The sequence below is a fragment of the Parasteatoda tepidariorum genome, chromosome 4 (assembly GCF_043381705.1).
Source record: "Parasteatoda tepidariorum isolate YZ-2023 chromosome 4, CAS_Ptep_4.0, whole genome shotgun sequence".
NCBI lineage: Eukaryota > Metazoa > Arthropoda > Arachnida > Araneae > Theridiidae > Parasteatoda > Parasteatoda tepidariorum.
The window spans coordinates 33246319-33374264 of NC_092207.1; the positions used below are offsets into that span (position 1 = coordinate 33246319).

The following is a 127946-nucleotide window of genomic DNA, read 5'->3' on the forward strand; positions in this document are numbered from 1 at the left end:
ATATATACAAAGAAGAAGAATAAAATAATAGAAAATAGAAGAACTTTTAATGGGAAAAAGTAAAGGTCTTCATCAGGGCACATCCATTACTATAAATAAATGCGATATTTCTGAATGAAGAATAATTATTCTTCACAATGTGACTCTATGTATTTGTATCTCTTTGTATATGTATTCTTTATAATGTGTGTCGATATATATTTATATATAACTGCCGAATCTCGTGATTTCTGTAGAAGATTTTCTTATTTCTTTTTAAAGTGCTTTATGCTAACGCTTTTATCTCGATTTAACAAAGTTAATTTATCATGACTTTGAATGCTTCTACACGTAAATAATTAAAATAATTTTAAATAAATTAACAAATAATACAAAAACTAAGTATTTGCACTATTAAAATAATACCTTTTTCCAGCTGAAAAATCAATTATTATATCTCTTCCACTACAAAAAAAAAAAAATTTAATCAGAAAGATCAAAAAACGGAAGATATAATATATATTAAATGATCTGCAAATTTCCGACCCCAAAGAGGCAGCTGCTTTTTCATCTGGAATAATGAAGAAAATGAAGGGGTGATGCCGGAAAAAGTGCATTTGTAAAGATAAGATTTAAATATGATACAATTTAAATAAAAATGTGAGAATTTAAATGTAAATAAAAGATACTCATGTTAACATAAACAGTACTTCATCAGAACAGTACTTCATCACTGTTAGGTCAAGTTTAGCCTATCTTTAGCCAGCGCTCTCTGTGCTTATTTTGAAAATAGTGCAAAACGACTGCATGGAGAAAAGACACAGTTTAGTAAAAATGAAAAGTATTTGAGTTCTAATTTTCTAATACATCAAAACTAAGGCCGGGACAGCCTGGTCGGTAGAGTGCTGGGCCATGTCTAAGAGTTATTTTCATTACTGATGTGAATTTGCAACAGTTACTTATGACTGTTAGGTCAAGTTTAGCCTATCTTTAGCCAGCGCTCTCTGTGCTTATTTTGAAAGTAGTGCAATACGACTGCATGGAGAAAAGACACAGTTTAGTAAAAATGAAAAGTATTTGAGTTCTAATTTTCTAATATATCAAAACTAAGGCCGGGACAGCCTGGTCGGTAGAGTGCTGGGCCATGTCCAAGAGTTATTTTCATTACTGATGTGAGTTTGCAACAGTCACTTATGACTGTTAGATAAAATTTAGTCAGCGCTCTTTATGATTATTGTGAATATAACGTAAAACGCCAATAGAAGAGTCACAGTTAAGTGAAAATGAAAAGCATTGGATGTCCGATTTTTTAATATACATAAAAACTTACTCCAACGCTGCATTATCTGGGATCATAAAAATTTGCAAAAACTGTGAGCACGACCGTTATTTTGGTAATTTTTTATCTCGGTGAATAAATGTTGCCAAATTGGCTATTTTTAAAAAAATGTAATAACTTTTTAAAAATATTTAAGTTATATGTACGTTCTAAAGGTCAGGTAATTCTTCACGGCAAGATGTTATAAATAGTGTAAAATGATAGCTTTGCTTTAAGTGTTAAACTGAGGCATTTTTATTTTCCTTGCCGATTTGGCGAGTGAAATTGGTAGCTTTATGGAATGTTTTAAGCTGGTATGTTTTCTTGTGGTAATGGTTGAATGTCTCTTATGGTAGCTTTATGGAATGTTTTCCTCACATTTCTTTTTTCTTCATTTTTTTAAACATAATTTAAAGTATTGTTTCTAAAAAAAACATTATATGTAAAGAAAATATGATGAGAGGAAATGTTAAATTATGTGTTGGCGAGAAAAGGGTCAATTTATATCTTAGTCTCGAAAGATATTATGTTACGTAGTTAATATGATAAGAAATTAATATTGTTAAACTAAGTCTATTAGTTGGATTTCTCACTCATTCTAGAAATCAAAAGACGTTTATTTTCAGTGATAAATGAGTCAACTTAAGTGTTTTTAAAAAAATGTCAATTTTTATGCATCTTTTATCAATAAATTTTGCAAATTTAATTTCATAGAGAAGCAAAAACAGCTATATCTAATTAAATTTGATACATGCGGATCTTTCATTTTGAAGAAAGACAAAAACAAATATTAAATAGTTATGTTAAATGCTAGAAGAATTTTCTATTTTTATCTTTCACTTTATATTGAAAATGAATTTATGCATATCTGAGGGCTGAAATAAAAGCGGCCCCTGAAACAATTTTAATATTAATGATAGTTATGAAATCATTTAATTTATAAATTTCAACGATAATTTATTTTTCGGGCTGCTCTTTGTTTCAGCACTTAGTAAATGTCATTTAAACCATTAATCTGTTGTGGCAAAATATATTTGTCCTATAACACATTAATAATACACTCGCAATATTTTTACAACTAATTCCTTAATTTGAATAAGGCACTTTTATCACTGTACAAAGCCTAGTTGATAAAAAGAATTTTTTTTTTCTTTTCTTTTTTTAACGCATACGATTTTTTTAAGCTCCCGATATTCTAAATTAAAAAGATGGTGGCCGATCAGTGCTGCAAATTATTAATTTCAGTGCTGCAAATTGTAATCTAAATCGTGGATATATTGTTGGGGTCAATAAATATTCGGCAATTTAGATATACGCTAAACATAAAAGAACAGTGATAAGTTGCTGGAGAAAAAAAAAAAATTTGTTTTTTTCATTGACTGAATTTAAAGCTGACATTCCCTTAATTTTATGTTTTTAAAAATGAAGTGATAGCTTAAACAAGAAATTATCTTTCAGGCTTAATAGCAAATTTGCTAGCACTTTTTTATACTTTAGCGTTTTGTATTTCTAAGGTTTTTCTTATTACAAATGCGTTTTCCCCAATTATTATTTTTTTTATTTTTTTTTCATTTCAAGTGTATTTTTCCAATTTTTTATTCCGAATGTATTTAAGTAATCTTTTTGTCCCGAACGTATTTTTACAATTTTTTTTTGTTCGAATGTATTTCGCAATTTTTTTATTCTGAATGTATTTTCGCAATATTTTGCTTCGAATGTACAACCAACATTTTTTTTTTCAAATTTCTAATACGTATAGTCACGTTTAAAAACCATTGCCCTTTAAAGTTCCACCAAGGAGAAGCTCATAGAAATAAACAACATTAAAAGCTCAGGTAAAAAGAAGCAGGTGCGAGACGTTAGAGGAAAAAAGACCCTCGGGTTCGGAAAAGGGGGGGAAAGGGGACAATAAAATTCTCGATTGAACTGCACGCGCCGGTTCTCCTTTGCACGCGATTCCTTTCGCGTGTCCAGATGGGCAGGTAGTTGCAAGGTGGCAGCTGCCCTTTACCTGATTTGTTTAGGAAAGTGAGTGTCGTGGCCACTGACCTAAAGTGCCAGACACCCGCAACTTTTTCACTTTCGAGTGGACAGTGGTCACTCGGGGTACAATAACCCTTCAAGTTATTTTTTCACTTTCTTTGATCCTTTTCACTGCTTTTGTCGCCACTTTCTTATTCACCACCAGTTTTTGAATTTCCCGTTCCCCACCTCCTACGAAAGCTCGATTTTAGACTCCGTCATTTGTTTTAGGGCTTTGTGTTATGTTCTATGTGTCCCGCTATGTTGTTCTATGTGTCCCGTCGAGCCACAAAGTTCAAATATATTGTTGCTATCATAAAATACATATATAACCTATAAAAAAAAAACAGTTTTTTTTATGAAATTAATATTAGTGTTGTCCCAAGTAAATTGTCCTTCTTAGAAAAAAAATGGCAGCCTCTGTTCTGACATCAATGGAGAATTAGTTTAAATAATTGTTTTTAATCGTCTGCCAACTCTTGTAAATATCGCCTGCCAACTCTTGTAATATAGTAACTGCAAAGTTGCAGTTACTATATTTACTAGAGTTGGCAGACGATTAAAAACAATTATTTAAACTAATTCTCCATTGATGTCGGAACAACCTCTGAACTAAGAAAATATTTTCTTCTACAACTTATTAATTCAGATTTTAAGTCTTAGCTCTTTTTTTTAATCCTTTTTCTCAGTCTTTTGGTACAACCATAGATATAAGATCTTTTCAACCTTTTTGACCAGAGGACCGATTAAATTTGTGAGGTCGCAAGTTACTACTGATCCATGCCACATAGCTGCCTATTTCTACAGTGGTTAGGAACGAGAATGAAAATGGAAAACGTAAAGTTACCAATGAAAAAAATGGAAAATAATTTGGCCTTTTTAGGAATAGTGAAAAATAATTAATTTAAATAGTTTTATGTTTTTTGATGGTTTTCTGTTTTATATCTAATTTGTTTTCTTCATTCATATCTATCGAGTTTTGAGAACTGGCGCGTATTTTTGAACTCTCGAAACGTGTTGATTTTTAGCATCTTGATATTTTTTTTAAAAAAGAAGATGAAGTTTTTACAGTATCAAGAATATTTTTCCGGGTTCTTTTCTCAGCCTTATCTATATTTCATACAACGGTGTGTTTAAGTTCAGGCAAAATAAATAAATAAAAAATAAAAAAAACCTGCCTGAAATTGTAATTTAATTATTGTTTCACTTCCTACCCTAAGAAAACTACCCTGGGAAAAACTACCCTAAGAAAGAGTAAAAGTGTCTCATGTAAATATAAATGTAATGCATCTTAATGCACTGCATGCATCTCAATGTAAATGTAATTTCAAAACGACCAAGAAAAACATTTTTCGAAAAATGAAAATATTGACACGCTTTGTACCTAAACGACTCATTCCTTTCCAAATGTAACAAAATTTACTGTTCCATTTACTACTGTAATTCAGAATCTGATAAATTTCAATGGTACATCGGTATTTCCTTAATACTTTTTTAAATATGTACGCCTTCCATGTATGATTTTATAACTCAAATTGTCGTCGGCACAAATTAATTCGAATATTTAAAATTAGGCCTTCAAACAAATAAGATTGAGGGTTAGTACGTAAAAAATCTGATCATTAAATCAAAAGTTATTCAGAGAGTTTCATTTTTTCCCGCACTGAACATTATGTTATTTGTTTTCTTGATTTAACAAAGTTGTTCTATATTGATTTTAACCATGGCTGTAGAGCCAGAAAAATTTGCTCTCTTACTACTTAGTTATAAGTTTGGTTCTGTGGAATAAAAGAGAGAGAAAAAATATTTTGATGTTATGAAAATTATCGAGGCAAATATTTATAATTACTAAAACAAAAATATGACTCGAATGAATATTATAACAACTGTGCATTCGCAACTCGAGAAGAAGTGAAATGATTATGCCCACTTCAATGTTATTTAAATCAGATTTTATTGGATTCCTGTAAGCGACGTCATGCTAGTGTGTCGAACCTGATTGGCATCTGAATCGACAAGTGCCGCGATTTATCAAGGATGACGTCGCTTCCGGTAATGCAATTATTTAAATTATAACTCATCACAATCTTAAATAATCACATTAGAATGTTTATTAGCTTATGTTTAACCAGGTTCTTGAAACACAGAAAATTATTGAACGTATTGAAAATTCGAGATTAAGAAAATCAATTATTGAAAAGTTATCTTTTATTAAATTAAAAGATAACTTCAAAACTAAATTTATTTAGCTAAGTTACTAAGTCAATAAGAAAAATAATTTACTGAATTTAATGTGTTATTTGTAATAATTTCTTACTATCAAAATTCACTGCGCATTTTTTTTTGTCCCAAAGCGCTTAATAAAGAGCCATTAGATAGAAATAATATACATAAATATACAAAAGCCTCTAGCAATATTCTTTAAAATAATATTTAATATATTATAGTAAATATTTTTAAAATCAAAAAATAAATAAATAAAATAAAATAAAATAAAACAAAAAACCTGGTTACAATTGGGTACTAATCACATAGTTGTGTCTAATCACGTATTTGTGCATGGCGGAATAACTTTACTGCGTTAAGGCTTGGTGGATTTCATCGCGCTCAATCACTTTTCAGTTCAGATTTAGCGACGTCATGCGTGTTTGACGAATTGACCCACGCGTGACGTCACTTGCAAGTATCCAATTCGATTACTTTTTGCAACCACTATAAAAAAATCTTAACTTGTAATCCAAAAAAAAAAAAAAAGGAAACGACTGCTTTGGTAATGTAATGGTAATTGAAAAATTTACTCCACTATTCTCGACCGTAAAGGTAAAATAAATCCACTATACAGCTTTCACTATTTTTTTTAATGTAATGGGCTTCAGTTATTTTTTAATTCATTTATTTATTCATTTCGAAATTAGGGTTTTTTTTGTGCATAATTTGTTTTATTATTTAAAATATTTCGTGTCATTAAACATATTTCATCTCCTCTGCAGAGGATCGAAATTGAAACAGCATGTTTTCGGATCATCCTCGTGGATGTTTCCCTGACCGTCGCCAATAGCCCATTGGGCAGCTGAAATGCGACATAAATAGAGTACTACTATTATTTTGATTATTAAACGTTGAAAAAAAGTTTAAAAGAACTAATCTTTTAACAAAAAAAATGTGTCGTCCAAAATTCAAACTGAATAGTCATGATTGAAAATCGCTGAAACAAACGGAAAGGTCTAAAAAAGCACACTTTAATAGCTTAACATTGAAAAGCTTTAATAAGAATTTGTAAAAAATCAAAGCAATATCCAATTATATTTTTCTTGATTAGAAATTATTATTAACTAATTAATATGTTTAAACTTTTTAATCACTTCAATGATCTTCGGTGATTACTATACAATTACCTTTCGATCACACATTTTTTGAAAGGATTTTTTTTTTAATGCCAGATACGATAATACTCTGTGCAGTTGGTTTACCTATATTACAATAGCAATTATATATTTCCAAATATTTTTATCCAATTATTTATATCCAGTTATATTTGGATCTATTTTTTATCCAATAATTTATATCCAATTATATTTTTCTCAACTAGAAATTGTAACTTAAAAAATAATATGTTTAAACTTTTTAATCACTTCCATGATCTTCGGTGATTACTATACAATTACCTTTTGATCACACATTTTTTTTCTTTTTTTTTTTTTAATGTCAGATACGATAGTACTCTTTGTATTTGGTTCACCTATATTACAATAGCAATTTCAGAAATCGATGCAGAGCAATAACTTGGATTTTTTAGCAATCAGAATAATTGTTTTGCTTAAAAATGTAGAATTGTTTGGAATTATAAAATCAAACTTAGTTAATGCTACATGATAAGCAGTAACAAGAAATTTTTTGTAACCAAGAAAAAACTTCATTAAAATATTTCATAAGTAGTATTTAAATCCGTTTTATAGTTCAGAAATTTTTATTAACTTATATACACATTGTTAATTTTTATAAATAAGTCCATAATAAAATATTTAATCCATCATAAATAATTTTCATAATAGAAATTATTTCTTTAATGCTTCTAAAACTATAGTTTTTTGGTATAAATTTGAAATTAAAAGAAAGTCTTTTGAATTTCTTACTTTATTTAAATTATAATATATTATAAGCAGAAAAGAAAAAAAAGGAGAATATTGAATTTCATTTTAATTTTTATTTTTAACATTTTATGACTAATATTTTTTATGGTAACTAAATTTTTGTAACAACTAAACGTTTGATTCTGGCAAAATATTTTATTAAGAATAAAAAAATAAATTTTATAATAAAGTTCTGGGATCTTTAAGATTCAAATTTAAATAAAATTAATTGAAATAATTAACTTTTTGCCGACATAATTAACGAAATAATAACTATGTATAAAAATGGCTCCAAGTATGAATTTAGATTACTATAAATATTAGTCCTTCCATCCTTTTATTGTTTATTTATTTTTGATTCCCATAGTGTTTTTCTTCCTATAGTGTATCATCTGTAATAATGGGACTTTCACATTGCCTGGACATTTTAAATTTTTCACAGTATCCAATTGATTCTATTTTCCCAGATAAAATAACTCACAAATGTATAGATTCTAGTTTTAAACATTAATTTCATTCGTTTTTAGTTATTCTATTTACCTTTTCTCAAAATTTAATAAATTTAAAATTGCTAAAAGCGAACAGTTAAGCATGTTTTTTTTTTTTTCTAAAATCAAATAGGAGTGTTCTACGAATTTCATTTATTATGGTAATTCATTAGCATAAATTATTTATTTCTTCCCCCATCAAGCAATTTCTTAAAAAAGCCGCAAATAACCTTGACATACTAAAGCTCCAATACTTTATCAAATAACTAAGCAAAACTTATTAAGTAAATAATTCATTGGTGGTGCCATCTACAATGTAGTTTAGACGTTAGAAGAAAACATTCGATATGGCCAAAATCAAACTATATTTATATCTTGCAATTAAAACATATTTAATCCACCATTTATTTTGAGTTTATCGATCTATAATTAATATAAATTTTCTTTAAATGAATTTCGTAACATTTACTATATCTTTAGAAATACTTTAAAAGAACTGACAATTCTAACATCTACAGTTTTTTAATCGTTTAAAAATTTTTATTCTTGAAATATGTTTCAAAAGCAGCTACTCTTTAAAGTGCTACAACTGTAGGTCAGTAAAAAATATCTTAATTTTGACCAATGTCTTAAAAGTGTTTCTTATTTTAAAAATTATCATGAATATTGAATGAGAAAAGAAGAAAGATTTGAAAATCTCTTGAAGAAATGCTATAATTCGTAATGAGTGCTATAAAGTTTAGAGTTTTTTTTGCAGAGATTTATTTCTGAAAGCAAGACAAACTTTCTTTTTTCTTTTATTTTGTTCTTTGCGGGCGAAAATTCTAAAAAAATAAATGAATTCAAACCAATTTATTTTCACACTTGGGAAATTAAAAGGTTGCCAAGCTTCATGCTTGTTAGGACAAATTATTTCCACCAGATTCAACTTATCAAATTTCCAATATAAAGTGTGCTGATTAAAAAAGAGTTTGTTTTTCATAATTCTTTTGCTCCCATGACGTGTAGTCCCTGTAGCGCAGTGGATAGCGCGTTGGACTTCTAATCCAAAGGTCCCGGGTTCGAATCCCGGCAGGGATGGATACGTGCGCTTGTCGGAAAGTGTTACGGAATTTTTTCTCACTATCACATTATAGTTAAAAACTTTTTTAAAGCAGTTAATTTTATTTATTTTTTCAACAAATTATTTCAATACATTTTCTGTGTCTAAACTTAATCAATAGTAAAGAGTGTATGGAACTTTTGGTAATTTTTTCCCCCCACAAACATTAATTGTCGTATACTGTTCATGGTAATCGGCACAGTCTACGTTCCTTAGAACGATCCTCCTTTCACAACGACTCTTTCATTATAACGACTGATGCATTCAGTCCCCGTTTGCTGTTCAATTATTTACTCTTTTTAAACTTGGAAACGAGAAATTTCTGAGATGTGTAGAAAAGTGTACATGAATTGAGTTGGAATCAAATTATTAACACTTGAAAACTTGTTCAGGAATTATAACTGATTAACTTGTTGGAAGAAAAAATCACACGAACCGCTCTACAGTCTTTTATTTATTGGTGAAATTCCAATTAGTTCGAAAGTTATTAAAATTTAGGGTTCTTTTTTTCGAATTCTTTCTCACGTTTATTTTTTTTTTCCTTCTTTTTTTTCCTACTCTACGTTATATTTTGCTTTCTTACTCAAAATCCTACTTAGAAAATCGAAGATGTGTAAAAAAATGTACTAGAAGTGTATAGAATAAAAATAAATTACTATTCGATTGTTAGTATGAGAATTAGTAATTGTTAAGCTTTCAGTAAAAGAAAAGTTAAAAACATGTCCTTCGATTTACTGAAAGGCAACTACTGAGTTAAAATTTAATGTGTTGATAGGACTCTTTTGTATTATTGTTTCTTCTAGAAATTCCCATTTGTTCGAAAGTTAATACAAAATTAAATGCTTTTCCATGATTTTTTTTCAGCTTTTTTGTTTTAAGTATTGATTATTTATCTGTAGTTGTAGAAAATTTATTTTTTATTTCCGAGATCTTTATTTTATAAACACGCTCTCGATTAGATGCCAATCAAAAGTAGCAAAAAAGGGGAAGAGAGATTACTTGGTATAAATTATTTATCTTAATTTGTTTAGTGAATTTTTTTAAAAATAAACATAAAATATAAAAACTTAACAAAGAGCGTTATGAATCATTACCTTTTCGAACTGTTAAATCCTTCATTTCTTCTTATTTTGTGTTCTTAAGGTTACACTTTTTTTTTTCAAGCTCAGATGATTATTTTTGAATTCCAAGTGATGGTAAACTTCATTATGATTAACTTGTTAATAAAATATTTTTACGTAAAGCTAAAATAATTGTATATTTTGAAACTGAAATGTTCTGTGTTTTTGTGAAAAATGCTGACATTTAAAAATAAATAAACAATGGTGAATGAGAATCAACTACGGGGGTTGGAGTGCGGAGCGAGCTAAGGACGGTGCCTCCTAGTCAAGTTGAAACACGTGTTTTTCGCAGCTACGTTGACGTGTGTATTTATCAAAAATGGCTCACCTATGAAGTTGAAGTAATGCTTTTAAGGGTACTTTTACTGTCGAAAAAAAGTTACGTTTTTATCAATTATTCTGTTAGTTACCAAATTCTTAATAAATTAAAGCATTACTTTGATAAAATTGGTATTATAATTTTTTAGCTACGACTTACGGAAATTTTGTGAACTTACGATATAACGACCACACGTTATAACGTCCATTTTCACTCACACTATGAAAGTCGTTATATTGAATGTCGACTGCAATTTATTAAGTTGTCCCTCCGTCAGAGTGGGTAACACAATATTTCATATATTTTTGTTAACAAAAATTTTCCTGATAAAATTACAGTGATACCATTTAAATATTCATATAAATGTTACCAAACTACTATTTAAAAATTCATACAAGATGATAATTTTTTAGTTTTAAAAAAAGTCTTTGAGTTTGCTTTGCTCACTCATTGTATATTTGAATATTTTACTTAGGGATCATATGTATGCTATGTGCTAATACTTCTATTAAATTCAAGTTCTAAAAGTATGAAACCTATGCATCACATTGAGCCTTTGATTTTTAGATACACTTTAGTTCCGGTTTATATTACGGTATTCCACTTTGTATATTCCACTTTGGTATTACGTTTTTGTGGGTCATAAAATCTATTACCATTACCACAGTAACTATATTAGTATATTAGATGTCTACTACCTATATTCCTGTAGAAACTAATATCGCGCTTTAAAATGTTTGCTTCGCTCACTCATTGGATACCTGTATTTATATGCATCCTGTGAAGCCTTTGATTTTTATATACACTTCAGTTTCGTTTTTTATACACTTCGATACAACATTTTTGTGAGCCATAAAATCTGACACCACAGTATCTATATTTGTATATTAGATATCTACTACCTATATTTTTTAGAAACTATTACCAAGCTTTAAAATGTCTTTGAGTTAGCACCACTCATTCATTAGATATTTGTGTACATATGTATCATGCGAAACCTTTGATTTTCATGTACACTTCAGTTTCGTTTTTTATACACTTCGATGTAACATTTTCTCAGGCCATGAAATCTGTCACTACCGTAGATATATTAGTATATTAGATATCTACTACCAATATTCCTATAAGAACTATTGCTATGTTTCAATAGTTGGCTTCAATTCGATTCGCTTTTTTATATAATATTATTTTTTTAACGGCATTTTGAAACGGAAATAGTATCTGCATTTCTCTCGTATCGTGTATTGTAGGAGCTCTCAACCATAATTGCTGGCCACTAGTCACCCATCAATAATAGTATTTCGGTAGCACACCAAGTTATCTCATTTAGTTTCCAACAAAAGTTCGAAAATAAACATTAAAAATACTAATAATAACTGCGGAAGGACAATAATATCAGACGATGACTGGAAGTCTAAAATTCGTGGCTGATGTTTGTAAAAAGGATTGACCAATTAGTCCACTTAGCGTTCGATTAAAACCGAAAGGGGTAGTAAAGTGACTAAATAAGCCGTTAAGTTTAGACTCGATTTACGCAGCTTTACTTTTAAACGGCATTTACAAAGATTATATTTTATGCATGATGCTTAAATGAAATTAATTTTAGTAAAACAAGGATACATAACTCGTATGATTAAAATGAAAGTGTTTCTATTAATTTTAGTATAAGTTACTGATGTCAGAAGTATTTTGACTTTTAATAAACGCGTAAATACGAGTCTTGAGTTTTGATAGCAAGTAAGGAAATCTGCAAAAAAAGTACGACTATTTATTTAAAAAAATAAAGCAAAGAAATAGGGTATTTTGCCTCATTTGCCATGAGAGTATAGCGACATGAAAAATTTCATCTAAATTCATATGATAAAAATTAAAAAAAAGTTTGAAGTAAAAGTGGTGTTGGGTGGATATATTTTCCTATCGACTAAGTTAAGAATTTCGTACTAAATTGCGAACAATAGTTATTTTCTCCTATTAAATAAATAATCTAAAGTATTTGTGTTAGTATGTAGCCAAAAATTATCAAAACTTGAAAAACCTTAGCTTTGATAGAGCGTTTGTAAAGGAAAATCTTAAATGTGAATTTAATTTAATTTGACAATGAAAACAGGCATTGTGTGCCATTTTAATTGAAATTGTAATTGTATAACAAAAATTCAAAATTGATAACTTGCAATTCAAAATACAACATGAAATGTTACCGTAAACCGGGGCGAGTCTACCCATCCAGGGGTGAGTCTACCCATTTTAATTTTAATTAATTTTCACTATTTTAAATTGCGAATAAAATTTTTTTTACCGACGGAGGACTTAGTTCAGACTCTAAGGAAGATGGCGCTGTAGTAGTTTGAATGTCTTTTATCTAGGAGAATTAAAAGATTTCCTTCCACCATAATTTATTAGTGGTTTAAGTTTCTATCACTATATCTAGAACTATAAGATGGAGGGACATTTCGAAATGAAATGGTAACAAACAGTTGATATTAGAGGTGAATAACATACCACTTTAGGTAAATACCACTTTTTTCATAAAACCACCTTTTGTACCACTTCAATTATAAAAATCGGGTTAAGAGTCCAAATTAATTGATCAAATAGTATGATTAATTAATTAAAAGATCTTTTCCGTAAGTTATCCTTATTAATTAATCCTTAATTNTAACTATAAATGTAAATATAAAATATGTTTATTTTACCTATTTTTTCAATTTTTATATTACAAAATTAGCTTTTTTTATTTAATGCAAGTTAAATAAATTATTATTTCTTATTACAGATGGTTCGAAATTATATTCGCAAAGCAAATGGATTTAATTGTTACAAAAAAATGCCACCTGAGATGGAAAAAGCTATCCAAAGGATAAAAGCCAAACAATAACAATATTAATTTTAATTTATTTTTATCAACAATAATCTGAAAAAAATGTTATTTTATAATGTTAATGATTATAAAAACAAAACTGTGATCAAAATGTGATAATCGAACAAATACTCAATTTGTGTTATTTTATGAATAAAAAAATGGAATATATAATAAAGTTATGAATTTTACTTCATAAATATCCTATATAGTAACTAAAATAACAATTTAATAGTAAAATTTGATTATTTACAATGTTAACATTCATTTTAGTAGAATGGGTAGACTCGCCCCATACGAGAGATTTGTCAGCAGTTCTATAAGAATATACAGTAACAGCGTAACTGTTAACATTTTCTAAAATCGATTTCACAGCTTTAAAGAGGGATAAATAGCGATTCCGAAACACCTATTAAAAGCCTTTTTTCTTTAATATTTACAAAAGTTTGACCACTTGAAAGTTGACAAACTGAAAAAATGGGTAGACTCGCCCCGGTTTACGGTAATATTTTACATCTTTAATAAACAAATTTTATTATTTTTTGTGGAAATTTTTTATTTCCACCAAAAAAATTTTCGTCATATTACGAATTACGCAAAAAATAAAGTTTAAATTAAGGAGCCCTAGTTAATATGTTGGGGAAAAATGTATTTTAATATGTTCATGTAATTTTCTGGTATATACTGCTGAGAGTATAAAATGCTCGTAATCTCCCTTTATATGTTGTTGATGTTAGGGTTTCTTAAATTTCTCTTAGAATTTTGTCTATTTAGCAAATGTATCCGACTGAGTAAAAATCGTCAATTTCGACGAAATTTCGTTTTCTTTTTTATTATTGTTATTGTTATTATTATTATTATTATCCATATTTTAACTTTTGTTCATTAGTTTTCCAGAACCCTTTAAAATGTTGGTCTCCGATTTTTAGAAATGAAATTATAGTTGTTTTTTCATAAGATGAAGGACAAAACAGGAAGTTAACTCCTGAAAACGAAACTAAAATTATTTTTAATATTGCTTTGAGTATTTTAAACTTCGTTTACTCGAATAAATTATGTTTTTAAGACAAATAAAATTCATTTTTAGAAATTAATTTTCGAATTATAAATTTTGTTAACCGATTTTTCTTGCATCTTAAATGCATTTTTTTAAGAACGTTGATTTTCCAAAAAACTTTTACCCTTTATATTACCAATTTTATTATCGAATTCTTTGAAATTTTGTTATAGATTTTGTATAATGTCAGCGATCTTTTAAACAAAAAGCCAAGGCCTAAGTGTGAATTTGTATCAAGCTTTAAGTAATAATATTTTAAATTTTTCTTTAACAAATTAATATTAATCAATATATTAAGCTATATTTCATCGTCTTTAAGATTTCTTTATTATTTTCGTTCAAAACACAAGTAATTACATTACTGATGAAGAAAAAAAAATCTTTTTGTAAATTATACATTACGTTTTGTCGAGGAGTTGCTAACATGACATGAAAAATTTGTTGTTTTTAAGCTTAAATTTAGCCTCATTTTGTAAAATATTTTATGATTTTTTTAGTCTTTACTTTAAATTTAAAATTAGAGCACCCCTGCTTATCCAATTTTAAATTAAAATTTTTATGAAGCCTTTTTTTTTTTTTTTTTTTTTTTTTTTTTTTTTTTTGTCGGGACCATTCGGATGCCTCAACAACGAGAATTACTGTGGAAAAGAATGTTTTTTTCTTAAATTAAAATAAATATTTCCTAAGCAATTTTTTTTAAAAAAAAGTAATATATTCATGTGGAAATACTATCTGAAAAAAGAGAAATGTTTAAATCTATTTATTAACTTATTTTAAAAAATTTTTCAAGCACTGATCATCCTTGTACTCATACATTTTTTTTTATATGTATATATTTCTTATACTCATCAACATAAAATGTAGTATTATTATATTTACTAAGTTTTAAATTAGTTTTGGAGATTTTAGGTACGGCTTTCAAGTTATCCGATTATACATAAAAATCTAATGTGGTGTCGTAGTTTTCCATTGTTGTCAGTGCATTTTTATTGGAGGATCCAGTTTTTCCACATTAATTTTCATATTCTTTTGTTGTCTTCAGCATAAAATTAATAAATGTCATTAAGTTATTGTTTCTCAGTAAAATATTTATTTATAACATATTTAAAGGTATTTTTAAAAGTAAAAAAATAAATATTAATCTTTAATTGTTATACTTTGTTCTACTTTGCTGTTATTAAGTTTTTGATTTTGATTATTTACTAATTGAAGAATTTGAAGTTAAAAGAGTTGTTTCTCTATAATAACTTTATTCTATGATATTACCTTATTACGCTACATTTGAACCTAAACTTATTTTAACTAGAACCTAAACTTATTAACCATTTTCAATTATTATTTTTTGGTGTAAGTTACATTAATATGCTACTATAGATTTCCGTTAAAGAGATTCATTAAATGATTTGGAATTTAACGATCAGTTTCATGCACAATGTGATGCATGTACAAATTGTATTTAATATATCAACCTTTCTGGTAAGAGAAAATAGTAAATTTAAGGTTATAAACTCATCAAATTTGTAGTACAATTTACCTTTCATTTTAAATGTTATTTAAAACAATGACTACTAAGAACATTATTTTTGTGCACTAATAGATCTTAATAAAATAAGCGAAATGTTTGGACATGGGAGGGGGGAGGCACAAGCTTAAGCAAGTATAATTATTTTTAATACATATATTTTAAGTGAATAATTTCCTCGTCCGTGAAAAAAAGTTGTTTTATACCTAGAAACAGCAATTATTGAAAAGCAATCATTGGGAGGGGGGGGGTAGTGAGTGATAACTATCAGGGAGCTTAATTTCCAAGCAACTAATAATATAAATTAAGAATTGTTTTGTCCAATGTCGGTGTTATGAAGTGTGAAAACAACTACAGAATTATTATTTTTTAATTACTTGAGAGCAACTTCTCATTGCTCTTAATCGTCATTTCACAGAAGCATAAACTTGGATCAGTCTGCGCAGGGACCGAGGGTGTGCGGTATTGGTTCTCGTTAAACTCTTCCACCGTGAAGTGCTCGACTTCGCGTGAGGTCGTCGGGCTACCAAAGCAGGGGTGCCATCCCCTCTGCAGAGGATCAAAATTGCGATGGCATGTCTTCAGATCATCCTCAGGGATCTTTCCCAGACCGTCGTCAATAGCCCATTGTGCAGCTCTAGTGCGACATAAATGAACTACAGCAACAACAACACAGAAACATAAAATAATTTGTTTTTAAATATTGCGAAATCTTTCTTACTATTTATCAATCAAATTCGACTCAAAATAAATATTTAATTCAAAGGAATGACGGACATGAACTGTTCACTCATGTGCAAATTGCATCGACGTGCCATCACCTATGCGAATTGCAAACAGTAAGAATGCTCAATAAAAGGGCAGCTTTGTCAGTGAAAATGAGGCATAAATTAAAGTTGTAAGCAAAGGTACTTATTTGTTGTTATACTTGTTGCCTTTGCCAATGAAAATGGCTTGTTTTGAAATCAAATGTTTAACCGGATTATTTTATTAAGTTCATAAATTATAAATATATTCGAAGTATTCTTAAGCTTTCAGACTTTCTTTTGATTAGTAAACAAAGTGTTTATAAAGTAAGATCTTTTTTTTTAATGTTCACTTCCGAGTTGTTTGATTTTAAGCTGCCAATTTCTTTTGATTCTCAGATTTATCAATATAATTGATCATGATTATTTGAAATATTGAATACATTATAGCCTTTTGGTATGCTAAATTCCTATTAGCGAAGTATGAAGCTCGTGAGTTTTGCCGGACGTATATGAATTTTATTATATTGTCTAGCTGTCATTTGTTGCCATGTATTACTTTTCATGATTACTAATCACCAAAGTGGTTCTAAGACGTCAAAGTTTTTAGTAGTTTAAAGAAAATCATTTACGATTGTCATGATGTAAAAACTTTTTCCTGTTTTGAACAAGTACAAATCCGGTGGTTGCAAAGTAAAAAAATCAATAAATGACTATATATTTGTATTTTATTTTTGAAGTATTAAGTGATATCAACTAACAGGGAGAATTCCGGATATTTCGCACAATAATCCCAAGTCTTGGAAACTTCCGGGCTGCGCCCATGAGAATCTAAACAACAACAACAAAAAAAACGCAGAACATAACTCTTAACCACATTTCAGTTAACCTCTACACAATTTTTTTTTTTTAAATGGTAATTTGAAATTTATTTGGTGCATTTGTAGAGGGTATATTTCCGTATCTTGATCTGTCATGTTAACTACTATCATCAAGGTGCCAAATAGATTTTAAGCTTGCAAATTTTTTTTTTTTTTAGAAAGATGTTTGCTCGGGGGTGGCTACGAGTTATAACTTTCAAGTTGGTCCCTTTCTGTGATGTTTATTTTTCTCGCGGGCCACTGCCGGGAAGTTTCCAAGACTTGGCGATTATTCTGTCACGATACAAAATCTGCCCTTTGTAGTTGCCACGACAGTTCACAAAACTGAAATGGAGAGATTTACATATCATGATCTTCGGCAGAACAATCGCCAAGTCTTGACAACTTCCGGGCAGCGTTCCGCAAGAAATGTAAATAAATATCACAGAAGGTAGCTAACTTGAAAAGTATAACTTGTAGGTGATTGTGAGTGTTTGTATTTGGCATAACAGATCATGATATGGAAATATCCCCCCTCTATCGAATTTTGTTTTGTCTGCGAATGTTTAGTAAAAGTATGTCTAATAGTTATGTATATATTTTTTTTTCTTTACAGAAATCAATATGGCTTTGCCAGCAAATTATAGGCAAGCTCAAGTGGTTGCAGCTCCAACACCAAGTGTTTCACGTAAGCTGATAATATACAACTTATATGTTTAAGTTCTTAATATTTAATTCTTTAACAGGATGTTAAGTGTAACAAACTTGCAAGAAATGTTAGGATGCAAAGACAAATGAGAATTATATAGCATCATAACTGGATTTAAAATGCCTACATTAGTAATAATTCTATAAGCTAATTTCTTATTCAAGACCTCTTTGAACATAGGTGTAAATTAAGTTCGTCTTTTCAAATTTGTGAAGTAGTTATTGCAATTCCAAAGTAGTTTGTAGTCACTAAATTTAAAAAGAAGTAATTGTAGTAAACTACAAAAATAATGTATTTTTTCTGACCACTGTTAATACCATATGGCAGTCAAGGTGCATAGCGTTTTTAAAAAGTGCTTGAAGGTGCTTATTTTTGTTTTTTAAAAGCCCTTAAAGGTGCTTTTTTCATTGGGTGTTTGTAAAAAGTGCTTAATTTTTCCTTTTCCAAAATGAGATTTTACTTTTACTATGTTGATTTCCGCTACGAATTATAAAAAAAGACGCAGTTCTCATTGTTCTATTCAACATTTTCACAATTAATTCAACCCCAATCTATTTCGGCGTATTGTCAGTCCGTAGTGTATGAAAATGCCATTCGCATGCTTCAAAATTTCATGATTTTTGACAATTGTCAAAAACATTGTCAAAAAAGAATTTTTTTTTTTACATGACGTTTTAAGACAAGATAAAACCGTCAATTATCCAACCCTGCCTAATTATGATTTTTTTTTTTTAAGTGCTTAAAAATATTTTTTGAGTGCTTGAAAAGTGCTTATTTTTTTATGAATAATTTGGCTATGCACCTTGGGTAGTGCAGTGCTCCTGCTATCAGGAAGTGAACTGATAGTTTGGTTTATTATTTTGCTAGGTCATAGGACCTATTATGTCTTAACTTCTTCTCCTGAGTTAAATGAAAATTTTGCTGGGCACGACAAAGTAGATTACATTCTGCTGGTTTCTGTGTAGCTATAAAACATGCTTTTAAGAATCTTCCAAAACCCTATGAGTTCCATACAGACTCCCTTAAACGTGTGTAATTGCTTCTGGTTTGAATTTCAAACACCTTTTATGACTGTTGTTGGACAATGCAATATCGAACATGTCAGTTGGAGGATTGCAGCTATTTTAACTCACATCTGTTTTTGTTCCATTTCTTTGTTTCTTGTAATTACAGCTCTGTTAAGATTTATTTTGTATCCTTCTCTTTTGATGCTATTTGATTAAGATTCTTCTTTGCTCCCTCGACAAATTCTGCAAGTTTGTATCACTCGTGATGAAATAATGAAATACCCTGTATTTATGAATTTATTAATTTATTTACTTTTTTATTTTCCAGAGCGACCTCGTTCACAAGGCTCTAATTCCAATTCTTCATCCTCTTCAAATCAAACGGTATACTGTTACAATCTATGATTGTTATTTATTCTGATATAAATTATCAAAATGTCATCCTTCTTTATGTACATTTTCTTCTAAATTGCTTAAAAGATAACAATTAATATAAAGTTTTTTCAGATTTAATATTTTTTGAAATTTTTTTTTTTACATTCAATTAAAAAATTTTAGTTTATACATATTTTTTTAAATTATTATTATTTGATAAAAATACATTAATTAATTCATGAACAAAATTTATTCCTCTCTTAGCTCTTGCAACTACTTTCAGTTCTTTCGCTGCTATCTAATTTTGGTGACATTTGTTTTAAAAAAAATTATTTTTATTTTTTTTTATCAAGCTAAGATACAGGAATTTTTTTCCTATAATGATACCTGATTGTTCATTGTTTCTTAAGAAGTGTAATTTGGTGTAAAAGGATATGAATTAGATATTTTTATTGTAATTCTTTACTCTGTTATTAGTTAAAATTAATTTAAGCAAGGAAAACTTATGTGTTTATTGTTTTAAAAGGATATTTCATCAAATATGTTTATTACAATCTTTGAAACTAAAATCATTTTTATTTCAATGGATATTTTTTAGCCTACATCTAGTGCTAGCAGTCCTTTTGTACAATCTCCTCATGGCCATCCATCTTTCAGTCCTGTGAAGTTAGGATCAAGGGGATCTAGTGGTGTAAGTTCATTATGCTATTTACATTTTTGTGATTGTTAGAAAATAAGTTAAACTGATTAATTTTTAGTTTGGTGTCATTTCACCGATTTTAGGTTGGTAGAATCACCATTCTACAGTATATGTGCATGACATTTATAATGTTTGTTGTCTTTTAACTTAATTTATTTTTCCATTTTTTTAATATGAAAATGATTGGATACAGAATTATTTTTAGTTCATTTTGTATCCCTCCAGCTAAACTATTTTGAATCTTTATCAGGGTGCGTAACGTTTTTGAAAAGTGCTTAAAGGTGCTTATTTTTGATTTTCGTTTTTTAAAAGTCCTTAAAAGGGCTTTTTCATTGGGTGTTTTTTAAAAGTGCTTAATTTTCCCTTTTTCAAAATGAGATTTTTTCTTTACTAGATTGGTTTTCGCTTCGAATTATGCAAAAAGACACAGTTCACATTTTTCTATTCAACGTTTTCACAATTAATTCAACCCCAATCTATATCGGCGTATTGTCAGTCCGTAGCATATGAAAACACTATTCGTTTTACACGATTCAAAATTTCATGAGGGGTTAAAACAAGATAAAACTGTCAATTGTCGAAAACTTTCCAACCCAGCCTAATTAATGATATTTTTTTAAAGTGCTTGAAAAGTGCTTATTTTTTGTTGAATAATTTGGCTATGCACCCTGTTTATTATAAATAAAAAGTTTTTTTTAACTTTAGCTAATATAGTTTTGTTAAATCTGAAACATCACAAAAAGTTATTCCATGATTACCTCCAAATTTTTCTGACTTTTTTAAAAACAGTTTTGTAAGTAAATATAATTGGTATAGTATGAGTGGAAACTTATCAGACATATACATTTTTTTACTGCATGTTAAAACCATTTTTCTTTTCATTTGTATCAATATCATTTAGTTATTTGTGTATGTACTAGATATTTGAAATTTCTATCATTTATTTTTCTATTATTACTATGAAGATGCAAGTGAAAACATTATGTACCCCTTCAATAAATGATATTCTAGTTGTTGAAAAAAATGTATGTTGGATTTATCATTCTTTTTTAATCATCACTAGTCACATAAATATATTGTTACATTTTCTCTTTTCTCATACTCCAGGCTGATAGTAGAGTCCCCAAGCCACCTAAACCTCCGGATAAGCCATTGATGCCATACATGAGATATAGTCGAAAGGTAAATAGCATAAAATCTGTTTATATATTCATTCATTCTTCTTGTATGTTATTTAATCCTATATTAAGGAGGCTCAACCCTTTTTTTTTTCCAAGGCGAACCACAGAAATAATTTTGGGTGTTTGGGTGAATCCTGTCTTTTCATATCAATTAAAAGAAAATTTAATTGCTTCTTAGTATAATGTGAACAATATCAATTAGTCTTTAAAAAATTTAAAAAACAAAGTATAGAAAATTATGTTTAATTTTTATTAAATAAATATACAATATTTTTAAAAAATATTTTTTTGTTTTTAATAAAATTGATTTTATTGTTGGTTTTCTGAATTAATTAAAGAACATGTAATAACTATCTGAAATGAATTTAATAACTCTTAACTATTCAAAAATATGAATTAAAAAAATAATGAACCATTTTATAGCATGATAATTTTTTTCTTTGGATATTAACACTGTTTTTAATTAAGTCACTTTTGTCACTTCTTTTTCTACTATGAGCTGTACTGAGTCCTGTATATACTAGTAGTACTATAAGTAGAGTAATATTACCATCTCAATTTTATCAAATCTGTTGAATTTTTTTTTCCTGTTTGCTATGACAATGCTGTAAATAAAAATTAATTTTAAATTTGTGTTTTTTGCTCAGGTTTGGGATCAAGTGAAAGCTCAAAATCCTGATTTGAAATTATGGGAAATAGGAAAGATTATCGGACAAATGTGGAGAGAGTTGCCTGATGAATCAAAACAGGAATACATTGATGATTATGAAGCTGAAAAAGTATGATATTATTTCTTTGTGGACTTTATTTGTATTTTTAAAATTTGTTGTAAAGTTACTTATAAAAGTATTATTTCCAATAGATAGAGTATAACGAGGCTCTTAAATCTTACCATAACTCTCCTGCTTATCAAGCATGGGTTGCTGCAAAAGTGAGAGGTAATTTAAATTTATATTTTAATTTGATGTTTACAAAAATATTTTGATCAACTTTTAATTTGTTATAAGTATGTAGCAGTTCCGATTTTGTTGACCCTATTTTGTCAACTTATTTGTTTAGCTCTAAAAAAATTTAACATAAAGCTTAATATAATTTTTGTTATTTTATAAAAGTTCATGGATTAATGTCTACCTATTAATGTTGGCTATATTGTATGTTACAATAACTAATAATGTTCATCTAATAAAAATGTATTATCTCTACACTAGGAGACTAAGCCCTAAATTTGCTGCAACTCACCACTTCTAATGATTGTTCTGCAATAATTGTTGTTTCTTAGCAAAAAACATTTTTTTTCCTACAAAAGTTTAAATTATTTACTTAAAATATATTTACTATATAGAAGAAATAAATAATCACAAAAAACTGCAAAATGAATAATTCAATATTTATTTAAAGTAAATATCTACTTTTAAATGAAACAAAAAGTTTTGCTAATGCATATTGAGAGAATATTTTATTACAAAAAATTCTAATGTTAGCTTATTCTTTAGATTAACTTTTAATTAAAGTTTAATTTACTTAAGGCTTCTCAATTAAAGTGTAAGCATATATTTCTTGCTTTACTAGCTCCCTTTGTATTTCTTGATTTGCTAGTTTTAAAAATATTTTAAAGTCATTGATACACAGAAAAACAAATATTGAAGCCTTTTTGTGTTACACTAATATTATTCTTCCTCCAAATATTAAGCTCATGGTTCAACATAGTATAACTTCCCATCGAATAACATTAAGGAAACTGTTTTTCTTTAAAAGTTAGGTGCAAGCTAGGACTAAATCTCAAACGTTTAATAATGCAAATGTTGTTTATATTTGCCTAAGATCTTCTAATTTTGGCTGCTGAGCTATTAAATACTACTTACAATCTATTCCAATTCCCTTCAGATTCTTTTCTGAATTTGTTTATTTCTTAAAACTCTTAGCTTATTTTTATAGTTTATTTTTATAGTTTATTTTATTTAAATGAAAGCTCATAGATCTTAGATGATCCATTGTTTTATTTAATTTATATTTTAAATTTTTAGCTCAACAAGCAGCAGAAGAACGAGAAGCATTGGAACGCAGTCCAGCCGCTGTAAGGAATTATATATATATTTTTTTCCTGTTTATAATTATTTTATGTTCAAAAAATATTCAGCAAATAAAATTAACCTAATTCCTTTATTATTTAGATTTTTGAAGTGTATTGTTATTTAAAATTGTCTACTATAATGAGAAGATGACTTTGATAATATTTTTCGTTTTGCTATACTTTTTTCATGTGGAGAAATTTGATTGGTTAATGGAAAACTGATTGACTTTAAAATTTAAACTTTTTAATACAAGACCTATTCTTTCTTTCTTTTTCAAAATATGAACAGCAATAGTGTTTGGTTTAATAATCTTAAGATTGGGGTGGAGGAAAGTTTAAAAGTTGTAATAAAACCAGAAAATATAAAGGAAAATAGAATCCAAACATTCGGGGTACTTTACTAGAAAGGTTATTAATTAATTTGTTAACATTCTTGAAGCTATTGAATGATTTACAAAAATAGTTCAATAGCTGAAGAGAACTAAATACTTTTAGGAAAGCACTCAAACCTATGGTTTAAATTCCAGCGTATCTGAATGAAAAACAAGTGCTTATCATCTTGATTTTGAACATTGCTTGTTATGTTCAAAATCAAGATAATCAAAATGAGTGTTTTGAACATAATTTAAAAGTTAATGGCACAGCACAAATTAACCCTTCTTTAATTTAAAATCTTTTATTTTTTATATAATTTTTTTAAAATCTTTATTTTAACATATATGGCTATCCACAACCAGGAATAACCTAGCATAATCTAGATGGCTAGTGACAGTCGTGTGTGGGGAGTAGGGCGAGCCTTGTGGCGTCAAGTAGAGATTATAAAAAATGTTTCCTGTTTCAATTGCATTGCTTTCCTTTTATACCTTTCCTAAAATTTTGAAATTTCCCTGCTAAGAATGAATAAGTTATCTACATAAAATATTATGAAATTAAAATCATTAAAAAATTTTTCTGAATAATTACAAAAAGAAATATAAGCTAAATGTTCTCAACATTTAATCTATTTTGAAAAAGAAGTGTAAATTATAGATAGCATATTTCTCTTTGTAAATATTGATATTTTAAGCTTTTATTTTTATAAATATTCTGCATCGATCATATTTTTTATGGTATAAAGGTTAAGAGTAATTTTCATAAGATTATTATCATTGTCAAGAACAATTAATATTTTTAAGAATGATATATATTAAAGAAAAAAAAAACCTTTTTTTGTCTTTATTTGTTTTTAAACTGAACTTATATGTCATGTTTTATATCGAAAATGCTAATGTTCCTACTCTTAAAATATCAGTAATAGTTTTATGAGTATGCGATTGAGAATTTTGTATTTATCACACATGGACTATAGGGCGAATTACATCCTCCAAAATAATTAGCACAGACGTTGAAAAGGAAGAAAAAAAGTACACTTGGTTTGTGCTAAAATAGCGTCATGTTCGTGGTCTTCCTGTTTGCACAACCCAAATAAGGGATGAATGTTCATTCTTAACATCAAAAATAGTTTTAAACAGACGCCCTTCAGAATTCATTCCATATCATTATTTAAATTAGATACATTAAGTGAGTATAATTATTTTTATTGTAAAATAATTTATTCTTTAATAAAAAAAGCAATAAAAAACAGCTAAGATGACAAAATATGCTTAAGCGTAACTATCAATTTTGTGAAAAATTAAGGCTATATGTGCTTAATGTTGATCACACTCTCAGAGTTGTATATATTTTTTGTAAGAAAGCTGTTTTACAATAATATGAATTTAACTATTAATATTGCTTTAGAATTTTCAATAGTTATTTACTATTCATTAATTTATTTAAATATGTTGAATGGATATAGTTAGTTTATTGTATAATCATTTACTATTAAAAAAAAAGTAACAAAAAAATAATTTGATAGATAAAATACATATCGTAAAATAAGATACATAGCGGAACTACATATCTGTTTTGAAAGTAAAGGCGGTCTATGCATAATGCTGATTGCACTGCTACAATCATTAACTATTTTTCGTTAAAGATGTTATTTAGCAATAATGCAAATTTAATTACTGATATTTCTTTAGAATTTTGAAACAATAATTTAATATTCATTATTTTAACTGCATATCTTAAATGAACATACTTAATTTTATTGAATCCTCATTTACTATTAAAAAATATATACATAGCAAAAATAACTGATAGGACAAATTAAGTTTAATCTATAGAGCATAATTATTATTTTGTCTGAAAAGTAAAGACAATATGTGCACAATGCTTACCATACTGCTACAATCATGCCATTAGTCACGAAATCATCAAGATTTAAAATCCCTTGCCAACAGCAGGCTGTAGGGAGAATATTCTACCTTTTTTTTACTTTTATACATAGCGTAATAATAGTTAAAAAAAAATATATGAGAATTATAAAATTGGACATTAAATATCACTATAATTAAGATGGAATAGAATAAAAATACTGTTAAATAAGATATAAATTTACATGTAAATATCCTAATTTTTATTAGTTTTAAAATAATATTGATTTAATTAACTTATTTTATTATTGTCCAAAAAGATGTAAAAACCTTTTCCAAAGTAGAATGATAATCACTCTATTTTCTGTTCTAATCTGGTAAATTAACTATAAGTGCTCAATAACGCTCAAACAATTAATAAGCTCGCAACAATTATTGGAAGAAAAAAAAAGATTGCAAATAAATTAAAAGCAGTAGGAAAACAGATCGTTTTAGGTGGACTTTTAAATTCATTTTAAAGTAATAAGTAATTAACAAGTTAAAATTGAAGCACTTCCATTGCAAAAAATAACTTACGAAATCACAATATTTTAGAGTATCAACAGCATTTTAATTTTCTATGTCCCTGAAAATCACTCCCTTTGATAACCCAGTCCAGCCTTGTGCCATTTTACATACAGAAAGGTAGACCCCTTGGTGACTTGTGGTCAAAGTCATATGGCGCTTCTACGTGTGGCACTAATTAATGCTGGTGGTTGCACATAGCCTAATTAATTTTTTTTAATATTTTATTTTGCAGTCTTTGATTGCACCTCAGAAGATGGATGGAAAAATGGTTATTCAACCTACTGAAGACGATGATGGTATGACTTTTTTTTACTCTTTTTATTTAGAAAATGACATTTATGCTAACTTTTAATTATACAATTATTTCGAATGTGTCATTAGTGATTTTTCTAAAATATTATACAGTAGAGCGCCGATTATCCGAACTGCTCGGGACCGAACATGGTTCGGATAATGAAAAGTTCGGATAATTGGAAAGTTGTTTAAAATCTAGTTTAAATGATTATTATTTATGCACTAACTTCCCCTCACACTTTTTCCAGGTTTAGGACTAGCAGTACTATCTAAAATAGCTCTGTTTGAAGTTTTTTTTTTTCTCAATTTTTAAATATTTTTTTTTCTACTCTTTTTTTCATTTTGAATTTTTTTTAATAATATTTCATCTTTTTATAATTTTTTTTGTCAATTACTGATTTTACCACTGCAAAAGAACTACTATTTTCCATTGCAGAAGAAATCCAGCCATTTGTTTCAAAGAAGATACTCTTTTTTGAGCAGCCATATCTCTTAATCTTTTTAAATAAATCAACTACAACATCATTTTAACATTCTAGCCAATTCATTGCAATATCTAATGAATTGCATGCTTCTATATGAGAATGTCCACTATCTTGAACTTGATCACCCGCTTCTTCCTCTTCGTCTGTGGAGTTCCGGTTTTCATTCAAAATTTCAGCAACAATTTTATCATCATTTAAAATTTGACATCCTGGGTCAAAATTTGAAATTTTCAGTGCCTCGACACCTGTTTTCTTTTTCTTCTGCTACATAACTTGGCATCTTTTCATCCGAAAGATCTACTGGTTCAGAAATTTGGAAAAATTGTTGATAAGTTAAAAAGTATTCTAAAAAAAGTTAATAAATAAAACTAAACACATTCAGACACAGTTCGGATAATTGGACGTTCGGATAATAAGGGTTCGGATAATCGGCGCTCTACTGTACATGGTTTTTACAAGTTCATGAAGTCCTGAAAAAGTATTAAATTTTTAATAATGTTTTTAAATTATTTAAAAGTGCTTTTTTTGGGCGTAATACTTACATATGCTATATAATACTTAAAAGTGTTTGTTGTCTGTTTTAAGGTTATGCAAAAGAACGTTAGCATATTATTTAAATAAATTATTAAAAAGAACCTTTAGCTATTATATATCAAAGGAACATATTAACATTTTACATGTCATGAAAAATCATTTATATGTAACTTTTATGTATTAAAAATTTTTCATGATTGTAAAATTTTTTAATAATGTCTAGTTTGTAAGTTCTCTTCATTTAATTTTAAACCCTTAAAAACTATTTTTTATATTAAAAATTCATATTGCTATAGTAGTATAGAAATTTTTTTTAAATAACCGAAGTAAAAAGCCTTGAAAAAATATTTTGAATATGAACAATATAGCTGTGTCCATTTCTTTTTTTTTCTTCTGATTAATTAATTCTTTTTTCTGTTTCCTTGTACAGATCTTGATGAGTTTTCAGTGAAGCATGTTGCATCAGCCCGCTATTTAAGAAATCATCGGCTAATAAACGAAATTTTTAGTGACAGCGTAGTTCCTGATGTACGCTCAGTTGTAACCACCCAGAGAATGGCTGTTCTTAAAAGACAAGTCCAGTCTTTAACAATGCATCAAGTATGTTATTCCATAATCAAAGTAAACATTAGTTTTAGAAATTTTTTTTATTTATTGCTAGGTTTATTTTTCTAATAAACTTCTATTCCTCTCTTTGTAATTTTGTAAAACTTAGTTATTTTATTTCTGTTCTCATTTAATGAGGATTTCTAGTGTTTCTAGATAGAACCAATAACTTCAGTATGGACCCTATTATCTGCAGAATTGGTTTCTCTTGTAATGAGGATTTCTAGTCTGGGGTCTGTTTAGAAGAAATTTGGGTCCGTTACCGGACCTTTCACAAAATATTTTAACTTAAAAACGAACTCTTCACAAAATAATTTATCTTTTAATCGGACCCTTCACAAATTTGTTTATCCTCATTATTGTTTTCTTAAATGAATAAACCCTTCCCAGGAAGGGGGGGGGAAGAAAGATAGATGTAAAGGAACTAAATTTTGTCTTTGGCAGACGCTACTTCCTTTATTCGTCCGAAATGAATATTCAGCGTTCAGCAGTTTAGGCTAAATAACCAAATATTTGTATGTTGCATCGCTAATTTAGTAGCTGCAATTTTGTTTATTTGTTTCAAATTTAATTTTTTTAATTATAATTTTACAGTGTTGAGCATAATCTTGTATGTCTTTAAAATTTAAAGGCTCCTTGAAAAAGTTTTTTTTTGCAATAACGGGCCCTATTTGCACAAATTCACCAAAGCGGACCCTGGTTGAAAGAATGTGACTTANCCTGGTTGGAAGAATGTGACTTAACGTTTATTTTATATTCACAAATTACATGTAATTTTTTCACAATTTTACAAAAATGAACCTTTCATAAAATGTTTGGACAGACCCTTGCTGGTGTTTCTAGATAGAGAGAACAAATAACTTCAGCAGGGACCCTATTATCTGCAGAATTAATTTCTCTTGTAATCAGGATTTCTAGTGTTTCTAGATAGAGTAGAGAGAACAAATAACTTCAGTGAGGACCCTATTATCTGCAGAATTGGTTTCTCTTGTATTCAGGATTTCTAGAGAGAGAAAACAAATAACTTCAGTAGGGACCCTATTATCTGCAGAATTGGTTTCTCTTGTATTCAGGATTTCTAGATAGAGAAAACAAATAACTTCAGTAGGGACCCTTTTATCTGCAGGGATAGATTGGCGGGGCATCTTTTACAAATCTTGTGGATCAAAAAATCATAAAGTGAGGTGAAATCACAAAAAAATAATTTTAAAATTAATTCATACCTGTGTATATATTTTAAACATACAAAAGAAATCTTTGTTCTACGTCTAAATGAGTAAATCAACTAATGGTAAAGAAACAATTAGTGCATCTTTCATAAAAGTGGTTTAGTTACATTAAAAAAAATATCAATGATTGATGACGTGCACTATCATTTTTGATCTCTTTGCAAAACTCATGTACTCACAGGCAATCGTAGCTCATCTGTATAAATTTTCTGTAATATTTAAGAATAGACTAAGGGAAAAATTAATGAATTCTTTATGATTAACTTAAGATCAAACTTAATGAATTAATGTGGATGTTTTATTTCAGTCTTTTGTATAACTAATGAGAGAGTGATTTGATGGAAATTATCAGAAGCAGTCTAGAAAATTAACTGTACGACAATGGCTATGTGTTAGGAGCCCAGCAAATAAAAAAGTGTTGGGTTTAATTACTGTAAAATTCTTTTCATTGTAGATATTTGCATGATGGTTATAATTTTATTTTCTTCTTGCAGAAAAAACTGGAGGCTGAACTGCAGCAAATTGAAGAAAAATTTGAAGCAAAAAAAAGAAAATTTTTAGAAGCAAGTGAACAATTTCAAGAAGAGTTGAAAAAGGTAAATTATTTTCCCTCAATCAAATTTTTAAAAAATAATCGCTGTGTGATTGAAAATTACATAATAGCAGTTTCAATGTTAAGTGTCAATGTTTTCAATTAAATTATATGAATTGTAATATTAATCACAAATTTTTTTTTAAAGAACATCAGTAAAAGAGCACCTGCTAAGAAAATTTGTCTAGCTTTTAAAGAAATTTGGAGTCTTGAGGACCAGAATTGTAGCCTTGCTAAAGTAATAAAATAAATCAAAAAATTTTTAATCAACCCTACATATTATAAAATTTTTATGAATTCTTACTATAGAGGAATGGGCTATGGCACAGTGAGTAAGGCATTGCATTAAACCTGGTTCTATCTGTGATGATTGATTGAAGCTCGCCCAAGATGGAAGGTTACCATCTTGTCTGTGGCAGTGAGATTAAGGCGGCTGGTGCACAATACTGGCCTCATTGTCACCACCATGCTGTCAGTCTCAAAATTGTGTCTTAACCTCCATGACCCCTCTGGCCGACAAGGTTGACAGTTGGGGCTTATTTTTAATAGTAATAAATATACAAGAATACCAAGGAGAGGTGCTTAAAGTTAACAAATTATGCTTATTTCATGTCTTTTATCTATCTTTTCTTCGTTATCAGTATGCATTTGTATAAAACATGATTATTTTTCTTACCAGTTTATATAAAAATGTCATATTTTAGATTTTAAAAATTACTAATATTATAAATTTAATTAAATATCTTTGGTATATCACTAATTAACTTTTTTTTTGTGATCTATATAATTGCTTAATTGAATTGATGAAGAAAGAAAATGTAAAACAGTAAATCAATTTTGTCCATTCTACTACAAGTAAGACAGTGCCTAATTTTGCATTAATTATGTTTCCTAGAAAAATCTAAAGCATTTTAATCACTTTAAAAATTTTTAATGCAGTATATTTTTACTAAAATCTTCAGTTCTGAAAAGAAATTTAAAAAATTTGATGTAATTGCTAAAAGATCTGATTTTTAAAAAAAAAATATTTTTTAACTATGTCTTAAATTTTTTTTAATTGTTATTATTTTTACATCTTGTTCGAAAAGAAAGTCTTTAAAATTCTATATAACTTGAAATGTTATGTACAAGGAAAAGGTAGCACAGATGAATATTAAATTAACAGATTTGATGAAAATATTGTTTTTAAACTATATAAATCACAAAACTGATAACTTTGTAAAAGTTGTCATGTTTTGAGTACTAAGAGGTATGTATGGAACTGTAACAAGCTTGAAGTTTTTAATTATAACCTTGGTAAAGTTCAATGACAAGTACTGTAAAATAAGTTATGCGCAACAGCCCATTGTGAAACAAGGGAGGTTAAGATTCAACAATGTGGTTGGCATAGTGCACCAACCTCCTTTACTTCCCAGGTACCAATTGATCTGAAGCTGGATAGGCTTTAAGCCTCTACCGAGAATCGAACCTCATAAAATACTGTGGCCTTATAAATATTGTTTTGGTTCTCCAGTTTATGAAAACGCAGTTATGGTTTAGCATTATTTAATAGTAATTAGTTTTCAGAATAATGCATAAATTATCCATTTTATTTTATTCTTCTTAAATGATAAAAATAATTTATTTACCTCACAAAATTATAATGATCTTATATAAATGCAAGAATTTACAAAAGTTCAGCATATCTAGAAGTTTTGTTGAACTTTTACCCCAAGTTTTAGGCATGGTATAATGTACCTCGTATTATAATGTCAAGCGCAGCATTTCGTACTTGCTTAATATTCGACTATACATTTTCCTTTATCCAAGTTTTGGTAGGAAAGACTGATTTTTAAGAATATTCGGCCTAAATGATATTTTTAGAAAAATCTTTTTTTCCTTGAAATTTATTCGATATTTCAGACTTGAAAATTTAAAAAAAAAAAAAAAAAAAAAAAAAAAGGTATCACAGTTAGTTTTTAAAAAAAATTAAAAAAATTATAACCGTCATTGTACAGCCGATCCAATTTTTGGGTTTGCGACTGCTAATGTTCAACTATGTAGCCTTGTAATTTTAAACCCACTCCAGAAGACAAGGGAACTCATGGATTAAGTATTGGAATTAACCCCGCATTTGCGTTACATGGAGAGGAAGACCTCGAGAACCTCCCACGATTAGCTTGATGGCAAGGGGACTCTAACCCATGATCCGCCTTCCACTGAGGATATTTCACGCCAGCACTGTGGTCGGTACAAGCCGGATGCAGAATTTGTATGGAGGAGCCATCGCTGAGATTCGAATACGGTTCACCTAATTGGAAGGCGAACGCTCTATCCCCAGATCCCTCAATTAAAATATTAAGAAAATTATGTGTAATATTTGTTTAAATGTATGATTTTTTTTTTTTTGTTGCTCAGATTATCTCCTATTGTAGTCACTTACCCAACACCATTTGCAACATTGTTTCAGAATCTCAAAATTTCAAGGGTATTTTGTGAAGTAACTTCTATTTTTCAGAAATGCACTAAAGTTGTAGATGATGATGCCTATCAGAAAATGGTGGATCGTGCAGTCGACCAATTGAAACGTGACATTATAAACCGCGATAACCGTTCTAGAGGGGAAACTAGCACACCATCATCTCAACTTGAGCAGGCTGAGAATGGGGAGGTGAAGGTTGAAAAAATGGATGTCCAGTTTACCTTGGATGCAGTGAAAGCTGAAGTTGATGGAAATGAAGCACCTCAAAAGGAAAATCAAAGTGAAGGTGAAACTAGTGCACTTTTGCAACCTAAGGAAGAACCACAGGTACATTATTCTATCTCAATTTATGATGGTGTATGTTTTGTCTCATTTTTTACAGCTACCTACGTTTTAACTTATTTAATAGGCTTGTTTCTTTTATTGTTGAATCTTTAAATAAAAAAAATATGGGGTTATAAAAGAAAGAGTTACACAGACCACCATTTTCAAATTAATAAAACTCTGCTCTTTTTCCACTAACGGGAAACAGAAATTCACGATAAAATCGACACAAAAGCACATTAAAAGTGATTACTATTTGCTCAATTTGAAAATTTTAAGTTGCTATAACACCATATTTAAAGGATCAGGATTTTAAGAAATACATAGGAATTCGATATTAGCCTCCGAGCTAGAAGTCACTCGATGGTAAAGCAACTTCGATTAACAATGAAATGAACTGAAATAGAGAGCTTTTAAAGTGATCACTATAATTTGAAAGTATTGCGTCATAATTTTGTAGTATTAAAAAATTATAATAGTTTTTTATTATGTTGAGGGACTTCTGCGGGCAAGCTGCAGATCCCTATCATATAGTGTATTATTTCTGGATCAAGCACCCTCCCTCGCTGCTGCGTAGGTGTTACTTATACCACTGCTGAGAGGAACAAAATGGGTGTTATTTTAGGATTTCTTATGACAAAATTATACAAACCTTTTCTTTTTGTATTTTCTTCTGTTCGCTAAATAACTGTCTTAAGTAAAAAAAAGTTAAAAATGTTTTTCAGCATCATCACAATTTATTTTTGTCAATTTAAACTAAAATAAGGGAAATTTTAAAAATTCTAAAGAGATAAATGCAATTTATAACTAGTAATTAAGTATTAAATTACTAGTTTAAAATTACTGACTGAATTTCATTGCATTCTATTTTTAAGAAGCTCTTAATGTTATCTAGTTCTATTTTTTTCTCTAACTAATATCTAGAATAGATTATTCCATTAATTTTTGAAAGATATTGTGCTGATATGAATGAAGACCTAGGAAATAAAAATTACAATTAAACATGATGAAGAAAGAGGACTTTTAACAGAAGTTATTGAGATTCTTGTTTTGTTTTTTTTAATTTTTTCTCTCAAAGCAAAACAATTCTTTAAATTAGGCATGAAAGGCTAGACTCATTCTCTAATTAAGAGTTAGTCATAATAGCAGTTGTCATAAAATTAGTTCTGTAAAATATAGTAGTTTTTAAAGTTAAATAAAAAGCAGTATTAAATTGGTTTGTTGGAATTTATGTTTGATATATCTTTCAGGGTGGAATGTTTGCTACACAAGTTGTTCAGGAAAATCCCCCTGTTCAACAGAACACTTATCCTCCTGCAGCTCCACAACCGCATATACTTCAAGAATCTCATCAACAACAGCAGCAGCAACATCCTTTGCAAACGAATTATTCAGAAGGTACGTTTATTAATATTGTCTTAAAAGGAAGCATTAATAAAGTATCCACTATTAAACTAGGGCATTTGTATATTACAAGAAATTATGTCCATATTGACAAACATAGAAAAATATTTGTGTATATTGGGCAGTTAGTGGTATTTGGCAAAGGGCAAAAATCGTAAGGGGAAAGAAAGAAAGTTGCGGCACATTTAAAGAGCCTTAATTCTCAATTACAAATTATTGAGCACCAATTAGCAAAATTACACTAAACCCCCTTTTTTTTCGACATTAAAAATGATAATAATTTTGAGTTGAATTGATTATGAAATTTTTCTCTCTTCGTTGAATTTATTACTTAATTAGATAGTAATGCAGTGATTCTACTAGACTTTGGTAAGTATGGATCCTTGCCCAAAACTTTCGAGTTTCTGGGTTCTTTTTACTAAAATGGGGTCCATATTTAAAATAATAAAAAATCTCTACTTTAATGAAATACATAAAAAATAAATATTTCATGATTAAAAAAAATTCCTTAAGACATTTTTTTATTTCAGCACATTCAACAATTGATGGATTATTGGAATTGTTTGGGATTTTCTAAAGCGTTTATTTATCTTTTTGTCACTTGTTTACTAAAAGCGATTAATATATTTAAAAAATGAAGTTTTAATAAATAAAAAAATTTCTTTTGTATTCTAAATACTGTGTTATGTTGAAAATACATATCACTAAGTATATATGAGTTGAAAGCCAATTAAAATCATATATAAAATGGATTTTTTTTTGTTTCACCACCTATGTGGTTATCATTTCGAGAATCAGTAGTTTTGTCTCGAACTTCTAATTTGTTTTTAAATAAACTGTGAGAGCGTAAAAGAAGGACCTGGTCAGTAGGGCGTTGGGCCCATGTTCAAGAGGTCCGGAGTTCAATCTCAGCCGACTGAAGACTCCCCATGTAGTAAATGGTGACTGGTGCACATCAAATCTGTCAGGTCATAAAGTCCTCTATGTGCCCATAACAAATCAATACTTCTGGGTGTACTGACTTGGAGATTGATTTTTCCCTGGTTCATTTTAAAACTACGATCCGTGGATAAATAAACAGAAGTATGAATGGGTCTGCCCCATGAATGGACTGTGGCGTGTATGGTTGATGTCGTTTTCTTGGCCATATATGGCGCCATTGAAAAAAGAAATGCACTCTTTGCTTTAAATTTGCTTGGCTTCGCCAAGCCGACTTGCTGATATTGGTGAGAGGAATTAAAAGTAACAACAGCATATAAGACAAACACATAATTACAATATCCGTATAAATTTAATAGTATACTTGCAATTCTTGTGTCCAAACCATAGCCTCAATATGCTGAATGTGCCCATTTAGCTTCATGTACATGTACTTCCTACTTTTAAAAACACTTAAAATTTATAAATAGAATGATCGACAATGTGATTAATTCTGGAGTTATCAGTTAAGTTTTTTAAAAAATGCTGGTGTTAAAAATCAATAAGTTCTTCTTTGCTAATTATTTTTAATAAAACACTACATTTTTTTAAAAAAAAAACTAAAATTCCTAATTTGAACAAAGTATTATAATAAAAATATCCTCATTTTTGTTACCTAGTTTCTATTAGAACAAAATTGTTGTTGATCAATTTTAGGTTCTCACCTAATATCCTTTTTTTTTTTCCTTCTTTTTTTTGTAATAATGTGAACTTTTTGTTTTGTTAGAATTTTTTTTCTTCGTGTTCATTACAAAGGGATAGTTTTAAAATTACCAAAAATTTATTAAAATTTGTAACTTTTCCTTTTTTATATTATTTCTTTAGAAATTGGTATAGTTAACTTTTTTACTTAAAGAAACGAATTTAAAATTAGGAAAAGAAAATCAATTTATGTCAATCTCTGAATTCAAAAAATTGTAATTGCTTCTCAAAATGAAAATATTTTAAAATACTTCTTGACCTTTGTCCTTACCCTATTGCCATGGCAAGTCTTTTTTAAAAAATGTAGCAATGGTTAAATAAGAATTAAAACAAATTTTTATCTTCTCCCAAATGTTTTAGTTAAAAAAAATAATAATCATTGTTTCGATAATATATTTTTTTGCTATCGTTATCATTTTCCTGAGGATTTGGCGAGATTTAAAATAGAATTCCTATTAATCTCAAACTGTAAAATATCCCTGACCTTGGCAGTAAAATGGTGTTATATTCTGACCTAATATGTAATTTCTATTTTGTCAGCATGCATACATTTTTTCATAAATACTGTAGAAACTTATAAATCACATCTGCTTCATTTATTAGGATATGTTTTTAAATTGACTTTTCTTTGCAGGCATGTAAGCTGCATAATCTTATCGAATCCATCATATTTCATTTGCAAGAACAAATTTGAAATGAGTGAAGAATTGAATGAATTTTGTACATTTATTTTTCATTTTAATATATTCTAAGATTTCAAATGTATTCTTTTTGGTCTTCATGATTTGTTATTTTAAACAAAGACAGTCCTTAAGATAGTCTTATTAAAAGCTCTTCAATTAAATTTGTGTGCTTGATTTATTTTTTCCCATAGGTAGAGTGACAAGAATGTGATAAATGTGTGTGAAAATAGGTATATTTTAGTACATTAGCAAAAACATTCAAAACTTTTAAGAGTATTGATTTGGCTTAAAGTCTCTAATAAGGTGGGTTTTATCAGGTTGCGTATCTTTCACCATAAGTATTTTTTAAGCACTTAATACATTAAAAAAATGCAAAATAATTTTCAGACAAAGAACTCTTTTCTTAATCATATTAGCCATTTAAAATGCTCAAGAGATTTTTTGGTTCGATATCAGAAGGTGAAAAATGAAATCTGAAGTTGAGAATATCTTGAAAAATACAGTAGAGTTGCACATGAGAGTGCAAGAATCTCACAGATCTCAGCTCAGTAGACGCAAATGCGGACTCCCAAGTATTTCATCAAACATGTGAAATGATTGGCGCTTTCATACGCTGTGGACCGACGGTACACCGAAACCGATTGTAGTTCAATGGATTGTGAAAACGTTGCATAGAACAATGTGAAAAGCACGCTTTTGCATAACAAGAGGTCAAAATCAACATGGTAAAGAAAAATATATCATTTTCGAAAAGGGAAAATTAAGCACTTTTTAAAAACACTCAATGAAAAGAGCACCTTTAAGGGCTTGTAAAATACCAAATTCGAAAATAAGCACTTTTTAAAAATGCTACGCACCCTGTTTTTTCTGAACATTTATTTCTACAGTTGTGTCCCATTCTAGTGTACTGTCTGCCGACCTGAAAATAGGTTCACTATATTCAATTTCTTTTTTAAAAAATTACTTTTAAGCATATATAAATAATAGTTAGTAAAAGTGATTAAGTACTTTATAAATTACTTGTTTAAGGTAATTTTTATATTCTATTGGAAGAAATTGGCGATTTTCAATTTTAAGTACAGTTCACCAATCTTCATATTCACAACTAAGAATCAATTACTTTCTGCAGAAAAAATTAAGAGTATTAAATGCAAATTTTATTTCAGAGATCAAAGTTCATAAAATTTCAAGAATTAAAAAAAAAAATGTCCTAGTTTAAAAACAAAAGCATACTAGAGTAACATTTTGACACAATGTAAAGAAAATGAAGTTATAATTGCAGCTCTCACATATGTATTATAATGTAAAAGAAAAAAATTAATAAGAGTAGTTGAGTCCACAATAAACGAACTATCAATTTTTCAGCTGTCCGTTATGAGCGTATAAAATAACAGTTAAATTTAAGTTCAGAAATTATCACTGAAAATTCCACTATAACCGAGTGTTCAGTATATTCCAGGTTAATTATAGCAAGGTTTGACTGCATTAATGTTCTTAAGATGTTTTGTTAATAAACTAAATCAAACTTAACCTTTTTCTCACCAACTGATGTCAGGGCAACTCCTAGGAAACTTAGTATATGTTCATTAGAGAGACCTATCAAACAAGTCTCACTATGACAAGCATTTTGTGAGATCTCTGTTTTAAACAATCTTCATTTTGCAATTACAGAGTAACCTGTAAACCAAAATGCAACAACCTGTATAGAACAATTTTTTCATAAAATCTAAATCTGTAGTTAAATATAGGAATTTTTATTTAAGATTTAGAAGTTGCCCCATTTCCAGGAGGTAAGATTGAGGCATCGAATTCAGTATAATTGAATGTAGGTTTAGAAAACATTTCTACGTGTATTTCATCTCGAGATATTTCACTGTTTCCATACATTTTGGACACGAAGTATTAAAAAAGAATATCGGAGTATATGATTAATATTTATTTATAGGAAAAACTAGAACATAAATGTGTGACACAGTATATACAAAATTCGAACAAAGATACTTTGGCATTATCAGTGCACCATTTGCTCTTCCATGGCTTGAGCCATCCATTCTGGTGCATGCAGCGTTACCTTCTCAATGATATTATTCACTTGAAAACATAAGCTCTCTATCTGCTTATCCCAGGAGGGAAGAACTTCTTTATCTAAAAAAAATATGCAATTAAGTACTAATTTGAGAGCTTAATAATGTACTCCAGAGGAGTGAAATACGTGACATATTAATACATATCTGTCCAGAATTTTTTGCACTGCCATTGACCAAATTATGGCCTTTTTTGTTATGTGTACGACAATTTACAAATCATTTGACTACAGACAATTGACTATGATATGAAAAATTTAATGTCACATTGACAGGTATGTGTTAAATGATAATGAATTAAATTTCTTGTGATAGGTTTCATATGCTTTTAAAAAAAAGTTTAGTAAAGTAAGTAAGTACACTCAGTTACAACTGCTAGGTTATATGGACATTCTTTTAAGCAATTAATTAAAAAAAACTACAGAGCTTATTTTTGTTAGGAATTAGAAAAAATAATTTTCCTGAAATATAAGAAAATTATAAATAATACACATCAAAATATAGTTTGAAAATATTTTTCTTTTGCTCCCTCTTATTTTAAATATTAATAAAAGATTTTTAATTTCTAGCACTCAAGGATCTTTTAATGGTTAAAACTATGGATCCAGCCATTTATAAGATAAAACTGAATGTTTTCACAGTTTTGAGAGTCCAGAGTCCACTAAATGAAGTGGTTAATAAACATGCAAAAAAATTTTATTGTAGTCATTCTATAGCTAATATTTTTTTTAGTCAATAGGCATTTTATAGTAGTCAGTGATGTCTGAGAGACATCTCAAGTTCAAAGGGTTAAAAAAATTAAAGATGCAAGCTTGTTTTTCTTATTGCAACAAAAAGTATGATTCTGCTAAATAAAAAAATGTTCCCCCATAGTGTTTTTAGAAAAGTGGCCTACCCTGCTTTCCATTTCACTGAGATAAATGCATCTTCATTGCCCCCCTTTTTTTTCTACAAATGTTGTCTTTTCTGATTTGGAAAAAATAATGGTCTTATTACTTGTTTTTTTTTTTTTTTTTTGTTAATTATTTCAAGAAATGAGATAACATCCTTTCTCAGAGCTTCAGAATGTTATAACTACTTAAAATTATTCTTATGCTAAGGTTATGGATTGCTAACTGTCCCTTTGCATATTTTTTTAATATTGGCTGAAATAGTTTTTATGTGATAAATACCTAGATAGCTTAATCAAAGCCCGTAAAACAAGTTTCCCTCAGTATAATTTTTTTATTTCTAGGTAGATCTCAGAGTAAATTAATATTATGTGAATAAATTACTATGAATCTATATAAAGAACAAGAAATAGTTCATTCAAATATTATTATTACAGAACAAAATGTTCCAAAAATTTAAAAGCTAAATAAAAATATTTAACAAAATTGTCTACACTGGGAAATATCAAGCATCAAAAAACTTAAAAGAACATTCAGCTGAACTCATGGAGCATTTCTATAAACATACATACAAAAAACATTCAGATTTATTAAATTAAAAATACTTTCAACTCGATTACTGATGCATAGCAAAAAGCTAGATAGTGAATTATAACTTTAAAAACAATCGTCAACAAATGCAAATAATTCAGTTTGATCAATATTAATCTTCTATACATTTATAAATATTTTTTATTTAAATCTAAAAATACTCCCGATAACATTTTTAAATTAAAGTTAATTAATTGTAATTTTAAATTAAAATCAGTTTTTTACATAATTCAATTAATTATTATTAATTTAAAAAAAAGAATAAGCAACTCTATAAGATAAAAAATTTTTGAAGAAATTTTTTTTATTAGTATTTCCATCCTAATTTTTTTCAATTAAAAGGTGCTTAAAACTATCTTTATTTCTTAAAAAGTCCCCATTTCTTGAAAAATTTCGCTATGCACTCTGTAAACATTTTATTTTTTAGGGAGAAAAAATTATTTACTTTACCCCTTACAGACAAAGATCTATGCTAGATTTTAAATATTAGTAAAAGAAAATGAAATTTTTTGTGAATGGTACAGAGTATTAACATCTTTTAAAAACTCCTGTATATTACCATACAGGAATCAAATAAAATAATGCATTCCATAGATATTTAAAAACAATAAATAAAAAATTAAACATTTTATAAACTCCAACACTATTTAAAGCAATCTTAAAAAAAAACAAAAAGCAAGCCTCTGAAGTTAAGTTATTAAGTATTAGAAATAAAAACGTACTTTCGAAGTTGACAATAGAATCAATCTGATCAATAAATCCATTCATTCTTCCTTCAGTGATCATTTGAGAAGCTATTTTTTCAGCCTGAAAATTATAATAATAAATACTCTAGAAATACACCGATACCAAGTTTCAAACTTACAGCCATAAAATTTCTTTAAAATAAATTTCTTAATTGTCATATACCACGATCCCTTTAGTCAAGTTGGTGGCAAATATGATAATTTTTATATAAACGTTAATGTTCTAGCATTGAATTTTTATACAAAAAATTTGTATACTTTCAGATAAAAAAATACTTTTTCATTAAAAAAAAAACATACTTTGTCTGAAAAATTTTCCTATATATCAATAACTGATTTAGCAAATATATATATTGTGATAAGTGATTACTCAAATTAGACATTCACACATCATAATATTGTATTAGAAATAGGATTGTTTAAAATCATGCAAAATTTCATAGCGATACCGGCTAAAAGGCGATCGAGAAACAAAATAGACTTACGATGAAATCTGTGCAAATCGAGAACATCAAAAAGTGGTGACCTTATTGCAATTGAAAATTTCCAACAATTTTTATTATATAAAATAAAGAATTCATTGTGTTCAGAAGCTCCTGCGGACCGCAAGTCGTCATCCCATATATATGCTAAAAACTGAATATGCTCAGAAAAAGTCTCCTTTTGCCGAAAATAGTTGCTTTTTAATACTTTTCAGGCAAAAAAAGTTGCCATAGTGGCCTGTGGTAACAATTGATAACTCTACTAGCTATATTTCTTTTATCTTTAACAAGGGTGTAAAAAAACTAAAACATAGACACACAAAATCTGATAATTTTCCACTAAAAACATGATTTTAAAAAAAAATAATTTAAACGGCTGTCAAGCATTTTAATAGGTTATTTTAGAAAATATAATTAATACATATTAAAATTTATAGTTATAAAACTAAAGTTAATAAGTAATTAATCAAATCAATAAGTTATTAATAAATACCACACAAAAAAGAATTAAAATATTAATTAAAACACAAAAAAATATCTTATTAAATTCATATCACTGACAAATATGTTATAAAATAAGAAACTATTTTTACATATCACATTTCACAAGAGATAAAGAAGAAAATATAAGATAAGAAAAAACACATAAAATAAGTTGCCTAAATACTGTCACTTACTTTTGCATTGCTTTACAAAAAGAAAGTAAACAGTTCATATGAATATTAAATATAAGCTTATATTACAAACTATATTAAAACTATTCTTGCTTAATATTTTTATGGCCATAATCATTAATTTAAAAAAAAAAAGAGAAATGATTAAAATTGTGATTTTAATAATTAAAACCCTGATAATAACAGTTTTGAATATATTAAACAGCTTTTATTTAGATTAAATAAAATCTGTTGTCAATGTTTTATCAAACCGAAGTTACAATTAAAAAGAGTAACACATTTTAAAATTAGAAAAAAAAGCTCTCCTTAATAAAAATAACATTTAAAAGAATAACAACATTTACAAGTTTAGAAAAGAAAAGAAAAAGTTTAAAAAGTACAAAATTCAAAAATTTATTTTTTAAAATTTGGTAAACTTTTGGTTGACGAATTTTATCTAGTACATTTTAACTAATCCTAGCACAAGTATATGATGGATGATCTATTAATTTCGGAGATATAGAAAATAGAATAAGTATTTCGACGTTATGCGAGCCCCTCATCATTACCATGGCTTTTGTCAAAATCTTGCTTTTTCTCCATGTCAGTACATTTTCCCATAGTATAGTCAGCAAGAAGTTGAAATATAGTGTTGGTAAAAATTAAGATTTGTCGAAATCATGATAACTATGAAGGGTAGCATGGAGAAATTGCATGACCTTGAGAAGATTATTCTATTTACAAAAAATATAATACTATATAAATAATACAATTCCACCAAAGCAGCAAATGTAAATACAAGTAAAATAACAAGTAAGAAGTTATTGAAAGTTAATATTTGTAACAAATTAATATGGTTACCTTAGTAGGTGGTATCTCAAGGAGTGCTCCAAGCTCTTCAAACGTTATATTGTTGTATAATTTACTTGCAGATAATAGATTGTGCTCTATTACAGCTCTGTCTAGAATTGTTGATCCTAAAATAAATAAAATGTGTGTAATAATTACACATGAAAAAGTGAAACTCTCCATTACAATTTCACTGCCAAGTTCTCCCTATGCAGTGCAATCATTTTACCAAAATAATTAAAAACAGTAGCATTTCTAGAACCTTCAAATAATTACTTGCAGAAATACAGCCATTGAAGAGCAAACAGTAACAAACTACATAGGACTTTTTTTGAATTTCAAAAACAGCATAAATTTGAACAAGAAAATTTTTTGAAGAAGTTTTTTTCTTTTTTCTACATGTAAGAAGCATTAAAAAAATTTTTTAAAAAAAAGATAGCACAAAAATCTATGTTATAACAAGAAAATGAGATTATGAATAAATAAACTTTAAAATATCAATTTTAAATAAAACAGGATTGAAGTTTGAAGAATTGTATGTGGTGTTAATCTCAGTGACACTTTCAAATATAGAAATTTTTGAAAGAAATATTTAATTTTTGGAAAAGTTAGGGCAACTCTCCTCTTGAATCAATAAAGAAAAGTCTTTATTATTTCTTAGTAAGCAAACTTAGAGACAAAATTATAATTTTAATTCAGTTAACTATAACTAAATTATACAAATCTTTAATGGTTATAACAAATTTTTAGTATTATAAAAGGATCTGCAATCTGAAAGATCACTTCTGATAGCAATTAATAGAAAGATACAAAGTCATAATTTGCATGTACTTGCATAATATACATTATTAAAAGAACATTTTCATTCACTATAATTTTACAGGGAAATATTATTCAAAATTTTTAAGATATTATTTATTTTAATGCAAAATTTGTACCAATGATAATGTGTGGTGCTAAACTAAAGGTTTTGAATGAAAGCAGTTTTAAAAATATTTGTTTTTAAAGAGAAAAATATCAATATTTAAATAAGTTAGCTTGTAGATGTGGAGCTGTCAACATGGAGCTTCACACTTGTAAGCTAATTTGTTGTAAGTGAAAAAAAAGTACATATTGGAGGATAATAAATTTTTATAACAAACCATTGTGCACTATATGAAATATTTCTTATGTAGGGTGTTTAAGGATTTTTATAAACAGTGAAAGGTAATTTTTTTTTCCTTCAAAAGTGCATTAGACTAAAAACTACAATATTTTTCAATTGCAATTGACAATATTAAAATTAGCAAAAAGTTATCATTACATTCCTAAATTTGAAAATTTTGAATAATAAAAAAACTAAATTAAATGTGGATAGTTGTAACATAATTTTTTTTTTTTTTAAATCGTGATGGGAAAAAAAATTTTTTTTTTTTTCAAATTAGAAAGTTTTTAATAAAAACAATGAAAATTCTAATATCAAGTAAACAATAAATTAGGGATGGGCAAACTTTTTTGGTTGAGGGCAAAAAAATCACAAAAAAGTTTGGTGGGCCGAGTAGAAATTTCTAATATTTCGCACTCTACTGTAGACTGTTTCACATGGAAAAACGACACAATGTCGTCTTTCAGCTGCCAAACTCGCTCGAAAACACATCAGGCACTAAGCCACCTTACTTTCGTATAATACAGTACACAGAGTATTCAGATTGCAAGGACTGAAGAAAATCTCTAAATGGCATGTGAGTAAACCCACGAAATCGATTAGCATTAACAAGCTTTACTACTGCATCAAGCACAGGTTTCATATTCAATGCAGATTTACACAGAGCATCTTTGTGTATAACACAGTGTAGAAAACTAATGTTATTCCTGGGATAGTTCTGATTAAAGAGTCCAAGGAATACAGATTTTTTCCTGTCATATTTTGTGCCCCATCAGTCGAAATATTAAATATTTTTGTTACGGCAACTTTCAAAGTTAAAAACCCTTCCTGAAACTCACAAAAAATATTACATCCCACAGTAGTTCCCTTTAAAGAATGCACGCGTGGCAGTTCCTTGGGAATTTCAAAGTTTTCATCAACGCATCTTATAAATAACACTAACTAAAATAATTCATAGCTATTCAGCAACATTTAAATTGTGCAATTTTTGACTCTAATTGTGATGTCAAATTCTTATCGATGGATTCTACCATTTTTTGCGATAAGCTTACAGCCTCAAAATTATTTTTCATGTCTGGTCATAAAACATCACAAACTTGGAGCATTGTGTAACAAACTCCCCATCACTGAGCGATTTATTATTTTCAGCAATATTGTATGATATAATGTTACTTGAATGCGTAGCTGCTTCTTGGACACTGCTTATCTTCTTGAAAAAATTTTGTTGGCCTGATAATTCTTTAAGAAAACTTTCTGCATTTTGTCTTCTTTCACATTCAGAGATTGCTGCGTAGTTGCCATTCTTGTGCTTGTCTGTAAAATGTCGGTTAATGTTGTATTCTTTAAAAACTGCCACAGCTTTATTGCAGATAACTCATACTGGTTTATCTTTTACAACCGTGAAAACATTTCCAAGTTCATGCATCATTGAATGCATGGCACTCTGAATCAACTTAGCATTTTTTAGTAGCTATTTTGGGGTTAAATATTTTTACAAATAACTCAAAAAAGCATTAGCCATTTTATACATTTAATAATTTCACCATCATTTACAATGACATTATATGTGTGCAATCTTTCCATAAGCAATAAGTAACATTAGAACTCGTGCCGGCAGAAAAATCCACTCGTTGGAGCTTAAAATGAGCAGTCTGCCACATGTGAAGTACAATTCACCTATATTAGACTCCATATGCCCTTAAAGACAAATGTTTGTTGGAGCCAATCTATGGCTATTCTATAAAGAACTTCAGCTTTCAGCATTTTACCAATTGAAGCTGTCGCTGTCCGTGCTAACTATTTCCATCAATTTATGTTTCGTAGACCAAAATTAGAGAAAGTAAAAAGGTCATCAGTACTTGGTTAAAAAAGAAAGAACCAAAATAGCTTTAAACCAAGTAGGCAAGAAAATAGATGTATAATATATATTGTTTATATTCACCACTGATGGGCAAGTTAAAATTCGGTCCGCAGGACGGATAAAACCTTACGGCAGGCGACAGTTGGCCCGCGGGCCGTAGTTTGACCATCCCTGCAATAAATTAACACAGGGGAAAAAATAAAAAAACTCCTAACATCAGGGAATTTTTTAAAATAACCGACAATGGGTCGAATTAAACCAGGAGAGTGTCAGAAGATAGCAAAGTCTACAGGATTTTCAGTACAGTTGATAGATATCAATACAAAACTAAAGGTAATGTCAAATATATGCTTATTAACTAGCAAAGATGCTTATTAGTAAAAAAAAGATAAAAATTTNAAATCCACTCGTTGGAGCTTAAAATGAGCAGTCTGCCACATGTGAAGTACAATTCACCTATATTAGACTCCATATGCCCTTAAAGACAAATGTTTGTTGGAGCCAATCTATGGCTATTCTATAAAGAACTTCAGCTTTCAGCATTTTACCAGTTGAAGCTGTCGCTGTCCGTGCTAACTATTTCCATCAATTTATGTTTCGTAGACCAAAATTAGAGAAAGTAAAAATGATGGGCAAATTAAAATTCGGTCCGCAGGCCGGATAAAACCTTCCGGCAGGCGACAGTTGGCCCGCGGGCCGTAGTTTGCCCATCCCTGCAATAAATTAACACAGGGAAAAAAATAATAAAACTCCTAACATCAGGGAATTCTTTAAAATAACCGACAATTGGTCGAATTGAACCAGGAGAGTGTCAGAAGATAGCAAAGTCTACAGGATTTTCAGTACAGTTGATAGATATCAATACAAAACTAAAGGTAATGTCAAATATATGCTTATTAACTAGCAAAGATGCTTATTAGTAAAAAAAAGATTTTTACTTTTTAGTGATTCATAAAGAGATTTTTAGAAATCACTGTTTGAACTTATTGTGTAGATTTATTTAAGGACTTACCATCAGGGGTAGTGGCTTTCTGATGAAGTTGAAGCATAACAGAGAATTCTTGTAGCTCACTTCGTCGAATTATACGATCTAAGTACCTTAAAGGAAAGAAACAAAAGTTACAGGGTGAATTGATTAAATAAAAGTAATTAAATTAAACTAATTTGTTAAGTCCCTAAAAAATGATTAACAGCATTAACAAGTTAGAACAGATAAAAAAATAACTATAAACAATAAGTTTAGAGTAGCCACATATATAGAGAAAAAAAATTATGACTGTTCCAGACTGATTTAACATTATAACTAAGTTTACAATATTATGACTGCGAATATGCCAATTAAGCAGTGCAGGCGATATTCCAAGTTACGGAATTAGAAAACAAAAACAAACTTTCTCTGAATAAACATTATGATCCCTGACACCCACAGATTATGATAGGGCGTAGCTACAATCTTGGATATTTATTATTTTTAATTTTTTATTAATTTGTATAAAACCTTAATTATTGTTAATTATTATTATTAATTTTTTAGTATAAAATCTTTCATTCTGCCTTAAGTCTGCATCATTAAATGCAATGATTTCAAAAAAATAAATATAGTTATTTGATTTATACTCTTTGGGGGAAAAGGTCCCTAATGTAAAGTGAATGTACATAAATGCAAAAATGTATTATAAGCAACACAGTTACATTTTCTCTAGGATTCCATAAGTTGGTAACTGCTGACACCTCTCATCTTTAAACAGTGTTGCCAGCATTCTCGATCTTTGTTGACCTAAAAACGATTTATAAAAAAAAAACAGAAATAAAATTAATTTAAGAAAATAAAATCAATGAAACATTGACATTCAATAATAAATATTCAGAAAACAGTTCATAATTTACAACAATTAATAGAATTAAACCATAATCTATCCATTAAGAACAATCAAAACATTTAATAAGCTGTAACCACTTAAAAGGAGGACAAAAAAGGGATTTAAGAAGCTTCTAACATGTTGAGCACCAAGTGTATTTTTAAGAAAATCCCCATCAGGTCACATGCATACTATAAACAAATTGAAATAAATAAAAATTTGCTTCATAATAAATAAAAATGAAGTAAACTTTCAATAAAATTTTCAGTAATCACTTTAAACAATGTAAATTTTTTAGTTTTATATCAAATTTTACACTGTCAGTCACTGATGATTGACGCAGCATAAATGGAAAGTTCAGTATCAGTCATCAATGACTGACATGACACCCAAGTGTGTTAAACCAGATTTGCTCATTTCTCAAAACTGACGGTAATATTCCCTCAGATCTACCTCCTCCCTGATGGTATATTTGGATTATATACCCCAAGTGATGGTAAATAAGCCACACAAAAAAATTCAAATAACACATTTCAGAAAACAACAAAAAGACACATGCTATGTAGTGTGTTTTCTTTTTAAAATTAAAGTTATTGCTTCATTATTTCTGAACTAAATAATACAAATCCCTCAATCATGCCTTAATAATTAATATTTTGTAAAAAAATTTCATAAGACTTAAATTGTCAAGAGTGGAAAATACTTTTTCATAAAATTTAAAGTCATTCCATCTTGTTTATTACAAATTCTAAATCCTTTTTATCATGTAACACCCTGAAATATACAGAACTCAGAAGACAAAGGTAACCAATTTATTTTCTTTGCAACCTATTATTTGTTGAATTGTATTCTCTAAAAGTAATTGCCCCATTAAAAAATTTTTTGTACAAGTTTTTATCCATAAATGTTAAGAAACATATCCAAATATAATTTGTATTAATCAGCATGTGACTAATTATCGCAAGTTTAGCCTTAATTCTTTATAACTTGATACTTTTTATAAACTACTAAACATTAAAATATGTTTTTTATTTGTCATTAAAAGGTATAATTAATAAATTCTCACCTTTCTTACGATTAAAACAAAAAATTTGAGACTTTTTAAAATATCATTACCAGCAGAAGCAAGGATAGTGCAAATCAGAGCATTTTTCAATGCTCTCATGCGTTCCTCTTCATGAATTATATTCCTATATGATAATTCATTATATCGTTGAGCTGCCTCAATAAATTTCCGTCTATAGTCCAGAACTCTTGCATAGCACACCTGTAATTAATTGAATTTAAGTTTAAGGTTAGTATATGCAGTGAAACCCTGTTATAGTGAACTGTTAGTGAACAATATGTTCAATATAAACAGTGGTTCCTTATATCAAAATTTTTTTTAAAATTATTTGTAAGCATATTACAATATTACTGGAAATAGTGATTATGAAAGTACATAATTTATTTACACATTATTAACTGGCTAAATAGACAATAAATCAAATATTAAAAAGAAAAATATCTAATTTTTACATTCTATGGTAGAAATCAGTGATTTTCGAATTCAATTTTAAGTACAATTGACCAAGGTTTGTATCAACACTTGATAAAAAATCCAGTATTTTCTAAACCTCATTTTCTGCAGAAAAAAATCTTAAATTAAACATTTAAAGTTGACTTCAATTTCGAGGTAAAGTTGCCTAAATTTCTTGATTCTCAAGATAGGGGAGGGAGAAGAGGTCTGCTTAATAACGTCTTTGCCAGGTTTAAAAGCGAAAAACAGAGTAAGATTTGAGGTAATGTAAAGAAAGGTTTTCTTTTCCAATCACAACTTCTAAAAATCTAAAAAAAAAAAATTTTTAAAAAAAATTTATAAAAAAGAGCTTTTTTTCAAGAAAAAACACAAGTTTGTAAAGACTTATTATAGTCACTATTTTAGGGTCAGTAAAATAAGCATTTTTTTTTTATTTTCTAAGTTTCCACAAAATCATTTCAGGCTTAAAAAAATATTATCGAATAAATTTTTTAAATGGAAATTTCATATCAGAACAAAAGTATTTTCAGTTCTCTAAATGCTTTACAAGAAATATGCAAGAATGCAATATAATAAAAATTAAATGTTCATACTTTGTAGTATATCTGTAATTGCTCATCTTTAGATTCTGCTTGCAATAAAGACGCCCTATTGATAAATGCCTCTGCTTGAACTGGATCATCGTCTTCCAAATATAAACGTGCAATTTTCAAGTAAGTATCAAGTTTATAATCAACAGAATATTGCCTAATAGATAAAAGCTGGATTTAAATATTCTGACATTATTAGAAATAAATAACTGACTATTTGTGATCAAACAATTTAAAAATTCTGATTATTTTTTAATTATTCTGAATTAAATAATGCTTATCAATCAGAAAAAGCATCGTTAGCTAACTTGAGCGAAACAGTGTTAAAATTTTACCTTTCTTTCACTATTCATTAATCTTATATAGGTGATTCATCACAATATCTTAATGATTTTTAGGATGATATATGTACCTGATTGATCAACAAAATTAGGTGCTATGAGTCCAAAGTCAAAAGGATATTATTTTCACTCACCACTTTTATAGCGACAAAAACACACACACAGAAAAATTACTATTTTTAATTAATTTATATTATAAATTTTTTTTTTAAAAAGCGCAAAGGTGTTAACAAAAGTTAAAGTTTAGAATCAAATAAGCAGTATTTTTTCAAAGTTTCAATTAAATTAACTTAATAAATTAAATCGCAATTACTGAGAAAAACTAAACTTTGGAGACTCAACAAAAGTGCACAAAATGATATTTAAATGGCAATGAAGCTGAGAAATTTTACTGTTTAATTTATTTATTTTATTTAATAGAAAATATCAATTTAAATCATCAATATTACTTTATGTGAATACAGCAACCTTATAAGATGATTGTTTGTTTGTTTACATATGAAGAATAAACTAATTAAGGACAAAAAGAAAATATTTATTATCAATAAATAATTATAATAAAAAAATTACTTTTGTCCAGTTTCCAGAGGAATTCCAACTAAAACATTTGCCGCTTCTCTCCAGCTTTGCTCTTTTTCATAAATTTCAGCCAGGTGTTGACGAATGCTAGCAACCTTTATAGTAAAAAAAAAATGCATTTATTATTATTATTTTATAACTTTATTTGTTAGAGTGCAGTTAATTGACAAAAAAGTTTACAAATTGATATTAGAATAACTACAAAAAGACATAATATAATTATATAACTTTAATATTTTATTATGCTAAAGTTGTAAAAAATATCATTCCTGTTTAACACAATATAGATCTTTTAATAAAAGCTAAAAATAAATGTTTCCATAGTCGAAACTCAACATAAAAACTCCAGTCATCCAAACAAAGACAGAGATTATAATGAGATCATACAAAAATACTAGACTAGTTTTAATAAAACAATGTTATACTTTAATAAGAAATTCGAAACAAAAAAATAATATACAATTTTTTTTCTTTAATATAATTATAAGTGAAGGTTGCATTTATAATAAGAAATTATAGTCCACCTTACGTTAGTTTTAATTTAATTACTTTTAAAAACAATAAACTGGTACAAAGCACCAATTTTTAATAACATCTATTCAAATAACAACAAAGACCACACTTCAACAACAAAACAAAATTTGAAAAAAAAAAAAAAGACAGACATGACTGTTAATATTTAAAAAAATTTATTAAATAAGTGAATAAATTATCAAAAAGGGGAGTAAGACTAATAATTATTTTCATTATCATTCAAAACAGAATTTTACAAGGATCAATAATCCATCCTTTCAATGCATACAGAATTTATAGACTATATACCTCTCCAAAGTACATTTTTAATTGTCAATATGGAGTAATTCAATTTTCACAAATTTTTTTGCTATAGATTCTAACTATCTCTGATAAGAACTAAGGGGGTTCTGTAACTCTTCTTTTTTAAAAGGAGTTCAAGGTATTTCATATAAGTAACATCCAAAGAAATGGTGGTTTAAAGAATTTCTTTTAAACTTTTTATAAATCAAATAACTCTTCATTTCTTTTTTCTTTTGAAAAAGTATGAAATCTTAGCACTTATTTTCAAGGAGATAATTTTTGTCACTGTATATTCAAATGGATAGTTCGACAAGGACATTAGCTCTAATGACTATTAAAATAACAAAAGCATTTGGAATTGAAAACAAAACCTTCTGACCAGAAGTATCTGATGTTAAAATGAAGAGTTGCAGTAGCAGCAATGAGTATCTTTATAAAGCATATATGAATGTCTTTTGGAAAATTGGAGAGTAGCTGATCTCATATGAAAAAAAAGCAAATACAGATAATTAGTGATAACCCAATTATCACAATCACTTGAACTTTTAATTAGGTTCACCGATTTTATATCTCAGATTTCAAGGTACTGACTCTTAAAGACTTGAAATTGACCTATATAACTCGATTTTTATTTTCTAGTTTTATAAAAAGGCAATATGACAGGATTTTTTCTTTTTCTGTTTTTTGTAAATAAAACAAAAATGATACTCCCAGAAAAATTTAAAAAAAATATTTATTCCAAAATGCAAGTTTTTCAGAACTTTAACTGTTATACCCATGATTAGAAATCAAATGTTTATCATTAAAGACTGATTATTCAATTCTGAGAAATTGAAATTAACAGACCAAAATTTAGATAAGAAGCAGAACTAGCTGTGCATGATAAACAACATATAAAACTATACAACATTTAAAAATTGTTCATTAAAACACAAACGTGAAACACACACTTTTCTTTCCAAGTTGGTTGTTCCTTTGGGTTATCACAGACAAAACATGCTAAGTAATTCTCAACTTTCATTGCCACACCATGAGAAATAGTGTAGCGATGTCAGAATTCTCAATAAACTTAGACTTGATAGGCTAAAGTAACAATATTTTATAAGAAAACTACAAAGAAAAACATTTATTTTCCACATAAATCATTTAACACTTCATAATACAGAATTATATCCATACTCCAAAATTATATCCATACTACATCAAAATATCTATCTAAAAACACAATGTAAAATAAATTATAAAATTAACAATTACATCATCATAGAAACAAATACTAACTTGTTCTTCAAAAGATACAACTCGAGGCTGAACTTTATCTAAGGTATAGTGAGAAACCAGTTTTGAAACGCCATCAGATAATTTTGTAAGATTATTTCCAACTTCAGTCAACAGCTGGCGTGATATAACTAAGCTGACATTTTCATTGACAACTAGAACAAAACAAGAGTCAGTAATAATTTCGTTAAAAATTAATTCATATCTTAAACAATAACATAGACATAATAAAATTATATACATATATTATAACATAATAAAATTACATAGATTTTTTTCTCCTTCAACTAGTTAGGCTAATCAGCATCATTTCAGGTTCTTTTTTTAAAAATCAGTTTTATGTAATTGTTAAGATAAAAAAATTATATTTGACAAATTATTGTGAGAAGATTTCTGTATCAGTACTAGCATCAAAATAACTGCCAAGCTTTTGCAAAAACTAGACAGAGACCTGCCAGAAATTAAAACTAAAAACATCACATAAAGGTATAATTCGTAAAAACCAACATTTTGAACTTTTAATACAAATTACTCCTTGAGAAGAAATTGTTCAGGTCTAATCATGTTCCTAAACTCCTCAGTTCTCAATTTTTTTGGGTTATGGAACCCTTAATGATCAAACTTCATTTGGCGAAGCCACGACACAATATAAAAAGATAATTTCGAACATATAAATCAATAAAATATTAGTTCATTTCGAAAAATATTTATCTAAGGGAATTATTTCGTTTTCATAGTTTTTATCTTTAAATATCTTAAATTAAATTTAAAATGTTATTAGATTTAAATCCCTCTGCTAAAACAGCAGTAGTTATATCTTATCATCTAAAATATTGTCTTGCATCTATCACCTCTGAATGTGTTAGGTTTTATACTTTACTTTATGTTTATAGTGCAGCTACTCCTTTTATACCCATTGTTTAAAATAATATTACCACTTCTTATAAATTAGCAAATCTTGTTTCAATCCAATTCCCACATTCAAGTTGGAATCATTTGACTCTCAAAACATTCAAGATAAATAAAAACAAATTCGATTTTGATGTAAAATCTTTGGTACTTTTCTATTTCGCCAACACAAGAAAATTCAATAATTTTTTTAAAAAAAAATTTGGAATGGAAAAGTGCCAAATCTTTATTTCTTGATAATTGCCTTAAAATAAGAATACAAGAATTTCACTTCTGTCAAATTGAAGCTAACAAACTAATATTACGGTACTTACGTATTAACGCAACCAGGCCAAAATTCGCATAAATCGCCAAATTTGGCAACCCTACGTGTTATAAGTGGTTTTTCGTAAACAAATTATTTTGCTTACTGGTTAGATCGAATGCCGTGAAATACTTTAACTATGGGTATTTGGGATCTGCCTGCGAGTGAAAAAGATGCTGTTGAATTGTTACAGGGATATGGAGTTATACCGAACGAACGTACTTTGCCAAAAGATTTCCGCCGAAAAAATAATTCTGCAACTTATTCAAATTCGAAACCGGAAGGGTTTAATTGCTATTTTATATTTTAAAACAAAATAATATAAGAAACTGTATTTGTTATGAGAAATAATGCACTATGTGATGTCAAAATAATATGTAATCTAAAAGGTTATTAAAATAGTATATGCTTATAATTTTGTTTATAAAATACTTTGTTTTATAAAAAAAAATTGATTTCAATTTTTTCTACTTACGCCAAATGTGGCGATTTATCCGAATTTCGGCCTGGTTGCCTTAATACGTAAGTACCAATATTACTTACCTACATTAATTAAGAGCAACCAACTTTTAATTGTAAATTTTATCAAATGATCGATGGCTAAGTTCTGGATAGCCCCTTTCTCTTAGCCCCTTTTTAAGCGAACTGTGTGAACTACACTGAAGTGAAACTTTTGGATTAATTAATATTTTCTTTTTATAAATTATATATTGAGAATTCTCATTATTGGATAATGCTGACATTGATATTTTTAATATTATGAACTTCATAGAACCTTGCATTCAACTGCCATTTGAACAAGGAAATATTAAATGTTTACCTTTTAATACATCCTTATTGTTGGTGGGGGACGGGAAAGCTGGACAGATATTTCATATAAGTGTCAGCGTGTTATTCTTAAAAAGAAATAAAATATTTATAAAAAAAATATTAAAGAACGGAAAAAAGTTACTTACTAGCTTCTACAAAAGCTTTTAAACCTTCAATAAGATCATCACCACTACTCTTGGTAATATTATCTAGAACGGCTCTATACCTGAAATTAATCCAACTAATTAGCAAAGAAATATAATTTATATAAAAAAAACATTTCGTACATTACTCACCGATCAGCTTGATCTTTAGGTGTTCCTCCTAAACTAGTTAGAGAAGCCAGCTGAAGTCTTACAGCCGCCATATCTACCTCTCTCTATTTATTTATTTTCATTTCACTGTTGCCATTACTCAATCGTCAGTTGAGTTTATAAACTAATTTAAAAAAAAAAAAAAGAGGAGTAATTTTTAAAATCATAATTTTTCAAAGCTATAATTATAAGATTTCTTAAATAAGAAATAAGCATTTTGAATCAGTTTTAACAATTCTTCTTTCTAAAGTAAACTTCTTCGCAAGCATTAAAACATTAGTTTTAATTTAGTACATATATTTTACATATTTATAAATTAAGCACAATTTTATAAATAGACTACACATGAAATTACCTTTTCTTAATAATCTATAGTCACAAAGAAAACAAAAGTCTTTTTTTTTACCCAAAAATTTGTAACAAGAGAACTTTGCTGACAACTTTGTACTTCTGAAGATTAGCATTTCATATCTTATCAAAAAATTTTAAAAACTTGCAAGTTTTCCATGAATATTTAAGAACAAAACAACTGAATTTGGATTACAAAATTTTTACTTCTAGTTTTACATCCCGGAGTGTCTATTGCACCGATTATCGGCGCAGTAAAATTCATTTTGCTATCTTACCGATCAAATTTTTAACCAATCATAGAGCGTATCTGNGTTAGTCTCAAAAAAGCAGTGATTTCATCAAGGGAGGGGGCTTTTATTCAGGATGGCAATGGTCGGCGCGTGATTTTGAAGTTAAACGGGATGCCTGATGAGAAAATGGGTAATGTTGACATTAATATTTAATCGTAAATTCTTGAAAATATTGCGTCTGCATCATTAATCGAGAATTGAATGGGTAGAAAAAAAACAGGGAAATAAATTATTTTCAACTTACAAATGTACTAAACTTGGAGGGTGATTTATTTACCAACACTGTACAGGCGCAGTATGTGCTAATCCCTGCAATCATAGCTGCGGGGGAAAATTAACCATACATTGTACATGAACAAAAAAGTGCATCATTAGATTGGATCATATATTAAGTCTTTATCTGGGGATCATCTAGTATGTTTTTAAATTTATCAGAAGGTGTAATTCATAATTCAAATTTCCCAGTCTTTGACTCTGCAAATGGCGCGTCTTTTAAGAACTTATACCTATTACGTATTCGTGGCATTGATATAAACAATCGGAATGTTTTCGTATTTTAAACAATTTAATAAGGCCCGGTGTGTTCTCAATGTACTTAATGTTTAAAGCATTCGTTTTTCTTTTGTATTTTATACATTGGCTTGAATTTTATATGATAATTGTTGTGTAATGAACAAAGTTTTGGTTTCTTCAAAACTAAATTTTTGGTATGCATCAAAATTAAACGATCTCTTACGAGTACTGTATCTTGTAGGCAATATTTGTAAATAATGTATGGGTGAACTGATTATTATTTATTTAAACTTACTTTTCTTATTATACTTAAATTTTTTTATTATATTATGTTTATTAACACAGTTAATGTAAACGTGAGTTATTTTCATTTTTAAAAGTTTAGTAGAAAATTTTGCATTGATTCTATTTATTTTTAGCTTAAAAAATAATAATATTAAAAAAAAATCACTCCAATTTTGTTATTATAGGTTTATTGTTCATATAAATTTGTAAACAATAATGTATTTGTTTATTATTTTTAGTTTATCAGATGTTTTTTTACTTTGAGATGTCATAATAACATTAATTTTTCAACTCTTGTAGAAAAATGAATGTTTCTTGCAGATCTTAATTAATTATAAGAAAATAAAGGCTTTTAAGATGGAAAGGGTGATTCTAAATGTTAGTTAAAGTCATTATATATTTTTAATGAAATGTATGCTTCTTTAGTGTATCTTATTTATCTATAAAAGTATTATCTTTTGTCAGCAAATTTTAGAATTAAAAATTGAGGCTTATATGGAGAATGCTTGATTAATGCTTGTTTAAACTTTCATACTTGCTTTCTAAAATTATTCATGAAAAGTTTTTTTGATAAGTTTCAAAATATTTAGTCCAGTATGTAGTTAGTTTTATAAAACATAAGTTGTGCAAGCTTTTATTTTTTATCTTATGTTTGTGTGTCGTATTTGTAAAAAAAAATTGGAGGGGGGGAGTTATTGAGGGACTGTATCCTGGTAATTTGCTGTATACTGGTATTTCAAAAAACAAATAATAATAATATTGTATTTTAAATTTGAAAAAAGAGTTTTCTAGGTGAATCTTAGTTTCAAAAATTAGAAGGCTACAAGAAAGCAATAAAAAATCTTTTTATAATATTTCTCACAATAATGGTTGTAATACTAAATAAATGTGTCAGTTTTCATAACTTCAATGGGTGGTGTTTTCGACACTAGGGAGCGCTGCAGGCTGTATGCCGCTTATACTTCCGGGTTACTGTTTCCGGTGTATTTTAAAGCCATTTGGCTCACAATGTGATCATTGTGTTTTGAGATTCTTGCAAACGTGGTATTTGAATACTTATTACTAAACTTAATCTTGCTCCTCGAACAATATGCTAACACTAACGTAAGATGGTGCACAGCTTGCAACACAAACAAACAGTAATAAACAAATGGAAAGAGACCAAAAAAGCGAGTTATTCAAAATCTAGCAACCATGTCACCTTTTATAACAATATATCTCTAAATAGCTAAAAGAAATTTTCACTTCAAACTCACCAGAATTATATAATAACATTAATATCTTATGAATACAGCAGATTGGAGCTCAGAAATTATCTAATTTATTTCTTTTATTGAAAACAAAATTATCCATTTGAAAATATCGCCTCGCAAAATAGCATGTAGTAAGCAGCTGCAAACTTTCTAACCAGAACTAGAGCAGGCATACAGCTCGAGATTGTTATTGTTTACATTTCTATTGAAAACACCATCCATAAAGCCCATAATTATGGGTTTCATAGAATTTTTTGTAAATTCTTATACGCTTAATACTAATTTTGGGGTTATTTATTTTTTTGAAATTCCATTCTAAATTTGAACCTGAATACTGAATATTCACTGCATCCAGATTAATTAATCTAGAGATTATATGCCTAAGCTCTTCTCATCTCATTGTTGTCTAAAATAATTTCACTCATGTCTTGTTTTGATAGTTTAACCAGGTCTAAGTGCAACTTTTTTTCCTAAAATCGAACAAAAATATTAAGTTTAATTATACCTTATTCTTTGTAATCTCCATGTTAAAGCAATAACATTAGTCAAAAGTATCCAAACAATTGTATACCACTTTTTACTAATTATCTGTTAATGTTGCTTTAATGAGTGTATATTTATATTTGCAGAGCTGTCCCCCAAAGCCGACTTGGAGCTCAACGAGGCTAGCTTGTCTTTTATTTCGAGCTTGTCGTGTAAAGATGATGAAGTTATTTTGCCAGACTCCATGAATTCTGAAAGCTGCAATCAGATGTGTACAGATGACCTTATAAAAACTGATGTTATTGAAGCTAATTCCGATCTTTTCAATATTAATTTTGATAAACACAGTCTAAATATTGAGAGTTCAGATAGTTTGTTAAATGCTCTTACTGCAGTTGAAGGAGGTTCTGGCTTGGCGGATTTTGATTCTATAAATGAATCAAGTGTACCACAAGAAACAAATCTAGGACAGGACGTTGTTATGACAAATGAGGGGAAGTTGGTATCTGAGACAAATATTGTGCAATCTCCATCGAATTTTATTACTACCGCATCATTATCAAGAACTGTTGAATTACCCAGTATAAAAAGTAATGTTTCTACTGTTAATAAAACTGGCACAACACAGTTGTTGATTTTTCCGAAACAAAGTAACTTGCAAAATATGCTCGTTGGTGCTAAGACTTTGCCAGTTGCCTCAGCATCAAATGTAGCAGCTATTGTACAATCATCCCCCGGCGTGTCATCTGGTACTAAAATACTAACATTACCTTCATTGAATACTTCTGGAAATGTAATTAATACCATGTCTTCAGCTCAGCCTGGTAAATTGAATGATGTTAAAATTCTACTTAGTCAAGGATCTAATTCAGGGTCTTTCATAACTGCAAAGCCTATTGTAACTGCCGGTGGAAATGCTGCAAATCAAGTTTTTCAAGGCCCTCTTAAAAGAGCTGTGACGCCCTCGTCCAATAATCAGATGGTGACCAAAGTGATTATTACGAATAGTGCAAATTCTGGTGCATCAATAGTATCACCCGTTCCAGTTTCTGCAGCTTCATCGAGTGCATCTGCTACTGGTCAACCTCAGTCAATTCTTCTTGCAAGTCCTAATAAAACACTAACTTTGTCTCGAAATTTGGTGAGTCTTGGAGGTTCCCAGCAAATTTTGAGGACTGTTCCAGGAACACCCACAAAACAAGTAATTTAAGCTCACCTGTTTCATAAAACTATTTTTAGTTTGTTACATAATGCAATTAGTGTATGACCTTAAAGGCTTGTTTACACGGTCCAATTTCTTGAATCCGAGAAATTGGACGGATTTCTCTGTCCAAGAAATTGGATGATTCGTTGACACTATCCAAGTTCTTGAATGTCGCTGATTCGTTAGGGAAAAAACTTGCGCATGCGCATTGTTCATATTCAACATTATAAAATAATACTTACATAAGTTTAAAATTACTAAATAAATTCAAATAAAATCATAATAACACAAATAAACTTAACAGATCAATTCATTTGGACTAAAATCTATGAAAACCCACAACAAAATGACATAATTTCCTGCCAGCTTGTTGACGTCACAAAACCTAAGAGGCTGATTGGTTAAGGAAGAAAAAACTTGGATGGAAAGTAGAACATGCTCTACTATCGTCCAAGAAGTTGGACCAAGTTCTTGGATGTTTGTTTACACCATCCAAGCTCAAAGCTAAACAAGTTTCCATCAATATCAATCAATCTCTGTCCAAGAAATTGGATCGTCTAAACAGGCCTTAAAATAAAAAGTACTTAAAACAAACAAAAAGAACTCAAAACTGTGACATACATTGTTAAAGAATCAAACCATCAATATCAATCAATCTCTGTCCAAGAAATTGGATCGTCTAAACAGGCCTTAAAATAAAAAGTACTTAAAACAAACAAAAAGAACTCAAAACTGTGACATACATTGTTAAAGAATCAAAATCATTGCACTAGTTATGTTTCGAGCAAAACTTTTTATATCTAGCTAGCGGCAACAAAAAAAAAAAAATTCCCATTGAATTTTTTATTAGCTTGTAATTGTGTTTTATTACTGAAGCCAGTGTTCTCCAGAAGCATTTTTAGAAGGGCAGCCTGCCCTTCCTTTTAAATCCTTTTTTAAAATGATTGATTCTACTAATCAACAAAACAGTAATCAAATTATAATATAGAATTAATAAATGATTTTAAGGATCATTGATTAAGGATAACTTTTGTACAAAGATGTTTAGTGGTAAATTTACTGTGTCTTCATTTCAAGATTTTAAAAGCAGGGTTCCCGCGGCCTTGAAAAGTACTTGAATTTCATTTTGATTTTCAAGGGCCCCTAGAAGTACTTGAAAATGATATTAAATCCTTGAAAATTTTGAAATGACCTTGAAAATTATCGAAAACTCAGGAAAACAGCCCTATTTCCAGTATTTCTATGTTTAACTTTTTGACGCGCGTAAGTGTGAGAGAATGACTTCCCCATCTTTCAGATGATGACACGTACTGTTTGATTTTAGGATTTTATGTACGTTTGGCTAATTTTAGGAATTTTAAATATTGGGAACTGCGCCAGATTCTGACAAAATCTCGATTCTTATTCAGGCGATTTTAATATCAATCATTGATCTTCGTATTAGACTTATTTAAAAATTATGTGTTGCAGGGATGAAAAACTTCCACGAAAAAGCGGAAATCCGCTTTTTTTCCTCAATTTTGAAAATTTCCGACGATGTTCCAAAAACTAAAATTTTTGGGAAGTCCTATTGGAGAAACCCAAGCCGCCTGAACTATAGTCGGATAACCGCGACTTCTGCTATAGAGTGGAAAGGAGTCTAAGTGTTCCGTTACGAGCGCCGATATTTGATTTTTTTTTTGTTTGGCTGTTTTTTGGAATTTTAAATATTAGGAAGTGCACTGGAATTTGCTACTGATTTAAAACTTACGTGTTGCACATTTTTTACGCGATTTAAAAATCGTACTAGCAATTCCTATTCACTCAATTTCAAAATCCAATATCGCGATTTGTATTTAAGCTTTTTTCAAACCCAATATCGCGATTTGTATTCTCGTGAGTTTAAAATTCAACGTCGCGATTCGTATTCACGCATTTTTAAATCCAACTTTGCGATTCATTATAACGCAGTTGTAATATCAGATATCGTTTTTCGTATTCACGTGATCTAAAAATTATGCATCGTGATTCTTATTTACGCGATTTAAAAATTCAATATCGCAATTTGTATTTTCGTGTCTTTAAAATACAACAGCGTGATTCGTAATAACGGGATTTTATAAATCCAAAAACGCTATTCATATTCACGCGATTTTAAAATCCAATATCGTGATTCATATTCACGCGATTTTAAAATCCAATATCTTGATTCATATTCACGTGATTTTAAAATCCAATATCTCGATTCATATTCACACAATTTTAAAATCCAATATCGTGATTCATATTCACGCGATTTTATAATCCAATATCAAGATTCATATTCACACGATTTTAAAACCCAATATCGCGATTCTTGAAAGAAGTAGAAGTAAGCTTTCTCTTGAATTAGTTACTGTAAAGATGTGATCTATTTTTCATTAGTAAGTAATTTAATAGTCGTGCCTTCCTATAATTGCTTAATTTTTTTTAATATATTAGTGGTCAAAATTTTAAAATTATATTTAAGAAAAATTTAAAGTTAACTGTCTAAATGCTTCTGCCACTTTAAATATTGAATAAAAATCTCCCAGCATAGTTAAAAGTTGCTTTTATAAATCTCAGTATCATATAGAGCACTCCCCCCCCTCCTCCTAGTGACCTGCGCTGTAAAAGTTCAGCTTTTTTTATTTTTGTCCTCTTTAATGCCTAGTGTTGCAATTCGTTTTCGCGTGATTCAAAAATCGTACTCGCAATTCCCATTAAAGCAATTTAAAAATCTAATATCGCAATTTGTACTTAAGCGTTTTTTTAGCGCAATTAGTTTTTCCGCGGGTTTAAAATCCAATGTCGCTATTCGTATTCACGCATTTTGCGATATCAAACATCGATTTTCGTATTTATACTTGATTTGAAAACTACTCGTTGCAATTCATATTCACGTGACCATGTCAAGTGCGTATCATCGATGCTACTGAAAAAAGGTTAATTCAAGTATGAGTGGTTAATCAAAAAAGTCAGTGACCAAAATTGTTACTAAGAATCTATCAGAAGGTATTGAGGTGAAAGTTGGCAACTGTTTCAATTTAAAATGGTTGACTGGTAATAAATTTAAAATGATAATCAAGCCGCAACATCCAATAATTGATTAATTTTCTTAAATAGAAAAGTGGTCGAAATTTCAAAATTATATTTAAGAACAGTTTAAATTTCACTGTCTAAATGCTTCTGCCACTTTAAATATTAAATAAAAGTCTCTCGTCAGAGTTGTTTTTAAATATCTAATTGATATCACAGTATTATATAGAACATTCCCCCCTACCCCGTCTTCTGCCCGAATCTTTGCTTATTCAGACTTTTTATATCTAGCTTAAAATAAGCCTTAATGCAAAATTCAAACCTGACGTTTTTATGCATCAGGAATTTTATTCTCGACTTGATGCCAATCACCCTTGTTTTTTTTTATATATGTACTTAGATCACTTTCCGAAATCAAGAGAGAGCAATGGAAGTCTTATTTTTCAGTACTGCTATTTATCGACTAACATTTATCATCAAAACATTTTAGTTTAAAATGTTAAATTTTAGTCTATCTTTAACTAAAATTTAAGTCCTTGAGAATTTTACAATAAGTCTTAAAAAGTCCTTGAAAAGTACTTGAATTTTATTTTTATAGTAGAGCATGAACCCTGTAAAAGTCTAGTTAAAAAATTTTTAATTAAGATAATCTTGAACTCAATTGCAAATATTAATCACATCTTGTAATGAGGGAATATTAACTAATTTATGCTAGTTAACTAGTTATATTTTAAAGGAACTGTACTATAAAAATTTTCATTCCATTGATTTGAAGCTATTATGAGTTGTTCATATTGATAAAATATTGAAAACTGTTAAAACTTTGTTTTCTAAACAAAGTAGTTCTGAAATTGAAAATAACATATCTAATTATTTTTCGATAAAATTTGAAAAGCAAAATATACTTTTGTTTGTTTGCAAAAGTAGTCTACAATATAAAGTTCCAAAAACATGTCCTGATTTTTTTTTTTTTTTTAAATGCTCTTGTGAAATTTTTTTTTTTTTTAACCCACTGCAAAGCCTTCCAATGATAAGTATTGAATACCAAATAGCTATGCTGAAAAGTTTATCTGGTGGCCACTTTTTTCATTAAAAGTACCTTAACAATGATTTTGCTACTAAATTGTTATAAAAATTTATTTTTATTAATATTTTAAGGCAATATAAAAAATATTATAGAGTCAAACCCTGCTATAGTGAACACGGTTTATAAGGAACTCCCGGATATAGTGAACGAAATGTTCGATCCCGTGCCTTGCTATATACATATAATGTTATTTTTTGTGGATATAGTGAACCAAAAAAGTGAGGAAGTTGGATATAATGAACTTTTTTTTTGTCTTCGGCTAATTTTTCTTCTTCATTTTTTTGTATTAATTTTAAAATCTCTATTTTAAAATAAGTACATATGCCGATTTTTAAAACCATCTATAGAGGGGAATGTAGAGTTAAGCATTTTTTCTTGTTTGCTTCTTTTTTCTCACTTTCCCATCCCTAAACAAACCAAGCAGATGTTTCCAACCCAGGCAGATGATGCACCTGTAAGGTGTCAGTGGGATCAATATGCATTTTCTGTCAGAGGGAATGAGTAATTATTCATTATTGGTCAAAGGGTTGTACACTAATATGTGTTGATAAGGCCCTCATTTCAACTCCTTTTTGCTCTCAGTTCATTTAAAAATTCCTGCAAACAAGTGTCTCAAATTTAACTATGGCAAACAGTAAACGTAAAACATTCTCCATTGATGATAAAATGGACATAATCAGAAAAATTTAAAATGGATGCAATCAAGCTGATATTCGCAGGGAATATAAACCATCCATATCTGCAGTTTGTAACATATGGAAAAATAAGCAATTAGTAATTTCTGCTCATGAAAAAATTTAGATAGCAGAAAAAAGCAGATCACTAGGATGTTGAGGAAGCATTACTGAAGCAGTTCACCAATCGAAGAAACCGCAATCTTCCAGCATCTGGACAAATGTTGATGAATTTGCTAAACGATTTAATGTTACTATTTTTATGTGCTCGAGTGGAAGGTTAGACAGGTTTAAAAAGCGGAATAACAGAAATTCACAAAAAATTATCTAATAGTCTGGAAGTGTTTCCATATCTGAAGTTGAGAATTGCTCATCAGCTAAAGATTACTAATTTTTTTTTGTACGCAAGACGAAGAGCAATGAGAAATAACACATTTTTTGATACTATATAATATTTTTCAGTCATTTATTTGAATAATGTGTAATAAAAGGGAGCAGTTTGGAAACCATTAGTTAAATTGCTTGCGTAACGGATATAGTGAACTCGCGGTTATAGTGAACCAAAATTTCGGTCCCTTCAAGGCTCACTATAGCGTGGTTTGACTGTATAATGTGTAATATTATTATAACATCTCATGTATTAATCAAAAAGAATATACACTATCCTACAATAATGGAAGAGACACTATCAGTTTTTGATTTTTTCTTAAACTTCTCAAGAAATACTTAGCGGGTTGTTTTGTAACTTTAGGGGTGTATAGTTTATACAGTAGGGAACTAATTATTCGGGACCATCGCTATTCCGGATAACTGATTTTTCCGGTTTTCTGAATCGCTACAAAAGCCGTTTTTTTTTTTTTTGTTAAGCCCGACTGGAAAAAAAAAACTTTTTTTTTTTGGAAATAATCTTAAAAAGAAGAAAAACCGATGAAGTAATACACTAATGATTATTTCCGAAATGATGGTAAGGTGAACATCTTTCAAAAAAGAAAGAAAAATCCATAAACCTCATGAGGAAAAAAAATTTTTTTTTTAAAAAAATGGTGGGAAAATTTATTGAATTTCGTTCCGGTTTTCTGATTTCCGGATAACGGATTCTGTACTGTACTATTTTTCATACTTAGCGATAAGGCTTTTAGAGGTTTAAGGGAGCAATAAAAAATTACGAGAGAAAATAAGTATTTTTGAACACACTCTATCAGAAAAATCAAGCAATTAGCTTGAAGTTGTATTGATTACTTTAGTTGATCTATACGATATTTACATAAAATTTCTTAAATTTAGCTTAAAAATTATGGAAATATAGATGTTTTTATTTAAAAAAGAGAATTTCTTCTAATTTTTTTTGCTATTACTTTAAAAATATCCAATAAAATGAAACGAAAGTTTTGGGGAAATTTAAAATTAACTTCAAAGTTATTGTTTTAAAATTTAGCGAGAAAAAAATCGTTAGAAACTTTCATATGAGTCGCTCTTTCATACTGTGCATGCACAGCAAAAAATGTGAAAAAATCTTTAATAATTTTTGATGAATCTTATTTGGCAACTAATGAAAAAAATTGATTTTAATATCTTTAAAATTTTCGAAGTTTCAATAAATTTTGAAAGTAGTTTTTGTATATTTTAAAAGAAATTTAAAAGCTTGAGAATTTCATTTTGTACTTTTAAACAAGATTTATTAAAAAAATGACACCTTTTTGTGAGATCATCTCCCATGAAAGTATGTTTTCTTTCACATGTTTTTTTCCTTATGCCATTACATTTTTTTTTTTTTTTTGTCCTGATGATTATTGTAATATTATCATTTGTTGTTAAATTTTGTCGTATGATACAAAATGAAATTTGTGGAAACCCCCTTATTCTTTTAAGCTTTTTTTTTTTTAAGTACAAAAATACTCAGAAAATTGCTAGAAATTGTTTAATTTTTTTTTCATTAGCTGCCTCATTCATTTCATTAGCGCTACAAAATTATGAAGAAAAAAATAATAAAATAAAAATTTCGTCGCATGTGTAGTTTTTGACAAATTTTTTTTCAAAATTTAAAGCAGTAATTTTAAATTTCTCCAAAAATTTAATTCAATTTTAATCAGATATTTTCAAAGTAATAGCAATAAAACACAAGACAAAAAAATATATATATATATTATTATTATTTTTATAAAAATGTCAATATTTCCATAAATATTTAAGCTAGATTTACAAAGTTTTATGCAGTGTTTGCAAATAATAACTGAAGTAATTGCTACAAGTTTACTTCTTGATTTTCTGGCAGAGGTTGTTCAAAAATACTTGTTTTTTTCATAATTTACTGTCTGTCCTTCGAACCTCTGAAAGCTTTCAATCTTATTGCTAGGTATGAAAAATCGTATGCACTCACTTAAACACCTCTAAAGTTACAAAATAATCCTCTTAAGATTTAAAAAAAATGTCAAAAACAAGAAATGTCTCTTTTATTGTAGAGTAGTGCATAATAGGTTTGATTTTAGACATGCTTTCCTCCTAATCAATTTTAAACTTCTGTATCAGAATAAAGTATAATAACTAACTCTAGAAAATTAAGCTTGTTAATTAAACATAAATATTATGGTTAGAATTTCTTTAACTGTTGCCCTTGCTTTATTTATTTTTTAGTATTTGATTTGCCTTTTTTAATTTCTATTTTTTCCCCTTCAGATAAATGTTATCCGCCTACCATTGCCACTTTCTGTTCTTTTCTTAATTTTATTAAGCTTTTTTTTAATATTACTGTTAGGGATTTATTTACTATTTTGACATTCTTCTACCCACTTCTTTGTCATTTGGTATAAAATCAAATGTCAGCCTGTTTTTCAAGGAGTTTTTTTTTTTTTTCGTCAATAATTAATTCTACTTTAGAGCCTTAGCAAAAAACAAAGTTAGTGCCATCTGAAAAGATGATAGAACAAACTGTCGATAAAAAGGGTCAGAAAAGGTCATTAAAAAATATGGTTTCTTGTCAAACATTTAATTAAAAAATGAACAAGTTATAAAAAATAAATGTTTTTATGTGCATTTATGGAGGGCACTTCTAAGAACTAAGGAGTCGTGAGGATGGTGTATCAAATGGCAAAACAGAGGATGGTAATTTTTTTGTGGTCACTTTATTTTAATTGCCATGTACCGAATGGTGACTACTAATCTTGTGTTTATTGAATATGATAATTTTGTAAGTGTAGACAAATTTTATTTTTGTAGCAAAAGTATTGAACAATAAAAAAGACTAATATTAATTAGTTAAATAAGAAATTTATGATGAATTGCTAAATCAATCTTTTTGTCTTATCGCAATATTACAATATTATAATTAGTAGATACTTCTCGGTTATAGGAGCCAATATTCGTGTTGGCAAAAATTTCGAAAAGCAATCACCAACACATAGTACCCTTGATTATAGTACAAAAAATTTATTTCAACCCAATAGAGAACTCATGAGATGACTTAGCACAAAGAGTTAATGCAAGAGTAATTTTTTATCATCAATAGAGTTAAAATCTACTTTCAAAAACGAATGGTATTAAACAGACCCCCAAACTTTGTTCAAAACTAATTTTATTTGCAAAAACTAGTGACTTTCAAGTGATGCAGATAAATGGGTTTTACACAAGCTTCTAAGTTTTTTGTATAGGTAGTGGTAATGATACTTCTTGTATTGATCATTTGTTTAATTCTTTTTCAGTTTGTTATATCTCCTGTGAAGCCAGCACAAAAAGTGGCTTATGCTCCTGTTACCTACTCAAAATCACCTCGAAGAATTGCCCCTGCCACCAGTGTAACCATTTCAAATATCAATGCTGTTCCCAAAATTGCAACTGTTCTCTGTCCTACAACAATGGCTCCTGTGACTGCTACCACTAAAATTATACCTCAGTCTCCTACTAAAGTAATATTGAAATCTATACCTCAGGTAAATTGTTAATTTTATATTTTATAATCAGGGGTCTGTCCAGGCCGAATTTACTACCGTTTAGCGGTACCTTCACAAATTCAACTTTAGGAAAAACGGTAGTTTCACAAATTCAATTTTGGAAAAACGGTAGTTTCACAAAATACTTTTTCTTAAAATTTCATTTTTGTATCCCTTAAGAAACGATAAATCCATATTTTTGTGTTGATTTCTTAATATAATTTTTAATTTTTCACAAATTACGTCTAAATTTTCACAAAATAGGTACCTGTCAGAAAAACCTAGACAGACCCCTGATAATGTAAATATTGATAATTTTACAGTGCAAAATTTTGTCATTGGAAGTAAAAAATGGGTTGACTAATCAAAATATGTTATTTTTGACTGAAAATAAGCAAAATAACAGAAATAATTGTTGTTCTCGACTTGTTAGAAATACTACCGAATTCGCATTGAAGTCTTTCTTTTTTCTGTTGCCTTTTTCCTCCATGAGTTTAGATTTATCCTAAGTACTTAAACTTGTGCTTTATCCATGTTTCTTAAAGCTTTAGTAAAATTTGAAATTAATGTAATTTAAAGTTAGTTTGAAATTAATGTAATTTAAAGTTAAAGTAATTTTGAAATTAACATTAAATCTACTCTTTAAGACAAGGGATGTAATGAATAGTGATTTGGCTGAAGACCATGTATTTTCCTTAAGAAAAAAAAATTCATTCACAATTTTTTTTTGTATATAAATAAGTTAATTCATTATTGAAAATAATAAAAACTTAGCTGTGTTATTGTTACAAGATAAAGGGGGGAAAAACTAATACAAATGTTTATGATAATAAAGACAAATAGATATTGATGTAATTAGATTTATTTAAGATAAATAAAAAGCTATCTAACAAGTATTTAAAAAATAATAATTAAGTTGTAAAATTGGAAAAAAAGAGAAATAGAAAACAAATCTTAATTCTTAAAACAAAACTTTAATGCTAAAAATAACATTTTCTTTTAAAAGAAATATCTATTAAACACTTTTAAAAATGCAGCGTTATCAGAAATAATAATCATAGAAAAAGATAATATACAAAAGTAAAACAAAAAATAAAAATCAACCTTAATTTTTGAAGGAAAATTTTAAAACTAAACATCTCGATTTTCCAGTTGCTGTATTTTCAAGAAAAAGTGAAGATTGAAGTCTAATAGAATCCTTCTTAATTGCCTCGTCATAATAAAAATTTCTGTGAAAACATAAGTTTTTCGAAAAGGAAAAAGCTAGATAGGAACCAAAGTGAAAATTGTTCTTAAATATTAGAAAAGAGTGACTGTAAAAGAATAATGTTTCATTAAAGTGTTTTATTAGAAACGCTCTTTAAAAAGTGCTATAATAAAAATTGATAAAAGAAAAGTTAATAAAAAATGCAAAAGAAAAACAGAATTTTTTTTTTCTTAGTTCTGAAATATAACTTTATTGTTATGAATCATATTGTTTAAAACAAAGTGCTGAAAAAACGACAAAATTGACTTGCCTGATTGTAATAATTTTAAAAAATCAGCGTTACAAAACTCATTTTTCAGTATAAAGAAATCTAGTTTTGATTCTTCAAATTTCTCTTTTCCATTTGTTTTTTCAAAACATAAATTAACAAGTTTTCGAACTTAATAAATATGATTAAAATAAATTTTTTATAGTGTATAGTAAAAAATTTGATTTTGGATTATTGTTTCTTAAATCTATTCAAATCCCCCCCCCCCCCNAAAAAAAAAAACTCGAAAAATACTTTTCCAAATAATAGTTTGTTGAATATTCTTTTCCAAATAAAACTTTGTTGAATATTAGTTACATCCCTAATTAAAAGACTAGCAAACAGCTTTGAGCAAAGTAAAACAGGTATTCAAAGGATACAGCTGAACCTAATTAAATATTTTCTTATAGCTATCTTTTAGCTTTCAGAACTTCGTTTAACTTCCAATCTTAAAAAGCCAAAGAGACATCAATCCTTTAAACTTACCACCCTGTTAAAATTTTTTGGTTATATTTATAACTCCGTGGTAATGCCATGATAACAAAACTAGAAATAAATAAAGATTATAATTTTGCATTTTTGTCCCTTTAAAAAATTTTCAATTACAAAAGTATGACTTGCCAAATTCTTACTCTACTAGTGAGTTCACAAAGCAAAAAATAAAAAGGAAATTTTGTTAGATTTATCTCTGAAAATTGATTGTATCTTGCCCAAAATTTTTAAAATTGTAAATTTAAAAAAAGAAAAAAATGTATTTATGGATGAGTGTTGATGTTAAGAAAACGAAAATTTCTGTGAAGAATTGAAAAATCGTCTTATCAAATTTAAGTAGTGGGAAAAAATATTCAATGTTAAAGTTTGTATATTTGTCAGAAATTTGATATTACTTTGAAACATTGAAAAATCAAGTTATCGTCATTCAAATCATCAATGTTTGACTCTACTTTGATCGGTACTTTTTTGTGTTTGGAAAGACAAATGTTTTTTCTCCATTGTTAATTTATTTTAATTGTTATAAGCCTTGCCAATCTATGAATCTTTAAAAAAATCTCAATTGTAACTAAATTATATATTAGAAAAACAATCGAGCCTTAGTTATGCAACATCCACTAGGCATAATTTATCAAATCATTTGTGTTACATATGTTGAAAAATTAAAATTGTAATATTATTGGAACTACTTTATTGATTAAGTTTTTCTGTTGTATAGACATGAAACTATGATTAAAACCATTAAAAGACAGCGGCTAATATCATAAAGTAAAATAGTGTAATAATCTATCTTTATATCACATCAATTGACCTACAACTAAAACTCGTGACAAAAGAAAGATCGCTTATTAGTTTCCAAGTGAGTCTTTTATAGCTCAACTCTCTTTTAAAAAAAAAAAAATTTTTTTGTCCGTTGTTGAATACCCCACCGAATTTTCAGTTTACGACTACCAATGTTCAAGTCCTTAGCCTTGTAATTTTGAGCGCAATCCGGAAGACAATAGAACTCCTGGATCAAGTATTGCTAGAAATTTGCCTTCATGGTTTTTGGGGGAACTAATCCGCATTTGCGTCACATGGAGAGGAAAACCTCTCATGGTTAGCCTGACGGCAAGGGGACTCTAACCCATGATCCATCTACCACTGCTGATATTTCATGTCAGCACTGTGGTTGGTGTGACCCGGGTGCGGAATTCATATCAACCAGGCATCGTTGGGATTTGAACCCTGTTTCACCTAATTGGTAGGTGAACACTCTACCCCCTGAACCATCGCTGCTTAACTGAGCTCATTTGGAGAGACCACGATAGCGAGTAGTTCCTTAGAGTGACTATATTTTAACCAGTATTACACAACCATTCCATCTCATATTTTTGGATGGTGATGTTTAATTCTATATCTTTGTAATTTTCAATTCAAGATAAAAACAAAGGTCATGGATTTTGGTTGCCGTAAAATCTAATTTTTAAGTTGGAATTCCCTACCTCCCCCCTCCCAAATTCATGGTGTTCCGAATATCTGAGTTTGTAACAAAATCTCCACTCGAAGTCCTATTTTATTAAAATATAAAATTTTTCATCATGTTCTTTAAAAAATTTGGTGTTCTTTCAAAAAATAAAAGAAAAAACATCATTTCTAGAGCCAATTATCTTTTAAACTTCTGTGATTTCAGAATTTTTGTTATTATTTTTTATTTTATCAGTTTCAAATTCTAGCTGAGGCAAGCCAGTCATTGGCGAATTTTTTTTATTCCGAAATTAGAACAGAAAAATATCTTTAGAATATAATTCTGCAGGGAAAAAAAATTATTTGCTTTTGTATTTTTTTTTCCAGCTATTTTATTGCTTCAACTCTTTCTTTACTCAGTTTTTTAAATGTAAGATCTATAAATATGAAGATGCAGAGTATAACAGTTTTGATATCTATAATTTCAATTAATGTTATTATAATGCTTTTTTAAATTTATTGTTGTGTTTTTGTGTGAGAAAATAGTAACTTCGTTAAGTTATGAAATATTCTTGGAATTAGTCATGAATTTGAAAATCTAAAATGTATCAGATACCATGTTTATTTAAAATAATTTTAATCCAATTAACAGTTGAATATTCATAGAATCTTTAAAAATGGTCATGTCATCAGAGGGCTTATTTTTTTTTTAATGTTTAGTATTGTTCAAACTTAGTGAAAAAATATTAAACTAAATAGAACAGATATTAAATGTCCTGCTTGGCTTTTTGTAAGTTTTGCATTTTAGAGTTCAATAAGTATCGATGAAGCACCAATCAAACAAATCATATACAAGGTATCCGTGCACCTGGAAAGTCATGAAAAATCATGGAAATTCATGAATTTTGGTATTGAACAAAATTTGTCATGAAATGTCATGATTGTAACTATATTTTTTTTAAAAAGTCATGAATTTAGGTCGCCAAAAAATCTAATTATTAAACTGGAATTTACCCCTCCCCCAATTTCTTGGTGTTCCGAATATCTGAATTTATAACAAACTCCCCACTCATAGTCATATTTTATTAAAATATAAAATGTTTTTATCATGTTCTTTAAAAATTGATTTCTTTCAACAAAAAAAAAATCAATTCATTTCTAGAGCAAATTATTTTGTAAACTTATTCTTAATGTTATAGAAGAAATACTTAAGTATTTCTTTCCTTTCCCTTGAACAAGAAAAGTATCTTTAGAATATAATTCTGCAGAAGAAAGGGGAAAAAAATTACTTTTGAGTTATTTTATTGCTTCAAATCTTTATTTTCTCTGTTTTTTTTAAATTAAAAATCTATAAATATGAAGATGCAGAGTATAACAGTTTTGGTTACACCTATAATTTCAATTAATGTTATTATGATGCTTTTTTAAATTTACTGTTGTGTTTTTGTCGGAGAAAATAGTAACTTCGTAAAGTCATGAAAAATTCTTGGAATTAGTCATGAAAAGTCATGAATTTGAAAATCTAAAATGTAATAGATACCCGATATAACTTATTATAAAAATACTGAATATGATTATAAAATATATTTTTAACTTAAATTTGATTTAATAATTTCCTTAAATGGTAATTTTTATTATAGTTTAATTTTTAATTCCGGAAAACATATATCCAAAGAAAGTTGTATTGACACACTAAGTTAAACTTTCATTTCTAAAACTGCTATGGCATGTCTGAGTGTATGAATTGGCATGCTGTAGCTTGGAGACAAATTTGGATGTTATTATATTGTTAAATCATTTCCAATGTTTATATTATTTGCAGACTCTTCTAAAGCCTTTAGTGAGTGTAAATAATAGCAGCAATGCCTCAACTACTGTTGTCAGCAGTACCTCAGTTTTACAAACTGTGCAAGCTACTCAGCCTGTAACATCAGGAACAACTCACTCTTTGCAAGTTCCTGGCAACAAATTCCATTACGTTAGGCTTGTAAGCGCTAACAACACCAATCAAACTTTGAAAAGTAAACATTTTTTCTTTTTTTACTATTTTAAATTTATTAATTTTTTATAACATGTTTGTATGTAATAAAGACACAGTTGCCAACTCTTCTGAAATTTCCATTTGTAAGACTAATTATAATTAAAAAAGTGTTCAATTACCAGGGGTCTGTCATGGGTAAATTTACTACCACTTAGCGGTACCTTCACAAGTTCAACTTTATAAAAAATGGTAGTTTCACAAATAAAAAAGCAAGTTCTCATGCAAGCGCTGTTCTCCTTGCAATATATGGAAGAGAGGAGCGTTATTGCCAGCCGTTTTTTACGAAAAGATACCACATGTTTGGTTGGATAATGCAATGTGGTACGCCTAACCAGTCGCTTACGCCATATCAAAGCTAGTTTTTTTCGCTGAGTTTTTTAAAATTAAACAGTGAGGCATCCCTCTCTAAACTTTACAGGAAATAAAAATTTGAACATCATCTTAACATTATTGTAAATTTATTTTAACTGACCTTTATTTTTTTATGATCCATTATTTTTTCTCTCTCAAACTTTTTTCTGTATGACCCAGTTGAAAATGTTCTCATCCTTAAAATAACTTTTAGTACTATTTAGTACCTTAAAATAACTTTTAGTATTTAGTTTATTAAATTGAAATTTAACTATGGGCAATGATTTTTATGGATTTTGTAATTTAGATGCAATTTTTTGCCCAAAATTTACAATAGCAAAATTGTTTTTTGAATGTATGGGGGGGGATATATAGAAATTTACCAGTCATAAATAATTTTTATTTGTAGTGACAATTTTTGAAAATATTTTCGTACTTTACCATATTTTTGTGTTGATTTTTTAATATAATTTTTAATTTTCACAAATTATGTCTAAATTTTCACAAAATAGGTACCTCTTTAAAAAAAACCTAAACAGACCCCTGATTACACCTTTATTTTGTAAATTAATAGAGATATATTTTATGCATCTTAACCATCAAAAGGCTTCTTGTAAGCAGCATAGATGATTGTACTTCAGTTACTGATAAAACCAGTTTAAATTCATGATAAAAAGTTGGAAACATTTTGAGAAATGGAGAATTCATCTCACTATTTGTAAGTTATTTTGCATAGAAATTCTCAAAATGTTCTTGGAAAATAGAAAAATAAGTTCATTAAATAAGACTATTCTAATATTTTTAAAATGTAGAAAGGAGTTTTAAAATAATACATTGAAAGAGCTGTGTTTTATGAAGTAAAATAATTTATTTCATTTGTAATGTAATGGGCTAGGAAATTAAATTGTCCAAGGATAATTTTTTCTCTTGTCTGTTATAACAGGGGAGATCTTTTTTTAATAACTAAATTTGTCTGCAAAAAAAAATGGTTTAGTTTTGTTTACAAGGCTACGTTTCAAACTTAGTTGACTTTTAAAAAAATTGCATAGTTTTATGCAAATTATAGCTAATGTGACTTATAAAAAATTACAAATTGGAAAAGGGTACTACTTAAGAAAAAATCGTAGAATAATCTCTCTTTTTTATCGTTTTTTGTTTATATCCTTCTGTAACTTGTGCAATTAACTAATCTTAGCATTTTTGTCATATTTTTTCTCCATCTATTACCACTAATTTAACAGTAAATGCTTGTTGTTACAGTAATGTTTATTGTCATCTTTTTTACTGAAATAATGAAATATATATGTCACCCTTCATACTATAACTTACCTGAAGAATTTTTTTTTTTTTAAATCAAAATCATTGTGCTTTATTTGAAATTCTGAAAATGAAAGCTTTTACTAAATTTCATACTTTCTTAAGTTATTCAAGTACTTTCATGTTCTAAAATTTTTTCTCTAACTATATTTTCAGTCATAAAAGATCCTCCAACGCCACAAATCTCATCTATAGTGTCATTAAATACAGCTACGGCCTCAACATCCTTAGCTCAAGTTCGTCCAACTGTGCCTATTGCTCCAGCAAAATTGGTCAGTGACTATTGAACTAAATTTATTGATTGCTTAAAATTGTTCATTCATAAAACTTCATAGAATTCATCATTTACAAAAATTTCAGTCTTATGAAATCAGGTGTTACTGTTCTTTAAACCTGAGAAATTGACTTACGATAACTTAAATGAAATTAAGCGTTTTAGATTAGACATCTCGCTAATTCTGGTTTCTTGAAAATTCAATTTTTTACAAATTATTATTATATGTAATTTGGTATGCATTTTAAAAACTTATAGATATAGATGTGGACTAGATAATTATAAATGGATATTTATACTTGCCCTGCATTTATACCCAAAATCAGGGTGTTTGTAGCTTTCAGTCATTTTTAAAAGATATATTAGTTCTAAGAATAATTTACACAAATGAATATACAACTTCAAATATAACATGCAGAATAAATATTTCAAATATTATAGCAATGGGAGAGATTATTTTTTTGTTGAGATTTATCAAAATTAACGAAATTCTTTCATATATATTTATTATGTCCTATTCCTACTTAATCTCATTAGGTAGAAAAAATGTACCAATACTAAATATTAAAAGTAATATTTGAGAGTTTTATGTATGCTCAACCAGTTATAAATACTACAGGGTGCGTAGCGTTTTTAAAAAGTGCTTGAAGGTGCTTATTTTCATTTTTAAAAGCCCTTAAAGGTGCTTTTTTCAGTGGGTGTTTTTAAAAAGTGCTTAATTTTTCCTTTTCTGAAATAAGATTTTTCCTTTACCATGTTGATTTTCGCTACGAATTATGCAGAAAGGCACTGTTCACATTGTTCAATTCAATGTTTTCGCAATTAATTCAACCTCAATCTATTTCGACGCATCGCCAGTCTGTAGCGTATGAAAACACCATTCGATTTACATGATTCAAAAATTTTGACAATTGTCAAAAACAATGCCAAAAGATTTTTTNACATGACTGTTAAAACCAGATAAAACTGTCAATTGTCAAAAATTTTCCAACCATACCTAATTATGATATTTTTTAAAGTGCTTAAAAATGTTATTTGAGTGCTTGAAAAGAGCTTATTTTTTGTTGAATAATTTGGCTATGCACCCTGTACTAGGTCTGTCTTGCAAATAAAATTTGGTTCAAATTTTTAAAAAATTAACTGAATTTTTTCTTTTATATATTATGTCATATTCTTAACATTATGTCTTATATTTATTGTACCATATTGTTTAAATTATTTTATTTTTAAAAAAATTCATTAATATATTATTCCAATAATACATTATAGAAGAACAATTAAATTTCAGTTTTCTCAAAAATTTATTATTACGTAAAAATTGCATTTTTAGCATTAATTGTTAAACAATAAAACTTTGTTTAAAGCTATCCAGGGAATTATGCCAAATCTGCAGATATGAAAAAGTTTCTTTCGATTTCTTCTGCTTGATAGGAACCTATTTCCTCCAGGGCAGTTTCTTTAAGTAGTAGAAAAAACTGTTTAAGCTGACATATAAAGATATTCAAATTTTCAAGCTTTTTGAAAGAAAAATAAAAACATTTAATTTTTTTATTTTTATTTTGATAGCTATAAAAATCTTAACTTTCATTTCTTATGAATTATTTATTATATTATAAGAACTCAAAAAGAAACAAATTTCTCCTACCAATTTAAATTATTTATACCCTGGGTGTTAACAACTTGAATTAATTTATACCCTATCAGAATTCCCAAGAAAGCAAAATAGGTCAGTAACAAAATTAAGAATGTGTTACCTTCTAATAAAGAACATCCCTGGGACCTTGTGTTTTGCCCTTGAAATAGCAAAATCCTTTATCTAGAGAGTACATGGAAACTAAAAAATTTAATTTAATTAGAAATTTAGATTTACATATTTCTTTTAACCATTTTATGTAGTCTGCTTCATTATGTAATTCTAGTTCATCACAAATAATCAAAAAAATTTCTGCTTGTGTTTGAATTCGTCTAACCAACCATTTGAAATTTTTTGCATTCAAGTCTTTGATTGCTTATTTGAAATAGTTATCCATCATTTCTCTATACTTTTTAGCACATTACTTTCTTGAGTTTTACATATTCCAACTTTCTGTCTTAAATGTCTAAAACTTCTGTTAGATTAATTACATATATTTTTTCTTTTAATATTTATCTTTTTTTCCGAAAAGTATAATAGATAATCTACAAATAAAATAGCACACTAGCATAAAACTATTTCTCCTCATAACATCACAGCACACACAGGAACTAAAATGAAAAATGTTCACTCTTTACATCTTAAAATGTTCTATTAAATTAGTAGCTATCATCATCATCACTGGATGGTCTAGCCATTTTATTTCTTATTTTTCCCTTATTTGTGCCTTTTCTCCACAATACCAATAAAGAGTTCGTGATGCATCTTCTCCCTCTCTCTCTTAACAAATTTTTTTTTAACAATGCCTCGTAGAAAAAGTTTACTTAATTAAGAAGTACATAAAGGCTCCTATTCACGGGAAATGGGACTAACAAATTTGTCTCTTTATGTGTCTCTTATTTGTAGTACTTTGCAGAAAGTACTACTATATTTTACATATGCAGGAAAAATAACACGGTTTTGTTTTGTGTGATCAACTTATAGAAATTTTCATTAACTCTGGAAATTCTTAGGACATTCGATTCTTTGTATTGTATGTTATAAAGTCATCAATTGTGTGATCATTTTAATGATCTCATGCTATTTCATGTGAATGTGTCCTTATATTGTACAATTTATGAAACTAGGTATATTTTATGAGAACTTACTCTGTGATATTATTGTTTTTTTCTTATGTTATTTTAATTGATAATTCAGTTCTAATTAGGGTTTTTATATTTTGACTTTTCTTTAAGCAACTATTTCCTTTCTTTGAAATAAAGCTAATATTAAACATTTTGGAAAATCAATTCATACCTTTCTAAATTCTATACTGAATGTATTTTAAAAAAATATTTATTTATTATCTTGATTGATAATGTAAAAGATGGAATAAAGCAAAATTTATATTTTAATATATAAAAATGCATAGTGGTCACATTAACCATGAAGGTTTATTGGTTCTAAAGAATTACCTAGGTATTCATTTAGTGGTCCCAAAATATATCATGGTTAAAAATGTTTAAAAATAATAATAAATTAATCGATAACTTGAACTTTACAATATAATCTGTGTCAAATATAAAAGTGTAGGTTTTTGTTCTTATGTTTATATTTTTAAACTTTATTTCCATTATTATTATTTTAAAATTTTTTAAATATTTCTACTTTTGTGCTCAGTTTAGAGTTTGTATTTCGTTGAAACATTTGTGCTTATTTTAAATCAAATTTGAATTAAAATTTATGAATGCTATTTGCCTATTTTAGAAAACTTCATTTTGTTTTTAGATAACACCTAAGCAAGTTGGGCCAAAGTTCTTAATTCCTGCTGTCTCAAGTTCTCAGATTAGAGGTGGAACTAGCTCTGTGTCTTCCAGCCAGTTGGGTCAGCTTCCAGCTGGAACCCTTATACCTGTAGGAGCTGGCTCCTCTAGTTATGTAATGGTGCCAGCTCAATATGTTACTCAGGTAACAATTGATTTCCTTTATCCATAATGTAATATATAGTGTTAATGCCACAGCTACATGTGTTTTGTTATTTCAGCTTCAGCAACCAGTTGCCACTCCCAGTACCGGTAGTACAGTGTTGAATATTCTACCTGCTCCCCCAACATCCAGCTCCTCAGCTTTAGGACCACAATCAACAATTATTTCAATAACATCTAATCCACCCAATAATTTCCACTCATCAAATGTTGCTTCTTCTATGCATGGATCTCCCCCTCATTCTTCCAGGTATAGTATCCAATAGTCGGAAGTAATGTGTTATAAGTAACAAGACTACTGTAGTTTTGTTGTGTAGTAGGCTACTTTTTATTAAAACAGTACTGTAGTGTGATACAAAAAACTACTAGTTTTTAACAATTCCTGACAACTACTTTTAATTTTAGTTTACCATGAAATACCAAACAAACCTCTAGATTCGATTAAGCCCATAGTTTCATACGAATATTAACCAGAGACCATCACACAACTCTATTCAGGTTGAGAATTTCAAAACAGTTTGCTTTTTTCTCAGAATGGGATATCTACAAGTGACGTAGTGTAGGAATCTAGATTGGTTGTTGAAACATAGCATTTGTTTCCGTTAGTAACTGCTCTTTCTATTGTGTTTTGAGTAAGCCAAGCCCGTCAAGTAATTATTCTCTTAAGTGACACATTCTATATTCTTACAAAAATTCTTTCATAAAGATTTCAATTCTTTTACTATATATTTCTCACTTAACACAAAGACAGGCATTAAGTAACATAGAACATAAACAAACTAATTATGCATCGATAAAATGCATAAGTAAATAATAAATCTAAGTTAAGTAAAAGTCATAGACAGGAAAGAATTATATTTCAACAAATTCATTGTGCAATAGAAAACTATTTGACATCTCCATGTGAAGAGGTACACCTAAGAGCTAAAAACTGATGCAGTAAATGGATTTATTCAAACTGTAATATCTTTGTGTAAAGAATGACTACACAAATTTTGATATCACAAACATAGACTAAATGATGGTAAGGTTCAATGAACCATATTCTCAAATTAATGATGTGGTGGGAAATCATGCAATAAGGATATCCTACACAAAATGAAAAAAATGCGATTCACGCCGTTAGCGGTGGTGGCATCTGGTCATAATTTTTTTCGTTTATTCACTGCCTTATCCCACCACGGCCATTATTATAAGGCCAACCAACCTTATCTCATCATGGGTACGTCAGGATTTAAGATTTCCATCAAGCATTTGAATTACTCGCTCTATCAATGGATGGATGACAAGCCCATTAATAGAAGTTTAGATTAGGCGAGATTTGGGGTAGCAATCAAGATGATGTGTTGACAATCAAGATTGCTTGTCTTACAGAGCAGAGCTAAATAGGAGTCCACTTATTTCAAAAAAGACAATTAAAAAATTGACACAGACATGATCCTTATCCCAGCAGATTGTACAAGCCTCTTAAAACCTCATGTGCCCTGGATGTTGCCATTTAAGAACTCATTGAGAAGAAAATGGTGCACATTCATTTGTCAAAAAGAAAAAACCCATGCCAGAAATATAAGAAGGCAGTCATACCAGGATGTGATACGTTTGTTTTTGCCTTTTGGGAAGCCATTTCAGAAAAAACCACCTCTAATTCATACAAGAAATATAGGATCTCAAATGAATTCGAAGCAAAGGTGAATTATTCCATCCCTGCTTGGCAGGGATTAAAACTACATATATGTACTTCATTTTTTACCATTCTTTTACTTATTCCATACTTTTTTTCTTTAAGCATTTAACAAAGGAAGTTATACCTAAGCTGTATCATTTTGCCCAAGTTGTGAGAAATATATGAGTGTTAATTTTCTTGTCAAGAGTGAAAGGTTTATAAATTTTTTTTTTATTTTTTTAGGCGAGCCACTCCTGTTGAAACGGATATTAGGCCCAGAAAACCTTGCAATTGTACAAAATCCCAGTGTTTAAAGCTGTAAGTTGCAATTTTTATAATTTATCTTGCCTTAGAATTATGCTGTTATATATGTTGAATGTATAGCACAATTCTTTAATTATTTTTTAGTTATTGTGATTGTTTTGCAAATGGAGAGTTTTGCAACAGTTGTAATTGCACAAATTGCTACAACAACTTGTCTCACGAAGAAGAGAGACAAAAGGCTATCAAAGCTTGTCTTGATCGTAATCCATATGCTTTTCACCCAAAAATTGGTAAGTTAATTTTTCTTTTTATTATTTTTCTTTTGGGAAGTTTGATATACAAAATGATTTGAAATTGTAAAAATACAGAGGAATTATATATAATCAAAAATATCAAATTTCCGTTATCCACCTAAATCTTGTGTACTTACACAAATAATTTTAGTTTTTTTACAGTTTGTTTAAACTTTATAATCTACAATTGATGTATATTGTTTGTAAAAGAAGAAAATGCAGAGTAATTGTTTTTTATTATTATTACCAAGCATCAAAAATGATACATAAAAATGTTTTACACTTTATATAATTCCAAAAATTTTTTATCATTTTTAAATGAAAAAAAAACTAAACAAAATTTTGCATTAATGTAAAAATAATTTATATTTGTAGCAGTTATGAGAAAGAAACCGATACGTATCATTAAATAAATATGGATAAATAGTATTATAAGGTTTTTACCATTTTCCTCATGGTTTTTTACCAGCAAAAACCCAACCTTAATATATATATCAACCTGCAATTAATGTAAAGTATAAGTCCCTTTATTTAATTTAACTATTTTCAAATAAATTTCTTATATAATTTAAAATTTTATTTTTTTAAAATAAAATGAAATTTAAATTAAGAAAGCATTTATTTAAATCACTAACTTGAATTAGGAACCCTAGGTTCTATAATAAGTTTTCATCCTGTTGATGCCTCGTATCAACCCTCTGATGCTGTTGGCCGAATTTTGAAATACCCTATATTCTTTTCAATAAAAAAATTCCATTTAATTTAACTCATTGTCTGTTTCTAGGAAAAAGTAGGGGTGGTGGTGGAAACAGTGATCAAGAAAGGAGGCACACGAAAGGATGCAATTGCAAAAGATCATACTGTTTGAAAAATTACTGTGAATGTTATGAGGTAATTTCAGTTTTCTTTAATAATTTTCTAAATCTTGTCTGTTAGATTTATGTCTAAATTTCAAAACCAATTTCTTCCAGGCTAAAATTCTTTGTACAAATTTATGCAAGTGTGTCGGTTGTAAAAATTTTGAAGACAGTTCGGAACGGAAAACACTGATGCATCTAGCTGATGCAGCTGAAGTGAGGGTGCAACAACAAGCTGCTGCCAAGACAAATCTCTCATCTCAAATCCTTGATATTCCCACCAAACCACCTGTCATGTCTCAGACCGGAGAAAGGTATAAATATTCCTTTCACTTGACTATCGACAAATGAATGGATCGTCTTTTCAGAAATGCCAACTCTTGCGATTTATCCGTAATTGTTTTTTCAGAGTCGAGCTTACAGTCTTACGGTTGAGTAACCAGGGGGGGGGGTGACTTTTTAAGAATTTTCAGAATAATTTGTTTAAAATATTTTTTTTTCCCTTCCCTTAACTACCAAGATTTCTGAAATTTTGTTGTTCGCAATAAATCTTCAGTAGTTATTTTCTACTCCTTAAATGATTCTATAAACAATGGCTAAAAAGCTAAAGCGATTTGATTAAATCAACAAATGAAAAAAAGCAACAAAAAAAATTCTTTTCTCTGTAGAACAGTGAAAGAACAGAAACTGAAATTTGAAAAGCTATGAGCAAAAATTTTTAGTGGTTAAAAGCAATAAAGAGTATTCCGAATTCACTGATTTCAAATAATCTTTTAATGAAATATAAAACTTCAGTGATTTGTAATTTTTAATTTAATACCTATTGTGTTCATATTTTAATGCCAGTGTAAGACATTTTTCGTTCTGTTGCAGTTTTCAGGATATGTTCTTCATATAAAACTACTAGTCATGTGATTTTTTTTTATTTTTGAAGAAAAAAAAATTCTCAGAATTTTGTGAATTAAAACTGAATAGTCTCTGAAATTTTAAGGAAAACACATCTATTTGCATGCAGTTACTTTTTGAGAAATGAGTGAACCATAGTACTGATTATTATTTTGTGCTCTATTACTTCCACATTAACTGTTAGGACATAAATACTTTCAAAGGACCTTTGCATCAAAGGTCAGAGGTTATTCAAAAATCTCTAAAATAAGGTTTTGTCCATCAAAATCTACTTGTGCCAACTGTGTAACACTAAGGTATATATAGTGTGAATATATATTAATAAGTAGTACCTTTAAAAAAAAAACAATATATGTGGGGTGTACATTTGGCATAACTTTAAGGTTTACCTTAAAATAGTGAAATTAGCACAACTTTCAACATCATAACTGCCTTTTCCAAAACTAGACAAGTATAGAACTTGCTGGAAAAAAAGCCTTAAGTATAGCAGAAACAAAATCAAATAACATCTGTGGTTACTGGTACAACTTTTATATAATATTGTCCTAAACTTTTAGGCATGTGCCTAGGTAGTTCAATAATAATAAAAAAAGGTAATTCAATAATAGTAATAAAATCAAAATGAATATCTGAAGTTACTCTCACCCAAGGTGAGCTTTAACCTCTATCTGGAATTTATTGAGGAGAAAAGGACCAAACATACTCGTTCCTATTTAGGCAAGTTATATAATGGTTCCAGTGTAATTTTTTTTATTGAATCTCCTGAAATTTCAATTAAATGTGTCTAATAGTTAAGAAGTTATTTCAGTTTTAGCAACAGAGGAAATTCTGACTCATACTACATATTTATGCATCTGACATTGCTATACAGGCAAGTGAGGTATTGATTCCAATGTTTTTTAAGTAATCAATAGGAAATACTTATGTTCAATAACAGTTAAAAATGAATAGTGTAAAAAAAATACTGTTATTAAGCCAGCTATTTGTGACGAAAAAAATTAATAAGCTTTATATGTCAACAGAACAATAATGATCTATCTTTTAAAAGGTTGCCTTTTGCTTTTGTGACGGATGGTGTTTTGGAGGCTACCTGTCTTTGCCTATTGGCTCAAGCAAGTGAAGCAGAGAAATCCCATACAAGTGAGGAAGAAATAGAGAGGCTGGTTTTACAAGAATTTGGACGGTGTCTTGTACGGATTATAGACTGTGCAAACAAAACAAAAGGTAAAATTTTTTTTTACATTAAGAGATGTACATTCCAATTGTTGCATAGTTTTCTATAAATGCAATATTATTTATGATAAGTTTATGAACTGAAATACTTTTGTTTGAAATTTTGAAACAAATTTTACCCCCCAATGCAAAGCAATGCATCACAGTTTGCAAAAAATAAAAATAAATTTAAAAAATAAAATAGAAGTAAAAAAGAAAACTTTTCTTTTTTTTTATTAAAAAAAAAATAACTAATGTAAAAAAAGAAGAGAAGGAACGAAAGAACATCCTAAATAACTTATCTCATGAACAGTTTTTCACATACTAACATGTAATTTTTAGAAGATGCTGTAAAATGGGAGAAACTTTTCATGGCAAATTATATCTCATCTCCATTGGTAATCTTAAGTTTAAACTAGAATGAGATAAAATGAAAAACTCTCTGCAGTCACAAGATCTCAATTAAAAAGCTTTCTGCACTCATTGATTAATTCTTGTAACTGGCTTCAACTTTTTCGTTTCTACCTTATTTTAGCAAAATTCGTTTGAAAATCACTGATTATTTTTAAAAATTTTAATTTTTATAGAACTTGTTAAGTTTATTAAAAGAACGTGTCAACTAAGTTAATTATACACAAGTTTATTTTTAAAAAAACAACAAAGCTGAAAATAGGAATCCAAAAATAATAATAATTTGTGTAACTCATTGATCGTTATTTTTCATAGTAGAATAAAAAAATTTACATTGTAAGTTAAATTGAATTTTAAATTACTATAAAATTTGAAAGTTTACTGAAGATGAATTAGAAAATCTAGCTTTTATTTACACATATAGAAATCATTTTCATTTGAAAGAAATTATGAAGGTATTAAATTTCATTGTTTGTATGTTGTGTATAAAATTGTTATTTGTAATAACTTATAAATACATTTAACTTCATTGCATAAATTAAAATAATTAAATTCAGAATTTTGAACACTTTAAAAAAATAATGTGGAGTTTGAATATCAAAATAATGTAGAATTGTAATTTTACTACTAACTATATATATTTTTTTCTTTCTTTAAAGAAAAAAAGAAGAAAACAAAACCGTGTTGAAAGTTATATACATATATAATGTAATTTAAACTTTTGGTCACAATCGCAACACTCGAATACACCATTTGGGGATAAGACCGGTTCCGTATCTAGAGCCTTCCAACCCCTCCTTTGCTCATATATGGATATGAGTTACGATATTTCCCCATGATACTTAAATTAAGCACTATGTTCAATGCAGCTTTGAGTTCCCAGGGTTGCCACAGGCGACTAAAATGCAACTATTTGCAACTATTTTTGGCATGAGGCGACTATGGCAACTTTTTTTGCCTGAAAAGGCTTAAAAAAAAGCAACTATTTTCAAGAAAAGGAGACTATTGGGAGACTTTTCTTTACTCCTAGAGATGTTTTTTTTTTTTCAAGCATAAATTGGTGAAAAATCTGCGCCTCGTAAGATAGTTCCTGAACACACTGAACTTTTTTTTCTTAAAAAATAAAAAATGTTAAAAAATTTGAATTGCAATCTTCACTTTTTAATTTGTTCAATCTGCGCAGATTCCATTGTAAGTCTATTTCCTTTCTCGATCACCTTTTCAATGATTATTGCTAAAAAAATCTGCATGATTTTTTTTATTTAAAAAAAAAAATTTTTTTAACTGTATTACAATGCATGAATTTCTAATTTTAGTAATCACTTTTCATATATAAATGTGTGTGTCGATATATATATATACAGTCAGACCTCGATATAAGGTCACCCTAAGGGACATCGCAAAAGTGACCTTATAAGCGGGGTGACCTTTTAACCGATTCATTAGCAGTTCGTAACTAAGTACGTAAATAGTACACATTATGACTTTTTAAAAATGGTTATACAAACGAAAACGAGCGGCCATAAATTAAATATTTAAGTTGATAAATTTTAAGAGAATTAGTAAATAATTGAAGAAAGTTAAATTTTTAATTTTTTTTTAAATTTAAAATAAAGCTATTTACAAATTTCCGCAAAGTGTACATACATACATTACATTTTACTTTATTTAAAATGATAATTTATGCAGGTCTGTCACGTTTTTTGTTTCATTTTTCGTACAATGTTTTCTAGATTTTGTAACTTCTCAAAATGTTCCTCAGCTCCCTCATGGTTTGTAAAAAAATTTCGTCTGACATTTATTGCATTGAAGGCTTCCACTTGGGTTGCAGCTACAGTCTCAGGATCATTGTCATTGTCCTCACTGTCCACAACTTGTGAAACAATTTCAGAAATTGTAGTTTGTTCGTTGGCTGCAACATATTCCTAGAACTCGAGAGGAGTAATTGCCTTGTATGGAAGTTAAATAGGATTTTGTTAGAAAAGAGTTCCCTCACCTCAATTAAAAATGACCTTATAAGCGATAACGATTTTTGAAACTTGACCATATATCCGATAATCTGTAACAAAGAATTCCTATTCAGTGAGCCGGGACTTTGGAAAAGTGACCTTATATGCGGGTGACCTTATAGCGAGGTCTGACTGTATATATATATAAACATTTATTTGAAAATTATCATATTTGCCACCAACTTGACTGAATGGATGATGGCATATGACAATTAAGTCATCAACAAAATTTTAGTCATATTTTTGATGAATTTTTGTACTTATTAGGCAACTATTTTCCTAGTGTTTGGCTACTACTTTCATGCTTTAGGCTACTAAAAGCAACTATTTTGTTCATTTTTTTCTGTGGCAACCCTGAGTTCCATATGTTGTCCAAGCTTAAAAAGTTTTAATCTGTTTGAAAATCAAGATCGAAATTAATATACTTCCTATGACTATCCACTCCCTAATGGTAAAAGCATAGTCTAGTGTTGCCATAGGTAAAGAATTCTGCTGTGCACCACATGTAGCTCATTTCGATCGCCAATAGAAACATGCTGAACAAGATACTCATTTCTAAGAGCTTAATTATTTTGAAGTAGTTATGAATTAACTCCAGACATCTCTCTTTTCAGTTTCTAAGATGGATGTCCAGTGATAAAGCATCTAATTTGTTGGTGGCAATGCATCTAAAAATTTATCTAGTCACAAATTGCTGTTATTTGAAAGTATATTTGTAAATATATCACAGTTTCAACTCATATTGTACATTTGAAACTTATCACATTATCATTATATGCTTAGAAAATACTACTGAGCTTTTTGCTGTTTTTAGATTGCTTTGTTCTTCTTGAAAGTTCAATTTGCAGTTGAAGTTAGCTCAAAAATCTTCTTTTTGATTGTTTTAATTGGAAGTGGTTGTATTTCAATTTTCATTCTGGTTTGAAATGATTGTTTTAAATAGTCACTAAGTGGTTCATTTTTATCATTATCAATATAAAGTTTCATATGCTATATGTGTATCTCATAAAGCTATGTTTTTGTTTTTAAATAAAAATGTTTTTACACAACAAATGCATATTATCATATTTTGATTCTGTCTATTTTTTTATTGCTTCAAGCTAGAAAATTTAGACTTTCAGTTTCATATAAATAAATATTTATTAAATATCAAAACGATAAATGGTGTATACTTTTTGAGGTTTAAGTAAAAAAAGAAGAAAAAAATCTAAATTTGTTGATTTTATATTTTAAGAAAATAAATAAATAAAAATTTTATTTATTCATGAAGTTATGTATGCTGTTTCAATTTAATATTTTGAGGAATTTACATTGAAACGATTTATTCATAACATTTATTTTCTTGTTATGTTTCTTGTTTTTCTTTCAATTTGAAGTAATGTTTAGTTAAAAAAAAATATATATATATAGTTGAGGGAAATTTCTTTGTATTTTGAATTTAAAAGATTGATTTCGATTTAAGAATACTTTTATACATCTGATGGAATTAAGCTAAACTAAAAAAAAATACATAAAAGATCTAAGAGAACAAAAGCAATTTCACATTCTATGTTTTTCTTGAATTTCTTCAATCTACAGGATGACTAAAAAGAAACAAAGGCAGTAAGACATTTAAAAACTGCTGAATACAGGAATCAAATAGTTTTCAAATTTTGAGATATAAGGTCAGATTACTAACAACAATATACTTCCTATGGCTGTACAAAATATTTTCGATATCTGTTCTATCCCTCTGTTTATGTTGAATTTATACAAAATGAAAAAAGGTACAATCCTCATTCTAAAAAATTTAAATATTAGCCCAATATTCTTTCATTTTTAACCCTGTACATTATTATTCATAATTTATTTCCATGGTTTATAAATTTTGTCAGATAGACCACTATCTGAAAAAAGGACATCTGGAAAAGTTGCAATTGTTTGAATGTTATTGCTCACTTTAACTAATTATTTTTTTTTTGTCCAATTTTTATTCTTTATTTATTTTTCCATATAATGAGAAAGCCAGAAAAACAGTACCGTAATTTCGCAGAGATACGCCACACCCTTGTAATAAGTATATAAATATCATTAAAATAATTATTAAATATCCGATAAATTAATAAATCCGTTCTTACATAAAATTTCAAATGAGCGCAAAATTTTACCATGTGCGATTGTGCACAATTCAATGCAACACAATTGCTAACGCATTATGTTAATAAATACCAATATAAAATACTCAAATTATATGTAAACTAAGAAATTAAGAACTTATTAAAAATAAGTTAGGAAAATATAATAAATTAATGAAAATAATGTTACTAGGCACAAAATTGTCCCATATATAATAATCGAAATCACATCACCTAGTTTTATTGTAATTCGATTTGAAATACCTAAATATTATTAATTTAAATGATTAAGCAGCTAAAAATCCTTACAGTAATTCAATAGAATATTAATAAAAATTCAATTTAAAGCAATCTTATTTTTCCCAAAATTGTTCTACACAAAACAATGATGAACGTGTTCCATTACTAATTTTAAATTTCTAAAATTTTAACCTTTCAAATGATAAACTGCTAAAAACCTTTAAAATAATTTTTAAAAGAAAAAATAAACCAATATTCTCGTTTTGCGCAAAATTAAAGCATAAAATGGCAGTGGGCACATTATTAAATGTATGATTAAATTAAACTAATAATCCTGTATTGCACAAAATTAATGCATAAAATGATCGCTAATGCAAAATTTCTTTTATAATTGATTTATAATATAGTTATAAATGAATCAAATGATTAAGCAGCTAAAAATTGTTAAAATTAACTTTAAATACAGAATAAATAAAGCAGTTCACGCATTCCTCTTTTATCCATGTGCTTGTCATTGAGCATCGTTTTACTGAAACATCTCAAAATCGTATATTTTCAGGACTCTGGTAAGAGTAAAAATAATAAAGGTGAGCTTCAACTGAAAGTGGGGACTTTCAAGATATATTATTTCAGCATTTCAATCCACTCATTCGTTTTAGAGAATGACTTGCATATTTTTCTTATGTTTTTTTCTTCTTCTCAACTGCAGCAGCTTAAATGGGGGATCGTACTTCCATTGTTCCTTATAAGAGATTATTCTTCGGGGGGGATTGTTGATGGGGAATCTGGTATAAAGGGAGAGTGTATGTTGCTTAATTGTTACATTTTTGTCAACTGTTTTTTGCCTGCATTGTTAATTCTCTAAATTATTATTGATCCTAAATTATAAAAATAGATAGCTTCAAAAGATGAACAGTAATAAGGAAATTTTGTAGAATCAATTCAAAAAAATATAATTTTCAAGCTCAAGTAGTTTTAAAAAAAAAGGATAAGCTGCAGTGTATCTCCGCGAAATTACGGTAGTTTAGAAAGAAGGGGGAAAGTACGTTTAAGCATTGGAACAATTGAATAAATGCTATGATATCAAATTAGAAATAGTAACCCTCTTGTCTTCCTAATTTTAGCTGCTAATGCAGTCCCGCTTCTTAATCTTGTATCATTTACTTTCTAAAGGTGTTGTAACTGTTGAAGTTAATTGCATATTTTTAAATATAACTTTCAGATCTAGCCACTTGAGTTTATAGTTATTGTACAAATTAGTTAAACATGTAATAAGTTGTATACGTTACACGATGCTAGATAATGGTAGAGGCTATTGGTAACAGCTGTAAAATGTGTGATTCACGTTAATTGTATTTATTTATTTTCATAAAATTATATATTCTTTTGTGATAATATTACTAATTATTAGTATTTATTTATATAATATTGAATTTTGTTTTTATCATTATGTATGTAAAAAGATGACATTTCAAAAAATACTGAACAAGCTTTTTTTTTTACTAATCATCATGTTTTGATGAGCCATATGAATTATGTAACTAACATGTAATAACGTATGATAACTTAATTTAAGAAAATTCATACTTGGTTAATTTTTTTAAAATTAATTAGTTATGATGTAAATTATATGTAGCGTTTTCAAATCATTTAAGTTTTATTTCTTTCTGACTCAAGAAATTCCAGCTGAAAATTGTCAAACATTACATTAGCAACTGCAACAGTGAGTAGTAATTATAGCTCCATGTTGTTAAAAGAATAATGGTTGCTAATAAAATGTGGATGCTTAGGAGCTATTAGTTATAGGTTTCTGGTGGTGTGTAATATTTTTGAAATAAGAGGTTCCACTAATGGGGAGGGTTAAAGTAATGTCTAATTAATTGCAAAAAGATAATTACTGTTTTTTCTCTGACCCTGTTTACCTTTAATTTGTGACACTCAACTCTGTCAGTATATATATTTATAGATACAGTAGAGCCCTAATAATCCTACAGCATTTTTGTAATTGAAAGATTCCTGAATATTTCAGCTGATGTTGCCCATTTACTGTAGCTTATTTATGCCTTTGTCATTAAACCTTGCATTCTGTTAATTCCAAATACTGTTGTAGCGATGAATTAGTAATATAGCTGAGATATGATGAGATATCCATGAGATATTTATTTCATAATGTTTTTAATTGAAAAATAGAACGCATGAAAGTCTTTTTTAAAACTTTGTTATTGACGCTAATTAATATGAGTATTTTTAATTATAGTTTTCTGCTTATACAATAAGAATTTAAAAATGTCTCCATATATATATATATATATATAATTTTAATTGTTTCTAGATTTCTATTTTTCTCCTTCCTATTTCCTCTTATGTACATTATTATAATACAATTTGAATTGCATGTATATATCGCATAAATAAAAATATTTGTAGTAAAATTGTTTTAAATACTTCAACTTAACAACAACAATGTTCAACTTAAATAAATTATTATATAAAAAGTGCTAGTGTATTAAGTCCCTTAACTGTGAGAAATGGGATTATTGTAAATAAATTGCTTAAAAAGTATTGAAAAAAGAAGTGTTTTGCATTGAAATTGCTTTTTTTGCTGTGATATGTTTATATTGACTGAAAATTGAGTACTTTCACAATAAAAATTCCAAATACTTGTTTTTACCTATTGTAAAAGTATTTGTTTAAAATTTTTAATGTGATGCTATTCTTGTTGTGATAGCAAGAATGCCATTATCTGTGAAATTACGGAAAGCTTTTGAAAACTAACGAAAAAGTTTTGACTTCCTAATTTTTAATGGATCTTTATTTTATGTGGTACTTTTGTTTCCAATTCGCTGATAATCTCTCCTTTGTAGTTGCCTTTTTAATTTTTAAATAAACCTTCATTTTTTTCACACAGAGACAAAAATATGTTTGTAAATTAAACAAGTAATTTTCTTATATTTTCAAAAATTCTAATAGTTGATAGACATATAATTAAAGATATTGAGGCTCATTTTATTGTTAGGAAAAATATAACTTCCGAAATATTTATTAAATGTTTCATTTTAAACATTATGAAAAATTATATTTTCACCTCGAGAAGAATACTTCTTCATTTACAGAAAGGCATCACTAAAAATAAGTTTCTTTGTTACATAATTAAAAATTATAATAATAACTGAAGCAAATTTAATAATACCTTTTTTATCAATTTAATGAATTAAATGAATAAAAATGAACTTTAAAAAAAAAAAAATATTTCCACTAAAGTTAAACTTCTATTTTATTGATCATAAGAATTTTTTAGAAGTACAGCTCACACGTTGTTGAAAAAAATAAGGATTTTTTTGCTACTGGCCATTAGCTTTTTGTAGCATTTTTTACAGTGATCACTTTTTTAAAAAAAAATAATAATAATTTGTTGATGTTAGACATTTCATTTGAAGCTTTTTTTAAACATGATAAACTTCAGCGAGTTCATTTCTAATAATAAATATTAGGAAACAAACCTGAAATGAAGTAATTTTCAGAATATTTTAAAATATTCATAATAATTCCGTATTTTTAAAAATAATATTTAAATGCGCAGGGAATGCAATTTCTCTGAAAAAAGTAGCGAATATCAAACAATTTTCAGTCGCCATTTGTTATATTTAATCGTCCTGCGGCCAGTGGTGACCATTAATTTTGCCCTATACCATACAACAAAATTGAAAGTTAGAATTTTTTTTGTTTGTGATTTATGATATTAATGTTTATTTCTCTTGTATAGTAATATTTATTAATGCTGTAATTAATGTATATAATTCATTTTCTTCATTTTTGGGTGCTTAAGAAAATGACAATTTTGTTTTCCTCATGAATGTTTTGCTTATCGAGCAACTTTTAAATGTGTTATGTGCTTTTAAGTAAGTTATTTCGATATCAGTGCAATTTTATTTCTGGCTAATACTTTTTTACTAACAATGCATTTGATTTTTATTCATTTTAATACAATTAAATGAATGATTCATTATTTACAATTGTAAATGTATTTTATATGAAGAAGTCACTATATCAAATTTTAGATCATATATGAAGTTACAAAAGTTAAAAATACATATGTTAAATGTATCTATGAAAATAAAGCATTTTAACAAAAGAAGTTTTTTTCTTCTGTTTATCTGTTTGGAAACAAGATTTTTGTTTACATTGCTTCCATACATGATTTGGTTACGAATGAATAATTCTACTCAAGCAATGTATTTGTTTGCTTATTTATGCAATTTAGTGACTGCAATCTACTAAAAAGAAATAAATTAAATTCGCTATCACACCAATGTTACTTTATAAATAAAGGAGCAAATGGGAACATGCTAATTGGAGACAAATTTTGTTCATGTTTATTTTTTCTATTGTATTTTCAAATTTGAAAACAAAACAATGTATGTTATTAATGCCTATTTTATTGACAAAACGGTAAATAACACTTGCTAAAATTCTAAAAATTGGATTTACTAAAAATATTGCTCTAACTAATTGATAAACTCATTATCTTAATAAATTTCTTTAAAAGTAGTATAAGTATTTTAGTAATGTAAGTATTGTACTAGTATTCAATAGTATAACATTTGATTGAGGAAAGCTATAAATGCAATAAAAAAAACTATGTATAATGCACAAAAAATAAACGGACCACCCTGAATAACTTTTAATCTAATAATCAGATCTTCACATTCTAGGACTCAATCTTAAAGGTTCAAAGGGGAAACTTCAAATGTTTTAATTAATTACTGAAGACATTGTTTTATAAGTTACAAAATCACTAACAAAAATGAACTTGCCCTGAATAAGCATTCCTTTTTTGGACAGATTCGGATTTCTAACGCCCGAAATATAAGCCGCTATCTGAAAATATGGTCCGAATAGTTTGGTCAGGAGAGCCGTCCAAACTTTGAACCCCTTTATATTGATTTTATTTTTGGCGTATTTAGTCATGTCTCGAAAACTTTTTAAGCGAATTAAAGTTTTGCACACATTTATAAAATCGATTTATCTAAAGATAATTCCCTGCAAAAAATAACTTTTAACAAATATTTATTTTATTTAATAACAGTCGAAAATCATTTTAAAGAATCCAATTTTACATCGCGATATCGGTTCAATAGTTCCCGAGAAATGGAAATTTAACTTAGTATTTATTGACCTTTTATAAAATTTGATTTCTCAGGAACTATTCGACCGATTTCGCTTAGATGTATTTTTCCATGTGAAATTACATTCTTTGAAATGATGTAAAAAAATTGTATACCTCACAAATCAAAATTTTTTTCGACTGTTATTAAATAAAATATTTGCTAAGAGTTTTTTTTTATGGAATTACCTTCAAATTGTCGTATTTTATAACAGGGTGCGTAGCGTTTGTAAAAAGAACTTAAAGGTGCTTTTTTGGGGATTTCGTTTTTAAAAGCTTTTAAAGGTGCTTTTTTCAGCTGGCGTTTTTAAAAAGTGCTTTTTTTCGAGTATTTTTTTTTCCCTTCAGTGATATCTGGTGGATCCCATGCATTTCACGAAAAATGGGGAGTTTGCTACGTAATCATTCACGCGGACTTCATGTCGTACCCACGTTATGACTTGCGCATGCGCGCACACTTGAAACCGAAACCCGAGTGCTCCAATTCGGATAGAGAATATCAGATCCTTATTAAATGTTTTTCTTTTTAATTTATTTTAATTTTATTCTTGTTTATTTTATTTTACTTCTAACACTTTTTTGACGTAGGGGGTAAGGGTACTTTTGTTCTGAGTTCAGGGTCAAGTTGAATTCACTCGAAGATGTGGGAAAGTACTGATTGTTTTGATTTACGTCCGTTTCTTTTTGGGGTTTTTTTTTATAAGAAGTTTTTGTTTTTCAATAATATCATTGATTGAATATGAATTTTTTGAGTGCTTGAAAATTTTTGTAAAGTGCTTGAAAAGTTTTTAAAAAGTGCTTATTTTTGATTCAAAGATTTGGCTACGCACCCTGTATAATTTCAGCAAAATTTTTTTCAATTCGCTTACTCGAGATATGGAAAATACGCAATAAGTAAAGGGATCTAAACTTTGGACTGTTCTCCTGACCAAACTATTGAGATCATATTTCCCGACTATCCCCTATATTTTGGGAGTCAAGTAGGTATATTCAGAGAATGTAGGTTTTTGTGTTTGATTTTGTAACATAAAACGTGCAATAAATGCATTAATTAATTGGTATATTTGAGTTCGCCCCCTTTAACCAGAGAAATTGTGTTATAGAACGTGTAGATCCGATCAAAAGTTAATCAGGTTGGTACGTTTACTTTTTTGCGCACTGTGCATGTTTGTAATCAAATCCTTTGGGAATTAATGAAATTACTGTGGCTGTGAGTATAAAAAACATGAAGAAACGCTGCTTGAAAGTTGCTATCTATCCCATGTTCATTTCAAAGCAAAATATAGCGGCGTGGGGGGCGTACGAACCAGAAATAATACACTATATGAGGGTGCACAATCTACGGCCCGATGTTTTTTTTTTAGCACCTGAACATAAAAAAACTATTATAAACTTATATTTGGAAAATAATAAAAAAAAAAAATTGGAAATTTTCAATTATGCATTTAAGTTTTTGACACGCCAAATTTAAATCAATGTAGTTTTTCGATCGCTTTTTACGGTGGTTATCGCTACTAATTACCAAAGTTTTAAATATCAAATCTCCATATTTTTTATACGAAAAAAAATTATGAGAACATTTCGAATTTTAGTAATCACTTTTGAAGCTCTATTATCCATTTCATAGTTAATCCAAGTGACATTTCGGTAGTTAGTGCGTGATTTCTGCGTGTTTCCTAAAATCCTAAGTGACTTTCGAATTGTGCAAATAATATTTTTTGAAGCCCTTGTGTCGATTTTATCGTGAATAACTACGCTTCGACACTACGCATTTCTACATGATTTTGAAAATGCAGATATTTTTAATCTGTATTATTCAAATGTGCGCTTTATTTGTGCCAATTCCATCGCAAACTTAAAAATTGTTTCACCTATTATTATAATAACTCGTGATTTTCGAATCAGACTTTTTGATTATTACTTTTGACGTGCTTTATTTGTGCCCATTTCATCCTCAATCCCGTCCCGCAGTGGACTGACCGTTAAGACCTCTGCGGTATTCCCAGTAGAACACCGAAGTCAAGCATCACTAGCTGCAGTCAGTAAGCGGGTGGGTGACCACTTAGACTAGCCTGCGTTGGGACCGAGGGTGAGCGGTATCGTTCTTCGTTAAACTGTTCTACCGTAAAGTGCTCAACTTCGAGCTCAGGTAGTCGGCCTACCAAAGCAGGAGAGCCATACCCTCCGCAGAGGATGAAAATTGCGGTGTATCTTCGGATAATCCTCATGGTTTCCCAGACGGTCTCCAATAGCTCATTGTGCAGCTCTAGTGCGACGTAAATAAAGTACTTACCTATCATCTTCAATCCATGTTGTTGTTCGGGCCGTGCTAGCCCAGTGGTTAAAGAATCGAACTCTGGTCCGTAGGGGCTGTGGTTCGATCCGCGAAGGCCCACCGAGTACATATGCTCGTAAAATTTTGTTAAATCGAAAATGCTGGGGTGTCCCTGATCAGCACCATGGATGCAGGGATCTGGAGAAAATTTCCTTCCCCTTCAGATTTATGCTTAAATTAAGGAAGTGGCCTCTAAAATTAAATCCCCCCTGCAGAGGATAAAAAATTGTTTTGGCATATCTTCAGATCATCCCTAGGGATGTTCTCGGGCCGTCGCCAATGCTATATTCAGCTTTAATAGTACGATGCAAATAAAGTACTTACCTACCATATTTTTCAATTTTTTTCTTGATATTTTTAATACAATATTATTACTAAATTCGAATGTAGGTTTTTAAACTGCTTACTGTTTTTAAACTTCGTTTCTAATTTTTTGCAGCTTAAAAATGATTTTATGATTTAACATTCATGAAATCCCTCATAATTCCCAAAATATAAATGTTCTGATGTTAAATATATATTGAACTGAATGTAGGTGTGAAATCCTTTTAGATATGTTGTCGGCCATTATGATAACTTTAATGTAAATATCAGAGATTTTGACAGTTCTTTTTATCAGTCAACTTAGTAATATATTAAAAAAAATTAAATTCTTTTAAATAGTTATAATTCTTCTTCCTTTTAATTCTTATTTTGAGCTGTAATGCGTTTTGTTTTATTTTAAATCGTTTTAAACCCTATACATTTTTCTTTAACTCAAATATTTAATTTGCATTTATTTCGCTCAATAAAATATTTTATTTTCATTCAAGAACATTGCATTACAGTTCATTTATTTTAAAATACACTTAGATAAAAAAAAACAATACTTTTTCCCATCTTAATATCTTTTCTAAAAGTCTAGTTTATTTTTATTTTAAAATCTATCAGTTTGGTTTTCTTCAGTTTTGTATGAATTATAATGTTTAAAAGAAAAGAACTATTTTTATGCAAATATATTATTAAATTTATTTTTTAAAAAAAAAGATGAATTATAATTATTTAAAACAACTTAATTTTATGCTAATATGTTACTAAGTTGACTGATGAATAGAACTGTGTCTAAAACACTGATATTCACTTAAAATTATCATAATGACAGTCAACATATCTAAATACTTGGTACTTGGGCGCGCAGCCCTCCCCAGGTAGCAAAAAGATATGATCTAATATTAGAAAGATGCAATATAATACTGCCCTGCTAGAAAACGCAACGCTCTTGAATCCTATCTTCTAATTTTAGAACTAATATTATATAAAATTAAATAGTATTCGATCTAACATTCGAACTTTCAAAATAATCATCTATTTCATTACTTTTGGTACAGCNGCATTGTTGGACAAGCCGTCCTCGGGTACGGGTAAAATTTCTGAGTTTTTTCGAGCCCTGATACAGCATACAATGTTCCGATTTAGTACTTTTTTTGAATTCAGCCTTTCCATCACAATTATTAATTCCTTATTGATTAATAAAGTAATTTGAATTAAAATATATAAATAAAATGAATAATAATAAATTTCCGATTAATTAAATGAATATTGTAAAAAAAATTAAAAAAAACTATATTATGATTTCAAAAAAATTTGTGAAGTCTTAGATTGAGCGCATTTATAAATCTTGCAGGGAAGGAGATACCGAAGTCTATGTATGCCTCTGGTAAGATAACTTGTATATCGCTCTATTTTTTTTTCTTTTTTTAAATATTACTCGGAAAAACGGCCTTATGGTTCAATCCTGAATCAAGCTTTGAGACAAATTAGCTTTCGTGGAGAAGTTATTGATGAAACTGACCCGCATTTGCCTTACACGGTGAAAAGAAAAAAACCATGAAAATCTCTTATGGCTATTGCCAGGGGATTTTAAACTCAACTTCCATCGTTGGAGAAAATTTACTGCTTGAGGCAAAGTGCATGGCTACATTTTAAAGAATAACACACTTAAAAAATATATATGTTCTATAAGGACGATTTAGAAATAAATTTCACTGATTTACTACTAAGATATCTACAAAAGCCGTTATCTAAGAATAAGTGACTGAGGTAAAGTAGCAAGGTAGCAAATATGTAGCGAGTCTTTGCTTGATATTACCCCTGATTTACAGTTAAGTATGTTATGTCAAGGATTCATATAGAAATACTGCCGAAAGCATGGTTCAATGCTCGTATACGAAGCTGTGAATCATTGAAAAGGAAAGTGACAGGAGAGCTCCAAAGCTACTAATTCTGCACAATTTTAACTTCTTTTTTTGCGAACAGGTAAAAAAGTGGAAAAATCCTACATGAACAGCGTTTATTTTGCAAATATGGCCTTGTATTCAGGGCAATTCTTTCGAAGGCAGCGATATCAATGTGAAGTTTCAAAACGAAAAATTCGCAGAAGAGATCATCGAAGATGTAAAAGCAATATTTGCTGACGAACAAAGTTAGCTATTTAATATTTATACACATAAAATCAATTGTTTTTCTCAATTTTTGTTCTCAAACTAATTTCAGACTTTACAATTTTTTTTTCTACCGCCATCTGGGGTTAATATCAGAAACAAATATGATATAAATATCGATGTTTAATCGTGAGCAACGCGCGCTACAAGAAGACAAGATTCTAGCTGTCAAATGGCAACCGTTTAAATTTTAGCTCTTTGATCTTTGTTTAATCCAAATTTCCGACATACTCATAATTATCAGTAGTTATTATTAAGTCCTGCTTTTAGTTTACAAAATGAATTACGAAGACAATTATACGTCTGAAGAACAAAATTGTGGGGATTTTGGAACTGATTTTAATGATGAACAACAGCAATCTAATGGCGACGTGGAAGACCAAGGAGGTTCTGGTGATGCGGCTTCAGGTAGTAAATCCTCCGAAGAAGATAAGTAAGTAATTTAGTAATGTGACAACTGTTTAAATATTAATTTAAGCCGTTGTTGTATCATATTTAGTATCGAACTAAGGACAACTTTCCTCATTTTCACCTATAAATCTAGGGCGTTATAAAGTGGCGTCGGCCGGCCTCTTTAGGACAAATGGCGGCTGTGATATTTTGTACTCTTGTAAAGGATTTTCTATCTTTTATAATCTAAATTAATCATTTGGAAATGAAGCCTGTACGGATAACAAATATCAGCTTTGAGTCCCATTTCTCCTCCTACATTGTAATTTCTCGTTACCAACAATGTCGTAATAGTAAATAACACAAGGCATGTTCCCGCCAACTGTGTACTTAATATAAATGTCATGAGATGTAAACATTAATGAAATGCACGAGTCTTTTATCTGTCGGTTTAATTTGTTGACGGACGCAGAAATTAAAAATTCTCTATTTTCTACACGATAAGCTTCAATATTCATTTTTTAAGTAAATTAAGAGTGCCCGCATCCGTGGTAAATGTTAAATTTTTTTTTTAATATTGTACTTTAAATGATAAAGTCATTAGAGTTTTTCTATTATTGAATTGGTTTTTGTTTTTATGATTTTAGGAAATTCTTCGAATGGAAAATTATCCAAAACTATAAATCTGTTTTGAAAATTTTTTATTGTCTTGATCAGATTTAAGTGTTTCATATTAAAGTGCGCATCAAGCGCTAAAACTGTAGAAGCGTTCAACGATTTTATAAATTTTATTTGTAAATATTTAAATGTTAGTTTATGCACATAAGTGCATTGATTTATGCTTTTAAAACATATGAAATTTTCTATTTCACAAATAACATGAGAAATCTGGTTTGAGAGTATATTTGTTTATTGTTGCTGAGTAAGATCTGATATGCATTTATTTTTTAAAAATATTTAGCAATTTACAGATGACCTATAAAATATGTACTGCTTTAGCTTGCATATTAACTATTAACCTTGTTAAGTTTGCTGATTTTCTCTTCCACTGAAAAATATATTTAATTTTCATTTTATTGTAATGACAATGGTTTAAGGAATGCATGTATTACTATTTTTTAAATGCAATCGGATTATATTGCTAAAATAGACTAGTTAATACATTTTTCATAGTCTATCCTTAGTAAGTCTAACCTTTTACTTATGACTGGTAGGATTGACATTACAGATTTCACCATGCTAGGTGCTCTTAACATATAAAAGTTTTTATTTTTTTTAAATTTTATTTTACCTTTTTAATTTGTCAGATTTACTTCCATATGTTACAGTTTGTGAAAACTAGTTATTTTGGTGTATTTAAAAAATTTTATTTCCTAATCTAAAAATATATATAAAATTCTTAAAATTAGATAAAGTGTTACTGTAAATGTTCATAATATTTTTTTATGATAACTTGAAAATCCAAATTGGAAGGACTACAGCTTAACTTTAATTATTTTATAAAATCATTGTGTTAAGTTTATTAGTCTTTTGGAAAACCTCTTTCATTTCTGCAACATTTTTGTAATTTCCTTTCACACACATGCTATACAAGTTATTCCTTATCCTCATAAGTCTTTCTGTAGAATAGGCATAATTGACTTTTAAGTTTTGAATAAATTATTTCAAATATCTTTGTTTAAGATAGAAATATTAAAGTATCCTTGAATTTTGAAAGAATGCATGTTCTTTGTAACTTACAAAGGTTACATTTGTAACTTTAAATTGTAAGTTAAACGTAATTTTATTTAACAACAAATATGAAATGATATTGTTCCCACATTGAAATATATAAGTACTTATTTGATTATTTTTAAGTTTCAGTAACCATAAAATACTAATTTGCAGCACGGTTGCAAAAAACCTGGGGTTTTTTGTTTTATTGGAGGTTATTTTCAATAGAGGACAGGGATAAGTACCCTATTTTAAAAAAGCTTATATTAATATAGTTTAATTATATGAATTGACTTAACATATAGATAATTAAAGTGTAATTAATACAAATAAATTGGTGCAAAAGTCTGAAAAAAGCTTCTTCTGACATCACGATACAAAACGTTGAATGTACTCACATACATTACACGTTTGAAACTTAATTTTAATACAGGATTACATTTTATTTATATTTTAAATCTTGAAAAATATTTGAAGATTTTTTTTTTACACATGGAAAGTGAATCAAAGGCACTGACTAATCAATGGCCATACAGTCAAATTATAATGTTGTGCTCCTTATTTCTTAATTTTACAAAGTTCTAATTGTGATCTTAGTGATATTTACTGATATTTTCTTCTTACTAATATTTTCTAAGGTTAACTTTATAATTCATTTGAGGCTTAAGTTTAATTATTTTGTTGCAGGAAACTTTTTATTGGTGGAATAAGTAGAGAAACTAACCAAAGTAAGTAGATAACAGTGATAACTTCAGAGAAAATCTTTCATATGTATCTACTTTTTAACTTAATATTCCTTTTTTCTTCAGAGGATTTAAAAGAATACTTCTCTAAGTTTGGTGAAGTAACAGAAGTAAATATTAAAACAGATCCAACTAGTGGACGCTCTAGAGGATTTGCATTTGTTGCCTTTGCCAGCAGAGATTCCGTCGATTCTGTAAGAACTTGTTAACATATTGTGGATATTTCCGTATTGTGATCTGTGGTGCTAATTGCCAAGGTCCAGATTTTAATCTTGCAATTTAAAAAAAAAATAAAAAATCGATGTGTGGCCGAAGGTTACTTTGCCCAAAAGTTGCAAAATACTTGGTGATTATTCTGCCACAAATCATGATACAGAAATCTCTCCAACATATTAGTTTTTATCTAAAATAAAATTAAAATAAATTGTATTAGATTATTTAAGTAACATCTTTGGTTGCTATAAAACTATTTATTTGTAGGTTCTTCACAATGGACCTCATACCATTAAAGGAAAACAAATTGAAGCCAAAAGGGCTAAAGTTAGACCTGGTATTAAGAAAATATTTGTTGGTGGAATTGAATCTGACATGACTGAAGCCGACATCCGGAATTATTTTGAACACTTCGGAAAAGTAAGTAAAATTCTTCGCTGCACTTATCATTCTAGATTTGTCATTCTTTGCCATATATTTTGGTGGTTCCCAAGACATTGCATTATTTTTGTTATCTGGGTTACTAGTTATGTTATTTTTAAAGTTTTATAATGTAACATTTACTTATGTTGTCTTTTTCAAAAAAATACAAATTGCATTCACATTCTATAGTGAAGTATTAAGTTACCGGTCTTATAGCTTCAGTATTAAATTTTTGAACTTGGGAATAACAAAGTGTGGGATGGTCGTATTCTGCATGTACCTCGGAATTCCGGGTTTTTCGTATCATCTGTCCAGATCAAGAAACTAGGAGCATGCTATGTGATTTTTTTCGCTCTATCTCAAGACCATTGATTTGTGGACTTTCACCAATAAAAACTTATAAACCGACTAAATTTTCACTTCAATCTAAAATTTAAAGTAAGAATTAAGTTCCGCAATCTAAAAAAGTTACTCATTGTGAATCGTGTTCATGTGGTTTAAAAATCGTACATCGCAATTCGTATTTTTCCTATCATGAAATTGAGGGTCACTTATTTACCATTTTAAGAAGACTGTTTACTTAAGATATTAATGAAACTTTTCGGATGCTACAATGTTTGGTATAGATAAAATATGGTCTGAAGTTTCAGTGAAATTTTCCTGGTATTATTTACTATAAATCTTTGAAATAAGATTATCATAGTTAAATTTGTAATTTGAAAATCATGTTTTTGACTGTCTATTCAATAAAAAGATTGTCTGTGGTGTGTCAATAAGGTTTATTTAATATTGAGCACAAATTTTGCTCATGACATCATCCACTATATTTCTTATAAAATATTCGAAATTTTTGGTACTTGATTAACTTTTGGATTTAGGTTTATCACTTTTTGAAAAAATCACCTTTTCATTCTATTTAAAAAGAATTGAAATCATCGATTCGATAATCTAGAAATTTGTCTTTGGCATATTAAGCCAAAATTAAGAGAACATGTGAAAATAAAAACCTTCAATAAGAAGAAAAATAATCACAACTTTTTTCCTATTAATTTAACTTGTCAAAATAGTGAATTCGAAAACCTTTTTGATATTTATTTTGGCAGCATATTTTTTCCCCAAAATTGTTACGACTCCTATTAAATTTAAAATATATTAAAATTACGAATTTTTAATCTTCCAACTCAGAAAATATTTTCTAATACGTCAATAAATGTTAGCTTAAATCCTACAAATTAAGTTTGTTTTATGATTTAAGTAGTCTGAAAGTATGATTTGGTAGTTCATACTAAGAATAATTCGATGACTTATATTCAATTTTATCTAATGTGTTACATGTATTCTCCAATTTTAGTTGCTTTTTCTAGTTATTTGAGTGGCATTTAAAGTTGTGAACAAATTCTCAGCTATTGCTTTCTGTTTTATTAAAGCTTAATATTTTACGTAATAATAGACTAACCAAAATTTGTATAGAACCAGTTTTTTTTTTTTACCGTAGTTTAGATGTAAAGTTTGGGTTGTTCTTATTTTGTTATGCTTTTTGAATTCTTGAATAAAGCTGTGATGAATGCTCAATAGTCTGATAGTTATGTAGATAAACAGTATACTGAGCTTAATTCAAGTTTTCATCTTATTTTTTAAAAAAAATTACAACAGTGCGTTGCTCGGTTTGCTGTGATGATCTCTAAATATCTTAGTTCTATGATGAAAAATTAGAGGCTGTTTCTGAGCTTTGTATGAACTCTCATCAAATAATTAGCTTTACTTTTTCTTAGTTTTGTGGCCCTTTAAATTTTGTTTTGTAAGGGCTAGCTTAATCAATCACTAATTCATACTAACCAGTTAATTCAAGTGTTTGTTTTGTATACATGTGGCGAATTTTTACTGATCATTCTCAACCTTTTCTGATCAAGCACATGAAATTTCATTCTGTTATATGATCCAACTAGCTTCATACTTACTCAGAATATATAATTGCTCATTAATATTAAGATAATATGCATTATTTTTTAAAATTATTATTAATAAAAGTAATATTTTGCCCTTTTAGGTAGAAACAGTTGAACTTCCATTTGATAAAGTAAAAAATCAAAGGAGGCAGTTTTGTTTTGTTACATTTGAAGATGAAATGACAGTAGATCAAGTTTGCAAACAAGCTAAACAAAAGATTGGCAACAAAGAATGTGATGTCAAAAAAGCAACCACTAAGCCAGATCCCAGGTTAGCCCGTGGTGGTGGAATGGCTGGCAGGGGTAGAGGACGAGGTTAGTTTTATTTTATTTTCTGATTAAGTAGCCGTTTAAAATTTATGCTTGCCTTAATTATGTAGAGAAATATGTAGTTCATTAAATTTTATTTTCAAGTTTAATAATGGTATCTATAGAAAATCATAAGATCATATTTTGAATTTATCTCTGCATAGTTTCTTTAAAAATATGCCATTTTTCCGTGGATCTGCATAATTCTGACTTTCCTCCAATTTCTATTATTAAACTTAATTCTAAAATTACAAAGCTTCTATTTGTATTTTGTTGATTTAAGGAATTATCAATAAATTGTACAAAAGTGACAGGAACATCTTATGTATTTTACCAAATATGTTTCTGAATTTTTAAGTGAAAAATTTTAAATTCTTAGAAATTTAATTTTTCGAATGAGAAATTTGATATATTTACTATTCTTAGGAAGAAAATTCTAATCTTATATAATAAAGGTGTTAAAAAGAACTTAAACTTGTCTCTTTTTACAGTTTATAATTCTAATTTAATTAACAATTCAGAACATAGAGAATTTTTTAATGGTAAATTAAGAGGTTTGCAGAGTGATTTTTAAATTATGGTAAGAGTATTCTTCTTCTTCTTGCTTGAGCTTGTCAGATATGTGGCACCTCTGCACATGTTGCATTTTGTACCATACTCCAAGCCCAATTTTTCCTAGTTCCATTGTCTCGGGTCGCCTACTTTATTAATATAGTCTGACAGTCCCTTAATGGAATTAAGGTGAAGCTCTTTAGGATATGGATTGCCTAAGGTAGTGAGGCGCGTAAGGGCTAAGAGTATTAAATTTTCAGTTTAGTTAAATCAATAAAAATTATCCCAATTAAAAATTTAATGTGATGACTTGTAGGAACAAGCAGAAATCCTAATGTGAAGTTTTATTGCTGTGGAGTTCAGCTATTAAAATTCTACAATAGTCATTATAAAAACTAAATAGCTAGTGGATAACTATTTAATAACTAATTATCGCAAATTATGCATTTGAAACTTAAAAATTTAATCCTTGAAGTGGAGATGGAAGTAAGGGATTTGTTGTCTGAAATTTTTGTTGATCTCGGGCTCTGTTTGTTTAAAAATTAGGCCCTGCTCATTAAAAAGGGGAGAAGATTTTTGTCTCCTGAAAATTGATACTATCTGCCTTTGGTGGCTGCTTGTTCACCTCTCAAAATTGTCTTGAACAAAAAAAAAAAAAAAAAAANAAAAAAAAAAAAAAGCTAAAATGGTAACCAAGCCAAAATGTGCTGCACAATTGTTTTTGAATATTTAAATCAATTTTATTTTAAGTAGTTTTAAATACATTAGCCAAATTTTTTCAGTATCTGTTGTCTGCAGCTTTGCTGTGTTTGAAGTACTTTGATTTCAATTTCAACTTTTTACAAGAGATGTCTGTAATATTGTCTGTTTTTTTTTATACATTGAATACAATTTAAAATCTAACCAGCAGCCATTAAATCAGACAAAACAAAGTTTGAGTTGGGGGCATTTCAGCATAGTAGGCAGCAAAAGTATTTAAATTATTTCCATCTCTGTCGTGTCTCTAATTGAGCAATAGCAAACACATTATGTGTACTTGAGTACCCTATAATGTGTTTGCTAATGCTCAATTAGTTCTTATTGATGTATGGGATAGTTAAATTATTATTGACATAAATTTCTATTTTAAAAAGTAGCATAATTATTTGAATGTTGTAATATATAATTTTCTTTGGTAATTTCTTTAGGTGGCCCACCAGGTTGGGGCCCAGATTATGGCATGCCTGGCTATGGCGGATATGGAGGTAACCAAGGATATGGAGGTTATGGCGGTGGTTATGGAGACTACAGTGGTGGCTATGGTGGATATTCATCTGGCTATGGCGGTGGTCCAGGAGGTTATGGTAGTTACGGAGGCCATTATAATGGTTGGGGTGGCTATGGACAAAATGGCTACTCTGGTGGTGGCTATGGTGAGTACTCCAGTAAAAGATAGGACTCTTTGTTGAAAGGAACCTCTGTACATTTTCTGTGTGTCAGTGTTGCCATATACATTATACCTCAGGAACTTTTTATGACAGGACTTAAAATATTCCTGCTGATGAGCTTGCAACATATTTTTGACATTGTTTTGTGTTGAATAAAAATATTTTTTGAATAAGTTTTTTGTTTTGTTTTTTACCATTATGTTTATTTCATACAAATATATATTTCTCTAAGTTTGATTGGAAAAGTTCTGCAAATTTTTGGCATACAGATGACCCAATGTTTTTCCTTGATTTCAAACATTAAATTGCTTTTGCATACTCACATTGAACTTAAGAATTAACTTGTTGCAGATGAACTGGTTAATTTTATCTCAATTGTTTCTTATTTTGAAATTATGATTTAGTCTTTTAATAGAACTTGGACTAAAAATAGTTCTAAGATTTAAAAAGTTACATTTCTTTTCTGCAATGGCAGTTTTTTAAAGTAAAAACAAGGAGTTCATTATTTATTACCTCAGTTTTTTTTCTCACTTAGATTGAATTAGTATTGTTATAAAATGTTGCCCAAATAAAATTAAATTTGTATTGACACATTTTGCACCTTATTTTTAGTTTTTACTTATAGGAATATAGTCCTGTTTTCTCTTCTAAGCGCCTTTTTCCTTTACTTCAGTTGAAATTTTAACTGTATATTGAACTTTTCGTCATTTATGATACAATGAACATAAATGTTTATTTTTTAATATTCCGAGGATAATGTAGCAATTAGGGGAGAGAAGTGAGTTTTGGGAGAACTGACACAATGGAATTCTGTTAATTTTGAGCACCAGCTTAGACACAGATCTCGGGGGCCTTGTTTTAGCTTAGGGATAACATGACTTAAAACCTCTATATTAAAAGCATTTTAAAGTTATTTAAATTGTAATTTCATAAATTGAATAAATATTAAAGTATTTTTTCCAATTAATAGGTGCTCAGCAGCCACCTGCTCCAGGAAAAGCCAGACGCGGCACCACTACTGGACAAGGCTATCAGCCATATTGATAAATTTTAAGCCATCTTGATGCCCCCCACATACAACCCAATGGATGGTGTACATAGCCTGTGTTTTATCCACTTCATCTATATGCTATAATTTGTGCAGAACTTTTCTTCTCTTTATCTCTCGAGTAGCATGTTCATGCTTTGTCCTGTGTTCTAAAAAAACATGTGTCAAAGCACATTCCAAAATAAAAAAAAAAAGAAAAACATTGTTAGTAGCCGCACACTCATGTGATGCATTTTCAGAACAAATATAAATGTTTTTTATATACATAGTCTCATTTTTTATGAAATATTGAAGAATTCTACAGAAGTAATCAATTATCGTTAGTAGTTAATATCGTTGTTACTTTTATTTTGCATTATTCGTCAGAACATAGGTTGCTTGAGTTGAGACAATTCTTAACTCTTGCCCAAGAAAAGGGGGTAAATTGAATTTTTTTGCTAAGAATTGGTGGGTGGTGCCTCTTCTGTTCAATGTAAACATTTGGAGAGTCAAGAGAATCGAGCAGTACTATTATGCAACTTCTGCTAGTTCCTATAAATGGTTTAGTTAAAAATTTTAAGTTTCTGGAATTAGGTTGCCAACTCTGAGAAATACTGTTGTATAATAAGGATCAGAGAAATGCAATTCTTAAAGTTGACATAAGCACATTTGATTTAAAACCTCATAATTTGAATTTAACAATGGGGAAGTAAGGAAAAATAAACTTATAATGAAGATCAAATCATTCCAGGTTGTGAAAGTAAAACACTGCTTTTCAGCCTATAGCAATTATTTACTCAAAATAATTATCAAAAATAGTTATTTAACCATAAGTTGTTCCCTGGATCATCTCAGCTGTCAATTCTTATGGAGTATCTACAAAATACGTTGGTAATGAAAGATAAAATAGCTCTTAAAGGGTACTTTTTTTTCTGGTACAAGATAGGCCTACAGAACGTTTGTTAGTAATAGACGACTTATTAATTCATATGAACTAATTTTTGTCTGAAGGGCTGAAGCAAAATTCCGCTCTCCACATTAATTCTACCTGGACACTGGGTAAACGTGTTTTACAAAGAACTTAAAAATAAATCTATTTGGTTTTTTTTAGAAATTGGGACTTTATCGTCGTTAGCACAATTTCCTGGTAACATCTACAAAAACTAAATATTTTATGTGGTGGCCGTTAAATATTACGCTTACGTTATTAGCATTATTATTGCGATTACATAAGGAGTTGGCGATTTGTTTATTATGTACAAAGCGTTGAGGTGTGAACAATGCTTGCATGAGACTCGAAAATGCGAATTGTTGCTGTGGCTACTTTTTAGCGTCCAGCAATTTTTTTGTGTAAGATGTATAGTGGTTGTTAAATATTTTTTTTATTGGCAATATTAATAATTTGTGTCGGTTACTTCATTTTGGAGAAATTAATAAAATATACATGACTTAGGATGTTAATACATCCTGAGTCATGTATATGTTAAATTAATATGAGCATAATTAATAAGAAAGAAAAAGAAAACCCGTTTACCTTTAAAATTATTTTAAGAGAAATTATTTATGTTAGTGAATTTCTACGAGGTATTTTTCCTCATAATATTAAATTGGAAAGGTAAAACAATGAGTTTTCAAATATCCAGTTTTTACTCTGGTCAGTTTGACGGAAGTCCATCTCAGTCTTTATCGCTAATTGGAAAATAAGTTGAAAAGTAAGCTGAGAAATTAATTAAATATTCATGACTTAGGATTTTAATACATCCTAATGAACTATTCGTGAATGAGAAGTAAAAAATTCTTTGGGATTTAATTTCATTGACGAACAGAGTGTTTTATTGCTCTGATACTCGTAGGTATACGTGTGTTTGTACGTTCTCTGCACAGTTTCCCCGTTTTGAGGGAAATAGGAATGATTTCAGTGAGATAATTAAATTTCCAGACTGGCAAATGAGACTTACTTTTCGATGTGTAATCTCTCACTGAATTGGGTATAAGGGACACTATAAGGGTGTTGTGTATAAGAAGAAAGAACTTGTTTCTATTTACCCATTTGATGTCTTAACAAGAATGAATTTTTTTTCCATTTACGCTAAATCGTACGGGACGAGATACGATTCAATAGAAAAAATAGTTCTAGAGTTACAAAAGTTTTTATGTATAAACAGTACTTCTTATGACATTTCTTATGTATAAGCTTTTCATTGCTGTGCATTCAGGATCTATCTGAACATGCAATGTAAATTTTCCTGCGTAATTTTTTTGCGTTAAATTGTAAAATTCCAATCCTGAGACGATCGGACTAATAATTTAGAACCATTTTGCTCCTGTAGAAACTCATTTGATTCATCAGAGTCAAAAATACGTAGAAAATAGCGTATCGGGATTAGTCACGTTCAATTCAGCGTGAAAAATACACCCATTTCCTTCCAAAAAAAAAGAGGGAAGCTTTTCTGGTATTCATAATGGAATAATGTTTTTTTTTAAAGAAAAGATGTCGAGTGTTATTTGTTTGAATGAACACTCTTTTTTTATGCTTTAATTAGTGGACTAATAAAACAAAGCTACAGAAATATAAAGAAACCTTAACGTTATCAACAAATTTCTTATTGAAAAGAAATTACTTGTGAAATCAAGTAGGGAAAGGAAATAGCTGATTAAAAGTATAGCCCAGAACCATTAACTTAATTAAACTTTTATTTTTATTATTTTAAGCTGGTGAGTTGGTAACACATTGATAGAAATAAATTTTCTAAATAAAAATGTTAACACTTTCATCGCGGCAATGACGCACCTTTGCCCCACCCTCTGCGCTTAGAGTTCTCATGTAGCACTAAAATTAAATTGAAACGCAAATTCCTTTATAACCTAATTATTTTACTTTAAGAAATAATAATTGCAATCGATAACCATATTCACAAATACAAAAATAGAGCACAGCGGGTATTTCTAAAAGAGTCGACACTTGAGTTTTAATGCATAGTATATGTATTTTAACTTTGTTCCTAAGATATTACTGAACTAATATGTCATACACTCAGCTCTAAAATTATAATATAAAACATGATCAGGAATCAATATCTTTTTCGATATAAAGACGAATTACGCCATGAGGATCGAATTTTCTAATGAAATTTTTAGATAGAGATCGGGCTCCCCCTCCCCAACTTTGTTATTACAATTTTTTTTTTCTTCTTTTTTGTTTGAAAAAGAATATTAATTTCCTGACATTTTCATTTGCGAAATATTTTATTTCTTCAAAAATAAGCGTGTAGCCTCAGTGTTAAAACCTTACTTATTCATATAAACTTCCCTTTTCTTAATTTCTCCTTTTTTGTATGATTCAAAATTGTTATTAAGATACGCTTTTTTATAAAGGAAAAATAGAAGTAAACATTCACACTGGTGATATATATTTTTTTTCCTTAGAATTTTGCGAACAGTTCTCAGCATTTGTTTATTTGAGCTCCTCTCGCCATTCAATTGCTAGGATAATCAAGAGTTTTCTTATATTATTATAATTGAAATAATTTTTGCGCTAATATTGCACTTTTTAATTTATGCGCCCTACTTTTTTGAAAAAGCAAAAAACAACGAAATGAACATAAACGTCATTAAAAACAATAGAAAAATTTAATTTTAAATAATAAAAAATGTCTACTTGTAACGCTTAGTTAGAAATGAACGGAAATCTGTCGATGGCTTTAGCATAAAGGAAGAATTTTTAATAAAAATTGATTCCGAGAAATGTATGTATAACCAATACTATCACATTTTTATTTATTTGCAATTTAAGTTAAAATGTATAAATGAAAAATTAGGCTAAGATAAATTGAACTAGGTTTTTTTGAAGTTAATATTTTGTACATGTAGCCAAATCATGATTTTATTATTGGTGCATCAAACTTTTATAAGAATTTTAAAGAAGACAATTATGGCTCTTTTTTTTAGGAATATAATTTGAGATATAACTTGTCCCAAAAATTTAATTTCCAGAAAGGGTAATATTGATGAGTAATTGTTTTGAGAAATACTAGATAATTAAAAAAATAACTTGTTTCAGCCATAAGTTTTTAATTTAAATTAAATTAAAGATATCAAAATGGATGTTTTATGAAATGCATTTATTTTTGAACCTGTAGAGAAATAGATGGTGAAATTATTTCAGATTTACCAAGTGTTAAAGAAGAAAAAATTACTTTCTCTCTTTTTCTTTCAGACAGAGCAATGAATATGAATATTTATGTTGATCATAACCATAAATCAAATTGTAGCGAAGTTCCAGTGCCAACGTTAGACGAAGTTTAACAAATTTCTAAAGATGAAAAATAGCAAAAAATGCGATTAAATTACCGCGGAATTTATTTACATGTAGATATAAGAGTTTTAGGAATTATTGTCCCTATTTACAAAAAGGGCGACAAATTAAATTGTTAATAATTACAGAGGTATCGCTAGCAGGACTAATTCCGGGCGATGCCGATACCCAATGCGGATTTAGATCAAACTGCTCCACTGTCGACTAGCCACACATAGTTAGAAACATTGTCCAGAAGTTTCATGACTAAAATATCGATCTGTTTGTTCTTTTTGTGGATTTTAAAAAGGCATTCAATAAGGTGGATATATCAAAAATAATTGAAATTATAGCGGAGCTAAAGATACCAACCAAATTAGTCAAACTAATCTAAGCCACATTTCTGATCTGAATGATTTTTTCAGAACTTTCGATATCAATGGTGGGCGTTCGGCAGGAGCATGCATTATCGCCTCTACTTTTTAATTTAGTACTTGAATATAAGGACCATTAATCACATCATGCGCTTTTTTTTGTATGTGAATGAGAATCTGATTAGCGAGCTTTTGGCAGGTATAAATATTTATATCTGCTAAAAGCTTTTTTCGCATAACCATGATTTGTGCAATATATATTTCACAAATCATGGTTATGCGAAAAAAAAATTGCAGCTTGAAATTGAACATTAAAGTTAAGCTGCTTCTTTTAAAGAGAGGATTATATTTTTTCAGATCTTGGAAGTATTTTCCGAGTTAAGCATAGCTAAGAATTTTTTTTTCGTTTTCAGAATTTGTAAAAAATGTATTTTTAAAATCTTTGTTCTTTCTCTTCCCGGAGATCTCATGTCTAGACATAAGATTATGAAAAATGTTGGTGTATGGAATACCGGGCAATGGTTCTTAACCTCTGACAGGAGAATCCGTGTAGAAAAATTCGCATAAGGGTACCGGGCAAACTGATTAATGGGCAATTATTATCACTTTAATCAAAAGACATGGTTATTATTGATAATAATCAGAGTAATTGTGCATAAAGGTAGGAATGCGTGAGCAGTTGGTGATCGAAATGGGCTACTGGTGGCGTAGAGCAGAATTCTCTACCTATGGCAACACTTCGCATGCTTTCACCATTAGCTTGTGGAGAGTTATAGAAGAAGGAATTATGTTAGTTTCTGTCTTGATTTACAAATAGGTGAACAACTTTTAAGTTCTAAAAGAAAGTGTCGAGGAAATTAAAAAAAAAAATGTCTTTGATAATTAATTGCGAAAAATATTAAGATAGAGGAAAATATCGTAGTACATTTCTATATAACTGAGAAGAGGAGGAGAGAGTTCAGACATGCAGCATGTCTTCTCCCAGTGATCGCGAACTGCCCAGTTGACATTTGTTAGAAATTCTCTACAGTGATGTTTTTTTTAATGTAAAGGGTTATTTCTCGGTAGTAACAACACTGATGTTATTTTTCAGGTATGGAGCCATTCGCTGGTTTACACTTGCACTGATGATTTTTAAAAAAAAACTTTTATCGCAATTGGGTATACTACAGCCTACGTCACAGGTCGTGTTATTCCTACTAAATTTAACCAGTAAACAGCATTTTCTGCGAACCTGCAACAAATAAACATGAAACGAAGTGTGTTGTTATAAGTCGCTACTCGCCAGGTTGGAATTGTATTAGTCTAAGTTCCTTTAGAAATAATTTATTTTGTTGCTTTATCTAAGTTTATGAATTTAGTAAACATATTTAAAACTCAGCTTATTAATTAAACTAAAAGATAAATGTTATTCCTAGTAAGTGGAAGTAGTTGTGTCTTTTTCATATTATACCCAATTAGTGAGAATGACCATTAAAAGGCTATTTTCACTGTAAGCTATTCACGCATTTCTAATCACCACTGAGGGAGAAACAGAACTCTTTTTCTGAAAGGTGATCGAATGTGCGTGAATAGCCTTCTGAAAGCCATAGTGTTATAAAGTCGCAGAAGAAAATCTGAATGACAAGTTATGTATTTTCATTCGCATTGCTGACTTTTTGTAAGCTGTGCGAATTAAAATATGATAAAAAATTTGATTTATGATAAAATTTAAGCGAGGTGTTAATTGTAATCTAAAACTGGGCCGTTTAAAGCGTTTTATTTTCAATGTAAATTAAAATCGAATCTCAAACCGGAAAAAATCTAAAAAACTGAGATGAATTTTACGAACCATTTGCACGTATTATTAAACTATATAAATTTTCAACTGAAATTACCATTTAATCTTGAGAATTTTGAAGAAGTATTCTATATATAAATAAACGAAATACTTCAATGTTGACTTGAATAAGTTATAAATTGTTATAATTAACCATGTTTTGTGTTAATAAAGTCCAATTAGCTTTGTATTCTTTTTCGAAAGTTAAATATTTTTCAAATAGGTTATCACATCTGAATTCTTATGCTATAGTATTTAAGGAGTATGGAGATCCTAATAAAGTGTTGGAAAAAACGCAGTGCGATGTATCTGATGATTTGGAATCAAGTCAAGTATTAATTAAAATTCTCGCTTCTTCGATCAATCCTGCAGATATAAATATCATACAAGGAAAATATGCCATAAAACCCAAATTACCCGCCATTGCAGGAGGTGAAGCAATAGGTGAAGTTTTGAAGGTATAAATCTTTGAAATATCATATAATTTTGATATTGGTGTTCATATAAATTCTTATAAAATATTAGGAATCATTCAACCTTAAGAATTTAATTCGTAGGGGCTTCAATATGTGGGTATATCAAAATGTTATAAAGTAGCATTGATTTCTTGTACTGTATGAGATAAGTTTTAAATTTTCATGCTTTTAAGATTTTATTGATGTGTTCTGTCTACCAATATTATCCTCATGCTGTCTGAACTTATTTATTGCGTTGCTTCACGGATAATGTTTTAGAATTTGAGAAATTTCATGGTGAATGACATTACATTTTGATAGGTTTTCTTATTTTTCATTGATATTTTAGTATTGCTAGCAAAAAATTAAATGAAGTATTGAAGGAGCTTGTAAAAATTTAAAAGTAACAGTTAGAGTTTAGAGGCGAGATGTTTCGTTAGTTATCCATTCAAAAAGGAGTTTGTCTAAGTGATTCCTTTCAGATTTTTGGAACTTTGTTTTGGAATTTTTTTTTGAGAATTTCATGTTTTCAGGGAAAATATTTTGAAGTCTCTTCAAATTTTAGTTCATGCTATTAATGTTATCCATGCAAGAACTTTTGTTGCTTTAGAAGAGGCTTTTGAAATGGCTTCAGAGGTTTTACATCTAAACAGAAACCAGGAAAAGCAAAATCTATGCTTTCTTCAATTTGTTAAGATTTTTCAAACACTTCCTTAAGTACTAACACAAGTTCTTAATTTTAAATACTTAGGATCAGAAATAGATGGTCAAAATAATACTTTAACTGAAAAAAAATAATGTTTTGCTACTAAAGCATTTTACAGACTAAGAAATCTTTCTAAGTCACAGTTAACTTACATAAAAACTAAATTCTTATTATTTAAAACCCTTACTGGAGCAATTTTGGTATATGATTCTGAGATATGGACAAGATATGATGAGTCCTACTTGGCTATATTGAAGCTAAAGATTTTAAGAGCTATTCTAAATAGAGTATAAGAAAAGGATTGTTGGAGTAAAGGATACAATGCAGAAATTTATGTATGCATTAAGGGCCCATATGTATATATTTTTTATATATTCATAACGGTCATTAAACAACGGGCCGACGCAATTTTGGGTTTGCGACTACTAATATTCAACTCCGTAGCCATTTGATTTTGAACCCGATCCAGAAGACAAGGGAACTCCTGGATCAGGCATTGGGAGAAATTTGCTTTCGTGGAGGACTTTTTTTGATGGAAATAACCCGCATTTGCATTACATGGAGAGGAAAATCATTAAAACTCCCACAGTTAGCCTGACGGCAAGAGTACTCTAACCCATGGTCGGTATACCATTGAGGATATTTCATGTCTGCACTGTGGTTGATGCAAGCCTGATGCGGAATTCGTATCAATCAGCCATTGCTGGGATTCAAACCTTATTGAAAGGCAAACACTCTATCCTCCGAGCAATCACAGCTCTAAAGACCCAGATATAATAAAATTTATCAAGATTACCAATAGATTTAACTGGGCTGCTTTTGTTTTCAAAATGAGCAATTTAAATCTTGCTGAAGTCTTATTTTGGCAGAGGAGAAGTGAAAAATAGAAATAGGTGGACTCAAACTGTGATGGATAGAGGCAGATGATAGAGACTTTGGAATCCTAGAGGTTAAGAACTAGAGACCCATTATCACCTAGAAGGTTGCTTTGAAATCTCTTTAAAGCCTTGACACACTCTTAAGGTGTTGCGTTACGGGTGATGATGATACTCTTTTTAATTTCCACCCCAATTAATTAAGTATACTTGTCGCTGTTTGTAGGGGCAAATTTATAAGTGGGGAAATAGTAGAACTTCTGACATTTTATTTACTTTTTTTTAAACTTATTTTAAATACTTTAAGGTTTTTATCATTTAAATTTAAAACTTATTTAATGCTAAATAATAAAACATTTTTAAAGGAATTCTTTAATGGTTCTTTTGAGTTTGCAGTGTTATCTCTGGTATGGAAAAAGGTGACTAAAGATATGGATCTTTAGTAATTGACTTGGCTTTCTTGTTGAATGTGCCTACTCTAGTACTACAGCAACAGCAAACGATACTGCACTCCAAACTTTAAATTTTTGTCTGACTTTTAAATTTTTTTTTTACAGTGTATAAAATAATTCAAACATAAACTAATTTTACAACCAATAAATATCTCTCATTAATTAATAAGAAATCTGCAAAATTTAGAAAGAAAAAAAAAGATTTTATCAAAATGCAGTATGCTTCACTACATCCATGATATTTATAGATTTTTAAGCTCTAAGAATATATCCTCTTATATATTTGATGGTACTGCTTGCTTTTTTACATTTTGTATTCCAAGCTAAAACTTTTCAAGTACCATCATATACATTTTTTTAAGTAAAGTCGATACAATTAAAAACTCGATTTAAAACTGGAGATGTGTTACAACAGATAGAAAATGCTGGAGAAAACTTATGGTTGAAACCACCAAGGTGTGCTATGGGCTGCTATGTTTGTAAGGAAGAAGAAAGTTTGTACTCAACATTATTGTGATGATATCTTAAAAGTGATGAATTTTAGAGTCTTGTTTATTTTTGAATATCAGTGATTTAAAATATATTTGTTTCTCAAAAAAGGTAATTTTGTTTTGTTACAAATTGATAAGCAAGGTTCACATGATAAAAAAAAATTGTATTTCCTTAACAAAACGGAATGTTTAAAAATAAAATCAAAACTCTAGCTTTTAAGTTTTGGTTTAAAAATATTATTTCTGAAAGTTTTAATAATGCTTTTTCAATACTGTATTACACACAAAATTTTGTAAAGCTTTTTTAGCACGCACTTTAACTATGAAAAAATGTTGCTTTCATGAAGTTCAATTGTAAAAGTGCACAATATCTTAACAAAAGAAATTATATTTGTTTTCTGAATTCTTTAAATAATTTATGTAATGTTTTTTTGTCCAAATCATGATAAATTATGAAATTAATCAATTAGTACAGATTTAAACTTTTGAACATGGATTTTAAATATATATTTGTCAAAGTCCCAAACTGCTTCTTTATGATATCGCTTTTTACTTCACGTATCATTCTAAATTATAACAAAGTAGGAGAAAAGATTAAGAAAAAAGTTTTAAAAAAAAATAAATATTTCTAAAGAAAATTGGGGGCTGCAAAAAACTTATTACCTCAGATAAAACTCATATTAGGTATCTATTACTGCATTAACTAAGCATCACTGACATCAATTTCAAGCTATTTTTTTACAGCCCCTGAAACGAATAAGTTCTGGAAATTGTTATAATGACATATTCAGGGCAACAAAAGTGAAGACACTGGAAGTTATATCTATTATTTTCTTTTCTCATTGACCATTTTTATGTGGTTATCTATCTGTAATTATAAAATTCAATAGATTTTACTTCTAATTAATCGTTACGAAAATGTTTTAAATGTATCTATCATATTATTTTGGTTATCGAATCAAGTTTATTGTTATCTGCTGCTTTATTATCCATCTTCTTTTTAATTTTTTGTTGTTATTTACAGGTTGGTTTAGGTGTCAAAAATCTAAAAGTTGGGGACCGAGTTATGCCTGCAATCCCTGCTTCTGGGACATGGAAAACACACGGTGTGTATAAAGACAGTGATTTGATAGAGGTAAACTTTATTTTTAAACTTCATTCTATAGATATATACAAAAAATATAAACATGAAATATACACTAATAATTGGGTTAATAATAAAAAGAGTATTTTCGTCAAAGTAGTAATTTGATGAAAAACTGACAGCATGTCGTTTAAAAAACACGTGTTTTGCATCTAAGTTATTTTATATATATGTTGCCTATCCAAAACTAAAGTACACCACTTTCACTATGTTAATTTAATGAAAACCTTTTTTTCTGCTTTTTGATAGACAAAACTTTACCATGTCCACAAAAGGCTAATATTAGAAGATTTAGTAAATAATTAAAAAAAAACTCTAAAGAATTTATTAAAATTTTTCTTTATGTATACAAGAAGAACATTGTTAACATGTTGGTGTACATGGTTATTTTTTTAAATTCAGAGAGTGAAAGATCATAATGTTTACAAATTTAAGGATAAAACCAAACCGTTATATTTTTAGGCAGAGAAAATCATATATTTCTGTGATAAGGGATTTTTAATTTCTGATTTTTAGATTGTTGAATTTATGATTGTATTGAAATCAACTTAAAGGTGTTCTGGGTCAGATTCTATCTGTTCCATCTATGTTAACATATGGAGAATTGTTTGAGCATAATTTCCTTATTTATTAACAATTTGTTGTTCAGGAATTTAACACAGAAACTATGTCATTTCACAGGCTATTAGTTTGTAATTTGAATATGGAAGTAAAGTTAAGCATTATAAATACAATCAAATAAATTTTAGTTTTATTGAATGAAATGAACTTAAAATTTTACATATTTTATATTGCCTTGGGTTCCATAAATTTAAATACTTATTGCAAGTGCAATGATGAATAAAATCATCATCTGTCAGTCATGTATTAAGTAATTAATAAATAATTTGGAATATTTTTTGTTACTCATTTTATTCACTAAGTTGTCTTTTTATGGAGCTTATTTATCAGATACATATTTTTAAGGTTTTATGATTTCTCACAATAAGAAAAAATAAAAATTTCTTTTTGCAGGTACTATATGTAATATTAAAAAATAAAAAATTGCAAATTATAAATCAAAGATATTAAATCATTATCTGAATTCTAAAATTTAAAAATGTAAGACTTGTTATCTTAACGTTGATTTTTTCGAAACTTTTCTGATTTAAGTTTCCGAATTTGCTAATTTGTCTTCAAAAATATATTCATTCTAAATCTTAAGTATTCATTCTAATATTGGGTCTATAATTCTAATATTGGGTCATTCTAATAGCATTCTGATATTGGGTATTCAGTCATGAATTGTTGTTAGTAAATTTATGTCAAAAGTTAATTATGTTTAAAATATATATTTTAAATAGTAAAAAAGCCTTACACTTGAAATATTCTAAAACTATAATTGTATAAGCTAATTTAAATCATTATTAATCTAAAAAAAATAATATTTTTGTTGTTTTATTTATTAATTATTTCTATCACTAACAATAACNACATTATAAATACAATCGAATAAATTTTAGTTTTATTGAATGAAATGAACTTAAAATTTTACATATTTTATATTGCCTTGGGTTTCATAAATTTAAATACTTATTGCAAGTGCAATGATGATTAAGATCATCATCGGTCATTAATGTATTTAGCAACTAATTAATAATTTGGAATATTTTTTGTTTTTTATTTTATTCATTAACTTGTTTTTTTTATGGAGCTTAGTTTTCAGATACATATTTTTAAGGTTTTTTGATTTCACATACTAAGAAAAAATAAAAATTTCGTTTTGCAGGTACTATATGCACTATTAAAAGAGAAAAAATTACAGATTATAAATCAAAGATTTTAGAATTCAGATAATTAAATCATTATCTGAATTCTAAAATTTGGAAATGTAAGACTTGTTATTATCTTAACGTTGATTTTTTAGAAATTTTTCTGATTTAAATTTACGAACTTGCTAATTTGTCTTCAAAAATATATTTATTCTAAATCTTAGGTAAGTTAACGCGAGGCATTCTAATATTAGGTATTCAGTCATGAATTTATTCATGACTGAATACCTAATATTAGAATGCCTCGCGTTATAAGTTCATAAATTTATGTCAAAAATTAGTTATGTTTAAAATATATATTTTTAATAGTAAATTTTTCAATCTACTGAAAGCTTATTTCTAAAACTCTAATTGTATAAGCTGATTTAAATCATTATTAATCTAAAAAAAATAATAATATTTTTGTTTTATGTATTAATTATTTCTATCACTAACAATAACAATTTTGTAAAAGAATAATTAATATTTATATTTTACTTATTAATTTAAAAAAAATGCTATGCACTATCTTTGTATTGTGATGTTAAAAGGTTTGTAATTACAATCTGTTATTGTTACTGAAATTGTTTGAAATTCTAGAAAAAATACTTCATTTCCTATAGTGGTTCAAGGTACTTCATTACCTATATGCAAGTTTTCCAGTTAAGTTTGTCTTTTAAAAGTAGCGAAGTAGTGACTACATTTTGAAAGTAGTTTGTAGTCACTACATTTAAGAAAAAAGTAGTTGTAGTTAACTTCAAAGAAAATGTAGTTTTTCCAACCAATAATAAATAAAATGCCTATATGAGATAAATAAAATATTCAAGTTTTGTTAGTAGAGAATAAATAGCATGACGTTAAACTGACTTAAAACATTAATTTGATAGGTTTTGATAGATGTATTAGAATTTATAAATAAAAATTGCAATGCTGGTGCTTATTCTAAACATGGGTTTCATTTGTGAAAGGGGCATATAGACTTTTAATATATTATTATAGATCAATTTATGATAAATTATAGAACAATTTATGATTTATTTGAAATTAAAAATATGGCTAAGTAACTGATCTGATAATCAATTTTCAATTTTGCCTGCTTATTTTATTCTTGCCGCAATAATTGTTAGTTGTCCTTTTTTCCCCCTTTTCTTTCAGCACCAAATTTGTTTACATATTACATTGCAACACTGGTTTACGATATTTCTTCTCCAAACTGTTAAATTCAGGACTGCTTGCATGCCAGAAAATGTATGAAACTGGTAGTAAAACCGTTTCATATCTAGATTGCTTTTGGGAGAAATAAAGAACCTTGGCTACTAAGACATATTAAAAGTTATATATAAATGCATGTAAAAGATTGTTTCCTATGACAATGGAAAATAACTGTTAATAAGTGTTGGTAATAATGGACCTTTGTTCCTCAAAAAAACAAGCTGAAAAGAAAATGATTTATCATCAGTTTTATATATTTTCTGGCATGCCCTATTAAAAAAAATATGTTTTTATATTTTCTATTAAAACGATGTCAAAATTGGTTTTTAAGTTATGTAAAACTTAACTCAAATAAATGAATAATTCACGACACCAAATACGAAATTCAATTTGTTGTTAATGTAACCATTCATTTAATGATTAACATGGCAATTTTAATTTCAAAGATTTAAAATTTATCAAATTATTTTTATATTGTTGGTTATAATTTATGAAATGTATTAAATAAAATAATTTGTTTTAGTTTGCAATTTCCTTTTTTTGTTTTGTTTCAGATTGACAAGGACATTCCTTTACAGAGTGCAGTTACTCTGTCTACCAATCCATGCACAGCTTACAGAATGTTGAAAGATTTTGTTCATTTGAAGGAAGGGGATACAGTTATACAGAATGGTGCCAACAGTGCTGTTGGACAGGCTGCCATTCAAATTGCAAAACATTTAAAAATTAATACAATTAACGTTGTGAGAGATCGTCCTAATTTAGAGTCCTTGAAATCTTACCTAGCAGATTTAGGAGCTACTCATGTTGTTGCTGAGAATGAACTTAGGTGAAAATTTAGGCATATATATTTGGAAGAAAATTATATTTAATTAGTTCAAAATTAACTATTAAAAGAATAATGAAAAAAGTAATTATGTATTTAACATATTTTTTATTTATAAAAAAACAATATTCCGTTGCAACTGTTTAACGAAGTCTAACATGTTTCATATTCGCTAAATAATTTATTATGTTCAGTTCACTATAACTGGTAGCACAAATTTTGAATATTAGTAGTATTACTCAATTTTTATGCGGTCCTGTCCTTTTTTATCTTTAATTTCACTTTGTAACCTACTTGAAACACTAGGATTTCCCTTTATTTTGGGAAATTCTTTTTTACCCGCAATTCATTTTCTACCATTGAAGACCAAGATTTCGTCCAATGCAGTCATGTGTTAGTTACTGTGCCATAAATGTTTTCGAATGTGTTGCAACTAAATGTCAAAATGATTAAATATTATGTTGTACATTATCATCTGAAGTTATTAAAAACATCCTAATATAGCAGTTCATAGCGTTTTTAAGTTGTACTGACCACCAATTTTGTAAAATAAATAAATAAAACTGTGATGGCTACAAACCAATAAATATACAAGTAAAAAATATAATGACAAATTGACACTATTTGGAAAGTAAATGAGAAGTATATAATTAAAAATCTAAAGAAACACTAAAAGCAAAATTTAATGAAAAAAATTTATGTAAAAGATGGCGGAATGATGTACAGACATTCATGACAGTTTTATCAAGGGGATTTTATCACACTGTCTCCTCAGGTGACAAATAACCGAAACTAGACCTATGTTTCTAAAGACTCACACACAAAAAAAAAGACGTTTAATTGCACTTTGCTTTTATTGTATATATATAATGTGGTACTCATGCATCAGTAATTAAATACTGTACAAGAATTAAGAAATATTTTTCTAAAAACAAATTATTCCACTGTCAAGAACTATGGCATTAGGGGTCCACTTGTGGACCTGACTGCCCTAATACAACCCAGTAACATAAAATAGGCTTTATACCTATAATGTTAATTTATCTCAATTGCTCAAATTTTACTGTCAGACATGTCACAGTTGTCTGTGGGAAACTGATGCTCAGACAGGAATTTCTTCTAGTGTTGGAACATGTGGAATTCACTTAGAGAAAGATTGGGATTAAAGAGCAGGGGATCAAACACCTCTCCTGTCTACGACAAATCTTACAAAACATCTGTATAAGTTTTGCTTGAAGTTGCCTTCTACTTTCATCTGGAGAAATCCCTATCCAGACACCAGTTTTTCAGTGCAGACAGATGTGATACTGAACTATAAAAACTTGTTCCTTAGCATAACATGTTCTCATCAGATCAGTTCAGATTGCAGGGGTTCTTATGTTGCAAAGCATTGCTGTATCTTTTGCAGTAAAAATTTTTTAAGTTAATTTGTACTGTTAAGTTTTAATGGATTGAGAGAAATTTAGTTTCACAATGACTTTTGACATCGCTTTTTTGACCCAGACATTGCTTTTTTCACACAAACATGACTTTTTGTTTCTTAAAAATATAAAATTTTCCGAACATCCATTACATCATGTCTAGCTAATATATCGTGATATAAAATTGTTTACATTGCCCAGTCTTAATACATCTTTTATTAAAATATCGAATGAAAACGCATTTTTTACTAGTTCAATCATGTATATACAATTTTTCGTAACTTGCACCTTGTCCTTTATTTTTTTTAAAAATAAAAAGCAAAGATTTTTAGCCTTTACTAAAGTCATGCCAGTTGAAACCTATATAAAAAGTTTTAGTTAAAATATTCTTATCTGTTTTACAGAAGTCCAATCATGAGTGATATTTTCAAGCAGATTCCAAAACCATCCTTGGGTTTCAACTGTGTTGGAGGAAAAAGTGCAGCTGAACTTATTAGGCATATGACGAACAAGGGAACCTTAGTAACATATGGCGGCATGTCGAAATTGCCACTAACTATCAGTACAGCATGCTTGATATTTAACGATATCAGAGTTGTTGGTTACTGGATGAGTAGATGGGTCATGGAACACTCAAATGAAGAAAGGAGTGTGATGCTAAAGGAACTGACAGACATCGTTAAAAGAGGTGGTTTAAAGCCTCCTACTCATCGTGAAGTAGATTTTGATAATTTTAAGGATGCAGTTGCAAAATCTATGGAAGAATATGTAACTGAAAAACAAATTATAGTTATGAAATGATGATGTAATTATGATTTACTTTTAAGAAATATTCATATTTAGTGTATTACCTTTATATATGCTGTTTTTAATAAAATTGTGATAGAAGGAATTTATTCAACCAAAAATTATTTTAAGGTCAGTCGCGCTCTGGTTTGTAATTATTCGATAAAAAAATACCATAATAAATAATTCGATTTATTTATTGATGAAGATAAATGGAATTCTTCACGTTGTTTCGTATTATTTGTAATTATTAATTACTGTTTTGTAATAAAAGTTTTATTTTATAGCGCATTTATATAGTATGTACAGTTATTTTGTAATAGAAATAAAAATATTTTTAAATTATCTGTTTTTAAAGTATACTATTTTCTAACAATTACTTAAACACATCCACTCTTCTACTAGAAAAAATAAGTTTAGTTGAGGAATCTGGTAACATTCATATAGAACAGGTGTACAGTGTGTGAAAAAAAGGTACCACCCTGAATAACTTTTGATCTAATTATCAGAGTTTCATGTTCCAGGACTCAATCTTAATGCTTCGAGGGGGTGACCTCAAATATGCTAATTAATAAGTGCAGATGATATTTTAAGTTACGAAATCAGACACAAAAATGTACTTTCTCTGAATAAACATACCTTTTTACCAACGGATTTGGATTTTTGATCCCCAAAATATAGGGCGTAGCCGCACTATGGGAAATATGGGCCTAATAGTTTTTTCAGGAGTGCACTCCAAATTTAGACCCCTTAATGTTAATTTACCTTTTTGCATTTTCTGCTATACCTCAAAATTTTTTTAAGCTAATTGAAAACACTTCACACACAACTATAAAATTCGTTTGTCCAAAGGTAATTCCATGAAATAAAATTTTTTTTAGTGGATATTTATGAATTGAATTAAATGAAAAATTTGAATTACAAGGTATGCAATTTTTTGCATCATTTTAAAGAATATAGTTTTACATGGCAAAATACAAATTTGAGCAAAATTGGCCGAATAGTTCCTAAGAAATCGAATTTTAAATATATGATTTTTTATAAAATTTAATCTCTCAGAAACTACTGAGTTTGCACGCAAATTTTGTATTTTGCCATGTATAACTATATTCTTTAAAGTTATTTTTGGTGTACTGTACATTCTTAAATACAAGTAAATGCTAACTTGGAAGTCTTAGTTCCTTAGAATTTTCTCAGCAAATTAAAATGCATACGAAAGTAACATGTTAAATTAGCACATTTGAAACAGTTTATATAGTTTCAGTAAGATAGAAAAGAGGAAGTATTGAAATAAAAATATTTTTAAAAGTTTGCTTGTAGAAAACACATTCATTAACGTCTTTTATAATAATCAAGTTGTTTAGATTTCAATTTTTGGCAAGTAAAATAATTTCAAATAAAAACTTTATTTTTTTATTCTTATTTACACAATTAAAATGACATGATATCATACTATGATATCATTTATTATACACAAAGCTTCATTATCTGTTCCCCACAAGAGAATCGAATCATTTATGTCCAAACTGTTGACACATGACCAAGATTGTGAAAATAATCCAGTAATTTCAAGCTTGTGTTTATTAGCTTCACAATTCAACCAAGGATTTCCTTTTGTGGAGTCTTGATTCATTTCAAGATCTGAGGAATAATAAAAGAATTAATGCAACATTTAAATTAATAGACAATTGTTGACAATGGAACAAACTAGAAGTGGTTAAGGGAAATTTTGCTTCTAACCAGTGACCAATTGTAGCATTTTTAGAAATGGTCGCTTTTTCAAATATTGAAAATTTTAAAAGATTAAAAAAACTGTTGACGTTAATAATGTAGCACATTTCTTTTAAAGCATTTTATTTTAAAATGAAGAAAAATTTCAAGAAGCAAGTGTGGAATAATTAATCTAATATTTATTAAAAAAAATAAAATATAGTGTATTTGTGATAAAAGAAAGTGGCGATTGACAGACAATTGCTTTAATTGCTAATTCAGTTGTTCCATTGCTGGTGGTGACTTAATTTTATTTTATACGAATTTTATTAAATTTTTGACATTGAAAATTTAACTAAATTCTTTTTTGTTGTTAGACAATTGAGTGGTTTTGATAAAAAAAAATTTTAAGCATTGTTTTTTCAACACTTTATGTTTTAAAAACTGAGAACTTCTTGTTCTGTTTCATGTTTGCTTGTTTTTCTACTTTAACTACAGCAAAGCATGTTAACGGAACAGTTCCAATAGACTTTATCCCTTTATTGTCACTTTTTCCGTGTACTGTAAGACAGAAAACTAGTAACATAGTAGTAACTAGTAGTCACATTTTCAACGATAAAGTTGTATTTCAGAGCTAAGAAATTTTCTTCTTCTCCCTTTTAACTTTTCTTTTTATCAGTGCTTATATTATGACAGCATTTTTAAAAAAATATTTTTAATGAACATTATTCTTTCATGCTTACTTTTTTCTCAAAATCAAAATTCCCTGCATTTTTCCTCTTATTTTAGGTAATTTTTAAATTCCCTGTATTTTCCAGGTTTTTCCTATGGAGTGGCAACCCTGATATACAGGGTGGTCCCGAATTCATGGTACAAACTTTAATGGTAGGTACAGGAGATTGTAACAATGATTTATTGTATATGAATGTATAGTCGCAAGTGACGCGGTGAGGCGTAAACAGGGGAAATAAAAGGAAAGAGAAATGGAGTGATCAGTTGGTATCATTGCCGGTAGAGGGCAGTAGTGTGCAGTTTGGTGCTCGATGGATTGGGCGTGGTGGACCAATCCCTTGGCCACCCCGATCTCCCGATTTATCGAGCCTCGATTACTTTTTATGGGGACATCTAAAGCATCTTGTTTATGAGACTTCCAATTGACTCAGATGAGGATCTCGTCGCTCGCATATCTGTAGCTGCTGCAGGTGTGCGTGAAATACCAGGCATCTTTGAACGTGTACGCCAATCGCTCCACCGACGCTGTCAAGCATGTATCGCTTCTGGTGGACACAAATTTGCACACTTACTGTAAACATGACACTTGTCAACAACGCTTTCGATAAAATCTTTGTTTTTCCTTTCGGCCGTTATTTCTCCTGTTTACGCCTCACCGCGTCACTTGCGACTATACATTCCTATACAATAAATCATTGTTACAATGTCCTGTACTTACCATTAAAGTTTGTACCATGAATTCGGGACCACCCTGTATA

The 127946-nt window shown here is 28.6% G+C and overlaps 6 protein-coding genes and 1 non-coding gene across 14 annotated transcripts in view; 5 read left to right on the forward strand and 2 right to left on the reverse strand.

Moving 5' to 3' along the window:
* Positions 1-8944: 8944 nt before the first annotated feature.
* On the forward strand, positions 8945-9017 carry TRNAR-UCU (transfer RNA arginine (anticodon UCU)). Its single transcript has one exon. It is a non-coding gene; the product is annotated as a tRNA-Arg (tRNA).
* A 7750-nt stretch (positions 9018-16767) lies between these two features.
* Positions 16768-36821, forward strand: LOC107456825 (Brahma associated protein 111kD). 2 transcript variants are annotated; one of them, XM_043056893.2, is made up of 15 exons: positions 16834-16988; positions 18138-18209; positions 19566-19621; positions 20211-20303; positions 21278-21337; positions 21420-21494; positions 22141-22272; positions 22356-22431; positions 23518-23567; positions 26601-26664; positions 28112-28281; positions 30011-30112; positions 32606-32896; positions 34144-34291; positions 36612-36821. In XM_043056893.2, exons 2-15 carry the CDS (start codon positions 18146-18148, stop codon positions 36617-36619), a joined length of 1389 nt encoding a protein of 462 aa, XP_042912827.1. In that variant the 5' UTR covers positions 16834-16988; positions 18138-18145; the 3' UTR covers positions 36620-36821. The 2 variants fall into 2 exon arrangements, with proteins under 2 accessions (XP_042912831.1, XP_042912827.1); XM_043056897.2 differs by lacking the exon at positions 21278-21337 and having other exon boundaries at positions 16768-16988.
* A 1754-nt stretch (positions 36822-38575) lies between these two features.
* On the reverse strand, positions 38576-56232 carry LOC107456828 (COP9 signalosome subunit 4). 3 transcript variants are annotated; one of them, XM_016074791.4, is made up of 13 exons: positions 55934-55974; positions 55686-55858; positions 55262-55403; positions 55112-55191; positions 52946-53097; positions 50840-50943; positions 49932-50085; positions 48936-49086; positions 47653-47737; positions 46973-47058; positions 42968-43083; positions 40948-41032; positions 38576-38805 (listed from the first exon to the last, which is right to left on the reverse strand). In XM_016074791.4, the coding sequence occupies exons 3-13, from the start codon at positions 55330-55332 to the stop codon at positions 38672-38674; spliced, it is 1218 nt and encodes a 405-aa protein (XP_015930277.1). In that variant the 5' UTR covers positions 55333-55403; positions 55686-55858; positions 55934-55974; the 3' UTR covers positions 38576-38671. The 3 variants fall into 3 exon arrangements, with proteins under 3 accessions (XP_015930277.1, XP_071035730.1, XP_071035731.1); XM_071179629.1 differs by having other exon boundaries at positions 55635-55858; positions 55934-55958; XM_071179630.1 differs by lacking the exons at positions 55686-55858; positions 55934-55974 and adding an exon at positions 56165-56232.
* LOC107456827 (protein lin-54 homolog) lies at positions 55948-88078 on the forward strand. Of its 5 annotated transcripts, none has more exons than XM_016074787.4 (13): positions 55948-56050; positions 58601-59655; positions 68151-68378; positions 73653-73851; positions 75696-75811; positions 79214-79393; positions 79470-79660; positions 81317-81391; positions 81482-81627; positions 82415-82521; positions 82602-82801; positions 84442-84617; positions 87640-88078. In XM_016074787.4, exons 1-13 carry the CDS (start codon positions 56032-56034, stop codon positions 87660-87662), a joined length of 2715 nt encoding a protein of 904 aa, XP_015930273.1. In that variant the 5' UTR covers positions 55948-56031; the 3' UTR covers positions 87663-88078. The 5 variants fall into 5 exon arrangements, with proteins under 5 accessions (XP_015930273.1, XP_015930274.1, XP_071035729.1 ...); XM_016074788.4 differs by lacking the exon at positions 55948-56050 and adding an exon at positions 56194-56334; XM_071179628.1 differs by lacking the exon at positions 55948-56050 and adding an exon at positions 56384-56498.
* Positions 88079-99453: 11375 nt separating this feature from the next.
* On the forward strand, positions 99454-108386 carry LOC107456831 (RNA-binding protein squid). Its single transcript, XM_016074794.2, has 7 exons — positions 99454-99791; positions 102149-102189; positions 102271-102398; positions 102685-102837; positions 104888-105101; positions 106835-107059; positions 108045-108386. Exons 1-7 carry the CDS (start codon positions 99637-99639, stop codon positions 108116-108118), a joined length of 990 nt encoding a protein of 329 aa, XP_015930280.1. The 5' UTR covers positions 99454-99636; the 3' UTR covers positions 108119-108386.
* A 5986-nt stretch (positions 108387-114372) lies between these two features.
* LOC107446790 (enoyl-[acyl-carrier-protein] reductase, mitochondrial) lies at positions 114373-125091 on the forward strand. Its single transcript, XM_016061550.3, has 4 exons — positions 114373-115046; positions 118592-118702; positions 122268-122542; positions 124365-125091. Exons 1-4 carry the CDS (start codon positions 114744-114746, stop codon positions 124759-124761), a joined length of 1086 nt encoding a protein of 361 aa, XP_015917036.2. The 5' UTR covers positions 114373-114743; the 3' UTR covers positions 124762-125091.
* Positions 125092-126133: 1042 nt separating this feature from the next.
* The window catches only part of LOC122272899 (nucleoporin Nup43), a gene marked incomplete in the record, with an annotated part of 9595 nt that continues 7782 nt past the window's right edge, over positions 126134-127946 (reverse strand). The window contains 1 exon segment of the mRNA XM_043056936.2: positions 126134-126387. Coding sequence (XP_042912870.2) covers positions 126194-126387 — 194 coding nt within the window.

Excerpts from the sequence above, each read along its gene's own strand:
- LOC107456825 (XM_043056893.2), top strand. The coding sequence starts at position 18,146 with ATGGCTTTGCCAGCAAATTATAGGCAAGCTCAAGTGGTTGCAGCTCCA. Across the intron at positions 28,282-30,010 it reads AGTCTTTAACAATGCATCAA|AAAAAACTGGAGGCTGAACT; the intron begins GTATGTTATTCC and ends TTCTTCTTGCAG. Across the intron at positions 30,113-32,605 it reads TTCAAGAAGAGTTGAAAAAG|AAATGCACTAAAGTTGTAGA; the intron begins GTAAATTATTTT and ends TCTATTTTTCAG.
- LOC107446790 (XM_016061550.3), top strand. The coding sequence starts at position 114,744 with ATGTTTTGTGTTAATAAAGTCCAATTAGCTTTGTATTCTTTTTCGAAA. Across the intron at positions 115,047-118,591 it reads CAATAGGTGAAGTTTTGAAG|GTTGGTTTAGGTGTCAAAAA; the intron begins GTATAAATCTTT and ends TGTTATTTACAG. Across the intron at positions 118,703-122,267 it reads AAGACAGTGATTTGATAGAG|ATTGACAAGGACATTCCTTT; the intron begins GTAAACTTTATT and ends GTTTTGTTTCAG.
- LOC107456828 (XM_071179630.1), bottom strand. The coding sequence starts at position 55,332 with ATGGCGGCTGTAAGACTTCAGCTGGCTTCTCTAACTAGTTTAGGAGGA. Across the intron at positions 53,098-55,111 it reads AAAAGCTTTTGTAGAAGCTA|TTGTCAATGAAAATGTCAGC; the intron begins GTAAGTAACTTT and ends GTTTTGTTCTAG. Across the intron at positions 49,087-49,931 it reads AATTACAGATATACTACAAA|GTGTGCTATGCAAGAGTTCT; the intron begins GTATGAACATTT and ends AATTAATTACAG.
- LOC107456827 (XM_016074787.4), top strand. Across the intron at positions 59,656-68,150 it reads CAGGAACACCCACAAAACAA|TTTGTTATATCTCCTGTGAA; the intron begins GTAATTTAAGCT and ends ATTCTTTTTCAG. Across the intron at positions 84,618-87,639 it reads CTGTGCAAACAAAACAAAAG|TTTCTAAGATGGATGTCCAG; the intron begins GTAAAATTTTTT and ends CTCTCTTTTCAG.
- LOC107456831 (XM_016074794.2), top strand. The coding sequence starts at position 99,637 with ATGAATTACGAAGACAATTATACGTCTGAAGAACAAAATTGTGGGGAT. Across the intron at positions 105,102-106,834 it reads TGGCAGGGGTAGAGGACGAG|GTGGCCCACCAGGTTGGGGC; the intron begins GTTAGTTTTATT and ends TAATTTCTTTAG. Across the intron at positions 107,060-108,044 it reads CTACTCTGGTGGTGGCTATG|GTGCTCAGCAGCCACCTGCT; the intron begins GTGAGTACTCCA and ends TCCAATTAATAG.